General features: G+C 37.5%; 5 protein-coding genes, 3 long non-coding RNA genes and 1 pseudogene across 18 annotated transcripts in view; 7 read left to right on the top strand and 2 right to left on the bottom strand.

Moving 5' to 3' along the window:
* The first annotated feature begins 4,757 nt into the window (after positions 1–4,757).
* On the top strand, positions 4,758–6,120 carry LOC147482253 (adenylate kinase isoenzyme 6 homolog). The gene is made up of 3 exons (XM_086580870.1): positions 4,758–5,281; positions 5,449–5,594; positions 5,673–6,120. Exons 1-3 carry the CDS (start codon positions 5,087–5,089, stop codon positions 5,857–5,859), a joined length of 528 nt encoding a protein of 175 aa, XP_086436996.1. The 5' UTR covers positions 4,758–5,086; the 3' UTR covers positions 5,860–6,120.
* Positions 6,121–28,386: 22,266 nt separating this feature from the next.
* LOC147482252 (ruBisCO large subunit-binding protein subunit alpha) lies at positions 28,387–34,740 on the bottom strand. Its single transcript, XM_086576484.1, has 8 exons — positions 34,513–34,740; positions 34,225–34,414; positions 33,898–34,019; positions 32,522–32,729; positions 32,224–32,369; positions 31,798–32,104; positions 29,440–29,891; positions 28,387–28,956 (listed from the first exon to the last, which is right to left on the bottom strand). The coding sequence occupies exons 1-8, from the start codon at positions 34,564–34,566 to the stop codon at positions 28,669–28,671; spliced, it is 1,767 nt and encodes a 588-aa protein (XP_086432610.1). The 5' UTR covers positions 34,567–34,740; the 3' UTR covers positions 28,387–28,668.
* A 14,203-nt stretch (positions 34,741–48,943) lies between these two features.
* Positions 48,944–51,094, top strand: LOC147482251 (xylose isomerase-like). 2 transcript variants are annotated; one of them, XM_086580095.1, is made up of 5 exons: positions 48,944–49,027; positions 49,222–49,267; positions 49,360–49,415; positions 50,588–50,639; positions 50,743–51,093. In XM_086580095.1, exons 1-5 carry the CDS (start codon positions 49,015–49,017, stop codon positions 50,891–50,893), a joined length of 318 nt encoding a protein of 105 aa, XP_086436221.1. In that variant the 5' UTR covers positions 48,944–49,014; the 3' UTR covers positions 50,894–51,093. The 2 variants fall into 2 exon arrangements, with proteins under 2 accessions (XP_086436221.1, XP_086436220.1); XM_086580094.1 differs by having other exon boundaries at positions 48,978–49,042; positions 50,743–51,094.
* A 6,755-nt stretch (positions 51,095–57,849) lies between these two features.
* On the top strand, positions 57,850–59,665 carry LOC147482250 (pentatricopeptide repeat-containing protein At1g80270, mitochondrial pseudogene; annotated as a pseudogene).
* Positions 59,666–59,805: 140 nt separating this feature from the next.
* Positions 59,806–65,534, top strand: LOC147482249 (uncharacterized). Its single transcript, XR_015206849.1, has 5 exons — positions 59,806–59,987; positions 60,097–60,133; positions 60,913–61,029; positions 65,197–65,285; positions 65,395–65,534. It is a non-coding gene; the product is annotated as an uncharacterized LOC147482249 (long non-coding RNA).
* Positions 65,535–68,596: 3,062 nt separating this feature from the next.
* Positions 68,597–70,028, top strand: LOC147482248 (uncharacterized). The gene is made up of 3 exons (XR_015206648.1): positions 68,597–68,839; positions 69,130–69,445; positions 69,994–70,028. It is a non-coding gene; the product is annotated as an uncharacterized LOC147482248 (long non-coding RNA).
* Positions 70,029–85,826: 15,798 nt separating this feature from the next.
* On the bottom strand, positions 85,827–91,520 carry LOC147482247 (serine/threonine-protein kinase PCRK1-like). Of its 8 annotated transcripts, none has more exons than XM_086576563.1 (6): positions 91,357–91,520; positions 90,904–90,963; positions 90,074–90,516; positions 87,725–87,985; positions 87,324–87,446; positions 85,827–86,764 (listed from the first exon to the last, which is right to left on the bottom strand). In XM_086576563.1, exons 3-6 carry the CDS (start codon positions 90,464–90,466, stop codon positions 86,240–86,242), a joined length of 1,302 nt encoding a protein of 433 aa, XP_086432689.1. In that variant the 5' UTR covers positions 90,467–90,516; positions 90,904–90,963; positions 91,357–91,520; the 3' UTR covers positions 85,827–86,239. The 8 variants fall into 8 exon arrangements, with proteins under 8 accessions (XP_086432689.1, XP_086432690.1, XP_086432691.1 ...); XM_086576564.1 differs by having other exon boundaries at positions 91,363–91,520; XM_086576565.1 differs by lacking the exon at positions 91,357–91,520 and adding an exon at positions 91,119–91,348.
* A 43,059-nt stretch (positions 91,521–134,579) lies between these two features.
* LOC147482246 (uncharacterized) lies at positions 134,580–135,770 on the top strand. Its single transcript, XR_015203521.1, has 3 exons — positions 134,580–134,646; positions 135,207–135,398; positions 135,505–135,770. It is a non-coding gene; the product is annotated as an uncharacterized LOC147482246 (long non-coding RNA).
* A 7,108-nt stretch (positions 135,771–142,878) lies between these two features.
* The window catches only part of LOC147482245 (ABC transporter G family member 28-like), a 12,370-nt gene continuing 11,069 nt past the window's right edge, over positions 142,879–144,179 (top strand). For all 3 annotated transcript variants that reach the window (XR_015205664.1, XM_086579986.1, XM_086579985.1), the window contains exons 1-2: positions 142,879–143,395; positions 143,501–143,577. Coding sequence is in view for 2 of the 3 variants with exons in the window: in XM_086579986.1 (XP_086436112.1) it covers positions 143,187–143,395; positions 143,501–143,577 (286 nt within the window). In the remaining variant the exon portion in view is untranslated. The remainder of the gene's footprint in view (positions 143,396–143,500; positions 143,578–144,179) is intronic.

Below are 144,179 nucleotides of genomic sequence, written 5' to 3'. Positions count from 1 at the left end.
CAGATAACAGTTGATTGTAAACATTCAATAAATTTAAATTCTATTCTACTCGACTTTAAGATTATAAAACTAGAAATCCAACTTCGAACAATTAGCAAAAAACTTAGCATTACCTGCTTATAGTCAACGATAGGTGGTTCCAAAGTGTCCAGTGGCTCTGATCTTGGAAGGAGCTTTATCTTAGGCCATTCGACTACTTCTGCAGGTATCACAGGTTGCATTTGTGGCCCACCCAATTTACATTCAGCAGAAGCTGGACGAATCACCTTGCGGTTGAATGATAAATTTGGCTCTTTAGCTTTAGTGTATGTATAGTACATTTGGGGCATCACCCTTTCCTGATAATACACATTCCCTAACCCTTGAATTTTCATCCTCAACTACCCTAGCCCTTCTCCTCATACCTCCCCCTCATTCCATTAAAATCACCCCTCTCATTCTCCACTCCACTAAACGAATTCGACCAAAAATCAGTATCATCCGAGAACCTAATGACTTCAACATCAGTGATTTACAAACCATATAAACAAACATTCACAAACTATAGCTATATTCACAAATTATATTCTACCAATCTAGAGTTAATGCAAAACTAGGTAAAATAAATTGACTTTACCAAACACCCTCATGCTTAGAATGAGAAACCCACAAAAATCCAAATAAAAAAAAAAAAAAAAAAACACAAACCTTGATGTGAGAATGCACACAAAACCTGTTCACATCAATTTTAAAAATATAATGAATAAAGTTACTTCATTTGAGCTCAATAGCTAAACCCATAGAAAAAACATATTATCTTTAAAATCAAAATTGAGAACGAGTTAGAGTGGAAAGAGATACATGAGTTAAAGGAAGAAAAATTACCTTTGATTGATGGCGTTGAAAAGAGAGACACAATTTGGAGAGAATATATGCGTTGAATTTCTTGAAAAACAACAAAAATTTGGGAGTGAGATATTTTTAAGAGAAAATTAGTTTAAGGAATGAGCTGAGGGAGATGACCTTGCCTCCCTCTTGCTGCAGTTGTGTGACTGACCTAAAAATTTTAGACTACGTTATTTTCTTTTGGGGGGAACTAAAACATTTTTGGCACTTGTGAGAGTTTTCCATGGTCCATTTCGGACCGACGGTTGCCAAATCTCATAAACAATTGGCATACAAGAAATATCCGTCAAAGGTGTACAACAGTTATTAACCGTCAGATATATCGACGGCCTAAAACAGTGGGATGTCTGTCGGGTAAGAATATTTTTTAACATAATGGAAAATAACTAATCCGACGGGCATTTTTTGGAGGCCAACTAACTAGAACCGTCGGAAACATGCATTCAACAGATAATAGCCGTCAGCATACCTCTATTAGGTCTATCGGGTAAACTCAAATTTTTGGTACTGATTGACATTATAATATATGTTTTAATCACAAAATACTTATGCATGCGTAACTTAAGTTGATGAGATTTGTAAAGATTAAGTGGATGAGATTTGTAAAGAAGACTTTGGAAACTACAACCACTCCATCCTCAAACTCTTTGGCCTTCGCCAGTTCAGCTACACTCTCCTTCACCTATATTCATATCGTGTTTGGCCCTAACGATAAATTAGATTTTGTTTTGAGAAACAAAATGGCTCAGGCAACATTTTAATGAGAATTATTGAGCATAATATGGTGAAATGAACTGACAATTTCGATAAACACACTCATAAGTCTTAAATCTCAAAGATTGATGACCCAACAATAACCCACCATCAATAACCTCATCCATATAATAATCTTTTAACATATTTCCAATCTAAACCACTCAATTCTATATTTTCAGATCCATGAACATAAAACTCTAAAAGAAATAACTAAAACTACCAAGTAAGCACTCCAAACCCAACAACGCCAATCTTCAAGCAATGATTTATGCAACTTGGGTCGTTCGTGCAAAACCATGAGGATGTACCACCAAATTCAGAATCAGGGAATCTAATGTTACCTGCAACCCAAAAGGTCACACCATTTTTTTTTAATGAATATAATGTTAGCTTATTTAAAAAATGATATTAGCAATAATTTGTAGCTAAAACTAACACAAACTAGGTACCCATTTTTTTTAATATGAATGAACATAAGCTTTCCATACTATTATGAAGTCAGTTAAAACAAACAAAGAATCATTTGAGTAGCCCACTTCCTCAAAGACATCAATTAGAACTTGATGTGTCAGTAGCAAAGTCTAATGAGCTACCTATTTAAAAACTCAGGGACAAATTCAAGGTAAGTTCATTTATTTGAGATAACAAATGCAACTTGTCTCATTAGCTTGCAAATAATTCAATCGAGAACTATGTAATAATGAATTGGGCAGTGGAAATGAATACTTTGGAACAAATTAATACAAAAAGGCACACAGAGGCATGAACACCATGAAAACAACCTACAATGCAAGTGGAAATGGGCTGGCACCACATTAGCGCGGCACACCTATAAATATGTACCTTGAGTGTCTCTAAGAACAGGACTCTTATGACTTCAGAAATAGGAAAAAGAAGATGCAAGAATTTGAAAGCTTGGTAAAGTGATACGGTAGGCAAAGTTGATTGTCATTTGCTTTCATTTGCATAAGAAGGGAAAGAGACAAAGTTTGGTGGAGCAAGGTTATTTGGCTCAAGCACTCATGGCTGGTTCAGCACGAAAATGGATTCACAAGGCAGTTTCTATTGAAGATGGAATACAAAAAATCAGGATTCTTGCTACAAGAGTACTAGATGCCTGTTTTGCGAGAATTAAGCTAAAACTTCTGAATTCATGTGGTGCTGCCCAAGATAAATGGAACAGAGGGAGTGGCTGCATAACCTCTTCAACTTCAGATGTTATTGATACAATTTGAAAGACATTCTTCATGCATCAATGAGAGCAAGCTCAATTGTTAAAAAAAACTATGGCCGGTAGCTGTAAGTCGTCTAGTGGTTGAAAATTGGAAAACAGGATTAAAAATAGATTAAAGATAAGCATATAAGCATATATTCATTCCCGAGTTCAATTTGCAGTGAGGAATGAAATATCAGATTCAAGTAAGCTTTGGGACTATGTATAATACACCTCAGGACCTCAATACTTTAGCAAGGCTGGGAATTAGCCTAAAAATACAATATTGATGTCTCTTGTGTCTGTCACGAAAGAAGAAGAAAAGGTGTCGGGGGGGAGGCCAACTCATGAAGTAGAGAAAAGCATGCAGGTTGTTTCAATTTATTAGCAGAGGACAAACTTAGTCTACTTAAATTATCAAAGGCACCAAGTTGGGATTGTCTTTACCCTATCAACAACTACAATAACAATTATAAGTTGGGATTCTCTTATTATTTTTTTCAATTATAAGTAAATACATAAAATCTAGGGTAAACTTTCATTTTTCAGAACAAGATTCATAACTGCCATCTTCAGTTATGTTGTAGAAGTTTTTGGGAGTGAAAATATACTAGCTACAACATGTAAAAGAGCTTGAGTCAAAACAAGTATACCTGAACACACTACACTAGTAGAAGATGTGTGGTCTTCAAGGTTGCACAACCTCAAGAAGCTTCTCATAGATTTCTCTGGCAGGCGAGTCCTCTCTACCTTTTTATTTTGATTGGCAATCATGTACCTAATTCAAGCAAAAGAATATCATTAGACATATTCAGATCATGTGGTGACTCTAATGAGAACTTGTTCAAGATTTTTCACAAAAGGTCCGAATACAAGACCAACATTATATTTAGATTTAAAAAACGAATGAGTGCACATTGTGGAATAAGCTCTCAAAAGTCATAAGCAATTAGATATAGGTATTTCTAAAGTTGAATAATAGTGACATAGTATGTTTAACATACTGTGATAGGAGCAAAGCATGTTGGGAAGCTTCTTAAAAATGTTAGTGATTCAGCGAACACATGGTAATATTAGCTAAGTATATTCTTTAAGGATAATAGTATCAGGCAAAATGAGTATTTGATTAGTTTCTTTTGGTTTCTACATTACTAGCTTGGATCACAAGCAAATAAGCAATTCAATCTATTTTCGTTTCCATTTACATGTCATGTACATTGTTTAAAGTGTAAAATTTACACTCTAAATGTCAAAAACATGTTTCCAATGGTGTAAATCTCAGGTGATAAGCTAATAGCTAATAGAGGGGGTGGGGAATTCTCCATCGGGCTATTAGTTAATAAACATCTTGGGCGTCACTTGAAGTAACGTCCCAATTAAAAAGAAATTCGGACGTCACTTAAACTCATGTCTGTTTTATTTTTTTTAGAATTGTAACGTTTGCGACGGGTAAAGACCATCATTTATTGGTTGGCCCAGTTTTAATAAACTACGGATGTTACTTAAAGTGACGTGTGTTTTATTTTTATTTTGGTTAAACCCCTTGCGACGGACTTTGACCGTTGGTTTTTCTCAGTTTTTTAATTTTACAAACTCTTAAACTTTGTTGCATTGGATACCATTTTGGACGTGGAAACTATTAATGTGTAACAGGGGACATAAAATCCTAGTGGCACCAATGCACTTATGTGGAGATGTATATACCAATGCACTTATGTGGAGATGTATATATGCACTCTCCATTGGAGATGCCCTATAAACTTGATAGTTAAAAACGAGCAAACCAATGCAGTAAGTAGTGACAATACCTTTCAGGAACACAATTAAAAAAGTAATTTCTTCATGGAAAATAGATTAATGAGAATTAGTTAAATACTTTTATTTGATTGCGGCTGCGTTGCACATTGGAGAATGAAGTTTTGCATATTTTTGTTTGTGCGAGAGAAGAGAGAGAGAGATGAGAATAAAAAGCTTCAAATGGCTAGTGGAAAGAGATGAAGAGGGCGTTGACTTGTTCAACGAGGGTAAAACCGGAACAATGAGTGAACAAGTTAAGCCTACGAACTTAAAAAACAAGAAAAAGAACACTAAAATCTTTTCTCTTTATTACAATCTCCTATCGAAAGTTGAAAGTTGAAAGTTGAAAGTTGAAACCTTCTCCTTTCAGTTTATACTTTCAATAAGTTTTTATACCCTAACTCCTCCACTGCAATTGTTTTTACTTGGATAGTGATGGCGCAAAATCAGATGAAGAAACCGAACATACTGATAACGGGTACACCGGGAGTAGGCAAGACGACCACGTCATCTTTGCTCGCTGACGCTACGCAACTACGCCACATAAACATAGGCGAACTGGTTAAACAAAACAACTTGTACGATGGTTGGGACGAAAATTTCCATTGCCACGTCATCAACGAAGACCTCGTATGTTGAATTGGGTTTCGATTAATTTTATACCTGTCTAACTTATTGTAATTGATTTTAAGTTTGATTTTGCCACTATATAATAGCTGTCTCAACTGTCTTTTGACTGTTCAAACGTACAAATTGGTTGATGCAGTCTTTTCTCAACATCTGTCCATGACTTACAGGTATGCGACCAGCTTGAGGACATGATGGAAGAAGGTGGCAACATTGTGGATTACCATGGTTGTGATTTCTTTCCTAAACGCTGGTTTGATCGTGTGGTTGTCCTTCAAACAAATAACTCTGTGCTGTATGATCGCTTGAGCAACAGGTTTAACTTCATATTTACACTATCAACTCTATTGTCTAATATGTACATCACTAAATATTTACTGTTTATTTTCTTCAGAGGTTACATGGGGACGAAGCTGTCAAACAATATCGAATGTGAAATCTTTCAAGTGTTACTTGAAGAGGCTAAAACCAGTTATCCTGAGGAAATAGTTATAGCATTACAGAGTGATTCCGTTGATGACATTAGTAGAAATGTGGGCATGTTGACAGATTGGTTAAGGAATTGGCAACCAGCATCTTGATAACAGTGTGGAGATGATGCTCCTCTTGATTCCAAAAGGCTATCTACCAAGCAAAGGCCAACCTATGTTGCAAGTGTATGTGTGCAAGACTTTAGTTGGCTTTGATCCGTCATCTGTCAATACTGTTCTTTACTGATTGATGAATATGATTGACTGTTATGGTTTGATGGCTGTGGGCTGTGGCTGTGGCTGTGGCTGTGGCTGTGGCAGATTCATTTTCCTTTCCTTTTTTCAAATAAAATATAAGCTGGAATTTCCTAAGATAACTTCAATTTGGTCACAGGGCCTCACATTTTTTTTCTTTCTTTTGGTAAATTTGGGTGACTGTAAGATCTTATATACAAGTAGAACTATAAACGTTGTAGTCCATATAGGGGGTATCGGGACATCACCGTATTTTAGTACGAGTAGCACCTCAGTAAGATCTTTGGTTGACTTATAGGATGTGGGTCAGTTTCGTTGAAGGGGCTCCAAAGTTTAATGTTGTTCAAAACAGGTAAGGTGCAAAACCTCCTAAGAGTATTAGGGTCAGGATTGAATTTAGGTTTGGCCAGTTGCTCTGTAATAATTAAGAAACTGAGTACTGAAAGAACCCTTATTTACTCTTGCAGTCTTGCACCAAATAAATGTATCAATCCATTCCTTAGTTATGAGCCATGTAGGAGTATTTTCTTCTTTCGAAAGTAAATTTACAAGGACGAGATTTTTGCAGTTCCATAGTTATTTCGGAAAATATGGGAGCGCAATGGTACCTCCACGTCCTCCACCACTATCAGAGTGTCCACGAGTTATTACTTCTTTGCACACTTTGCCTTGACACAAACACGGGGACTATTTCTGTTATACACTGTATGCAACAAAAGTTCTATTTTTAAAACCTACTGACGAGATAAGACACCTAAGTTTGATGTTCTTGTCACAACTAGTGCCCAAATGCCCAATGCATATGTGAAAACACCTAACAGTTATACAACCACTGACTCTTTCCCTGTTCTATTTGAAACTATTGGTGGAAAATTTTCCAAATGTGTAGGACGTACAGTACAGCACATCAGAGCGCCAGTGTAACCTCAGTTAGGCTTAAGAGAAACTTACAAGAATTCACAAACCCAGTATCGTTTGTTTTGTGTGACTTGTGTCGGGTTAGTTGGGTACTCTCTCATGTGAAAAACAACTGTTTCGGCTTCGAATTATAAGGGTTTTGATTGATTGGGTTGGCTAGCTCTTTAACCTGAAGCAATCTAAGTCCAGAAAATCCAAAGAGTGAATTAGATTTCCACCCCCAGCAACTTTTCCAATTAGATTTCCACCCCCAGTTCTTTCAATATTAGACTTCCACCCCTAACTTCACACCAAAATACATTCCTTCTGTTTGCTGTATGTGCAAGTACACATATACCCCTCACCAGGTAAAATGACCAATAAGCCCTTTGACTCCCCAAGACCAAAACTCATCCAGTTGCCACGTGGCATCATCACACCCATCTAATCCAACGAACCTAATTTTTTCCCTAAATGACGTCCACTACCCCTACCCACCTAAAATACCCAAAATAACCTCACTCAAGTTTTCTCAACGGCCACGTGTCAACATCCTAACCAAATCCATCAACGGTGGAGAACAAAACATGCACAACACGTCTCATCAGAGAACATTTTCAGTGGCACATGTTACTCTTCTTAGCTAAGCTAAGCTAAAGAAAAAAATCGTTGAATCATCCTAAGTTATCTTCTTCATTGTGGTCATTGTGAACTCCAACATGATGTAAAGCTCCATCTTGACAAACCCAACTTTATCTAGTTTACTAGACAAATCCATATGAACAAGAACTCAAGAACTCAAAGCAAGTACATTGAAGCAAGTAAGTAGGTGGTAGTTGGTTTACTTACACGTGATCTTACAAAAACTTCAAGGTAAGTTGCTTAAATTTCGCACCTTTAATCAGTTTTAACATGTTTTTAGGTGGTTTAAAATGTGCCAAGTGAGAAATGTAAAACTTTTAGTCCAATGTTTAACTTTCATGATAATGTTATTGTTAAAAACCTATGTTTGAGTACAATCCATTTAAGTTTTTGTCATTGTAACATGAGTTATTGTTTGTATAGTTAAAAACGTGTATAATGGTGGAATGTTTTGTTTTATAAATATGTTTGATTCATGTTTGTATTGTAAGCTGGATATTTTGTTTGTTTGGTTGTTATAATAATCAGATGGAAAGGGACTGCTTGGCTAAAAGAAACTTGATCCTTCATTATCATGGGACATTTCAAGAGGCACCTGATGGTTCACTATATTCCCAAGATAATTATCGAGGTGGTGTTATGGAGAAAATAAGGATTGAGGATGAGGAGGACCATGTCATTGTAAACAAAGTAGACTTTGTTGACTTCATTGCAGGGACTGACAATATTATTGATATAGATAAGGGAAGTGAGCAGTCTGTGAACAAACCATTAATTTGGGAGGTAGGAATGGAGTGGCCTAAATTGATGTTTTGAGAGATGATATAAAAGATTTTTGTATACGAAATAGGTTTGTTGGTGACTTAATCAAGAATGACCCATTAAGAATTAGAGTGGTTGTTTAGGGGAAGACAGAAAGAAGGTATAATGTCCATGGGTAGCTTATTTCAGGAGAGATGAAGATGGATTCACAATGAGGCTGAATACACTGAAGCCAATACATACTTGTCAAGCTGATTGTAATATGTTGAATAGAATGGCCAATGCAAATTGGGTAGTTCGAAAAATTCAAGATCAAATGAAGGTTAGTTAATTATAAGTGTGTGGAGTTTAATTATCTCATATTTGTCTTTTTACATTGTACTAATGTAGTAACTCTTCTATTGTTTTGTCCAAGGTTCATTTCAAAACCATGACTCTTGTTTTCATAAAAGAAAAAGTCATGAGGATTTTTCATGTCAATATAAGTTATTGGACAGCTTGGAATGCAAGATTCAAGTCTCTACAACAGATTTATGGTGATTATGAGGAAAGCTACAACATGATCCCAGTGCTATGTAACATGGTATACACTTTATAAATGTTTACACTTTGTGATTTCAACCCGCCAAATTGATTGTATCTTGAATAATTGCATGTTTGTTGCTTGCTTGTAGATTCATGAGAGTAATAGTCTATCAACTATTGCAAAATACTCAAGAGATGTTGACACATTTAGGTTTGAAGAAGTGTGTATTTCATTTGATGCTTGTATTGAGTGGTTTTTTGGTTGGTTGTAGGCCATTAGTGTGGGGTTGGATGGTTGTTTCCTTAAAGGGAAATATGGAGGCCAGGTGCTTAGCATGGTTGTTTTAGATGGAAATAATGGTTTATTTCCATTGGCTATATACATTTGTAGATCTGAGTGTAAGCAGTCATGGAGTGAGTTTTTGAGTATCATGGCTGAAAAGCTAGAACTACACCCTTGGCCTGTTACCTTTATTTCTGACAGGCAAAAGGGTTTGATTCAAGCTGTTAAGTGCATATTTCCTAGAGCACAACATAGGTTCTGTTTCAAACACATGTATAAGAACTTCAAAAAGTTGTTCAAGGGTGAGTATATGGAACAACTTGTATGGGCTGCCTCAAAGGCATATAAAAAGGAAGACTTTGAGAGCTGGATGGAAGTGATAAAAAAAGAAAACATTGAAGCACGTAAGTGGTTGCAAAATGAGGAATATAAAACATGGGTGATAAGAGCCCAAAACTGTAGTTTTAACCCTGTAACAGTCATACTTTTAGACCAATTATGTGAGCAATAATTAAGAGTTAACACTGATTACGTGTTTTTATGCATTTCAGGCTTCAAAGTCCATTATGTGCATAAATGTGCCACTTTAGCGAGATAAAGAAGTAAAGGTCGGTTGCTAAGGAGTTCTGTAATTAAAGGCCAAGATTGAAGAAGACAAAGCCTTTCTAAAGCCCAGTCAAAAGCTGAAAAGTCGACGCGAGCAGAAACAGCAAACAAAGTCAGCAGAACTTTCGAAGGCCGTATCTTTGGACTCAGACCTCGGAATTGGGCCTACCTTATGTCAAAACGACCGGCTCGGAAAGAGCTTTCCAATGGTCCAAGCCTTGACCCAATCAGAGGAGCAGAAGTGGACGAAAAATCTGTTGAAGTCAACTGTAGCTGAAGAGGCCTTTTTGGACTGAAAGAATTGGGTTTTAGGCCTAATTCTCTGGCCCAAAACATGGCTCCAAGCCCATGCACGATTTTTGGATCTGAATGTATAAAAACCAAAGCTTCACTCTTGGTTAATGGTAGATAGTTAAGGTAGATAGTAGGGTAGATAGTTAGGTTAGAAAAATAAAGGTAGCTTAGAATAGAAAGTAGCCATTAGAATAGCTTCTAGATCTAGATTTAATTGTTTTTAATTAAGTTTAGTTTCAAATCCAATTCTTGTTTTAGATTAAACTCTTAAATCATTGATCGGTGATTAGATAAATAAATTAGTAGATTCTTATTCAATTCGTTTTCCTGTCATTACATTTATAGATCTAGTTTAAATTCTTGTTGATATCATGTCTTAATTATTAATTAGATTTTAATTATTGTTTAAATTAGATTAGTAAATTTCAATTCTTTATAGTATGTTTAGTTTTAATTTAATCGGAAATGATTGCGTAATGATTCTCGGCTAAACCTCCATTAGAGGGGGGTTGAGAAGCCTTGATGAAAGCTTGATTTGTATTAGCGTAGGATAGTCGTAATTTCTATTCCACTCTAGAAACGATTAGTTCTCCATGAGAATGGGTTTAATCGTTCACATGCTAGTTATGAATTGGTAGAAATGTCATGTATAATTAGGGATTAGGAAGAACCAATTGTTCTGCGTAGCAGTTCAATTCGGATTACGACGATTCGTCGTTAGCAAGTTAAGTTGAGTTAAGGTGGAATCAATTCTCCCCCTAATTCCTTATCATAGAATCGACGTAGTATTCCCATAGTTGTTCTAATAGTCGACTAGTTGCATCTTGTGGGTAGTTGCATCGTAGTCTAGTTGCCACTTCGTAAATCTCTCATTAGACTTTAGAGTTAAGAATACTTATACGTAGAGAACACAGCATGCGGAAGGACTAGGAGTGGAACGAATCACTCTACTCCACTATATCTCATAGGATTAAGAGTAGAAATCTTTGATAAAATATAGACACATAACCTAGTTTTAGTTTACTTACGTTTTGAGAGTTCATCGTTCATTTCGTAGGTAAACTATTCAATTTTATCGTTTATCAAATGGCGCCGCTGCCGGGGAAGTTTCACTTTCGCATTGTTTTCGTAGTGTAAGTACTTTTCTTAAAGTCTCATTTCACCCACCCACCCTTGTTTGATTCATACTGTGGTTGTCCGTTTCAGCATTGAAAACTTCCGAAAAAAAATTTGCACGGAGCGTGACTAGCGCTCAAGTGGAGCGACCCGCTTCAAGTTATTGGAAGTCGAGCAACCACCCGAAAAAAAGATCAGTAACGAGCGAGCGACCCGCCCCTACGGAGCGACGACCAGCCCTAAAAACACTGTAATTTCATGATTACACGGAGCGCGACCGCGCCCTATGCGAGCGCACCCACTCCCTAAGCTAGATTTTTCCGGATTTCTACAGTTTTGATTCGAACTTTGATTTTTCAAGTTTTTCAGTGTTCTAACTTGTTATATACACTGAACACGCATAAACAAGACGCTATTCATAAGCGAAGCAAGGACGCAATTAGGTATTCCTTTCTTCCACACCTCGCATCTCCTGTTAGAGGTTTATACTAGTATATCAGAATTGTTTGGAGTGTTGATGTGTTTAGCTAAATTTGGTCTTAGCCTTGTATGAGATTAAGGTCCGGGTCGAACAAAACACCAAACGTAATCACACAACAACGCCAACAAACAATTCTATCTAGTATACCACCCACTCCACCTCTAGCTACTATTTCACACACACCACCTAACCAATGCCCGATTGAAGGAGAGACTCCTCTCTCGGACTTTTATAAAGCCTTGGCGATAGCCCCAAATCTTGCATCGTTCTAGCAGAGACTCGTGGGGATTTTCGAATCCCCCAAATATTTTAATTTGTTACATTTTTTCATGGATTAGACCATGAAAAACCTTATCAAATTACGCGTAGGATTGAACAAGTCCTAACAACATTCCACCATCCTACGGTTGGTGCGGAACAAATTAAACTAAGGGTATTTCCTTTCACCTTAGCCGATAAAGGCGTCTTGGTTAAGCGCCGGCGCCCTAATTAAATGGGACTCGTGGGCTAAACTTGTTCAAATTTGTTTATGGAACATTTTACCCCCCCTAAAGACGGATGAGATGCTTTCCAAGATTCATTTCTTTCGACAAAATCCTCATGAATCATTTTCAGAGGCTTGGAATCGTTTCACCGATCTCCTTATAGAGTGTCCACATCATAACTTAGCGAAAGACACGTTAGTTCGTGCCTTTTCAAAGGACTTCTACACCACCATAAAGAAGTCCTAGACATAATGAATGGGGTAGTTTCTTAAGCAAAGGAGCCTCGGAGGCTTATAAATTTTAGAGGATCAAACTAAGTTTAAATAACAACTGGGGGGTAGACGATATCCACCGCTCCGCTAGTTCTTCTAATCTGATTAAGGCCGCCGGTATGTTTGAAATTAAACACGATCCCAAGCTGAAAACTCTAATCGAATCACTCACTAAAAGGTAGAGGCCATTTTGTTCAACAAAAGCATATCCCCATCATGAATGTAAATTCAAATCCATGTAGTTTTTGTTGAGCCCCGAAAGCATCCCGACTCCCATCGCCCTATAGCCTATGAACGGGCTTGTTCCATTAATAGTGAACCTAATGCCCCTTGGAGACAAAATCCCAACTTCGGTTGGAGAAATAACCAACACCGCCACACCTCTAGGGTACAATAATCAATATGTTAGGCCAACGCACGCGGTTTAACCAAGCTCCACCACGTCAAGGATGTGGTCGGGGTAATTTTAATAATTATAACAACCAAGTGCAACCTCAACAAGGTCAAACACAAGGTCAAGGTAGTTATAATAATTATAATGCTAATAGAGGTATCGTTAGGTAAATAATAATTATCAAAATCCACCCATAAATAATTCACGTGAAATAGTTCGATCACACCACCCGTGACTACTACACCCACACAATCGGATCGTCTTGACACCTTCATACAAGTGAGCCAAAACTTTTCCAAACCATGGCTCAATCTAACCAACGGCTTTCTACAATTCGTTAATAATTTAACCCAACGGTTGGCTCAAGATAAAGCCCAACCCAAAGGTGTGTTTCAGTGTAACGAAATACCTAATCCTAAAACAACAATACACAGCCTTTGAGGTAACCAATAATACTAGTAATGAATATGAAAATGTAGGTGAGCTAAAGGCCATCACCACCGCTCCGTTCGGCAGAGAGTGGTTGATAACAAAAGTAACTATGCCTATAGTTACCCCACCAATAGCCTCTACACCGCTATTTTACTAGATACAAAAAGAAACTGAATAGCCTACCATCGTAGAGGTACCCGATTTACAACACAACCTAAGAAACGTAAAAGCCACGGTTAAACATCCGGTGATACCATTGCTAAATATAGACAGAAACCACCGTTTCCACAAAAATTAGCCGTGTTAACTAGGGATACTAATTATGAGGAGATTAGGGACATTTTCAAGAATCTAACTATAAACTTCCCTTCCTCGAAGCTATTAAAAAGCTACCACACCATGCTAAGTTTCTTAAGGAGTTGTGTACTACTAGGCGTAAGACAAATATACCAAAAGACGCCTTTTTAATAGAACAATTCCTAACTCTATCTGAACATAATGGAATTGTTAAGTACAAGAACCCTGGTCGTCCTACTGTACAATGCACCTTAGGAGATTCATATACGACGACCGCGTTATTAGACCTGGGGGCTAGTGTTAACTTACTCCCATTTTATTTGTATAGACAAATAGGTCTAGACAAGATGCAACCCACTAAAATGACGTTGCAATTAGCTGATCGGTCTATTAAGTATCCTAAGGGTGTCGTCGAAAATGTTCTGGTAAAAGTTTAGGATTTTTACTATCCGGCTGATTTTGTCATCCTCGATACAGAAGTCGTTAACGACTCTGTCCTGATCATCTTCGGGCGTCCTTTCCTGGCAACTGTCAATGCGCTCATTAATTTCCGCGATGGTTCAATGCCCATGTCTTTTGGCCATCTTGCTGTTGAAGTCAATGTTTTTAAAACAAAGACACAGTTACCCGATTCGTCTATGGATGGAGAGGTTAGCATGATCGAGAGCTTTGCTCGAGATTATTTCAACAACACGTTACGTGATAATCATATACCCAAATTTCTTTCCTTTGGAAGTTCAGACTCTAACATTTCCATCCCTACACTAGTAGATACACATATTACGGATGAGGATGAGATAGATGACTTTCTTAAAGATGTAGAGGACTATCATAGTAACGAGGATATGACCAATCTAGATGAGCAATTCGATGAGTTTCTTAGAGCAGGTGATGATTCACCCTATCAAGAACTACTTTCCACAACATCCACCTCGACTTCCCTCCTTCCACCCTTTCAAAGGAATCTCGAGTTTGCACTCGATCCTTTTTTTTTTCTTCAGGTTTCATAATTTTTAAATTCACTTAGTAAACAAATACTTCAGAAGACAAAAGCATTTGACACCTTCATTTTCAGACTTGAAACAGTCCCTACACACACCATGAATGAGTTTTGTGCTAAACCCACATCCTCATTGTTTACATGCTGTCCTTCTACAACTTATCCATATCCACCATATTCTCCACAACCATTCACTTTTCCACACTTATTCACTAGAACACCCTCTCGTTCAAAAATGAAAAAGAGGGTGCATGCTAGGTTACGTTATAGGGTTATCCGACTTCGCTTTCATTTCACTAGGTTGCGTCATAGGAAATCTTGGTGCTTGATTGTGTTTGCATATGTTTTCTGTGATATTTATTTATGGAATGATCCACAACTATTTCGGTTGTTGATATATGATAAACTGCATGTTCATACATATGTCTAGATAAAGTCTCGAGTATCTAACGATAAACGACTCAACTTTTGTGTTTGGTGCATTTCCTTTCATTTCCATATATTGGTGAGTGCACCTTTAAGGTAACCGGGCCCTCCCTACAGAGTGTGTGGCTGTAAATACCGGATCCTAAGTCCACGTTTAACATAATTCACGTTTTCCACTCTTGCATGTTTTCTCGGATTTTGGAGTCATGTTTTCTCTATGGGGTGAATTATGTCTTTCTTGTTTATTGTTTTTCATTATAAAAAGTAATATATATATATATATATATATATATATATATATATATATATATATATATATATATATATATATATATATATAAATGAATAAACATAGTAATCTAGGAAGTCTCGGGAATCTGACTTTAAAAGACCCACTGCTAAAAACAAATTTTTTAAGCTTCGTTTTAAAAAAAAATTGTTTGGGGGTGGGGTGTTCGTGTTTCCGTCCTAGAATGTTTATGTCCCATTACAGTTGCTTAGGCCATTTAATTGTATTTCGATCCGGGTTGACATAATCATGAATTTAGAGTTCAGTCATTCGCATAACGTACGTCATGCACGCACTTCGAGGCATTTTTCACTATCTTATATGTCATCCACGGTTGGAATAGAGTGTTTTATGGATCATTGGATTGGAAATTCTCTCCTGATCATTTCCATATCTCATTCGCAAAAATCAGACCGGTAACGAAGCGGCAATTGTGATTTGAAGTTTCACGAAAAATCGAAATATTCAAAATTTCGAATTGGGCTTGGGCCCAACCCGCGCCCACCGACAGCGCACCCGCGCCCTTACCTTTGCCCAACAATCGTGTTCATCTTCTCAAAACCGCCATTAACACCCACCAAAGCTCCAAAAACCTAAAAAAATAAAAATAAAAGGAAAACCAAATTAACCCACGCCCACAGTTCAAATCTACTTCCAATCTAATCTAAAAGCTTTCCACCACCACCTCCGCCAAATTAAATAACCAAAAACCACCGAAAATTCCAAATTTTGAACTGCCGCGCCACCACCACACCACCACCACAGTTTGTTTAAGTCCGTCGATTCAAATTCCAACACCACATCCCATTTAAACCCCCACTACATTCCAAACACTAAAATGGCTCAACAACGTCGAATTTTGCCGGAGCAAGCTTTTACTGGCGACCACTTCGCGCCGTTTTACGGTGACGAAATGATCAGTAGAGACTGGAATAGCTTGTGGTACTCGACTGAAGCCTTTTACCACGAAGACTTAGTTCGACGGTTTTACAACACGAAGGAGGTGGAGGGGACTAGAATTTTTGTTATGGTGGCGAAGAGGAGGAAGGAAGTAACTACGGGGTTGTTAGCCGAGATTCTAGGCATTCCGCCTAGAATCCATCTGGATGTCATGTTACAGGAGTCCCAATATAATGGGGTAGAGACGTTGATGCACGTGACAGTTACCGAAGGGAACTACAATGCGAGATCGCATTGTGTTCGCTAGGCATCCCTCAGAACCAACCAGCTGGCTGCAGCTCAGTGGATTGGTCGGAACGTCCTGGGCAAGGAGAAGGTCAGCGACATCGGCCTGAACTGCCTCCACATTTTATGGATACTCCAGGAGCAGAAGTACGAGTTCGGTATCTTGGAGTTTTTGCTTAGCATGATTAGGGGAGTAGGGAAGGCTATTGCACCTCTCCCTGTGTTGATAACCAAGATCATCTTTGAAGTTGAGAGCGACTCGGGCCGATAGGTCTTACATCACCCTACACCGAAATCCTCGCATCTATAAGGACTGTGTCCAACGAGTTTGGAGCTTGCCTGAGGATAGGGAAGAGGACGAGGAGGATGGTGGAAATGAGAATGCCGAGGAGGATGGGGGAAATGAGAATGCCTCGGAGGATAAGGAGGACTTGACTTGTTTTGATGTGGATGCCCTGGAGCGGTGTTGGTCAGATGCAGAACGCATGGCCGTAATTCATCGTGGCATGTGTTCACTCAACACTATCTGCGAAGACCTCCGGACTCGACAGGCTACTATCCATCATAACTTCGAGATCCGATCCCAGCGGGAGGACGAGCGGTGGGAACAGATGAGGGCCGAGCTAGAAGCTCAGCGCCAGTTCTGGGCCGACATGCTTGCACGATTCCCACCTCACGGGAATTCTCCTTCTGAGGACACACCATCGAGGCACGAACGTCGTCGCCGAAAGAGGAATGGTGCTGGCCCATCGGGAGCTTCGAGAGCCATCTCCGGCGTGTGCCCTCCGCTACCGATGCGAAGTGGTTAGGGATAGTATCGTTTGATGTTTATTTGTAGTTTCATTATTGTTATTTATTTTAATGTAAGTTTAATTCCGTAATTTGAATTTGGTAGTGAAATGTACTTCGAATGAAAATTTTAATATAATGAGGTTATTTTCATCAGGCGTGGTTGTTTAATATTGATCCCACCTTCCCAAATTGTTTGGGGGTGGTGTTATCTATTCCAAAGATGATTTTTATATGACCCTCGCCTTAGAATTTATCATGGAGTCAAGGTGAAAATATGGCCGTTTAGGCATATCTATGAATAAGTATCATGGTAGGATGAAATATCGATTAAATAGGTAGATTCTATCATAAATTCAACCTAAAAGATACTAGGTTTGTTTTAGAATCAAGAAAATGAGTTGTTTCCGTTTTCGGGTTTGGAAATCTTGGTATTTTCGAAAACTGCCGTAAAAACCTTTTGGCAACTTCCCGATCCGTTTTAGCAACTTAAAACCTATATAAACTTCATACATTCTACACTCACAACTCACACTACATCTAACCTCCATCACTCACCTTTCACTCCCACGATTCCAACGTTTCGTCTCAATTTTCGAAGTTTCAAGACCTCCCGAAGGCGCAAAGGCTTCAAGAGGCGCCTTTCAGCGCTCTCGCATTTTTTTTTCAGATTTTTTTGTCGAGTGCACTTTCGCCAAGGTGAGCGCGACCCACGCTCAAACACTGGAATTCCAAAATCTTGAGGCCGCTTCAAGCAGAGCGCCTCGACTTCCGTGGACCGAAAAATTCCGGTTTTCCGGGTGTTTCGGATCATTCGCAGAACTATTTCAAAGCATAATTTTGAGATGACATCTCCTACATTGATACCGAAACAGTCTTTCAAAGATTTGTTCCAAAGCACTACTTACGGTGCTTGGTTTTGTGGCGATCACATATGTAGGCGGGAACCGCTTATAGTAAGAAGACGATGCACTTTATTCTCCAACACTAGCATCTTATTTTTACGATAACTGCATGTTCTTTGAAAGACCGGATGGAGAACAAGTGTTCTCCATCAACATTGATAATGAACCAATGGAAATTACGTGTTCTTGCTAGCATTTGTTCTTGGACTTGCTATGCCCATTTGAAATACAAGACCCATGGTGCTATTGGGTAGATAATATGTATGTCTACACTTATGAGTTTTTGCATGAGTCCTATGGGGCGGGGCATTTTCCAGATCGAGGACCAAGGGGACTATAACGTCGCCTTTGGTAGCCCTGGTCCATGAACATAGGAACTGTTATGTTTTGGATCATGCTAAACATTTTAGGGAATGGCGTTTTTCTTACGTTAATGATGCCACTTGCGCCGTCTTCCTTGCTTTAGCCGCGGACGTATGTGTCATGACCTTCCCCGAACCTTGATGTCTAGTTTAGCTCGATCCCATAGCATGAGGCATAAGTACCTTCTTATGCCCATTTCTAATTTCCGTATTATGTTATGTTTCTTTCCTGTTTTTTTTGTACGCCGACGTTTCACTTAATTGAATTACGGGTCCATTAATCGCACGACCCACCAATAGTATTATTCGATCTTTTCCGTGTAATGACTTGGCAAGGGTGGAGGATACAACCTCATCAGTTTCACCCTACACCCCGTCAGACCAAGTGGCTCTTAATAGGTTAGCAATAATAGATGATAAATGGCGGGAAGCCTGGCAAATTATCATGGCATGGCAGGACGCGAAGGAACCTCACTTCTTTATGGAAGAAGAGGATGAGGAAGATGATGAGTAATACGGGAGATTAAGGTAAGTTTTCATTCTAGTTAATGTCTGCTTATGTCCCAAGCAATTTCATTCTTGCTAACCCCATAATGGGTAGAACTCGTATAGAGTTGCGTCAGTTTTTATTTCCTATATTAGTACGTTCTAACTTTGTTTTGCAGATGTTCCTGAATTTCACACGTTTCAACGGTATTTTTCCTACCCTCTTTATTTACAATACTTTGAGGACAAAGCATGCTTCTTGTTTGGGGGGGGCATAGAAACACGTGTAATTAAGGCATCTGTTAGGATATATATATGTATAATATGCATTTGTTTTCTAGTTAAAATTTCAAAAATTCAAAAATATAAATAAATAAGTTCATGCTATACACTTAGGAATAGTGGTATTGTTTTCCTTCTCTATGCTCTTAATAATCTAGAAGTCTCACGTAGCTTTTGCATTAGAATAATTTTTAGAAACTTAGGTTAATATGTAGGTAATAATCTTTGCATCTATCTATAAATATATTACATGAGTATCTATGATTGTTAGCAGTAAGTTTCTGAACTCTAGGCTAGAGTACTTATTCTACAAATCCTGTGAGAATATAGCCTAAAGCCTTATATGAGCGAAACATTTGAGAAATGACACAAGGGAGAAGTAAAATCCGGATAGAGAAATCACACGTCCACTTGCTTGATCACTATGCCATATCCTAAGCGAGAATTTAGGCCCTCTTTGGATCGATATAGCCAGAAATTCAAACCTATGAATTATTTTCCGCTAGTAAGCCCCTCGAGCCTTTCTTTAGCCTTTCATAAACCACAAAATCCTTTACCTGTTACAAAACAAAACAAAATAAAAAATTCAACCTACCCAATTTAGATAAGTCTGAAAATAGAATGAGGAAGAAAGAAGAAGAGAAAAACTTGTGTAAACAAAGTTAGTTAATGGCTTGAGGAAAATAAAGAAAAGAAGTTTCCATCCAAAGAAAAGAAAAATAAAAATAAAAATAAAAAAAACTCCAAAAATAGAATAAAAGGAGTCAAAAGCCAAAGAAAAGAAAAGAAAAATTATATATATATATATATATATATATATATATATATATATATATATATATATATATATATATATATGGCTAAGGATGGAAACAAAGTGTAGAAGCAAAAGTAAATAACAAGGTTTTCTCTAGTTACATAATCAAGACTCTATTATCTCGGACTTGTCCTTTTGAATATCCATTTCCTTCCTTCTTAAACCATCTCCTAATCCCTTGCAACACCTAATAAAGACCTCTAGCTCAATTAGGAATAGGTTAGTGTGATAGTAAGTGGCAGATGTGTTTGATCGACTTCGCTTCCTTGTTGTCATTGAGATTAAGGTAAAGTGTGCCCACCGCATTAACCGGAGTAATGAAAACTTGAGTGGAAAAATCAGAGTGTTGTATCTTGACTATTATTGTGAGAGCCTACTTAAGGACGTTATCCCGAGTTTCAGAAATGAACCTGGTAGGCATTTCATAGTATTACTCATTGTATATATGTTTATTGTAGATGATTGATTATTATGCATATATTAGCTTAGGTTTCGACTTGATTACTCTATATGCATTGCTAGTGAGAGGAATAGTTAATTTAGAGCATGAATAAGGAAACAATAGTTTTATTTCTTAGTCGTTGTAGTATAGATGAAGTTTGTGAGTACCTTCACAGGAAAACTCTCACAAGGCTATAACTCGTCCACTAGGGAAGTCCTAGTGGTTTAAGGCCTTGTTGCATATGGTCAATGCAATCGCACTCAGCGAAACGAGAGTAGTTAGAACTCCATTTTTGGTCACTTATTCTAATTTCTCATCTTTGCTTGAGGACAAGCAAAATGCTGTTTGGGGGTGGTTTGATAAGAGCCAAAAACTGTAGTTTTAACCCCTGAATATGATCATACTTTTAGACCAATTATGTGAGTAATAATTAAGAGTTAACACTGATCACGTGTTTTTATGCATTTCAGGCTTCAAAGTCCATTATGTACAGAAATGTGCCACTTTAGCGAGATAAAGAAGTAAAGGTCGGTTGCTAAGGAGTTCTGTAATTAAAGGCCAAGATTGAAGAAGACAAAGCCTTTCTAAAGCCCGGTCAAAAGCTGAAAAGTCGACGCAGTGTAAAAAAGACACAAAGTCAATAGAACTTCCGAAGGTCGATCTTTGGACTCAGACCTCGGAATTGGGCCTACCTTATGTCAAAACGACCGGCTCGGAAAGGGATTTCCAATGGTCCAAGCCTTGACCCAATCAGAGGAGCAGAAGTGGACGAAAAATCTATTGAAGTCAACTGCAGCTGAAGAGGCCTTTTTGAACTGAAAGAATTGGGTTTTGGGCCTAATTCTCTGGCCCAAAACATGGCTCCAAGCCCATTCACGATTTTTGGATCTGAATGTATAAAAACCAAAGCTTCACTCTTGGTTAATGGTAGATAGTTAAGGTAGATAGTAGGGTAGATAGTTAGGTTAGAAAAATAAAGGTAGCTTAGAATAGAAAGTAGCCATTAGAATAGCTTCTAGATCTAGATTTAATTGTTTTTAATTAAGTTTAGTTTAAAATCCAATTCTTGTTTTAGATTAAACTCTTAAATCATTGATCTTCATTGATTAGATAAATAAATTAGTAGATTCTTATTCAATTCGTTTTCCTGTCATTACATTTATAGATCTAGTTTAAATTCTTGTTGATATCATGTCTTAATTATTAATTAGATTTTAATTATTGTTTAAATTAGATTAGTAAATTTCAATTCTTTATAGTATGTTTAGTTTTAATTTAATCGGAAATGATTGCGTAATGATTCTCGGCTAAACCTCCATTAGAGGGGGGTTGAGAAGCCTTGATGAAAGCTTGATTTGTGTTAGCGTAGGATAGTCATAATTTCTATTCCACTCTAGAAACGATTAGTTCTCCATGAGAATGGGTTTAATCGTTCACATGCTAATTATGAATTGGTAGAAATGCCATGTATAATTAGGGATTAGGAAGAACCAATTGTTCTGCGTAGCAGTTCAATTCGGATTACGACGATTCGTCGTTAGCAAGTTAAGTTGAGTTAAGGTGGAATCAATTCCCCCCCTAATTCCTTATCATAGAATCGACGTAGTATTCCCATAGTTGTTCTAATAGTCGACTAGTTGCATCTTGTGGGTAGTTGCATCGTAGTCTAGTTGCCACTTCGTAAATCTCTCATTAGACTTTAGAGTTAAAAATACTTATACGTAGAGAACACAGCATGCTGAAGGACTAGGAGTGGAACGAATCACTCTACTCCACTATATCTCATAGGATTGAGAGTAGAAATCTTTGATAAAATATAGACACATAACCTAGTTTTAGTTTACTTACGTTTTGAGAGTTCATCGTTCATTTCGTAGGTAAACTATTCAATTTTATCGTTTATCAATGGGCAAGGTCTCATTTTGCTGAGGAACTTAAAGCTGAACAAGTAAGTAGTAATTTCTCAGAGTCTTTTAATAGTTGGATCTTGGAACTGAGAGACCTTCCAATTACCTGTTTACTTGACAAATATCACATTTTGTTGATGAGTTTGAGAGAAAATAGGCTTGTAAAGAATGGGATCAAAATGGATTGGTCCCTAGAGTGAATAAACATATATCCAAGATGATTGAAGTATGTCCCCACTACACATTTGAAGGTTCAGATGATCATCTTTTTGTGGTGAAAAATTACCATGGTGATAGTATAGGAACCGTTATTTCAGAATGACTATTTCTACAAACCACGAACACCACGCGCAGCGGAATCAATGGGTGTCCACGATTTGTGATTGGAAAACATACCTTTGAATCCGATTTAGATAACTCTGAGAATCCAAACTTTATCAAATCTGAATCAACAATTAACCCCTTGATCTTCTGTTGTATTCCTTTAGAATAGATTGGACGTTGTGTGGACAACGATCTACCAATCCCCTTCTTTCTCACAAGATCAGAAACGAATTTAGATCTACTTTTCTTGCCTCTTTTTCAGAATAATGAATAGTGAATTTCGGCCAGAGAGAGATTATACTATTTATAGGCTACAACAGGGACCATGAGGAGAAATTAGGGTTGGGCCTCCTGACGGGCTTGGGCTTCCCATGTTCGCCCCGAACACACGGCCCAAGTCCGTCAACAAATGGCTTATTCCACTAAAGGCCATTGTTGCACTACCGCCCTAATCCCAAATTACGTGTCAACGTTTATGGGCTCCATATTATATGCTCGTTGATCTCCCCGTGTTTAAGATATCGAATGTCCATTGATTAAGTCAAGTTACTGACAACTACATTACTCAACTTCTTATGTCCTTGAGTAGTACCACTCAACCTCATTGTCATGTCAGAATAAATCCACCTGCAGGGTTTACATGACAATCTTTTTGAGCTCCTCAAGAGGACATCATCAACTCGACTTCTTGCGGGACACGGATTCCTTCTATAATCAACAGCACATCTCACATACAATGTCATTACCCAATTCATCGAGTTTGTTGATTCACAAATGAATCTCACTCATTGATGATTTAAAGCAATGTACAATGCATGTAAGTGCCCGTTATTATATCCGGATTATGAGGACAAGCATCCATAATAACAGAAGTGTTTGTTCTCTTACACAGTCAGTATAAAGAGAAACAACCTCACTTGGTCCTGTTCAATACACACAAAGTGTACTAGTGTAATCCTATAGTCAAGATAGACTAATACCAGATTATACTACAATCGTACTAATGGTTTGTCCAAATCCATCGAGGTTGTGAACGATTACTTATACTTTATAAGGTACTGATTATATGATCTTCTGTGTGTTCACACCATATCATCTACAACATAAAGTATTAGACACATGCATATAACTAATAACATATATAATATGCATAACATTTGTCCATATGATTCTCATTCAAAATATAAAGAATAAGAGTTAATACAAAAGTAATGTTTTTAGTATATAACCCTATCAGATAGGTGGGCTGTCAATATTGTGGACCACACTTGTGAATGTAGGGTATGGCAGATGACTGGGATTGTGTGTGTTCATGCGGTGAGAGTGCTCTTACCAAGGAGAGTTGAGTGGGTTGAGTACTGCAGCTCTTACTTTTGGGTCTTAGAGTACAAGCTAGCTTACACAAGTAATGTCAAACCCATGAAAGATGTCAAAGATTGGCCTAAACCTGTAAGTATTTATTTATATATGAGTTTTATATATTTGCCAAGTTTAATGTTCTTCAAACAAATTTATGTTCTTTAATCAAATTTGTAAAGTGTTCTATTTTCTTAGGATCCAACCAAACATGTGAAACCACCTCCTTTGGTGAGGGGTATTGGAAGGCCTAGAAAGGAGAGAATGAGGGCTGAGGATGAAAATGAAAATGGGCATGTCTATATAAAGAGGAAAATGACTTGCAGCAAATGTAAAGGAGAAGGGCATAATGCAAGGTCATGTAAGGGTCCTGCTGCATCAGAAGTATCAAGCAATGGAAGTAATGGAAGCAATGCAAAGAAAACAGCACCAAGACTGAACCCTAAACCTTGGACAAGGTTTAAAATTGTGACAGGAGAGTCCACTGTCATGGACAGGGAAAAGTAAGTTCTGATTGTACTAGGTTAGTCATTGTTACTAAAATGATACCAAATCTAAATTGTTTTTGTTTTGTTTTGTAGAAAAATTGTGCGGAAGACTCAGAGTGGTATTAAAAAGGCAAAATACAAGGCATTAAGAAATGGCAGTGATGCTCCTGCAAGTGATGCTCCTCCAAGTGACCCCATAGAAGAACCACCAAGCAATGCACCAGTTAGAGTGGTACCACCAAGACATGAACACCCAAGGAAGAGCCAAAGCAATGGACATACCTTTTTCAAAGCACCAGAGCACAAACATACTATGGGTGACTTGATCATGAAGCATGGAGAGGGGCAAAGGAATAGTGTAAGTGTTTTACATGCTGCTATGAGTGACTTGATCATGAAGCAAGGAGAGGGGAAAAAGAAGAAAAAGAATAGTGCAAGTGTTTTACATGCTGATCATAAAGAAAACGAATACTGCTAGTGTTAGGTGCTAGTGTTAGGGCTCCTTTCAAGGCACCACCTGTCAAGCCAGTGGAGAAGCTATCTGTGAAGCCTGTACAACCTAGACCAAAGTTCAAGGTGGTCAGTTTAGACTTGTTACTTTTGGAGTTACTTTTGGGATACTTTTGGGATAATGAACTTGGAACAATGCAGTCAATGTATAGTTGGATGAATGATACTTTTGTAAGTTAGTATGTTTGCATTTGTTTTGGTTGTTTTTTACTCATTTTGGACAGAAACATGGTGTATCTTGGGTTTTAAAACTCATTTTGGTATGTGTCAATGTATAACTCATTTTGGTTACAGACTGATGGATTAATGGCGTATCTTGGGTTTTAAAACTCTTTTAAAATTGGCAGTTATGGAATTATGGAATTAAGTTAGCATATTAAGAAAGAAAGTTGTGATATTGTGTTTGCTTATATAGGAAGAGACTCATATAGAAATGAGTACTATATAGAAATAGAAATATTGTGATAAGTTATTGTGATAATTTTACATCTGTTTTCTAGGCTGGCTAGTCAATGCCTCGTGAATAAACATTGTTCATCTCTATTCTATAAAGGCATAACCACCCCAAGCACAACTCACATCACCAATCACATCTCTCATCTCCTCACACAAAAAATGCAAACAAAACAAACTCAACAAACAATGGTGAAAGCAGGAACAATGAATAAATTTGAGTTAGATAGCAAACAAATTGAACAATAATCTTTTGAGCAAATCAAGTCATTGCTCAAAGACAAGAAAGATCAGAGGGTGTTCTTGGAGATGATGGAGAATGATGGTAGGTTAAGTCTCAAAGTCTGTAACACTGCAATTACATGTGCTATTTACAGTTGGACTCTTATTTTGGTCGATGTGAAGATGAATTAGGATCATATCCTCCACCTGGCTTTGCTCCAAAACCAGGGTTTGCTCCTCCACCACCAGCCAAGGGTTTTGATTTGAAATTTGCATCACAACCAGAACCACCAGAACCAACACCACCACCAACAAAAGCACCTCCTCTTCTTCTCAGGCGATCATCAAGAGTAGGTGGTCCAGGACCATCACAATCACCTGCACGTCAAGCTAAAAAAATTGTCTTGGCACTAGAAGCAGCTGGAGTCTGCATGAGCAAGAAGAAGTCCAGCTACAAGAAGAAGTAATCTCAAGTTTGTCCTATTTCATGGTGTGCTCTACGGTTGAAGTTCAAGCATTCTATGTTTGAAGATCTATGTTTAGAGTCAAGTTAGGAGTTCAAGTCAGTGTCAAGTGTCCTATGGTGAGTACTCTCCTATGGTAGTTCAATATTTTGCATGTTTTGTCCTATTATTTTCAATGTTTAGTGTTGCTATGTTAGTTTCAAGAGTCAAGAGTACTCTAGTTTCAATGTTTAAAGTCAGTGCTAGTTTTCTCTGGTTTTTTCTCGAGTCTCTTTTCTCTGCAATACTGTTTTACTCTTTCTGTTACTACTCTCCTCTGTTTTCAAACATACACTAATTGATTGAAGACTGACAAATATACTCTCCTCTGCAATACTGTTTTGCATACAGTTCAACATATTTGAGAAGACTGATTGATTGAAGAGTACTCTTGATTGAAATTGAACGAACATTTACAACATAACTAAAACTTGAGTAAAACTTCAGAGTACTCAAAACTTCATTACCAAACTTCATTAACATACTAAAACTTCATGAGTACTTCATTAACAAACTAAAACTTCATAAGTACTTCATTACCAAACTAAAACTTCACTTCAACATTTAAAACTAACTCTAAAACTAAAACCTCAAACTTGACAGGATTACAAGATTACAACGAAACATCCAAAACAAAACAACAATACTGATAAAACTAAGAGTACTCTAACAAACTAGAGTACTCAACAAACTACAAACTTAACCCTTCTCTTTCCCTTTCACAGTCACATTTGCCTCGAACCCATCACACAAATTATCCATTTCTATATCAACTGAAACTCTCCACTTCCCATTAGAACTCCCTACAGAAGAGCTCCCCCCATCTACAGATAACAACTTACTAGGTTGTTGCTGAGTTTGTTGCTCGATTGACTCCTTCAGAGCATCCTTCATCCATTGAAAGCCCCGGCACTTTGGGTTTGGGCAACTCAAAAACTTTTGACCAAAGGAATGAGGTTGTTGTGAAGTTCTCACAACATGACCAACATCGCATCTCTTGCAAGGAGAGCCGTTCCAGGGACAATTCTGAATCCAATGATCAAGCTTTCCACATGAGAAGCAACCACGATCTTAAAATTAACAAAAGAGTACTCTTAACAAAATTTAAGTAACAAGAACTAATAAGTAACAAGAAGTAATAGGTACAAAGTGGAAATACCTTCTCCAACGTTGCTTTTGACGCGACTAATTCTCCACCACCTCCCATTTTTTCTGTTTTTCTTTCTTCCAGTTCTTCTTCTTTTTTTAGCAAGGAGTTCGCTGAGTGAAGAATAATGGTCACATTCACTTAAAGGTGGTTTAGAACCAAACGGCTATTTTTGCCACGTGTGGACTGATCAAGTTAGTTAGGATGATGCCACGTGGCGGTGATGAATTTGGTTAAGATGTTGACACGTGGCCATTGAGAAAACTTGAGTGAGATTATTTTGGGTATTTTAGGTGGGCAGGAGTAGTGGACGTCATTTAGGGAAAAAATTTAGGTTCGTTAGATTAGATGGGTGTGATGATGCCACATGGCAATTGGATGAGTTTTGGTCTTGGGGGAGTTAAAGGGCTTATTGGTCATTTTACCTGGTGAGGGGTATATGTGTACTTGCACATACAGCAAACAGACGGAATGTATTTTGGTGTGAAGTTAGGGGTGGAAGTCTAATATTGAAAGAACTGGGGGTGAAAATCTAATTGGAAAAGTTGCTGGGGGTGGAAATCTAATTCACTCAAATCCAAAACCCAAACCTGACTCAAAGTTGTGTTTATACACTGTCTGGGGATTAGCAAGCCCAAGTTGCACTATAGGGCTATACTGACCGTGAAATAGTTTTGCAACGCAAGTACTGTACTCTCATAGAATGAGCATCCACCATCTATAGAACTATAAAATATAAACTACCAAATCTCTAGTATTGGATTGTCCTAATCTTGAGAATGCACCAGCAAGAGAGCATAGATCTTGCATGAAAATATATGGTAAGATCCATTTTGACAATAGAATTAAATGGAGACAATATGAACACTGGAAAGCATAAAAGTTCAGGTCCTTGCCAACTGTTCCCGTGCGTCAAGTGGCACTTGTTTATGAGCACCAATTTTCTTATTTAATTTTGGTGGCCAAGCAAAATAATATTCAATGCAACTCACAAGACTGAAGAAGACTATCAAAGGTAAGAAACTTCCAAAATCAGGACCACCATCAAGGATCATAGTCATTTTACAAAATCTTTGAACAACAAAGATCATTTTAATTTGGTGGACAAAATTTGATGACCCAGGCCATAATTTTCGTATGAAGTTCTCTTGCTACAATGTAATATGATCTGCAAGTGCAGGTGCAAGTCATCTCAACTGCAGTTTTCCCCAGTGGCAGCCACCAGTACCTCTTTGGCGAAACACAATAAGAATCTCTGGTGGTAACTTCACTTCAAGAAACACGAATCATACCGTAAGCCCTTGTGGGGCTGCTGCTGCAGATGCCTTGCGCTTGGGCTTCTCAACCACAATGGCTTGTGTAGTCAGAACCATCCCTGCCACAGAAGCTGCATTCTGCAAAGCACACCTTGTCACCTTTGCTGGGTCAATTACCCCAGACTGAATTAAGTTCTCGTACTTATCTGTCATTGCATTATATCCAATCTCCCATTCTCCTGCTTTTATTTTCTCAACAACTACCTCTCCTTCAACGCCGGCATTGTGGGCTATTAAAGATGCTGGAGCTACAAGCGCCTGAGAAAGGGAGGTGGGGATAAGTCAATCGATTAATCACAAAACTGCCACCATTTCTCTTTTTTTTTTTCTGTGATTGTTACAGATTTGCATTATTACTATTATTATTATCTAATATGTTTTATTCTTATAAGTTTAACTATCCTTACCTTTTTAATTCCAAAAGTTTTAAGTAGCTCTACAGGACTTTGGTCATAGATTCGAGTTGCATCAATAGCAGCATCTTTTCCACTCAACTAATTTAAATTAAAAAAGAAAAACAAAAAACAAAAAATGGCCGAGAGGGATTTAAAAACGAGATGCATTTCATTCCCATAGTTAGTGTACCATCCTCCCATTATTTATCACTCAATTTTTCAGAACTAATTGGGATGTCCTAACATGAGTAAGCCTTTTAGATGCCAAACAGTTCTCTAAATAACAATAAAAATGCTTCACCTAGCCTATAAATGCTACTCTGAAAAAAGTTGCTGGTACACTTACCTTTTGCACAATGTCTGCACCTAGCCGTTCATCAGCGTCATCAAATTTTTCCTTAATTGCAGGAACAAACATTGATAGGTGAACCAATGCAGCACCACCACCAGGAACGATCCCTTCCTCTATGGCAGCAAAAGTTGCATTCTTTGCATCCTCAATCCGGAGCTTACGATCCTCAAGCTCAGTTTCTGTAGCAGCACCCACCTTTATAACTGCAACTCCACCTGACAACTTGGCAATTCTCTCGGCCAGCTTCTCAGAATCATACACAGAATCTGTCTCGGACAACTCCCTTTTTATCTGAGCTATTCTAGCGTGGATCTCATCTTTTGACGCAGCATCTGCAATTATTGTGGTTGAATCCTTGCTGATGGTCACCTTTCTCGCAATTCCAAGCTGCTCAACTTCAGTATTTTCTATCATCAAGCCCAGATCACTGGCTTGGAACTCAGCTCCTATGACAGAAAGAATGCAGCAGATAAACGCAAGTAAAAGTGGAAAAATGTTGACAGCACAGTTCACACTATCCAATATATGCTGAAATATATCTCTAAGCTGCTACGATAGAAGGAATCAGCTGATAAATGCAAGTAAAAACTGAACAACATTAACAGCACAGTTCACACAATCCAGTGTATGCTGAAATATATCTCAGCTCTAACCATTAAAGGGCTAAGCAGTTAATATCGGATTAAATCGCTGATTAATCGGTGATTAATCGCGTATCGGGGTTAGAGCGATAAGTTTTTTCCCGATTTTTGAGTTATTACTCAGTCAACGATTTTTTCGGTCATATCGACCGAGAACACCGATTTTCTTGGGTAAATAGGAAGAAAACGCGGCCGATATTATCGGAACCAACAAGTTCTAGAACTGACGATGGAGGAAAGCATAAAACTTTGAGGATATGACCGAATCAAGGGGCAGATTTGGGTGAAATTCTAGTTGATGAACGGTAAACCTGATGAGATGTACGCTTTGCTGGAGACAACTAGCTGATGAAGAGTTGTGTGCAAGGTAAAAAGACGACTAATTGATGAAGAGTTGCGTGCAAGGTAAAAAGCTGCATCAGTGCATCCTACATCTCCTCCTAGAACTTTAGCCATGGACAGAGTTAGCTCCAACACAAAGAAGGAGACGAGGAGTAAATGGGTTAATTTATCAGAAAACAAAGTGGAAATGGGTTGTTTATCCGAAAAAGGGAAATGGGTTCACACGTGCCTTAATCTTTGTCTTTTAGACTTTTCGTCTTCATATTTCATGTTTTGACTGTTTGTTGTTTCTTAATTACGTATTTGCCATACTTTGTGCTATATATATGCTTATATTGTGGATTTTTTTTTTAATTTTTTTTTTAAAGGTATAATTATATATTAATATATAACCGATTAATCGCATATCGCTCTTCGACCGATTACTTTCAAAAACCGATTTGAACTGCTTAGTTAAAGGGTATATTTTCAAAGGAGAAAATTAAAATGAAAAAGAAATTCTTGAGGTGATTTGATTTTGTGAGCTGCAGAATCAGCATCAAGGTTGTTTAATAAGATGCTCATTTTCAAACAGATGGATCAATTAGAAATGCTAGGTCTCATTTTTTTCAAAACACCCATCATTTACACATCAGCAACATCGTAAAGAGCATAAATGACTAAGCCAATCATTTTTTCGGTAAAGATTTCTTTCCAACATAAACTCGAACGTACAAAGGTTGAGAAGGCCCTGCAGCCCTCCAGAAACAGACTGGTGCAAATTCATGTCTTATGATTAGTCACATTGGAAGGAGAGACCCCAAACCTCTCAAGTATCAGTTTAGCATGTGCAGTTAATGTACTTGATGAGACTACCTTCAGGGATCAGGAATGGCATCTTCGAAAACCTTATTTATACAATCACCATATATCATTTAAAGAAAATTAAGAAATCAATTAAAGATGAAAATGTTAATTTATCATTAACAACTGTTTCTAGAGATGGATATGATTCTTTTCCCAAAGGAAAAGAAGAAAAAAGTTGAGATAGGTGTACCAATAAGATACATGTACAAGAACTTGAGAACCCTTTCACATAAAAAAGAACAATTTGCAGTCCCATAATCATGCTCCTACAATTGGGAACTACTTTAACAGGGGCAAGGTCCCAACTAATGTCTTGGGGTTGCATTGGCGCCACCTAACTAACGCAATCACTGCTTTGGCGCATTGGTCGCCTTGGGCTCCAATACCCTTTAAGATCGCACAAAGGCGAGCCTAATGGCACAGGGCTCCAATGCTTATGAAAATGTCATATAGAACGAACCTCCATTAATAACATAATAGAATTCACAATGCCCAAAATAATCCTGAAACAATAAGGTCTCACCTGTTAGAATGGCAATATCTTGAAGAAGAGCCTTTCGCCTCTCACCAAAACCTGGTGCTTTTATTGCAGCTACATTGATGATACCTCGAAGCTTGTTCACAACAAGGGTAGCCAAAGCCTCCCCGGTGACATCTTCAGCAATAATAAGTAGTGGAGATCGCAATTGGGTTGTCTTCTCCAACAAAGGAATTATATCTTTTATCGATGAAATCTTTTGATCTGTCACCAAAACCTTTGCATTTTCAAACTCAGCAATCAACTTCTCTGGATTTGTCACAAATTGTGGGGAGATATACCCTCTGTCAATCTACAACACACACCAAAGAATAGCAAGATCTGAGGAAAACACGGCATGACATAAAACTATCCACCAATTATGCAAAGAAGGGAAAACAATTAGTAAAGGACTTCGTGAAAGACACAAACCTCCATTCCTTCTTCGACATCAACTGTTGTCTCAAAGGATGATGAAGACTCAATAGACAAAACACCATCAGCCCCAACCTTATCAATAGCATCGGCAATCATGATACCAATATCCTCATCATTTCCAGCAGAGATAGTGGCAACAGCTGAAATAAACCCGCAAGGAAATGAGCGATGAAACAAAAATACTAGCCCAGTGGACCTTTCAGATGACAGTAATAAGTGTCATAGTACTAGATTAAGTGAACTAAATCTTTATTACAACATCCAAATAATACAAAAAGACACAATTATATACCTTTTACGTCATCACGACCTTCGATGGACCTTGCTTTCTTCTCTAGCTCTGCCACTAGACCCTGGATAGTCTTATCAATTCCTTTCTTAATCGAGACGGGATTTGCACCAGATGTAACACTCAACAACCCTAATTTAATGATTTCTCGTGCAAGAACAGATGCTGTCGTTGTCCCATCACCAGCGGAGTCATTTGTTTTACTTGCAACCTTTTGTCGAAGGAGTAGTTGTGTTACATACAATGCTAAAAAAAACTACCAATAATACATATAGCATACATGTTGAACACAATAACTAAATTTTAAAGTTCGATCATCACAGACAAGCCAAACACCAAGCAGTCAAATCATTATTATGCTCATAATCGCTTATGCCTCATCGGCTCATCCTACTATAGTGAGAAACACGAACATTAGTTCAGAAAATATATAGTGTTCAGTGATCATCAGTGCTTTCATGATCATAAACTATAATGAGTAGAAAAGTTAAAAAGGGCAACACACAGTAGCAGGACTGCAGGAGCAAAGTTGGTATATATCTGAGATGCCCAACAGTATTACCAGAAAAATGTGAATCGTTATGATGACAAGTGCTCACCCTAAATAGAGGGTGACAGCTGACAACCCGTAAGACGGAAAATACAAATGTTACAGTGAGTCTCTCTCTCCCACAGGAAATTCTAACTCCATCAAAGTAAGTACATAAAATTGGAATTCTGTGGAACTTTTCAATAATTCCAAATTGTAAAACTCATTAAATATTAGTTTTAATCTCAATTCCTCAACAAAAAACAAAGAAAAAAAGTCCTGGAATTATAATTTCAGTTACTATTCATAGTAAAATCTCGAACAGACCTATATGTTTTTTCTCTTAATCCTATATCTGCAAAAAAACACTCAGCTCTTAAACCAAGCACTGCAAAACAAGCATTTTCTTCAACTTTTTAAATGTGAAAAGAGCCATTTCTACTTTCGGATAGAATATTAATGATGGCTAATGATTTCAAGTTTCAGCGCAGGAGAGCATAATCACTGTAAGATGGTTTTCTGTTCATAAAAAACGAAGGGTGGTATCTTTGATGAAATCATTTGCCCAAAGCAGAAACACTATATAATTTCTCTACAAATTTGATTACACACATCAATGCCTCCTGCATAAAACTCAAAAAAAATCAAAAGAAAGGAGAAGGGCCAAAATATATGCGCTAATAACAACCACTAAGCGATGCTGAAACAAAATAATTATGTGTACGTTTTTGGGAAAAGGGGGAAATATAGGAGAGAAGATTTTAACAAGACAACTAGAAAATCAGAGGGTGATTTAGACATAACAAATCATGATGCCAACAAACGAGCATCTAAAGAAAGAATATCCTACCTCCCTTATGAGAGCTGCACCAGCATTTTCCATAGGATCTGCAAGTTCAATTGCCCGAGCAATTGTTACCCCGTCATTCACCACTTTTGGGCTACCATATTCATCCAACACAACATTCCTTCCTTCAAAATATACAAGAAAGATAGCAGAAACAAGAATTTTGAGACCAATGAATGGTATTACTAAAAGAAGCTGTATATCTGTATAGAACTGAGTGGACATAGGCAAACCAAACTAAAACATTTTCTATAAGGTCCTGTTCTCATTATATACCTCTTAAGCATATATCTATCACAAAACAGGAACAATCAGATATAAATGATATACCTCTAGGACCAAGGGTAACACCAACGGCATCAGCAAGCTTATCAATTCCAGCCTGAAGAGCTGTCCTTGAAGCCTGACCAAAAGCAATTTCCTTAGCATTTGCACGTACAACAAACCTGGTTGCTTTTCTCGCAGTAAATGGTCTACAATTGAGCTTCTGCCTCTGATTTGTCCTATTACTAAGGCTTCCCTGAATCAATAATTAGACACAAACAAACATTAATATTGAGCTATCTCCATTTCTTAACAAGTAGAATGAAAGATGAAGAAATGTTAAAAGAAGTAGACCTGAGTTGGGAATTGGAGGATGGATGAAGTGGTGAGGGCATTAGCAGACGCCATCTTCTTCTTTTTTTTATGGATAAGATTTTGGAGAGGAAGTAGTAGGGTTTTAGAGGTAGCCGCTCGAGTTTACTTGCCCTTTGTTTCCTCTCTTGGTCTTGGGCAGATAAGAAGAGTTATGGGTTTTCATACGCTGCTTCACGTCCTACCTTTCATTTAACTACACTGTACGTTATTATTAGGGCATCTCCAAAGGAGAGTGTATATATACACCTCCACATAAATGCCACTAGGATTTTATGACTCCTCTTATACACTAGTATACTGCGTGGCAATGGGGAGTGAGCGGAGCTGCGGGGGGGAGAGAGAGTTGGGTGATGCGGGGGAGAGAGAGATGGGTGAAGGAGAAAGGGTATTGAGGGCGAAGAAAAAATGAGAGAGAAGGTGACGACAGACAGACAGAAACCAACCAAGTTAGTTTTTGTCCGCATAGCCCTTCCTTCTACCAAGATCGTTTGCTCCGCTTACTCGATTAATAGTTTTCACATCCAAAATGGTATCCAATAAAATTAAAAAATTGAGAAAAAACGACCGTCAAAGTTCGTCGCAAGGGGTTTAACCAAAAAAATAAATAAAATACACATCACTTTGAGTAACGTCCGTAGTTTATTAAAATTGACCCAACCAATAAATGACGGTCTTTACCCGTCGCAAATGTTACATTTCTAAAAAAAATAAAACAGACGTGAGTTTAAGTGACGCCCAAATTTCTTTTTAATTAGGACGTTATTTCAAGTGATGCCCGAAATGTTTATTAACTAATCGCCGGATGGAGAATTCCTCACCCCCTCTATTAACTATTAGCTTATCACCTGGGATTTACACCCCCCATTGAAAATATGTTTTTGACATTTAGAGTGTAAATTTTACACTTTAAACAATTTACACCCTCCATTGGAGATGCCCTTAGGAATTGAATGGTTGTGGAGGTTTTATACTTATTAAACGAGCAACTACACTGGTTATGGACTTTTACTAGATTTTGGACGCCCAGGATCTTTTAAATATTTTGCCTATGAATATTAGGGATGTTATTGTTTCCGTAAAATTACAATAAAAAGTTCTCTTTTTATAATTAGAGTTGTAAACTAATTTCCTTTTGAATAAAAAACTAATAATTTTGTAAAACACATTTAAATTTAGAAATTAATAGAAAGGACTTCTGGTATATGCGTATTTATATCAATTAATTCTCAACGCGGACAACTCTCTTCTCTAAATTATTAAAAAAAAAATAGTGATGGAGAAAGACTCTATTTCTGTTACATAAAATTTCAATTGTCTTGAAAACCCACGACTTAATGTGTAATCTCTACAACATATGATAGCCGACTTTTCAGGAATCACCACCCAACTATCACAATTATTATAATCTGCTCCCTCATTTTAAAATTATTTAGTGAAACCTCCCCCACTTTCCTAAAATTAGAATACACTTAATATTTTTTTGGAATAATTTAGAACACCACCCCCTTACGAAATTAAATAAAATTAATATAGAAAAACCTCCCTCATGTCATTAAAATTATATAATAAGCCCATCTTAAAGTTTTTATATTGTTTTTATTTTTAATTATAATCTAAAGTCAAAAAATCATACCACCTCTATAGTAATAGACGACTGCATCCGAGCGATCAGTTTAAGAACTTGAAAAAAAAACGATGCACAATATGGTTTGCATACTTGCGATTAAACAATGAATGATCTGTCTTTTGCAACTGAGTCACCTCACATACTACTGTTATCATGAAATTAGTCTATATTGAGCTCCATATTCGTTTTGAAGTGTGTGCATGGTTGTGTCTTGCCTGAAGTCCTTTGGGAACCACGCCTAATGTCTTGCAATGATGTCTGTTTCGGCAGTAAACTGCTTCAACACAGCGAGAGCAATGGTAAAGAACGCATTAAGAAACAGAGGAATTTGATGTTGGGGGAGATGAAACTGAACCAAATAATGGCTGCACGCACGTCCAAGATCTATTCTCACAGGGATCAAGTTTCCACGTAGTTCTTTTATGAAAAATAGTTTGGTATTTATATAAGTAGAGTAGAGAGTCCTTGTAGCTCAAGTAATTGTGATAGACTATAACTCTCAACTGATAGTTATCTCTTTGATAAGAAATAAATCTTGACATAAATCAATGTACATTAGTGGCAAGCCATGTGGCTAAGGTTCAGCCTTAGACACATGAGTTAATGGGCATGTACATTGATCCATGGTATTGTAAATTGGGCTTTAGCCCTGTTGATTAAATGAATAAAATAGAGACCCCTACTAATGGACGTTTGCCACGTAGGTGGGGGTCGAAACACCGCCCCCTCTTTGTCATGCGAACAAAGTTCACATGGCAAAGAAAAGAAGAAAAACTCAAGGAAAACTTGGAATAATAAAAAAGGAAGCGGAATGTATAACAAAGTGTCGTGCGAAAGGAAATGATAGGAAAATTGATTGTCGAAAAAAATCATGAATTATCGGGAACGAAAAAATGTCAAACTAACATATACGGAACGTAATTAAATAAAAGATGGCGAAAAAATGCCGCGTAAAACGATAGAAATAAAATTGCAAAATAAATTGATTGCCGAAAACTGTACCGAACGCATCACATAGCAATACGAAAGTTGATTACGACGACGCGTGCCAGCGGATTAGCGATACTAGGAATAGACCGTTGAAATTAAACGTAGGGGTAGTTTAGTAATAATAGTAATAAAAGGAATTTAACTACGAATTGGATTCAAAGGTTTCAAATTAGATAAGAATTCGGATTAGATAAGAGTTTGGATTAAATAAGAATCCAACAAGCAATGTAAAACTAGATCGAAGAAATACTATATAAGTGACAAAACAGTAGACGGAAAAAAAACTAAGTAGAGAAAGATATACAAGGGTGAGGAAATCAAGTTTTGAATCGGCGGTTTATGCATAGAAAACGAAAAGGAAAAGGTTAGTAGAACAATCTGATCGATTGATATTGCGACAATTGTACTCTTTTCTATCTGTTAACACTTTTTGGGATATACCTCTTATGCTGCGGAAGATGAGTGGGATTAATATGTGAATGTACTTCACAAACCTTGACTACTTCTTTGCTTTCCATTATTAATTCAATTGTGATTTTTTGAGGATATCTTTGTCTCGACCTAGAGAATGACTTTATGAAAAATCGCGCAATGGAGGTTAATATATATATATATATATATATATTTGATTACGACGACGCGTGCCAGCGGATTAGCGATACTAGGAATAGACCGTTGAAATTAAACGTAGGGGTAGTTTAGTAATAATAGTAATAAAAGGAATTTAACTTTAATTGGATTCAAAGGTTTCAAATTAGATAAGAATTGGATTAGATAAGAGTTTGGATTAAATAAGAATCCAACAAGCAATGTAAAACTAGATCGAAGAAATACTATATAAGTGACAAAACAGTAGACGGAAAAAAAACTAAGTAGAGAAAGATATACAAGGGTGAGGAAATCAAGTTTTGAATCGGCGGTTTATGCATAGAAAACGAAAAGGAAAAGGTTAGTAGAACAATCTGATCGATTGATATTGCGACAATTGTACTATTTTCTATCTGTTAACACTTTTTGGGATATACCTCTTATGCTGCGGAAGATGAGTGGGATTAATATGTGAATGTACTTCACAAACCTTGACCTGCTGCTGCTTTCCGTATTAATTCCAGTGGCCAGTTTTTTGAGGATATGCTGTCTCAGCTAGAGAATGACTTTATGAAAAATCGCGCAATGGAGGTTAATATATATATATATATATATATATATATATATATATATATATATATATATATATATATATATATATATATATGCAAATATTTTACTAAATTGCCTTTACCATGTTATAATTTTTTGTGAAGGTTACTGATGACGGCGAGGTGGATGCTATTAGGCCTTTACCTTGGCATTCAAATTATTCTCGCATGTAGCTAAGGAAAAACCAGACCCTTGCAAAGTTCCATGAACTCTTAAATCAAGCGAATGAAATTGGGAACATAACGAGACAAGAGGCTGTTAGCATAGGGATAATAATGATAAATAAAGTGTAGATTTTTAACTCTATATTTTGAAAATTATGAGTGTCTCTGTGTTTCCTTCTGATTTTCTTTTATTTAATCTCGTCTTCTTTGTCTTGTCTTTTCCGGAGTCGAGGTGTTGAGGGAGAGGCCGCTAGGCTAGTCAAGAGGAGAAGCGCCGGAAAGAAGAGGAAGACAGCCGGGTCACCTTCGCACGAGAAGATGAAGAAGGTAAAGGAGAAAGAGAAGAAGCTCTTGCGTAAGGAGTGAAGCCGTTTGCGAACACTCTCAGCGCCTCTTGTAGTAAAACACCTACTTAATCTAACATAAGATGATGTCGAGAGTTTGTGTATGTCTCTTGACATGGATCGGTTTGAAGAGTCTGTGTGATGAGGTTGAGCGCAAAGAAGGGACAGGAAGGGCTGAACTTCTCAAGCATGCTTTCGGAGGCAATATTGACTCCAATGGGAACACGACAGAAGAAAATAGCCACACGAGTAAAAGACCGACTGGCGATGCTAATGGAAGTGGCCCTAGTTTGCGAAAAGCGAGAAAATCCATTTTCCGATTGATGAGAAGAAAGATAAACTTTGGAAAGAAATCGAGATGTTGAGAAAAGGCATCTTTGGAGTATCTTGAACCCGCATGAGGAATTGTTTGGGTTTGCTTGGTTTTAGTTAATATAATTGTTGACTTGTTGACTTTGGTAGGAAGAACTGAGCTGACGAAAAGTTTTTATTTATTTATTATTATTATTATTATTATTTTTTGTGCCGCAAGTAGAAACGACTGTATTAGACAGGTGAAAGATAATCGAGAATAGACTGCGAAGAAAAGATTTGCTCCGCAAGATCTCAATGTCTTGGAAAAAATACAAAAGATGAAGATAATTTTCAATTCGCTCAGAAATTTGACGTAATGCAAATTTTCGCCGCACGGAGAAACGGCGGTTTTACGAGTAAAATATATTCACAAAGAGTCGACAGAGAAAAGTTTCGTGCAGAAAGGTGTCAAGTAACGTCGTAGAAGAATTAAAGAAGCTGACAGAAGTTTCGTTGAGAAAGATCGGCTCAATGCCTTAGAAAAAATAATGAAGCTGTCGGAAAGTTGTGCTCAGAAAGATTAAAAAAAAAAATGAAGTTGACGAAAAGTTTTACTCGGAAAGTGTCGCTCGGAAAATTTTGCTCAGAAAGACTGGCTCAATGAAATTGCCGGAAAGATTCACTCAGAAAGATCGTCTCGTTGCCTTAGACAAAATAATGACACTGTCGAAAATTGTTTGCTTGAAAAGTTTTGCTCAGAAAGATCGGCATGAAGCTGTTGAAATTTGTTGCTCGGAAAATTTCTCGTAGAAAGATCAGAACAATACCTTAGAAAAAATAAAGAAGCTGACGAAAATTTTTGTTCGGAAATTTTTTCTTAGAAAGATCGGCACAATGCCTTAGAAAAAAGAATGACTGCGGAAAATAGTTAACCGAAAGCGCTAAGCGAAGCGAATGCAGATTTCAAAGAAGAAAATGAAGATTTAATCGAACAACCGTAAGACAATTAATAGAGACAATTGATTAGGTAATTGTGTGAATGTAATACCACAGAGCTAAAACTTCTTTTGATGAAAAATAAAAATAAAGATGGGTTTGTTATTGAATATTGTTGTTGTGTCAAATAACATACCTGCGGAAAACTGACAATGTTGTAGATTTATGCAGTTGAAATGAAATAGAACGAGACGCCCCCACGTAGAGAAAAATGCCCCCAGTGCATACTTAACTTTGCAAAATTAGGCTAAGCGAGCATAAAAACGTTCAAACTTAGGCTGACAAAGCTAAACGTGGTAACCTCGTCAGATTTTGTCGGAACGATAGTAACGAACTAAGCGAGCGTAAAAGCGTTCAAACTTAGACTGGCAAAGTTAAAAGTAGTAACTTCGTCAGATTTTGTCATAGCGATAGTAATGACTAAGCGAGCGTAAAAAGCGTTCAAACGTAGACTGATAAAGCTAAATGTGGTAACTTCGTTAGATTTTTTCGTAATGATAGTAATAAGCGAGCGTAAAAGCATTCAAACTTAAACTGACGAAGCTAAATGTGGTAACTTCGTCATATTTTTTCGTAATGAGAATAACGAACTAAGCGAGCATAAAAACGTTCAAACTTAGATTGACGAAAAGATGACTGCAAAAGTGATGTGTCTTGACCGCTTAACGGGCGGAGAGATAAGCCAATGAATCGGCATGACGTAAGTCATTTCGGGGTCTTTGAGTGATAGAGATGCTATCAAATTGTCGAGCAAGACTATGTATCAAACTAAGATAAGCAGACATACGCTCATCTCTTGCTTCAAAAGACCCACCAAACTGATTGGCAACAAGGCGAGAATCCGTGTATAACTGGAGCTTTCGTGCCCCCAGTGTCAAAATTGTTCTTAAGGCACAAATGGCAGCCTCATACTCAGATTTGTTATTTGAAGCGGCGAAGCCAAGTCGCACAGATTTCCCAATCTTTTCTTCGTCGGGTTTAACAAAAAATGCATCCAATTACAGACCCAGATTTACTATGGGAGCCATTTGAGTAAACAATCTATAGGTCAATGGGATTAGGAATTGCGTTTTCATGTTGGTCTTCGTCGCCCCCAGTTATTGGCGGCAAAATATCTTCCATAGATTCTTCCTGGCACAAGAAATCGTCAATAGGAGAATCATCAATCATCAATCAGCTATCAAAGAAGCCAAAGCATGTCCTTTTTCAGTAGTACAACTTTCAAAGACAATGCTATATGCACTAAGATAACTTTCCCATTCGGCTAATCTACTTGATTCCTCTTATAAGAGTTAGAGATTCTACGCCCCCGATCGAGCCTATGTGGAAGATGACACCTGCCATTACCTCTTACAAGAGTTAGAGATTTTAGGCGGTAACACGCTCAGTCCGGATGAAGATTGTCTTTTCTTTTCGCGAGTAACCCACCTATCTAGGTCGGTAGTTTTGTCGGGATTGTGGTCTTCCCTCTAGTTGCTTCGCGGACACCTTCTTTCCCCGCCTAGTCGGACACATGCGGGATGGCGTTTTTCTCAAATCTGCGAGGTCGGGCCGTCCCCTGTCGGTCGGTCCAGTCTAGGATGAAGGTTCCCCTTATACTTTCTTCCGTGACACCTTCTTTCCCAATGCCGGCCGGACTGTCTAGGATGGCGATTTTCCTCAAATCTGCGAGGTTGGCCTTCCCTGTCAGGTCAGTCCAGTCTAGGATGAAGGTTTTCCTTATACTTTCTTCCGTGACGCCTTCTTTTCCGACCTGGTCGGACCTATCTAGGATGGTGATTTTCCTCAAATCTGCGAGGTCGGCCTTCCCTGTCAGGTCGGTCCAGTCTGGGATGAAGGTTTTCCTTATACTTTCTTCTGTGATGCCTTCTTTCAGAGGCGTTTGTACCGCCATTTGCGGTAGCGGCGGCAGTGGTGTTGCTGCCTTCCGAAACCTAGTAACAAAAGTACGTAACTTTTCATCACGTTGTTGCTTGATGTTCAAAAGTGAGTCGACATCCTTTGACGTCTTGCAATTGTGGCGAAAACGATTAACAAACTGATTTTCTAGTTCATTATATTGGTGAATTAATCTTGAAGGCAACTCACTAAACCAGCGTAATACTTCTCCCTTTAGAGTTGATGGAAAGAGTTTACACATGAGCGGATCATCTCCACCCCATAACACCAACTTATTTTTGAACGATAGAACATGCAAGCCAGGATCTCCTTCCGACTCATCATAAAGTTCAAAATTGGGTTATTTGAAGTCGGGATGGTGGTAAGCTTCTTGAATGTCGGTTTAAAACTTATCAAGTGCTTATCATTGACCGGTCAAGTTTGTCATTCTTACATCCCTTGACTCTCTATCGTTAAGTTCTTTTGCAATCAACTCTTTCAACTGTTGTTCACTTGTTTTGTTAGAGTTAAAGTATTGGCTCGAACAACTGGACGCCCCCGGTCGTGCCCATATGGAGAAGGATACCTTCCATTATCTCTTATTGGAGTTAGAGATCTTTAGCGATACGCACGATCAGCTCTAACTGGTGATTGTCTTTGTCTATCCTTGTAACCAGCCTGTCTAGGCCGGTAGTCACCCTTGGCCGGGTGGTCGGTATAATTATACCACTTCTCCATGTTTTGTTGCTCTTGTCTGGGATGCCCGCCTTCCCAGTCATGTCAGACATATCTCGGATGGCAGTCTTCCCTGAAATTGCTTCTCAGAGGTAAATCTTCCATTTGAGATCGGACATGTCTAGGGTAGTAATTATCTCTGCCAATCCGATTCTCCCCATAAGTACGGGTAATAGGGTCATTACTCTTAGAGTGTGCACTGGTTGATTGTGTTTGAGAAATAACACGTTGTTGAGGACGGAAGTAGATCTTCAAGACGGTCCCATACACTGGAATGGCCTGCGTCCCTTCGTGGTCGCCTGATGTTGTTGAATTTGCAGCCTCGTCTACCGGCCTTTGCCTCTTTGCCAGCTTCCTTCTCAAGTTCCTATTTTAAATTTTTGACTCGTCGTAACTCACGCTCAACCGTATTAGGAGTGGCGGTAGCGAAGGCGGTGGTGGTGGCGGTGGCGCTGCTACGGTTGGATGTTGAGAATTGATCTTACCACTAGGAGCAACTTGATTGTTCAACGGTTCTTGCATTGGCTGATTTGAATTTCGAGGGTTGCAATTCCTATTAGCAGGAGGAATATGTTGACTATTTGGTCTGCTTCTTGTGCTTACTATCTTGATTGTTTCACATGATATTGAATTTTAAATTCCCCACAGACGGCGCCAATTATGTTTCGGCAGTAAACTGCTTCAACACAACGAGAGCAATGGTAAAGAACGCACTAAGAAACAGAGAAATTTAATGTTGGGGGAGATGAAACTGAACCAAAAATAATGGCTGCATACGTACCCAAGATCTATTCTCTAGGGATCAAGTTTCCACGTAGTTCCTTTATGAAAAATAGTTTGGTATTTATATAAGTAGAGTAAAGAGTCCTTGTAGCTCAAGTAATTGTGATAGACTATAACTCTCAACTGATAGTTATCTCTTTGATAAGAAATAAATCTTGACATAAATCAATGTACATTAGTGGCAGGCCATGTGGCTAAGGTTCAGCTTTAGACACATGAGTTAATGAGCCTGTACATTGATCCATGGTATTGTAAATTGGGCTTTAGCCCTGTTGATTAAATGAATAAAATAGAGACCCCTACTAATGGACGTTTGCCACGTAGGTGGGGGTCGAAACAATGTCCTAATACAAAAATAAAATTATCGTACGTTGTATTGATTCTAATCCGTTACACTAATGTGAATGCATTCTTTGGAACCATATTAGGAAACACCTCTACACTTTTATATCTCCACATAGTTCAATTTCCCTACTTTTTTTACTGTGATTTGTTTTAGTGTGTATTCCTTATAGAAACAGTTTGAGCTTGATTGGATGATAAATGATCTATATTAAAGAGATGAAAATAAACAAATTTCTACCAATGGCAGTAGGGGTGGAATTTGAGCCGAGTAGCTTGGGCTCAGCTCAAGCTTGGCTTGTTTAGGCCGAGGCGCCGCAGCGCCCCAGTATTGGAAGTTGGAGAGAGAGGGATGCCACAAGACTCCAATATGCCTTCGATGTAATGCCAAGACGCTTCTAGCCTCCACACATCAGGTTCCGAGATTTTTGAAGTATCAAGCCTTTGAAAGGTAGTTTATACTCTCGTCCAGGATTGGAGGGGTAGTATCGTTTGTATGCCATTATGGATGTTTGAGTTTCTAGCTTCTGCGCAGTTGGTATTGATACCGTCTTCTGTCTCAGTTTCTAGAACATGATCAAGTTGTTTGTTTGAAGTATTATAGGGCACACGACCTCTATCTCACAAAGAATTATTCTCTCTATTTCCAGTACTGTTTCAGAAGTTCGCCACCAGTGAAAAATAATAATAATTGAGGTTCGTCCTTGCCGACAGTTACATATTATCAGCTCGTTTCTATATGGAGTTTGATTATAGGTTTGTTGGGTGTTGTGATATGGTATTGTGAGTAAATGGGTAGAGAAGAAGGTCAAATTAGGCCACGTTGAGCTATTTCCTATGTGGGTTATCCTATTCATGTTACTGATTTAACTCAGTCGAAGAACACCTAGCCGGTCAAATTGGGCCAGATTCGATCCAATTTGCGTTTTTTTATCCTCATCATGTTTGGGGTTATTCTGTTTGTGTTTTTTTGTTATCCTCATCATGTTTGGGGTTATCCAGTTCATATTTTTTTGTTATCCTCATCATGTTTGGGGTTATCATTTTTTTATTCCTTTTATGCGGCAGTGGTGCTCAGTTCAAGTCGGAATAGACTAGCCTTTGTATGTTCCAACTCTATCTTGTATATTCCAACTTGAGGGGGAGAATATGAAGATATGAGGATATTGAGTAGTATATAAGGCAAGGAGAATATGGAGACGTATGTGGAAGAGTACTCATGTCTCTATATTCTATCATGTCTTGGCGAACTCACTTCTTTGCATCTTAACAATATGACATCCCCACTATTCAGCACTCATGTTTCTAGGTAGCAGTCAAGCCTAAACTACACTCATGTTTCAGTATTCAGGAGTACCCAGAACATATTTTGCAAGACTTTAACAATGATATTGATAGTAGCAGCCAAGAAGCTCACATCAAATCAGTGTTATTGTTTGCAATTTATGTTGTGCAAGACTTCAACAGTGATATTGATAGTTGATAAGTGCTCAAAAAGTGCAATTTAATCTTCAATTATGCCTCTTGTTTAGCCATCTTAGTAGACTATTAGTGTTTGTAAGTTATGTTTTATGATTCTACAGGTGAAAAATAGAGTTTTGTGGAATATTAGAGAAAAAGGGCTAAAACGGAGCAATTAGGAGCATTAAAGATCACATGGGAAGCCCATGGACAATCATGGAGAAGGCCAAGGAATTGAAGCTATTAAAGATGCGACTTGGACCTATTTTAAAGCCTATTTGGAAGCTCAAGGCCAAAGGATTCGTTGCTTGGACCAAAGCCCTCAAAAGAGGATAGAAGGATAGAGCAAAAAAGGGAAAATAGACTTCTGCGTTTGGGACGTATGGATCGTGAGTCCAGACGCATTGCTCGCGTCTGGACGCACGCGTCTGAGACGCAAGGATCGTGCGTCCAGACGCATGGAACGACACTATAGCCACTTTCTTCTCAGTTTTGAAGACAAAGTTAAACTCTGAAAGAAGTTGATTTGTATTAGGAAACAAATGGCAGTTTGGAATGCTTCTAGAACTCATTGTAACCCCTATAAATAGAGGACCTAAGTGCCTCATGTAATTTTCCAATTCACTTATACTCTTGCCTCCAGAACTTGAGGCAGAGAGAGATTAATAATAAAAGATTCGGTTTTAACTAGTCGAGTCTTAATAAGTTAGTCTTTCTAGTCTTATGTTCTTCGACTCTTCTTCTTCTCGTTTTTCGTGTTCTTCCTTCTTTATGGAAGGCTAATCTTCTTCTTCAAGGGAGGAGATGAAGCCGGTGCTTAAGGTTTAATGATTCTTCTGGTTCATGGTGTTCTTCAATCAGGTTAGTTCCTTATGTTTTTAGTTATTAGTTTCATTGCCCAGACCAGGGGATGGAAGTATATATTAAGATTTTTATTTATTGCAATCGAATATCATGCTAGTTTAGGATTTTATTTATTGCAATTGAATATTTGCTAGTAACATGCTTTTATTTATTGCAATTGAATATAATGCTAGAATAGAGTTTTATTTATTGTAATTGAATATTATACTATTATTCTCTACTTTTTTTCTAGTTGTGTAATGTTTTAGAGTAAGGGAAGTATTCCTTGTGTTTGCCTTAGATGGTGATTCATTGAATAGCTGCCCAAGTTCACATAAAAGGAAAGAAAATATTAATAACAGAAATATAGGAACAACCTTAAGTAGAGTTATTCGTTAATGATGTTTCATCCAAGAGGGTATCGACACTCGCTCAATTGCCTAATTGTAGTCTACTTGTAAGAACAACCATGAAACAAAAGGTCATTGAATCAAAAGTATTGGTGGATTCTAATCTCTTGAATTCCCTCTCTTATAAATTCTCAATAGTTTAGTTAGTTTAGTTTAGTATTAAAATCTAAAATCTATAATAATAGTTTTTAATCCCTCAAACCCCCTTTTTAGTCTTGTCCTTCATATAAACATACACTTAAAAGTGGAATGATACCCTACTCATCATTTACTCATTGATGGATAATTAGGTTTTGATACGCTTCTATTTATTCAACGACCATTATCTATCTACATCATCCATATACCATCTCATACACAAAAAGGAGCTCGTGTCAATAGTAGCAACCAAAAGTGGAAGTGGATATCCAAATATTCGAATCCGATTCGAATTCGTATTCAAAAAATCGGATATTATCCGAAAATTTCGAATATCGGATTTGGATAATTTTTTATGTTCGAACTGGTTTCGGATATGGATTCGGATACTGCCATATCCGCATCCGAAAATATTCGATCCGATTTAAAAAATTAATTATTATTATATATAATTAATTTATTTATTATTGTATAAAATATTATATAAAATCACTATAATAACAAAATAATAATAATAAATGACAAATATATATATTTATAATAGTTTTTACTGTGGTAAAATGAATTATCAAAGCAAATAAAATTTTAATTAATATAAATTTTCGGATCGGATATTATCCGATATCCGAAATCGGATTCGGATTCGGACTCGGATACAGGCATATCCGAATCCGAACATATCCGTTTGCACCCCTAGTAGCAGCCAAGAAGCTCACATCAAATCAGTATTATTGTTTGCAATTTATGTTGTGTAAGACTTCAACAGTGATATTGGTTGTAGCAGCCAAAAAGCTCACATCAAATCAGTGTTATTGTTTGCCATTGCCTAAACCGACGGTTTCACTTCCGAACGCGTCAACAAATTGTTCGAAGTTCTTCAACTAAAGACTGTTCTATGCTAAAGGGGGAGCTGTATTCTTTTCTTTTCTTTCTGCCATTCAAGCTGCAATTTACAAGTTTGCGGCATTACAGCTTGAGAGGGAGTATTCGAATATGTCAGTATTAGAATATGTCAAATATGAAAAGTCCTACATTTCTATAAGTGTGGACATTCATATCTAGTAGTTTCTATTATCATGTTTTAGTTTAGTATAAGTATGTAACTCTGGGTAGAGAACAATCTCAATACAATGACTCTAACCTTATTATTCTAGCCTACTCTCTTCTAAATTATTCTTCTTCTTGGTTTTTCTCTCATTAGATTAATGTCACAACTCTCCTAACATCATCACTAATATGGAATTCTACAGTTGTCTTGTACAATGTTGTTATATCTCATACCTGAAACCATAGGTAAGGCATGTATATAATTGATGTTAGATGACAAATTAGTAGAAAATGTTTTTTTGACATGTTTCTCTAATGATTTTGTCAAAAACATTAGAGAGGATTGTGGTAGTTCAATCTTACTATTTAAGAAGGAAAACTATAACATCCTCCATTAAGTTAACATGTGGGGATTGTGAAGCACGAGTACGTAGCCTAAACCATGATTTTTATATAACATTTTGTAAGTGTGTAACATAAGGAGGATTATTCAAGCTCAAACATATTCTACAAATGTGTTATCTTTCTTGAAGAAGAAAGGGCCTCATCCATGGCAAGCTTTTCACATCATGCAGGATTGCAACAGATTCAAGAGATATAGAGCAGTTAAAAGATTTCCATATTGTTCATGTTTATTGTTTATGTTTATAGAGAGTCTAATAGGTTAGCAGATGCACTTGTTGCTAATTTTCCTACTACTAGTTTTCTAGATATGTCAAGAAAATTGTATATGAAGATGTTATAGGAAAATAGTAGGGTAAATTAGTGATTGCCCTCAATTTTGAAGATTGGTTTTGCGATACCCCACATAATAATTTAATTTGGATTATCCCCCACATTCTAACTTCCCGTCAGTCAAACAATTTGTTATAGGAAAATAGTAGGGTAAATTAGCGATTGCCCTCAATTTTGAAGATTGGTTTTGCGATACCCCACATAATAATTTAATTTGGATTATCCCCCACATTCTAACTTCCCGTCAGTCAAACAGTTAGTTGACCGTGGTCAAGATTTCTGTTCAAACTACATGACGAAAATGCCCTTATTTAAATGTGACCAAAAAAGAGAAAAACCACGTAGACCTCACGTTTTAACCACCTCACCTGGGTTTCTCTGATTAGCGCCTAAACAACCCAATTACTTACAAACAATTTTTCTTCTTCATTGAATTCTTGAAATCTTCGTAGCTCTGGGGACACATCAGAGCTTGCACCACCAGTCTGTTCAGAATGACCATTCCCAGTTTAGTGATCACTGGTTGTAATAATAGTTGCATTGCAAGACTTAATTCTTGATGGAACCCACCCATCCCACACACACACATACTCTTTCTCTCTCTCCCTGTTTTCGTTCCTTTCCTAGTTCAGTTTCTCTTCTTCTTTTGTTTTTTCTGTTAATCGATTTAATGTACTGATGATAAAAAAATTGCATTTCAGGAACTTTTCTGATTGAGCCAAAGCCTCAAGAACCTACAAAACACCAGTATGGTTATGCATAGCTTTATTCAATTGCTACAACTGTTTGATATTCTTTCTTTTCTAATCAGAATGTTCGCAACATTTCTTTTTTTCCAGATATGATTGGGATGCTGCAACAAGTATTGCTTTTCTACAGAAATACGGTCTTCTGGGTAATGCCATTTCCTATAGACCCTTTTGGTTGTGTATTATATGTTTTATACTGCAATATTTGTAGTTTTGTATCTTGTATCTGATTGCACATGGCATGAGAATTTTAATGGCATACTTCTGTCGTCCTCCCATGCATCCTATTTATTATATCAGTAATGATATAGAAACTATTAAATGCCAGCAAGGGAGCGAACTTATTTTATTCCCTGATAGGCTGATATATGTGATATGGCATTGATCTGCTTTTCTACTAAGGTTTCATAAATGAGCTGACTACTGAAATCTTTTCGTATTTGACTCAGCATGTCCGACCATTGCAATCAAACTAAATTCTTTTTATATATTTCTCAATCAACATAGGAGAGTCTGAAGGATGCCCTTGTACTCTTACGGTTGTTCTGAAGTATTCCCTATGTGGATTAGCGAAAAATAAAAAGTACTCTCTTTGTGATATCAATCCTACGCCAAAGTTTGAACAAACATTTTACCAGAAGTGGCTTTCAATTTTTTTTGTTTGTTTGTTTATCAAATTATAGTTGTTTGCTCTTTTTCTAAGTTATTATCTGTGAGTCTTAACGATACTCTTCCAATTGTAATATTGTGATGTTTTTAACCACCTTCTGTTTGATGTCAATTCTACATTGAAGTTTGAACACATGTTAACACAAGTGACTTCACTTTTTAATGACTTTGTGGGGGGACTGAAGTGCCTCCTTTTGAAAGACAGATATATTAAGTTGTAGGGAGTGACTTCACTTTCTGTTTGCTTGTTCCTTCATGCCAATTTAAACTATCTTTGAGGTTTTCTTGTGTGGTTGTTTAAACTTATAAAGACTTGATGCCAACCGGTTGTCTAAAGAGATATTTTCATCTTCTACTAACCATGTCCGAACTTTTCAATCAAATTTATGCTTTTTGTTTTTTCCTCGATATACCACAATAGTGTTCTTTAGTATTCAGTATGTTTAGTTGCATTATCATATCTATTATGGGCACACTTCTTTCACCACAACCACAAAATTCCAACCAATACGTAATTTGACATTAGTTGCATTATCAATTTAATCAAATTTAGTCTAATTGTTTGTTGAAGAACTGAGATTCACGATCAGATGCTTGAGTATTTTCTTTAGTAAGCAAACATATTTAATTATATTCTTTCTTCTTGCAGAAGAGTTCAAGCTCAACATTGAGTGCAACCATGCCACTCTTTCAGGTCACAGGTAAAATCTTATATGCTGTCTTCAAGCAATCTCTTCATTACTTTTAGTGTAAAAATTAATGGGATCTTGTTTGAGAACCTGAAATATCCTGTGCACTTGGCAGCTGCCACCATGAACTTGAGACTGCAAGAATCAATGGTGTACTGGGAAATGTTGATGCAAACACTGGAGATCCTCAAATTGGTATGACTTGGCATGGCTGTCAAATTGAGGAGATTAAAAATATCCACGTTTCTGTTGTAGTAGCTAACTAGTTTTTGGACCCGGGCATACGCCCGGCCTCGATACAATATTATACTTTTTGAAATAGAATTTAAAAATTATTTTTGCTCATTATTATTATTATTATTCTCCTAAAATTTCATCATCATTTTATTATTTATTTATTTATTACATAATATTTATAAGAATTGAGTTATTCAGAGTTCCTTATCACTTAATTGTGCACACTTAAATTCATATCCAAATAGATGGTCTTTTACAAATCACCTATATTTTAGTAATTTTTTTTATTTGATCAAATATATAAGAATTGAAAATACACTCAAATTTAAATGTGTTTTGTGGTTGAGGATTAAGTTGGTTATAATAATAAGATATGTGAAGTTCCCTCTTTCGAATGGGAATTGTAAGTTTTATGATAATGTTAGTAGAATTGCAAGAGATTGAACCAATAATTCCTGATTGCAGCATTTGTTTTGATCGAGTAATATTGTGATTGTGACCAATACTCAATAAAATTACTACACATCAATGCGAACGTGTTTGACAAATGTGAATGTTAGCTGTAGATTCTCGGGTCAAATTTCAAAGTAATGTATAACACAAATAATAAAGAGTGTGTCTTTGTTCCAATATATATACGGATTGGCTAGGACGGCTAGTACTTTTCAGAGTCACACTTGCTGCCTAGTGCTTCTGACAGATTGACATGTTTTGGTAGATATGGTGTGGTTCGTACATATGTTTTGTCCCCTTTTTGTTAATTTACAATTTTACTTATGATCATGACTCATGAGTAGTTAGCTATTTTTGTAATTTTGTCATCATTAAAACAGTTGTAAAGACTTGATGGCTCTTATCGGTGTTTACCTTGGGCACCTACCTCTGAAGGTGCAATACCTACCTAGCACTCAAATAAACGAAATAAATGAGCCCCCAGCAAGGCCCAATGCAACCCCATTTTCCAGGCATACATGACAAAATGGTTTTGGAAATCAAGCTAGAAATAAAATTAAAGCATATATAGTTGAAAAGATTATCACTAAACATAGTTGTTAATCATATATGAAATTTAAACCACAAATTAAAGACGGATTCAATAGTGACAAACTTTCATAAATGAGAAGTAGTATTCATTGTGATGCTTTCCTTTTCTTTATTTTCAAATCCTTCTTCTTGTCTTTGTTGCTAATATCTTTGCAACTAATTTTCTCATTTTCCTTCATCTCTTTAATTATTTCCTTTAGCTCAAAGATCTTGTCTTTGTTTCTTTTTTCTTCAATCATACAATCTAGCATAACGTTTTTGATGGTGTCTAGCTGAATTTGTTTTTGTTCAACTTGTTTTCTTTTCTTCAAGAGTTCTTTGAAATTGAAGTCTTCAATTTCTATTTCACGTTCATCTTTTATAAATTTGATAGCATTAAAAGCAAAATTTGAATCTTGTGCCTTTTCTATAGAATATCACGGGCTTCAAAGAATTCTTTAACTATGGCGTCTTCATTGTTAAAGAATATGTTTTGGTACATGTCTTGTTATTAATCACGATGAATTGTCCGTTCTCTATTTTTTGTGTTGTATTAACGGATCTTGTTGAACATCAAGTTTCGCTTCTAGAATTTCCTTTAGCAACTTATTTTTACATAAGTTGTAATTTTTGTATTCCATGACCCGCAATATAATTTTGTATACAGGAAAACATAATTAAATATATGAAACTCATAAGAATAGATATTTGGATTAAATTGAAGCTGTTTGATAGTACACGATATCTACATATATCTTGGTAAAAAATCTTGAAGTTGAGATTTTGGTGTTCTCTTATAATAATTGTGAGTTCATACTTCAATAACATATTAATAAAAATTAATATTTGCAATTTCAGACCTAATAATATGAAAGTAGTTGTTCAATCGATAGATAATAAGTATGAGAACAATAACCAAAGAATTGTGTAACTTAATTGCACTTGGTGCATGTGTAGAGAATTCCAAGTATTCAAAACAGGAACATTAAATAAGATCGATATTTTATTATACATAAGGAACTAACAATGATATAAAAGATGATTGTGGATGCAATCTACTATCTATATACTTGTATCTCCTTGACTTTTCTTATGATTTTTTTAATTAGTATTGTAATAGGTTAGAGAATAGTAGAGAGAAAACATACCTTTTATCAGACAATCAATAATAGATAAGAATATGGCTGCTAGATATTGGAGATGAAATAAGTCGGAGGCCACAAAAGTTATAAGATACTACTTAAGGTTATAATAAATTATTTCTCCTTAGTGTCCTTTTTATAGACCATTTTTTTTTTTTTTCTCTGAGAAGGTTTTCTATTTTGATTTGTAATCTAAATTCTATTTAACGTATGTTTCTAACTATTGTCTACAGGTGCATTACATAAGCACATGATGTGTAAAGTGAGAAGAAGTAGTTGCTTGTGCATGACATTGTGGTGGGGGCATTGGGTTTTCATCTATAATAGGGAAAGGTCTAGCAGTCGAATTGCCCTTGCAGCAGATGCTGATACAGTCCCAGTGGGACTTGGAGACTCTGTAGTGACCGGTTTATTTGATGGAGTCAGGAAATCGCAGTAAATGTTGATGCAGTCCCAGTGGGACTTGGAGACTCTGTAGTGACCAGTTTATCTGATGCAATCCCAGTGGGGCTTGGAGACTCTGTAGTGACCAGTTTATTTGATGGTGTCAAGAAATCACTGAAATCATCGATGGGTCGTCCTCTACAATGGCTTTTACTCTCATATATAGCTCTTGCTCAAGATACTATCTTTCTGAATCCTGTGATCTTATATTCCACATGCCCCGATTGTCTAACTTTATCAATGTAGCCGTCCAAGAATTTGGATATACCTGCTCAAATAACGAAACAGTATAATTTGGATCACCTCTTGCATACGGCATATGTTTAAACATTGATAAACGCAAAATTCAAATGTTTCCACAAACCTGAACAGTAGATCGAGAAATAGCCTCGTACATATTGTATGTTGATTTCTTGGTCTCATCCCTTAGGACAAACAATTTTGAGAAGGGCACTTCAAGTCGATTTTTTCTAACTCAATTCTTTTATGTATTAAAACCACTACAGTAAACTGTTGATTATTGTGAACATGAGGTTCTGAGTTCAGTTAATTCATCTTTCAAAAGAAAACACCGGTTGCAATGGTAATTGGTTGATTGATTTGTGTGCTTATACTGCGGTTTGGGTGTTTGTTTGTGTGATATTAGTTTTCAGATGTATACATGTTCATCTTGAACTTGTAACCGAATATGTGAAAGGTGTATGTCCGCATGGTTTCTTTTCTTTCATCTCGAGATAATAATTTTCATCTTTGTTTAACGGGACCACTTGGCATTGATGATGGAGCTTGTTGGGATGATGCCACATAAAGGTGATCTTACTATCGTTGTCATTTGTGTTTTTTTTGACTCTTGTATCAACTGGAACTTCCAGTTGATAAGAAGTTTATCTTTTCAGATTGCTTTTGGTGGTCGGTACTCACGAGACTTTTTCAATAGACATGGAGATTTGAGGCACATCCCAGCTTGCGCGTTTCGCCCCTTCATAAGGTGCTTTTCGAGAAATATGGATTCAGCGAGCAAGATGCAGTTGATATGGCTGATTTTTAGTCCCGATAGTTTATTTTGTTCCCCGAAGCGGCCAAAACTGCCCGCCATTACTTCTCCATCCGTGGATCGGTGTGGCCCTCGCGATTCTTGAGCCTGGCTGCGTGCCCGATAGGCAAATTGATGTCATTGGCGGATGCAACTGACGAGAAAAAGAAGAAAGAGGAGCATGAGAGGGATGCAATGGAGGTCGGTATGGGGAACATTGTTATTGACGGAGCTCTGAACAAATAAAATCTCCTTAAACCTTATAGGAACTTTGCAAAGGTTGTCATTTACAGTTTAGGTAGCTCGCCACTTTCTCTCATCTACCTTGAGTTTCAGTCGGTGAATACAACTATTACGGCGGCAAGGCATGATCACTTTCTCATATAGATTTGATATCCAAATTGCGGCGTGATGAGTTTGACCTTGGGGAACTGAAGTGACGGTTCGAGCCATTTATTTTTCAGAACGCAGGATGGATTTGTACTCTAGAACATTGTCAAGCGGGATATTGTTCCTTGTCCTTGTAACCTAGCACACATTTTGTGTTTGATGTAACAAGATATCATTCTTGGCTTTCATTCGGAAGAGTCGTACCATAAATTTGGCAACAATTGACTCAAAGATTTTGAATCTATTTTACCTTTTGTCAATTTGCTTTTCGCATTCTTATAGGATTTCACGGGTTACGAGTATCATTCATGGGGGTCTATTGTGCCATTTTAGGTTTGGATGTTACAATTTTAGGTCGCGATTGATTATGGCATCAAGATATCAAGACCAAATTAATATTGTACTAAGCCCAAATTGGCTACTTTGATCTTTGTTATAACTTTTTTTCTTGCTTTAACTACACTTAATTTATCATTGCATACTTTCCACTTATGCATCGATTGAAATAACAATAATATATACGTAAGAATAACTTTAGTAAAAAATAAAAAGGTAGAAACATTCTATTGCAATAATGGACTAATGTATGCTAATAATATCCATGTCATTTGCATTGGCAAGTATAAATTAAAAATATAATTTTGCTAGTAAATTATTAATCTTGTTTGTCTTCACTTGTTTTGCAAACTTTCTTGTTTGGTGGTTGGTCGTCTTCTCCCTCGTTTGAATCTTGATGATGGTTGTGACACTTCCATCCAAATGCACTTTTGAACGATGTGAAATCTGTTGAAAAAAATAGTATAAAGATGTTGTATTGTTATATTATGTTACACAAAATAAAGTAAACTTAGGCTGCAAAGTAATTGTTCTAATGACGGATATGGGTTGTACCTTTGGATTTTCTTCTCCGTTGTAGTAGTCGATTTGTGAAGTGAAAAGACTTTAGAAATAGTGAGTGAATTATTGTTTCGTTCTTTGTTGAATTTTGTGACTCTTATCCGAAATATAGCCGTATGGCCAATCAACTTCCTAAATTCCTTTTCAAGCAAACTCATTTCCATTCTCCTATAAAGATATATCAACGATCGGTTAACATAATTTTGGATGTTATCTATATTAGTAGGCAATTTGTGTATAAATAATCTACCTTTGAATCCATTTGCGATTAATTCCTGCGCTCTTTTTCATTAAAGTTGATGCCACTTCTTCAAATGCAGTTGCCCTTGCAAAGGTACGTGTTGTCCTCAATATCAAACTTTAGGATGTACCTTGAAATTTAGTTTACGTTTAGTTGATATACCATGCTTCATATATTGTAAGTGATACTTGATCAAAGAGACTTACTTTTGAATTGGGTCCACGACACCATGCTTTGTGCAATCATATCCTCTGTGTTCATATTCAACTTCTTTCCACAATTGGGGTTTGGGCAAGCGTTGTAATACCAACCGCGTGCATCACTTTTTGTTATGGATGCCTTGCATGTAAAGTACTTTTCCTGCAAAGTAATAAGTCATTAAACATTGTATTGTTTTATTTTTTGTAAGTAGTTCATAAGAAGAAGTAACTTACGCCCTAAAAAAAAAGATCCATCCACAGAATTTGTTATCTCGGACAAACACCTCCTGTTTTTGGGTCATTACTTCTTCGGTAGTTTTCGATGTCTTCATTTGCTCTTCTTGTATTTCAACTTCCATTGGACTGTAAAAAGAGTTTTTTTTTATTATTTTTATTTTTATTTTCAGTTTTATTTCTATTAAACTGATTAATTATTACTTTGTGATAGTTCTATTTGATATGCACTTTTTGAGCGGTAAATTCGGAATTTCTGAATCCCGGTATATTTTTTGTCCCGATGTTGTAGAAAGAGAATACGTTCCTATCATATAAAGTTAATTTTAGATAATATTTCACTTATAAACTAATAAATGTATTTATATAACGCACCAGATTAAAGTAACTAACGGATGTTGAACTTATTATTAATGATTGTCCTTGAAGTGTTTTGAACTATCCAATCTTTGACATTGTTTGCATTCTCACCCCAAATAGTTACCGCTATAGAAGAGTTCCCCGCAATAATCACGCTAACAATTTTTAGTTAGTACAAAGGCTGATTATGTTGTATAATAAGCTGTCAATTTAGAAGACTTACCATTCATCTATTAAATATATTTTCATCATGGTAGTTTTATTTTTATTTTTCTTCAGTTTTTCTATTGGTTGTGTCCACGTTTTGACTATTCCGATGACATCTGTAGACATTGAAATAGAATTGTGTTATGACATAGCAATTAAGTTGAGTACTTATTGTTTTAGTGAATGTAGATGTAGTATTTACCTGTTAGGTGTATGTTGTCTTTTCTTGATGACACTTCAGAAAAATTTGTGAAGTTAAATAGCTGTTTTGGAAACTGTATATCTACTTCTTTGGATGGCTTCAAGATCGTATTCCAATTGAACATAATAATGTAGTCATGATTGACGGGACGGTATGTCACTTTTCATATATTTTGAATGTAGAAAACTCTTCCATGTAGTAGATTTGCATCTCTTTCAGCTGTGGTTTATATTTGAGCACAAAGGAAATTGGGATTTTTGCATGTATCTGATCTCGCTGTTAGATTTTAAAATTGTCAGATCATAAAATTTCATGTATCTAATATTTGTAATTTCTAAAATACTTGTACTTACATGCTCATCTATCAGCACCATGTCTAAACTTTTGATTTTATCTGTATTGAAGTCGGTTGCTTCCCATATTCTACTCACTCTGACTTTTATTCTGTAACTTCCATTGGTGTCATTGATCTCCTTTATTCTTTTGTATCCTTTTTCAGCCATGTTCCTGTGTAAAAAGTTAGTCTGAGTCAAACACTTGAAAATTAAAATAGTTGTTGTTCTGATGGGATTTAGCTTGACTGGTATTGTTCATTGTGAACTAAAATTTGTAATGTATAAGAAGATTGCAGATGTGATGAATAGTCTAATTGCAGATGGGATGAGTTGTGCTGTAGCAAGTTAAAGAACATAAAAGTAATATATTAATAGGTTTGATGATCATAGAATAGTAGTGAGAACTGAGAAAACATACCTTTGAGCAGTCAATTAATACACCAAGATTATGTTTCAAGTAGGAGGTCACGGGGAGTTATAATAAATTGTTTCTCCTTAATGCCTTTTATATAGACCATTGTGTATTTTTTTTCTCGAGAAGGTTTTATATTTTGATTTGTAATCTAAATTCTAAATTTATTAGGATTGTTGTCCCAGATAGTTATGTTATTAGAGAGTAGATATCAAATATGATTAGGACTCTTATATAGTTCCTAAAAAATAGGCAAGTGAATAGACTCACTTTGTTTCGAATTACTGGTTTGAACACAGAAATGCACAATACTTCATTATTTGAATGTGTTTCCATTTGATTTTGCAAGGTTTTGCCACTTGTAAATTTTTTTCCACTCGAAGGCCTTAAGAGTGTCGCTCTTTTAGCCAGGTATTTTATATTATTTTGTGTCTTTTTTGCTAGGTTCGGTGCATTATAGGGTTTTCTTTCAAGGATTTCAAACACAGAAAGAAGTTCCCTCCAGTCCCACATGGAGCATATAAGGAAAATGGGCACAGACACCCTTTGCACATGGAGCAGCATTTGAAAGGGATGAGTGGTCGGGACATTTGCTGAGGTTCAGAAATGATGCCTTGGTTATCTTGAGTATTATTTGTTTCAAATTGCCGTTCGAGCAAATTGGAGAAGAAAATAGCTGACGTCCTAAAGTTGATGGAGCTTCAAAACATCAAATTATTTGTTTTCAGATATAGGCTCTTGATAGATGCCAGAGGCCAGGCCAATGACATTGAAGAGATGGAGAAGTGTGTTGAGACCATGAAGGAAGACGGCTTTGAACCCGATATCCAGACCCAAGGGCTACTTGTTAGACACTACTATCCTTTGGGGGATTCACTAAGAAAGCAGAGGCAATATTGAAGGAGATGGAAGGGGCCAACCTCAAACGTAATTGTTGGGCATGCGAATTTTACTCCCCTCTATGCACGGACCTCGGTAAGGATGATGAGGTCGGTAGAATTTGGAAGATTTGTGATCCAAATCCTCACGTGGAGGAGTGTCTGGTTGCTATTGAAGCTTGGGGTAAGGTTGGGAAAGTTGAAAAAGCAGAGGCAGTCTTTGATTGAATGACGCAAACATGGAAAAAGCTCTCCTCAAGAAACTACACCACGCTATTGAAGGTTTACGCAAACCATAAGATGCTGACCAAAGGAAAGGATCTCGCTAAGCATATGGCAGAAAGTGGACAACGTCTGGACCCGTTTATGTGGGATGCACTTGTGAAGCTCTATGTGGAGGCTGGGGAGGTAGAGTAGGCAGACTCAATCCTTCAGAAGTCATCTCAGCAGAACCAATTAAAGCCGCCAATGTTTACTTCATACATGTACATTATGGATCAGTATGCAAAGAGGGGTGATGTTCATAATGCTGAGAAAATATTTAATAGATTGAAGCAGGCAGGGTATGTAGGTCATTTGCGGTAGTAAACTGCTCTTCTTGATACTTACGTACATGCGAAGGTTCCAGCTTACGGCTTCAGAGATAGGATGAAGGGAGATAATGTATTTCCAAACAAACCCATGCAAGCAAAGTTGGCAAAAGTTGATGCATTTAGAAAGACGGCAATCTCAGATATTCTCGACTAAGTGAGCCAGGTAGAGAATATGAGTATCCCGCTTTATCTGTAAAGTTGAATTTCCATCTTTTCGTGGTTCTCAAGCTTGTGTTGGTTTATTGCTACCGGAGAAGTATCTCATTAATACTTATTCTTGGACAGGTGGCTTGCAAGAATTGTCCTATTCGAGGAAGTCTTCTTTGGGTTCTTCTCTTTGGGAAGCTCAATATTTTGGAGCACGACTTCGCTCAACTTTCTAACCATGTGGTGATTCCTACCAACGGCAATGATATTTTATCTATCGCTTTTTACGAACAGTGAGCTACTCCTTCATGCCAATGTAGATACGTTCATTGTCTGTAGGTCGTCCCGATTTTTGTTGCAATTACATTTATGGAACTGATGTAAGGTTAGTTACCAAGAACACTTTGAGTCTTTGTCTCACTACTGTTCTTTGAAGTGTCCTGTGGTTAGGAAATAAATTTAACATTTTGCATTTATGCTTCCTTCTTTGCCAGACAGGGCTATTGTTACCAGAAGGAGCACCTTGGAAAGGTATACCTGAAGCCCCCTTTTTGTGGAAAATTTTGAAAGTCTTTCATTTTTTGTTTGTGCAAATTTCACATAATTACTGTTGTTCTCTAAAACGGGAATATATTTAGTACTTTCTATATGGGAAGTCGTGTAGGAGCCATCTCTTTATTCTGGCCTCTGTGTTGCATTCTTGCGTAGATACACTCATACACCTAAAAGAGGTATGTAGTGCATTGTGCGCTTGTGGAACTGACCCCCCTCTAAATGGAAATATACTCACAAGATATTTCAGACTTCCAGCTTTGGGTTGCCACTTGTTCAGCTTTTTAAATAAGTTGGTATCTAACATTTATCAGGATTATCACCAAACATGAAAGGTACAATAATTTAGCCCCACATGATCGAGCATGTGAAATGAAAATATTCTCTGCTCTAGTTTTCTTGGTTTAAAAGGTTTGTTAAATGGTCACACTCTGGAGTCTGGACAAAAGATTTGGCCCGTTCTTGAAAGACTAAAGAAAGAAAAATATCTGAATAGGACTTTAATCCAATTTATGTGACCTAAACAAATATCCAATCCTTAATCTTCAAAACTCTTCTAGATTTTCACAATTATTGGCGTACTTTGTTTGAAACAAAGTGCAAAGGGCGTCTTCGATTTTTCACATATTTTATGTCATGGTCTTTATCTGTCTGAAAGTGTACAATGTCATAATCATGGCCAGTATTTGCTAAACTTTGTATTTTTGAGTGAACAAATGCACTAATTTAATTTTTTTTCTTATGGTTAAATGCAACAGAGTGGAAATCCATATCAGCCAAAGAATTAACGCATGATAAAACATCAGACTAAGAGTACACTCGAAATCAGAAGTATAAGTTATCATCTTGACCATGCCCTACAAACACTCAGCAAGGTAAGTGGAGCTTTTCTTATTGTAAATTTTCTATTAAGGTGATTAAATTAGTGATTATGTATTTATTAAGTAGACTTGATTATCAGTAAATTATAGAAGTTATCCAGATAGATCAATGAATGCCAATCTTTAAGTGAAGTGAATGATCTTAATATTTTAACATTAAGTTATATGAATTGAGAGTGCTTTTGACGAAGTGGAAGCGAATTAAAAGTAAGAAGGTATGTAAAAGACTTTGATAAATTGATAATATTGAATGACCTCTGTTTACATCCTACGATGTTCTTATATACCTTTCCAGTAAAATACCTTTTGGATTATACTTATCATCTATGATTAGTTCCCATCCCCCCGACCCCTGTACATACACATCAACTAAATAACCCCTGTACATACACATCAACTAAATAAGGGAAATGCTTCAAATAGTTGCATGTTGCATCCCCAAGCTATATAAACTTTTTTGCTCCAATGGAGACTGAAGATGGTCCATGGTCAACTGCTTGCAAATGTACTCAGGTAATACATGCTAAAAATAAGGAACTATTTGTTTGTCACTTTGTCTTTTATTATTGGCCTACTGCATCCTAATAAGGAACTATATTACGTCAAAGTTAACAACAGGTCTATTTCTATATCTGCTTTTTCTATTATTAGTCTAGCATATATAATGTAGAAATTCTCCAATCTCTTAAATTGAATTCATATAAAAAAAAAAAAAAAAATATATGCTCATTACAATGTATATAAAATTGTTCTTATTGAAAATGCTCCAATAGGTCTGTATTGTTTTCCTCACCTGCAAATATGAGAAAATTAAACAAAATAATTTTTTATAATTAATAATATTATAAGAATAGTATAATGTAGTTTGAAAAGTACCTTTTCAAATATCTGTATTATGTGAAACCGTATTCGCTTCATCAATAGATCTATTGTTCCCATTGTTTCTTGATGTACCTGTTTGAATCATTGTAGGAATTACAGAGAGAGTTGATTTTATTTTGAATACTAAATCGTATGTATGTACTTTCTAAAGGTCGCCAAGATAAAGTGTATTACCTGTAGGCAAGTTGTTGAAAACTTCCCGAAATACTATGTTCGCGTGTGTAGCCATAGGGTTCACCGCTTTTGGCGTTACGGTATTTTCAGTCCTTCCCGTGAGTTTGTGCGCGAGACAGCAACGTACAATTGTCCATGGCTAAAAACAGGTTTTGGAAGGTAGAGTCCGACATGTTTCAAGGTCTGGCCTTGGCTTTTGTTAATAGTCATTGCAAAGCAAATTTTAATCGGGAATTGTCGCCGCTTTTAAAGCGAATGGCCATTTCGTTTGATTGGAAGACGTGACAATACGGTGTATTGAGACTTCTTGTCCTATGTTTCTCCCGGTTAAAATCTCTGCCCTGATAATTCTATCGCCAAATTCTGTCACTATTAGCCTTGTCCCATTGCAAAGACCCAATCCAGGATTGATGTTCCGTAGGAGCATAATCGGAACACCTTTTTTTAAGTCGAGGGCATGGTTTGGCATCCCAGACAGTTGCAGTGTGTTAAGGTATTCCGTGGGGAACAAAATGTCTTGGTTTCTTATTTTCCCATTTCGGGCAAATTGAGTCCGCGACTTAGATATTTCTTTGACTCTCCTGGTAGAGTTGAAAGAATGAACACATTCACTTCTTCTACTTAATCATTTGTTGGTGCCAAAATACACGTCCTTTAGGTACTACGTTCATTTGTAGTTTTTCAAGATATCGGGATAAGTGCTTGTCACAATTTGCTTTATTGGATCATCCCCTTCGGTATTAGGAACTCATCCGAATTTTTATCCAATTTGCCTCTTCCCATTCATTGATTGCTATGACCGGCAATTTGCCTTCTCCCACATCTAGAACCCATTGTTTGAGGCTGTGATATCGATTTCGGCCTTTGTTGGATCAAGGTCTTTCTTTAGGAGGCGATATTTGTTGTCGCGACAAATGCCGACAATAATCCCACAGATAAGATTTGTTTAGTGAAGCAGCCACCACTGTCCCTTGTTGATCTCTCAATGACGGGAGTGTTTGTCTAAAATCCCTCCTAAGAGCATGGTCTTCCCACCAAACAATTTCTCATTGGAATTACGAATTGAATTGCATCGGATCTCTTAATGTCTTATCTTTGCTTGAAAATGTTTTTATTATTCATTGGTGCTTCGTCCCACACAACCAAATCCGTTTCTTTCATTAGCTTGGCCAAATGTGTTCCTTGGCGATGTCGCAAAGATGAGTTCTCATCGTGTTAATTGGAATTTTGAACCGTGAATGCGCAGCAGTTCTCCCTCCAGGGCAACAAAAGAGATGCTATTCCGGAAGATGCAACAGCTAAGACAATTTTCCTTGAGATCTCAACCTTGCTAGAATTGTTTTCCAAAGAAATGTTTTTCGGTTCCTCCACACCGTGATATACGAAAAATAGCTCCACGACTTGTTTTCTACGCCTCAATGACTGCATCAAAAATGAGTTTTACGCTCTGTTTAGGTCCTTGTGAAGTTCAAAGAATTCCTTCTCAAAAGCGCTGACCCTATCGTAGCTCAACTCCTCATGTATCAACCTATTTTCAACGCCTTTGTTTAGTGACATGTCGAAATGGGAAGCCCGAAGTTCTTGAACTCCTTGAGTGATCTGTTATTCCCTGTTCATTATCTTTTCTATCTTCGAGAGAGCATCGTTTTGTAGTTCACCATCGGTGAGCATTAGTTCATTGTTGTTCATCCTTTGTCTTTTCTGCGGAATAGAATGTCTTGGATAGTAACTTCCGATTAATCCGGTCCATAACTCTAATGGATTGGTGACTTCACAGAATAGTAGAATTGTGACGAATGTTTCTCTTAGTGAGGGAGGTAATGCCCAGCGTGATGCCTCTACAATTGCATCGTGCCACTCTCCGTCGTCGGTAATCCTAAGCCATGCATGCTGATTTGAAGCTTGGATGTACAATGTCATCTATGGTCTTTACTTCATCGTAGTTTCGTGGTCCCTTTACAATGTTCAAAAGCAAACGTAGATAAAACCTTTCCCCTGCTGTTGGGTGGCAATAGTAAATTCTTCCGATTGTCTTCCCTGATTGTCTCCTTGTCCATGTTTTAAACTTCTTGTTCCATACCCATTTTGTTGGAAAGTCAACATATGTGAGCTGCCTTGCATCTTCGTTCTCCGCGTTAATTCTCATCCATTCAGTGAATTTTGTCTTTTGTACGCCATCTGCATTGACTACCACAACAGGATTGTCTTTGTCATTGTATATTATGGGGCGCTCATTTTCAAGATGAAAAGAAAGGCGTTCTCATTGGGAATCTATATTGAATTGGAAATTAAGTAAATTCTCCAACATGCTTCGAGCTGAAATGTATCGACAGATCAAGTATCTTTTTATCTCATCGACTTGGGGGCGACTTGTTCTCCATTTGATTCTCCATTCTGATTTTTCTCTTCAATAACAAATGTTCCCCTGTCTCTCCCCTTGTTTATGTACTTGAACAAATTCTTCACGGACCTCATTTGGTTCTGAAGACTTTCGGCGTTGATGTGAGCTTGGTATTTTACAACCAAGTCAACATTATGAGGAACTACCCAACTGTTATCAACTTTAAACTGTTTTTTGACGCTTTATCTTTATGGCCACCCTTTTGTCATCTCTTCTATACACGGCATATCCGTTGATGTCAAATGTGGTTTGGCTGCAAAGTTTCTTCGGATAGAAGCTTTTGCACTTGTTGTTTACCATGCAAGGACATTTCTCATCTAGATGTCCCACACGGACCATGTATCATAAATTGTAAAACCGCCCGTAAGCAATGGGGTCACTTTTATTGGGCAACTCTGGCGATATAATTTTATTAATATCTGCTGCAGTCTTCGGTTTGTTTTCAAGGAACAACAAAATATGAGCATGTGGTAGTCCCCTTTTTTGAAACTCAATTGTGTAGACAGCTGCAAATTAACAATAAATGAAATGAGGTGTTAGTATTTGCCAAAACACTTGAACTGTAGTAGAGTTACATGAATAGGAATATGAATTCAGATAGTGTACATACATAGAGTGTTATGTTTTGTTAATTTGTACTTTTTTGGTCTTTGCTTATCATTTCTTTATTGTTGCTCAATTTTTTTTTTACATGTGGTCTGTAGAGGTGTGATGAAGCTGCTTTGCTATAAACTGGGGGATTTTATGATAATGCACAATTTCTCTTCCTTAGAATATTTCAAACGACGGTATGGTAAGTGTTCCATTGTTATGTAAACTTTAGCTAAATGTTTGAAGCTAAATGCTATATTGTTGTATCTCAATTTGATATTGTCTAAGTATGTTTTCTTGTGTCATCTAAGGTAATGAAACAACTCTATTTACCTCCTGAAATTTCACTTCAAGATGGAAAAGGGGAATTGGATAGGGCAAGAAAGATGCTGGGATACTCTACCTAAGGACCACAAAATAGCGACGACACCATAGCCTTTGTTCAAGTAACCGGTACATCCATTTTCTGCTCTTGATTATTTATATTGCCTAATTATAGAACATTTTTTTATGCGTGGTCGTTCTTGATATCCTTGCAGTCACTATATAGTTTCTTGTTAAGTATTCTTTTGATGCTAACAGAATTTATAAATCGATTTTTTATGTAGCGAAAAGCAAAACACAAAATCATGTTGTCGATGAGTCCTAAATCAGCTAAAATAGATTTATTAAAACATAAATTTAAAATGATATTACCTGCCCAAACTTTTCCAAAGTGTTTTCTTTTTGCACAAATCATCCATCGGGTTCATCCAATTTGATTTTGAAAGCCAGGGCTACTATTTCGTCTCTATTTTTAGTTGTTTGCCCGTTTTTTCTTTGTGAACTCTTCAATCTCGGCCATTTCTGGTTTGCACGTAAAAGTGATGAAGAGGTCGTGATCCTCAATAAATCTACAAATGGCGAGCGATCTTGATAATTTTGTACCATATATCGTGGTCCTCCCGTGAATGTTGACGGTAAAACTACCCTCTTTCCTACGGATCTTTGGTGTTGTGTCTCCGGCAATAACGGCATCTTTAGGTTTTGGTACAACTTCGGATCTTATTTTGTTTTGGTTTGATCTTATATAGGAAAACCTGTCCTCTTCTTCGTGCATGCATTATAAGTCAACCAAATATTGTTTGAAGAGGCGGTCACTTAGAATTATAGTATGGCCTTCATTTTCTCTTTGTTGAATTCTGAATGCATAGAATTTCGCGTGATGTCGATTCTCTTTCTTTTTTGACGTCCTTGTTCACGGCACTTGATTGCGCTCAATGGCTGCTTTGAAAGTATCGTCTTCCCCGTGTGGAAAGAGCAATGGATATTGCAAAGCCATGAAACTTGGTTGTAGCCGATGTATTCTCTCAGTAACCCTTGTCCGACTCTGTCCACAATGACATCTCTTCCTCGATTGTGCTCAAATCCGTCATCTACAATTAGGGCAGCTACTTCAGATCCCGTTGGTAGATTATATTGTCTTGCGTCTATACGCAGCGTTCGATTAATCTTATATACGGGGAACAAATTCAGATTCCTTAAATCTATCTCTTGCCATTCTGAAAACTTTTGTCAGATCATTCTCTTTGTCAAGCATTTTGATCAGTCCCTCAATTACTTCTCTATCTAAAGTTTTGCTTTTCTCGGCTTCGCTCAAGGCATTTATTCTGTTATCCACTTCATTTTGTGTGTCATAGATGTACAACTGTGCAAATTTCGGTTTGGTTCGTGTATTGGTAGCAAAGATCCAATTTTATGGTGATTTTGGCCACCAAGTTTGAAAACGTAAGGTCCACCACCATTATTGATTTTTCTGTCAATTTTGCCACCCATTGATGTAAACGCAAAACATCATATTATACACCCGATATTTTCTCTAAACTTTCTGATCTAGGTCCCCATTGTAGTCTAACAACCTGTTTTAAAAATCTTGGAGTTTCTTTTAGCAATGCCAATTTAACTTTTCCATCGACAACACAGAAAATTTTGGATTAAGCGGTCGCTTACTTCTTATGGTTCTTTCTTTCGTACCACATTATAGCTCCACGATTGTGCGCACACGCAAGTTGGTCCACCAAAATTCCAAGGTTCAAAAACTTTCACAAAAAAGATATATTAGGTTAGACAAAATGCTTCTTGTAATTAATCGGTGTTATTTGTGAATGTGTTATATGGAAATCTTACTTACTTGTGATAGTATCTTCCTTCGTTATCTCCATCGTCATTCATTTCTTCGTCTTGTGAACGTACATTTTCCTCATCTGTTACATAATAAGATTAATTATTATGTATATAACGACAGTAAAAAAAAATTATAATAAGTTGATAATTTTATTTACCACCACTTGAAATTTGATCATCGTAGTCTGCGTACTCATTTTCGATGTCCATATCATCAACAATAGTTTCATGTTGATTTGTTTTTGTAGTAGTTTGCAAAGGCGTTGTGAAAGATTGGTATGGGAATTGATTTGCCGGATAATTTCCATAAGTAGTCCAATTCATCCACTGTGTATGTGTCCCACCTGTAGAAAATATAATATATAAACCATGATATATAGAAATTCACCTTTTATATACTTTTTTTCATTATGCATGTTTTTATTTCTCTAATAATAGATTTGAAGCCAAGAACCACACTCATAAGTAAGATACATTTGCATGTCCATTCGACTGAAGACTTCACCCCAATACTTAGAACGGGCGTACTTGCTGATTTGAGTGGGAATGCTAGAGTAGATTATTTTTGCAACTCAAGGAAGAGGCTTATAGTTATGTTATTATTTTATTCGTATGCGGGTTTATGAATCTGGTGATTGTGAAGAATTCTAACCTACTGGGGCCTAGTGCCGAAAAGTTTAAAAGTCATTGTGGGCTAGCGTCACTTGTAGTATAAGTTAGGGAAGCACCATAAATGAAGTGACGATCTCCTTTGTTTCAGCTAGCTTATTGCTTACTCATCCGGTATAACGTCTTGTTTCGATGTCGGCCTTATGTAGCCAATCACATGCCATAGAAGGAAGAGTCCTAACGGACTATCGGTTCACTCGACAGCCTATAGTGGGCCCTTGCTTACCTAATCAAGATGATTTGTGGACTTCGTCTATATTAAGCATGTGGTCATGACGGTTGGACTTAGCCTCTCAAAGAGTCCCACTTGACCATCTGCAGGTCATAATGGAGACCACTCCGGCTTCCCTCAATCGCCACTACATCCACTGGATGGTTTAACACGATCATGTATGTGTAACCACTTCTAGTTATTTCGGAAGTAAGCGGGTTCTCCGTAAGGATTGATAAAGAACCCGATTCATCTACCCCGAAAAGAAGCCCGGCTTCCATGCAAGATTGACCTTTGGAAGTTAATTAAGATGAAGAGAGAGAGAAAACTCTAATGGCGGCAGAGATGGGAAAAGAGAGACTTATGAAAAACAAAATCGGCGGGGAGTTAAAGCCACCGCCATTGGAGACAAAATGGGGCCTTGATGAATGCAGAGGAGAACACGGCATATGCTACTGTGGTCGGGGACATCACCTCTAATGTCAAAGTGGTGGTTTCAAGGATCTTCACCATTTTTTCAAGTCCTAGAAGGCAGTTTTCGGGGTCTCCTACCATGTTTCCGTCTACCATATTGTTGTCCAAAAAGAATTATCGGAGTAGTTTTGATTCGAAACTAACAGAAGTGTCAAGGGAACTTGGGAATCATATTTCGAAGCAGGCTGTCTGTTCAGTTTTGAAGCTAGAGGGGGATGAGGCATCCCCTTCATATCCAGGTGCTTGATTATTTAAAGTCCTCCAAGAATACATTAATTATTTACTTTTTATTACCTTTTTGTTTTGTTTTCACTCCTAGTTGCGACTACAATGTACAAATCCATATGTGGCGAAAATGCCATGAGTTTGAAGAGATCAACAAATGCTTTGTAGCTATATAGGTTTATATACAGATGATGTCGGTTTGAAAGAAAAACAAAACAAAGCATTTAGTGTGGGAACGTTTTGTTGTACATAGATATTGTAAGAATGAGCCCAAGATCCACTTTTCTTTTCTTTTCTCCGATAGGAGATGGGATTTCTCTGTGGCTCTCGGAATAAGGAAATAGCAAGGGCCACTGATGAATGCAGAGGAGAACACGGCATATGCTACAGGGTCAGGAACATCACCTATAATGTCAAAGGGGTGGTTTCAAGGATCTTCACCATTTTTTTCAAGTCATACCATGTTTCCGTCTACCATATTGTCGTCCGAAAAGAATTATCGGAGTAGTTTTGATTTGAAACTAATAGAAGTGTCAAGGGAACTTGGGAATCATATTTCGAAGCAGGCTGTTTGTTCAGTTTTGAAGCAAGAGGGGGATGGGGCATCGCTGCATATCCAGGTACTTGATTATTTAAAGTCCTCCAAGAATATGTTAATTATTTACTTTTTTTATTACCTTTTTTGTTTTGTTTTCAATCCTAGTTGCGACTACAATGTACAAATCCATATGTAAACTGAAATTAGGAATATTGTTTTATATAGTAAACTTACCAAATGGCTGTGTGACAATATTTTGACATATGGAGTGAGAAGGCGTTGCAAAAGATTGGTTTTAAGTAACTGAGTATATGTAGAAAATATATATAGTGACATAAATATGATTCCAATTCATCTATGTATTATCTATATAAATAACATAAAACTTGGTATGTAGAATTTACCAATTTGTTGTGTTCTTGTATTTCCTCGCATCATTGTAGAAGAGATTCTTTTGTTTTGTAGACATTGAATTCTCCATCTTCGTGATTCTTTTGAACTTTGCTTACTTGGAGTAGGAGTTGGAGCAGCGTTAGAATTTTTCGTCGTTTTCGTCTTGTTGAGATTTCTTTACGGAGTTGTCCATATTGTTTAGTCCAAGAAAATAACTTGATCGTTGTTGGGAATTAGGAGAAGCGAGATATTGGAGATTAACAAATCAACCTACATCAAGGATTTGGAGGCGGAAGGAGGCGGAGTTTATGATACTTAAGGTTATAATAAATTGTTTCTCCTTAGTGTCCTTTTTATAGACCATTGTTTTTTTTCTTCTCTGAGAAGGTTTTCTATTTTGATTTGTAATCTAAATTCTATTTAACATTATGTTTCTAACTATTGTCTACAGGTGCATTACATAAGCACATGATGTGTAAAGTGAGAAGAAGTAGTTGCTTGTGCATGACATTGTGGTGGGGGCAGTGGGTTTTCATCTATAATAGGGAAAGGTCTAGCGGTCCGAATTGCCCTTGCAAAGAGATCGATGCGATCCCTGATGGGACTTGGAGACTCAGTAGTGACCGGTTTATTTGATGGAGTCGAGGAAATCGCAGTAAATGTTGATGTTGGTCAGTGGGACTTGGAGACTCTGAGTGACCGGTTTATCGATGCAATCCCAGTGGGGCTTGGAGACTCAGTGTGACCAGTTTATTTGATGGTGTCAAGAAATCATGAAATCATCGATGGGTCGTCCTCTACAATGGCTTTTACTCTCATATATAGCTCTTGCTCAAGATACTATCTTTTCGAATCTGTGATCTTATATTCCACATGCCCGATTGTCTAATTTTATCAATGTAGCCGTCCAAGAATTTGGATATACCGCTCAAATAACGAAACAATTATAATTTGGATCACCTCTTGCATAACGGCATATGTTTAAACATTGATAAGCGCAAAATTCAAATGTTTCCACAAACCCTGAGCAGTAGATCGAGAAATAGCCTCGCATTACATATTGTATGTTGATTTCTTGGTCTCATCCCTTAGGACAAACAACTTTGAGAAGGGCACTTCAAATTCGATTTTTCTAACTCAATTCTTTTATGTATTAAAACCACTTCTGAGAACTGTTGATTATTGTGAACATGAGGTTCGAAGTTCAGTTAATTCATCTTTCAAAAGAAAACACCGGTTGCAATGGTAATTGGTTGATTTGTGTGCTTATACTCGTGTTTGGGTGTTTGTTTGTGTGATATTAGTTTTCAGTATGTATACATGTTCATCTTGAACTTGTAACCGAATATGTGAAAGGTGTATGTCGCATGGTTTCTTTTCTTTCATCTCGAGATAATAATTTTCATCTTTGTTTAACGGGACCACTTGGCATTGATGATGGAGCTTGTTGGGATGATGCCCGCAAGGTGATCTTACTATCGTTGTCATTTGTGAGTTTTTTTTGACTCTTTGTATCAATTTTGGAACTTCCAGGTTGATAAGAAGTTTATCTTTTCAGATTGCTTTTGGTGATCGGTACTCACGAGACTTTTTCAATAGACATGGAGATTTGAGGCACATCCGCCGCTTGCGTTTCGCCCCCTTCATAAGGTGCTTTCGAGAAATATGGATTCAAATGAGCAAGATGCAGTTGATATGGCTGATTTTTTAGTCCCGATACTTTATTTTGTTCCCGAAGCGGCCAACAACTGCCGATTACTTCTCCATCCGTGGATCGGTCGCGAGGCCCTCGCATTCTTGAGCTTCTTTGCCCGATAGGCAAATTGATGTCATTGATGATGCAACTCGAGAAAAAGAAGAAAGAGGAGCATGAGAGGGATGCAATGGAGGTCGGTATGGGGAACATTGTTATTGACGAACTCGAACAAATAAAATCTCCTTAAACCTTAGGACAAACAGCTTTGAGAAGGGCACTTCAAGTCGATTTTTTCTAACTCAATTCCTTTATGGGAGGTCGGGACTCTGTTTCTTTAATTAATTACATGTCTCATTCGGACTTGTATCCTTACATGTCTCATTCGGACTTGTATTCTTTAATTAATTACATGTAGGAAGTGTTTCAATTAGTGTGGGAAGTGTTTCAAAAGCTTTGATATTAGAGTGCCACGTGGCATACCAGACTCAAAAGCTTTGATATTAGAGTGCCACCTAGGAAAGAGAAAAATCTAACCTAGAGGTCTCTGCTTTAGTATATAGATAGTAGATATTGGGAAATGTTTTTTTATTTTTTTTCGATTTTTTTGGGTAATTTTTTTTTTTGGGTCTATTCGTAAGTAATTGGGTTGTTTAGGCGCTAATCAGAGAAACCCAGGTCACGTGGTTAAAACGTGAGGTCTCCGTGGTTTTTCTCTTTCTTGGTCACATTTAATCAAGGACATTTTCGTCATGTAGTTTGAACAGAAATTTTAACCACGGTCAACAAAGTCAACTAATTGTTTGACTGACGGGAAGTTAGAATGTAGGGGTAATCCGAATTAAATTATTATGTGGGGGTATCGCAAAAACCAATCTTCAAAACTGGGGGCAATCGCTAATTTACCCAAAATAGTATGCAAAAATATAACCAATTCTCTTTATTGTTAAAGAAAAGGGGTAAGGGACCTCTCTAAGGCTGAGTCCAATGGCTTCCTATTCCTTTAAAATAGAGTTAAACTCAACAGATTTTACTCTATATCATTAATTTTCTCTGTATATATACAAATGATTTTACTCTCTATCCTTATATAGAGAGTAAAACAAAGATAGAAAGTAAAATCCTTTGTATATATACAGAGAAAATTAATGATAGAGAGTAAAATCTGTTGAGTTTAGAGCTATTTTAAGGGGATAAAGAGCTATTGGACTCAGCCTAAAAACTCTGCTTCCTTATAAAAAATAAATAAAAAACATAAAATAAAAATAAAATAGAGAAGTAAATCTTCCCAATATCTCATTAGTAACACCAAGTGCTACAAGGATATCTCCGAGAATGTTACCGCATGATATAGACATGTTGAATTATTTTTGTTCCTTAAGTTTCTTAAAATTCCGTGTTTAGGGTCATGAATAAGTATATTATTTCGGTTGCAAAGGAATATGATTTCACCTTCCCTGTCAAAATTAAGGGTATAACATCCCTCACTTGAAGGTTCTTCCACTCCTTCCTTATCACAACGGAACGTCCTTCCAACCTTCTATTTTAAACAACCTTGTCCAAGATGCACTCGTTCGATGCCCTAAACACCATGCCACAAAATGGTGTTCCAAAGTTGGATGGACCAAAAAAAGGGACCTAGCTAGCCATTTAACCTTGATCTGAAAACGACAATCATCATCAAACTCAGGCAACGGTAACTCTTGGAACTTTTCTTCCCCTAGGTCAAAAGCAAGGACTGAAAAATCATTGTAAAGAGGAGTCCGCACTGACCAATAAATTGTACCGTCAACATGTTCCATTGGCTGGGACGAATCTGCTTGATAGAGAATGTCTTGGAGCCTTCTCCACGAGTATACATTGACTTCATAACAACTAATCCAATCGTTGGGAGGTCCATCATTACTCACAATTCTCACGACTTCATAGTCCTTGGAAGCAGTATTGTAACCAGTGCCAAATGCACACACCTTCAGGCTTCAACTCAAAGTCAGCTGCTATTGGGGCAGTTGGTAATTTCCTATACTCACAAATATGCAGTTGAGTCCTTCAATTCCGATTCTGCCCGCCGTGGCCATCAATGATTTTGATCCTAGTTTTGATCTCGAGGATACACATACACAAAGTAGTCCATTACAAGAACCCCAAATCACGGCATTACTTTTCTTGATATTGAGAGCATCACTGAAATAATCATCGCATAATGCTTCTTCTGGCATGTAATATGTTCCCGACATGATTATTGTCCTGTTTTTATTCTCCTTTGATTGTTTCATGTGCATGTGGACGAAATCTGGATCGGTAACAAACGCATTCCATGGTTTGGATACGCATCGAAACTGATTCAGAGACTTGACTCGTAGTCTTGAAAGTATATTTTCCATCAGGAGCTTCTAGCTATTGATTATTGGAGCAGGTTTGCAGGATTGCCTAAATACAGAACATTGTACTCTTTTGTAAAGGTGTGATTTAGCTTTCCCTTACAAACAGTCTATGGGAGACTGGAATGGGTTATTGGATGGACCGAGTTCGTCTTGAGAGTTAACTGCCTACGTATCTTGCTCTTGGTTTTTTGTGAGGGAGAGCAGAATCAGGTCTGGCGTAGTTCATAGGAGAGGTATTTATAGACATTGAAAGTGTATCCTTGCCCACCACGTGTAAAGGGTGTCCCAAACGAGGGGTGAAGATCAGGATAGCATGTGAGAACTGTCCTCATAGGTCTGCTGTAATGATGTGGAGTGGCAGTCTGTACAAGTAGCTTGCAATGGGCAATGACCGATGGTCGCGGCCAAGATTTGTGCAAGTACATCTTTAGTCATGATTGCTACGGAAGGGGTATCCGAAGTCACTTCCTAAGCGAAGTTCATGGTGGTCTGCGACTGCCCCAGAAGCGTTCTATTAGCTCATGGATGCGATCCGGATCTATAGGTCGATCGTCATTTCCACCATGTTAGGCGTGTTGGATATAGAATATCACTCCCCTTATACCCCTCTCGAAAGAGTTTGTGAAACGAACGAGAGAGATTGGTAATAGCGTGGAGCATGCTAGAGGTGGAAATTTCCGGTGATCCGCGGAGGAGCGGCTCGTGTTAACCATGTGAGGTGGTGGGTGCAAACGTTTGACGTGTTCAAAGACGCGGATGAGGATCCGAAAGCGATTTGCAGAGAAAAAACGCGTCCGCCCATTTTTGAGGATGTGAAAAGACGAAACAGTTGGTTGGAAGTAGGCGACTAGTATGGGGTGTAATCATGATGCCTTGAAACCGGAGGGCGGTTGCTTCAAAAAAATCTCACCGCTCTTTTGAAACTTCATTTGGTCGCCGTCCGGTAGAAACTACTTCATTACCGCATCATCCTTCAGGTTAGTTCTCTGCCATTGTTGAACTTCTGCTTCTTGTTTCGTGCTTAGCCTCTGTTCTAGAGTTGTTAGGATACCCTGTTAGTTACTAGTGGCTAGACCTGTTAGGGTTAGAAGAAAAATGTCTGACTTCGACGACACGCGATCTAATGAGGTTCGTGAAGTGTCGCTTGGCTGGGATGACGAAGAGGAAGAGAAAGATGAGTCTGTATGTGGGGTGGTTGAAGGTGATGATGAAGATGAGGCGGTTGAGAGGGCTAGTAGTGAGGAAGATGCGGCTCGATCTGCGTCAGAAGGCCTGGCTAGCACTTCGTGTCAGTCGCGGAGAGGTCGTCTTTGAGCCGGTCGCCGCTAGAGGCGTGGACGGACATGTTTTGAGGCGTGCCCCATATCCGGAGAGAGAAATATGGGATAACTGTAAGTGGTCTGGAGATCTATGAGCCTGACCAGAACGCTCTGGTTTATAGCGATAGGTACACCCCACCAAATCATGGGGTGATCATCTGTGAAGGGCAACCGAGGCATTACATGGACGATACCGTTCTCCAAGCTGGTTTGTGAGTTCCTGAACCATTGTGGCAAAGCGCTGTCGCTTTGTGGGTAACACGTGGCGATTATTCAAGGTTTTGACCTATTGAACGCCCGGTGAGTGAGTACCGAATTGAGGTCGCTGATGTTATCGAAAGCACTACCTCAGTAAAAGCGATCTAGGTCATTTGAACTTTAGCTTGCAAAACTCGAAGCACTGTTGTCCGCGTTCGGATGGTAAGAGCAACGAGTCGTGGGATAAACGACCGCTGCTCCTTGTTGGAAGCTACTGTGATAGCAGGTTCAGTGTGGACAATAAAATATGCGACTTTACTGGTGGGTACCAGTGCGTTGTCTGATAGTATCAAGCTTGCTTTGGTTGATCTTATACTAAAATTGTTGTTTCGTTGTCTATGCAGATATCCACTTGGCAAGGGGGTCGAGCCGACAGGTGATCGAGAAGTTCGCTAGGCTGACGCGAGCTGAGAAACGAGCCAAGCTACCGGAAGTTGCTCATTTCTTTGAAGAACGTGGAGGACCTGCAATTAGGGAGAGAAGGCAAGTGCAAAAGACCAGAGTGCGGGATAAGGTGAGCAGGAGAACGTCGAAGAGACCTGTGATGGAGAAGCGTAGGAGTGATCTGGTTACGAGGGAAGATAGGAACCGCGGTCGTACTGCGGTGAAGCGATCTGCTGGAGGTGCTGGGGCCTCTGGGTCTGGAGCGGGGAAGGGCCGAGAGGACGTTCCATTCGATGTGGAGGACGTTCCATTCGATGTGGAGGACGTTCTCTTCGAAGTCCCGGAGTCTCGACCTGCAAAGGTTGCGAGGGTGGCTGAGACCTCACCGGGGGGTGGTGAGGTGCGAACTGGGGGAAGGGCGGCTCGCAACTCGAGGGCGAGACCGATGCCCGATTTCAGCGTCCTAGGTGAGGACACCCCTGAGGTTGCCCCGGAGGTCGCTCAACCCAGGGTTGTTGGAGATCCCTCTGGCAAGATGAAGGGAAAGGTTGGTGTGAGAGATCGGTAAGGGGGCACTCCGATCTTCGAAAAGACGAGCCGAACGCAACATGATGTACATAGATGAGGTGGTGGGGGAAGAAGCTATGTAAGGAGGTCGGACTGCAGCTACAAGTCCGCACCCATAGCTGCTTGTTTGCTGGAGGGTATGACCCTGGACGGTGATAGAAAGGACTTGGATGCCAAGGAGCTGGAGTCGAATCTAAGGGGGATGGATAAGGCGATGTGTCTGGTAAGTAACCTTTGCGCTCAACTTGACTGTGTTATTGCGTTACATGCTGTTATTTGATACTAACGTGATATGTTGTCGCGCGTTAGTTGTCGATTGATCACCGGGTACCGAACCCGAAGACGGTCGCCTTGATCGCCGACTGGAGAAGCGGAGGTTGAGTCGCCGAGGACGAAGCCGCCGAACCGCGAAGCCGCGGCAACAGCCGAGAAAACTGAACTGGATGCGCTGAGGCCCTAGCTCGCTGCCTCGACTCGAGAAGACCTCTGCGCATGAATGAGTCGGTCGGTCGAAGCATGAGCATGGAGGTGGAGGGCCTTTTTAGTAGTCGCTAACACCTATCTTCGAACGATGTAAGACTTCCACCCCGCAAGTTTAAAGAGGCCTATCTCACCATCCGTCTTTGAGGTGGAGGAACTGAGAAGAAGCCGGACGACACAGGGAGGAGCGGGAACGCCAAACTTCGGGAGAACTCGAAGGCGAATGCCGAAGATGCCGGGTAATCGTTCATTCTCGATCGTGCCTTCCCCATACCGTGTGGTGAGTGAAAGCGCCAGGGTCCGGGCGAGCTCAACGTGGGTTTTGTTGAGGCGGTTGTGGCGTCCTCTGGTGATCCTAGCTCCGTCTCCGTGTTGAATGTCGCTCTTGGAGAAGATCTTGATGATATTGTTTAGAAAGCTTGTTGTTGTTTGTGGTTGTAATGGGCCTCTGGCCGTAAACAATAGAGCTGGTTTCTTGGGCTGACCTGGGCAGCTCGTTTTTTTGCTTTGCCATTGATTATGATAACTAGTGACTAACTATCTTTGGATTTCGAAAGTGTTCTCGCAAAGACGGTTAGTCCGTGAAGGAAGGCGCCCCCCCGATGTCGTTAGGTCGCTCCTTTTATAAATGTGACCCTTACTGCTTTTGCTTTCTATACTTAGTCTTGTGTATGATATGAATATTTGCATTTGTAAGCATGTACATGCTGTCATAATTTAAATGGTGCAGGTCGCATGTCTCTATGAGGTCGCCAGTTACGTACTCTGGAGCTACGAAGCTATAGTCGCGTCGCGGCACGGTCGAATAATGGGCGGTCGGGAGATATGAAATGATGGCTGCCAGGTGGGCTGGCATTTGGTGTCTCGATGCCATAATGGTGTGCCTTGGGAAGAGACGTTTCGTGGGCATAAATATGAATAGTCTTGGGAGAGCAACGACATTTGCTCTTCTTGTTCTTCCTGCTTCGGCTGCTTCTCTTCCCTCTTGTTTTTGCTTCGCTTTCCTTTCCCGTTTACTCAGGTACGTTTCTCTTTTCTTCTTTTAGATCATGAAGACGGTTACTGACCGCTCTAACCAGCTTCCTTTTGTTTTCTGTGTTCAGCTTCTCTTATTGCTAGGTGCTTTCCGTACGTTAGGGGAGAAGGGAGTTTAAGAGAGAGTTCCCCTCTGCTCATGGAGGAGATGGAGTTCCGTCCTCATGTGCATGGGGATTGTGGCAAAAGAAAAGTTTTGGCGTCGGGGGTCAAGAAAAGCAAGCGATCCAGGAAATCAGATCGCACGACTGGCGGCATTGTGTTCAGGTCGCCTCAGCGAGCGGAAGACACCCATCGGGCTGCTGATGGAAGTGACGACACGGGGCAAAGGTCGCCGTCGCTAAAATGAAGTTAGAGTTCTCCCCGTCGGGACGGGGGCGTGGGGGCCGAATACTATGGGGAAAACGGGGAAGAAACGTCGTAAAGCGATTACGATTCAGCTTTTCCTTTCACTTTCATAGCCCATAGCGACTAGTCTGGCTGAAGGGGATCATGTTAGACGGGGACAAAGCTGAAGTCGAGGATGAAGATATGTAGACGCTGCTGGGGACCATGGACATGGCTAGTTGTTTGGTGAGTGTTTATCCGTCAGCTTTGTTTCTTAAGTGATTCTGATTATGATTTTGTACTTGTAGTTTATGGTCGGGTGGGTATCGCCAAGACAGAATTTCAAGAATCGATATCGACGCCAACTCCCCGAACTCGAGTCGGTGGGATGTTTTGCGAAATGCATGGGGCTGACAAGAGGAAGTTGGATGCGATGATGACGGAGAAGTACCGCGTCTTCCGATGATGAGAACACTAAAACGGTTCTTTGCAATGGCTGAGCTGCAAATGGAGGTAGCGGAAGTCATTGAGTACGCCAAGCGATGTCAGGGGGTTGCTCGTAAAGCTCAAAGTGAGTATACCACGCCTGTAGAAGTGAGTATGCAAAATTTGGGCCGAAGTATTGTCGACTAAAAAGGCGCGACGGTAAAGGGATGGGTGCGCATTGTTCTCATGGCCGTGCACGTTCGACCGAAGAGATCGCGCTCCTCCGGGACAAACATGTGGTCGCGGCTCCTTGATGGTGATTTCTCTTCTTTGTCTTGGTAAGAAACTGGGTTCATTTGGTAGTTATTGTGTCTGTTCTTTGCCCCTACAAGGGTTAAACATTAGAGCTGTGTTTTCAGGCTTGCCTGAGCAGTTCGCCTTTGTTGATACAGAGAACTGGTGTCCACAAAAGTGGCAGTTCATTAATTTTTCTCTCTTTGTTCACCGGTCCGATCTAGATTTTCTGGGTAAACCCAGCAGACCGGTGGGTTAGAACTGGTTATCTGAAACTGGTCATGTAGCTTCGTGGTAAATGTATGCTTAATGTTATCTTTTGCTTGACTGCTTGTAGCTATTACTCTGTTTATGGGGCTTGTTTCTGAGATGTACTCTCGTAAAACGTTATGTTTGTGTAGCTCGGGAGAGCAATCTGGGAGATGTAAGTGTCCGATTAGTTTAGACTTAGGGGGCTCATGACCCTACAAGTTTCTGAGGGCGTGTTGCTCGCTGAGAGCATTCTCGCGGAGTTGATCCTAGGGGTATAGGTCCTCAACTAGCGAGACTCGGAGATGCTATGAGCTTGTAAGCTCTTGAGAGCGTTCTGCTCGCTGAGAGCGTGTGTAGCCCCTGAGGGCGTGCTACTCCTGAGAGCGTTCTTGCGGAGTTGATCCTAACAGTATAGGTCCTCAACTAGCGAGACTTCGGAGGAAGCCTCGAGCCCGAAGCTCTTGAGAGCATTACGCTTTCGGCACGAGAGGCGTGTGTAACCCCGAGGGTCTTGGGTCTTGAGAGCATTCTCGCGGAGTTGATCCTAGGAGTATAGGTCCTCAACTAGCGAGACTCGGAGAGGCTCTGAGCCTGTAAGCTCTTGAGAGCGTTACGCCGGGCCGAGAGCGTGTGTAGCCCCCGAGGGCTTTGCTTCCCGGGCGTTCGCGGAGTTGATCCTAGGAGTATAGGTCCTCAACTAAGCGAGACTTCGGAGGCTCTAAGCCCGTAAGCTCTTGAGAGCGTTACGCTTCGTGAGCATGTGTAGCCCCGAGTCTTTGCTCCCCGGGCTCGCGGAGTTTATCCTAGGAGTATAGGTCTTCAACTAGTGAGACTCGGAGGCTATGAGCCCGTAAGCTCTCGAGGCGTTTTGCTTCGGCCGAGAGCGTGTGTAGCCCCCGAGGCGTCTTTGCCTCGGAGGCGTTCGCGGAGTTGATCCTAGGAGTATAGGTCCTCAACTAGCGAGACTTCGGAGAGGCTCGAGCCGTAAGCTCTTGAGAGGCGTTACGCTTCACCGAGAGCGTGTGTAGCCCCCGGAGGCGTCTTTGCTCTAAAAGCGTTCTCGCGGAGTTGATCCTAGAGTATAGGTCCTCAACTAAGCGAGACTTCGGAGAGGCTATTAGCCCGTAAGCTCTAAAAGCCGTTAAGCGCGCGAAATTTTCCGCCCCGCACGCTTATCTGGGAGTGTACCATGCTGGATGTACTGTATAATAGGATGCATCCATGTTTGACTCATCTGATCTCCAGAGAGTGGGCACAGGTCACTGATCGCTAAGACATAGTCCGCTTGGTAAGCTGGTCGGTCGACCACTTCAATGGTCAGTTGTCTAGGGACACAGTTCGGTGTTTGAGTGGCCAGGTACGCTAAGCTATCTGCGCGTGGCGGTTTCTCGCCACGCAGAAAAAATGGTGTATCTTGTAGCTCTGCTGAAAGAAGGAAGTAAATCATTAACAACTTGAAGGTACTTGGAAAGGTTACCTTCGTTGGTAGTGTACTCTTTTGCGATCTGGCGAACAACCAGTTGCGAGTCACTAAAGATTTGGAGCTCCTTTACACCGAGTTGGATTGCCGCACGCAACCCTATTATTAATGCCTCGTACTCCGCTTCGTTATTGGAGGTTGCGAAGTCTATGCGAACTGCCTTTTCTATCATAGCTCCCTCGGGGGATACTAAAACGATTCGATACCATTTGCCTTGGGTTCTTTGGAACCATCAACGCGAGGGAGGGACGGTGTTTTATGTTTGCTTTTGTGGGAGGAAATCTGCGACGACCTGGTCCTTCTGCGACATGCGGGGGACGAAGTCCATGTGGTGCTCGCCCAACTCTACGGCCCATATCGCCATCCTAGTAGTCTTATTCTCCTTGTGAAGAATCCGCTTCAATGGAAGGTCGCTAAGTACTTTGATTGGATGAGCTTGGAAGTAAGGTCTGAATTTTCTTGCCGAGTATAATAAAGCAAGCACTGCTCTTTCAACGTGGGAATAATTCTTCTCGGCTGGAGTGAGCGTCTTACTTGTGAAGTAGATTGGCTTTTCTGAATTGTTTTCCTCTTTGAAGAGAACCGAACTGATGGCGAAGTCTGATACTACCAGATAGACCCCCAGTGTTTCTCCATCTATTGGTTTGGCTAAGACGGGAGGCGTTGTGAGGTATTCTTTGAGAGTGGAGAATGCTTGGTGACATTGATCGTTCCATGAGAACTGCTCGCCTTTTTTCAGGATATGTAGGAACGGTCGTCACTTGTCTGACGCTCTCGATATGAATCGGTTGAGTGCAGCGACCATGCCTGACAGCTTTTGTATCTGTTTCTTTGTTTGTGGGTCGGGCATGTCTAAGAATGCCCGGATTTGGTCTGGATTTGCTTCGATACCTCGCTGTGAGACCTGATATCCTAAAATTTTTTCGGAGGACGCTCCAAAGAGGCATTTCTCTGGGTTCAGCTTCATTCCTGTTCGGTGTAATCTAGAGAACGCTTGCTCAAGGTGGGTGAGGTGGTCGTCTGCTTTTTTGCTTTTGACGACCATGTCGTTTATGTAGACCTCCATGGTGTCACCGTTGTCCTGGAACATGTCAGTTACCAGTCGTTGATAAGTCGCCCCGGCGTTCTTGAGTCCGAACGGTAGAACGTTGTAGCAATAAATTCCTTGCTCAGTGATGAATGAGGTCTTCTCCTGATCTTCCTCAGCGAGTGGTATTTGGTTGTATCCACTGTATGCATCCATGAATGATAACAGCTCGTGCCCACAAGTCTGGTCGATTAGTCGGTCGATTCTAGGTAGTGGGAAGCTGTCTTTAGGTGTTTCTTGGTTGACGTTGGTGAAGTCGACGACAAAGCGGACTGCATCGCGTTCTTCTTTGAAGCGCCCACGATGTTTGCTACCCAATCTGGGTAATCGACCTTCCGGATGAAACCGACTTGCTTGAGTTTATCGATCTCATCGTTCACTGCTTTTTGAAAATGTAATGACAATCTTCTAGGTCATTGTCGAACTGGTTTGGCACCAGGGTTGACGTTTAACCTATGGCATGCAACGCTAGGATCTATACCGAATGCGTCGATATCACGACCAGTTTAACACATCTTTATTCATGGACAAAAAGTTTACAAGATGAGCTTTAAGTGTGGGGTCGAGGTTAGCCCCGACATAGACGAGTTTAGGGTTGTCTTACGTTCCCGTGATTCACTTGTCGCCTTTCTTGGTCGGTGTGGGGGACTGTGCTTTTTGAGTGCTCTCTGGAGGATTGCACTTTGTAGATGTTATGCTGGTCTGATGAGTGGCTGTAGTAGCTGTAGGAGTTGGAGCGTCTTCTGTGGTTACGACAATAGGGTCAGAAGTGACTTCTGTGGCCGTGACAATAGAAGCTGGAATGGTTTGCTGCAGCTGCACTGGTTGTATGAGAGCTGGCGGGGCGATCTTTAGGCTCTGCTTGCGCGGGATGCTCTCTACTGGGGCGACCTCTAGGATTTGTAATGTTGGGACAACTGCTGCCTTAGTGGAGCTCGGGATCTGGGCTGGTGAGAGGAAGTTCTTGTTGGAGCCCCCAGCGTTCTGCTTTGGTACGTTGGCTCTGACCTCGGCCACTAAGTTTTTGGCCATTGTATAGCTGGTGGGCTCGTTTCTGATGTTAATGGGGGATTCAGTGGTCTTGTTCGCTGCGATGATCTGGTTACAATGATAGGCCTCGAGCTGGTTGCTCGAAGCTCGGCATTCCTCTCGGGCGAGAAAAAGCGGATCACGATGCAATGTGGAAGGCACCGCTGCGCATTTGATGGATCCATCGTCGTCCCTAGAATAGCATTGTAGGGCGACTTGATATCGAGGATTTGAAAACGCGTGTTGAAGTTCGACCTTGTCTTCTCGGGCCCACCGAGATGGGGAGTATGATGTCTCCCATTGGGTCGGCCCTAGAACCATTGAATCCAAAGAGAGGCGCGATTGGGTCTATGAAGACCGATTTTGGCAGGTTCATCTCTTGGATGGTATGGTAGAACAAAATATCGCACGAGCTGCCAGGATCTATCAAAACTCGCTTGACGGTCCAATCGCTGATTTTGACGTGGACCATGAGTGCGTCGTTGTGCGGGAGGCAAACCTTGTTGAGGTCGGCCTCCGAGAAGGTAATATCTCCCCGACTGCGTCCCGAGCTGTGTGGTGCGGGTGCGCCCGGGAAAAGAAAAGTTGTAAACTTCATGATGAAGTAATAGCGCCTCTCTTTCTCTAGATGTGGAAACGAATCATCCCGAAGTGTGATCATGTGAATGGTTACGCGTATTCCCGACTTGTTGATTGGTTGGCGGACGATCTTGACGAGAGCGGTCACCGGGAATGTTCTCTCTTGTGAGGCGACTTTGGGACCTCCGATCGTTACGTCCGAGGTGGGGATCTACTTCGTACTCTGCGGGCCATGAGCTTGTGGCGCAGGTCGCCGTCGGGTATGTTGGTGTATTGCTTGATGTGTCCGGCTTCTATGAGATCCTGCAAGTAATGCTTGAGCCCCCAGCATACATCGGTCTCATGGCACCCAGCTCGGTGGAAGGCGATAGAGGGTCGGTCGGGCGATCGCGGTTGTGCGATCTTAGGTCGGTAGTAGGCAGCTCGTTTGATCTTCTCTAGTATGTAACTAGGAGATCTAGTGAGTACGGCGAATTCTCGGTCATTGCTCGCTTTGAGTTTGGAGGGCTGCCCTTATTGTCGGGGTCGTTTTTTAGAGGATGATGTTACCTCGTAAACTTCTCCTTCTTCTACTTCTTCTTCATCTTGGTTCTGATTTTTCAAACCTTCTTGTAACTTGATGTACCTATCAACTCGGCGCATACCGCCAACGCGTTCGGCCGTTCTTTTCGGGGAGTGATCCGGTGGCATGTTGCGTGTGTGAGGCAGGCGTTTGTGAAAGCCACCGCGGCGAATGACTCTTTGAGGCCACTCTCCATGGCTAATAGTTCGGTTTTGAACCGACTTAAGAAGGAGCGGAAGGTTTCCTCCTTGCCGAGTGCAAGCTGAAATAGTGAATTGAGATCGCCCTTCTTACGTCTGTTATGGACGTATTGGCTTCTGTAACGTGTCGGTGGTGTTGAAGTTTTTATCGAGTTGGCCTCGAGGGAGAAGAACCAGTTGAGTGGGCCATTTTTTAGACTAGCGGGAAATAGTCTGCAATGAAGGTGGTCAAACTCTAGTGCACTGTAGAGTGCTAGACTTTGAACATACCGAGCTATATCTTTGGCCGGGCATGTCGCCATCGCACATCGGGAACCGTGGTTGGACCCGAAATCACGGAGGAAATTTTTTGCGAAAATTTTTAAGCGACAAATGGAGATGCGCTGTAGGGTTTCGGCAAGATCTTTGCACTATCCGGGTGGAGTATTTCTTTACGCGCGATTTTTGTCGAGCCTTTGGCTCACTCGTTGATCTGTTGACTGACGTTGATGACGTCGTTCTCTGCGGTGGCACCTAGTGGGTTCTGTGTATCCACTTGTGCACGTAGTGTGACGTTTTCCTGCCTGAGCTGAGCTATTTGCTCGTTTACCGTCCCTAATTGTCCTGCTAACATGTGGAGTTGAGCTTCGAGGCTTGCCATGCTTCATGGGCTTGAGAGTTTTGGTTACGGATTTGTTTGGAAGTGGTTTGGTTTCTCAAGTAATCGAGACCACAGACGGCGCCAATGTAAATGTGTGATTTAGCTTTCCCTTACAAAGAGTCTATGGGAGACTGGAATGGGCTATTGGATGGACCGAGTTTGCCTACGTATCTTGCTCTTGGTTTTTTGTGGGGGAGAGCAGAATCAGGTATGGCGTAGTTCATAGGAGAGGTATTTATAGACATTGAGAGTGTATCCTTGCCCACCACGTGTAAAGGGTGTCCCAAATGAGGGGTGGAGATCAAGATAGCATGTGAGAACTGTCCTCATAGGTCTGCTGTAATGATGTGGAGTGTCAGTCTGTACAAGTAGCTTGCGGCAGTGACCAGTAGCTGACGGCCAAGATTTGTGCAAGTACATCTTTAGTCATGATTGCTACGGAAGGGTATCGAAGTCACTTCCTAAGCGTAGTTCGCGTGGTCTTTGCGACACAATGCAGTAGCGTTCTATTAGCTCATGGATGCGACCTGGATCCATAGGTCAATGCGTCATTTCCACCATGTTAGGCGCGTGCTGGATAGAGAATATCACTCCCCTCCATCTTTGTTGGCAGTTAGCATAGTTAATGACTTAAATGGGCAAATGGCTCTTCCCTACCCCCCTTGGTATTGTCATTTGTCAGAATACCTTGAAGGCTCTTAGCATGAATATGAAGTTTATGGAAGCCTGCGGCACCACTCATTGCTACAGAGAGACTAATACAGCTGCTGACTACCTAGCTAAATTTGCAAATGTAGATCTTGTAAGGGATCCCATCTTGTAATGTTTTTCTTTCCTCCTCTAGATGCTACACTTGTTGCAATTGCAACTGAAGTTGCTCCTCAAATTATCTATGTAAGCGTTCAATATATAAATGCAGATAATGCAGGTAACCCGTAGCTTTTCAAAAGCAAACAAGAAAACCTGATTTCTATGTACAAAGTTGGAGACTTGTCTCATAAGAAAAAAGGAACGCACAAAGTATTACAAATATGGACACGTACCTCCACCTTAAAGCAAGCTTGCAACTGACACTTAAAAAAAGTACTTTTATGTTGCGAAGGTGTTAAATGTGTGGAAAAGCCTTTCAATATTCTTCTACTGCCACCAGCAGTCGTACAAATAAACCTCCTCTATCTTCGTTCTGAAGTCTTAACTAACAAGAATAAAAAAACAAACGGTTTTAGCAAGTTTATGATCACATCGGATCAAGTACTGGACAAGTAGACATAGTACAAGTGCATGTGATGGGCATTTTCATCCAATAACAAAGTTTATTGTGGACATCGAGAACTTCCTGACGTATTTTGTACAGAAGATATACATAAAGAAGCATTCATACTTTCTTCGTTTTTTGGATCATGTAAAGAAGCATTGGTTATTTCAATCAAAGTTATTCAGGAATCTTCAGAGAAAAGCATCTAGTCCCCTCAACTCTCATCCAACCCTCAGCATGTCCTTACAAGCTTTGACTTCCAGTTTCGCCAACATAGAAAACCACCTTCTGTTACTTTTGAATCAACAACTCTTCTCTTCAAATTGGTTCCTTTTCGTTTTGCTTTCTCTGAAGCTTTGTTTGGATCCAGACTCCTTTCGATGACTTCAGGGGACCTAATTGTGTTCACGATTTCAATTTGTTTCACCAGTTGCAACACCTCACTCATCTTAGGGCGTGCCTTTGGATGTCGCATCAAACACTTTTTGGCCACAGCTGCAAGCTTTAGCACAGATTTAACGGAATACTTCCCTTGGAGCCTAGGATCGATTATTAGTTGGAACTTTTTTGTGTCTGATAAGAAAGGCTTTATCCACTCCATGAGCTTCTGTTCACTTTTTGGGCGGCTTCGGTCAAGTGGACGCCTGCCAGTGATGAGCTCATAAAGGAAGACTCCATAGCTCCATACATCACTCTTGATAGTGAGTCGTCCTGTTTGAATATATTCCGGAGCTGCATATCCAATAGTACCCACAACCTGGTTAAAGATTAGGAAATTGCATTATTTCCTCCACGAGCGCATTTATAAACCATGATAACTAGAATACAAGCTATAAAAAACTGTGCAGACTCATCTCATGAGATCTCTAAACCATAGGAGCAAGGGCTAAGCATAACTATACATCAGGGGATTGTTCAGGGCTCTGATAGCATAGTTTGTGGCTTCCAATCTACCTAGAAAACTATGTCAACTGGTTTAGAACAGAACTTCAGATTAGATGGTCAGTAACAGCAGCTTGGTCACTTTTTTTTTACTACAAATCCCACAACGAGCAAAAATTACAAAACATCACCTTATCTCAAGAATTTATGTAATCTGCTATTCTGCTTCACTAAATTCTATGGCTGAATAAAATGAAGCTTTGGATTCACAGCAGAAGATGGGAAAATTTATACAAAACTGTAACCTGACCAACCCCTCCTCTGCCCAGAGCTGAGGCTAGCAAGTTTAGTGCAATGATCTCTTAAAGCTACCAATACTGGATAAAGCAGTACATATATATCACTTAGCTATAGACAGGATAAACTGGACATACCGCTGTTGATACATGAGTTAATCCATCAGATGGACCCAGCCTGGCCAACCCGAAATCTGACAGCTTTGCATTCCACTGTTCATCCAAGAGGATGTTTGACGCCTTAAAATCTCTGAAGATGATCTGTGAAAAAACTCCAAAAAGAATTCGGTTTCTTTTAATACTAATTTCCTAAGGATGATGCCGTTCTAGCGACAGAAAGTGTAGCATGTAGTCAATCACAGATTAAAAGATGTGGTCTAAATTTACTGGATTTTCTTTATCGAAGTCAGCAAACCTCAAACATAATGTAGAATTACCACAATCTCCTACTAATAACATTACAAATTATAGTACCTTTTAGACAACTTGGGCATGGATTAAACCAAATAGACTAGAACCACCAAAGAAGATACAAGTACCTGGAAATCCATTTCTTCATGAAGATATACCAAGCCACATGCGGCATCCTGCGCTACTTTCAGTCTCATGTCCCATGGAAGAGGTGTTGAATACCTTGTTGACAAATGGTCCGCTACACTCCTATTCGGCATATACTCATAAACAAGAAGTCGCTGAATTCCTCTTTCATCATCTTCTGCACAATATCCCACTAACTTGACCAGATTTGGATGCTCAACCACCCCCAGGACATTTACTTCAGTAACCCATTCCTTGTGTCCCTATTTCACCAAAAAGAAAAGAACAAAAATTCAACAAATATAATAAGCTCGCCAAATAATAATATACCATATATGTCATTGAGTGAGAATCAACCCCAACAATTTCAGAGAAATACTTTATAAAGGAGTCTACAACATCAGCAGTAGTAGAGTTAATCCCTGAGTTGTCCTCCTCAGACCATATAGAGTTGTCATTAACTCTGCTTACGATGGAACTCTTAAAAAGTTAAATTCACCAGACATCCGAATATTAATTCATACTCTTTCCATTATGCTCTTTTTATCAAAAAAAAAGCAGTGGGATACACCATTAGCCTGGAGTAATGAAACTCAAGACAATGATTGGGAAAAGTTCATGAAGGGGAAATATAAAAAAAGCCCGCTGAATGGACAGACTACAAGTACTCTACAGTTCTACTGTATGGTTAGATATAATATGGACTCTGAGCAATGTGAAACAACTGCAATGGTGGGTCATTGGGAATTGGAAACGCACCAAGTTCAGGGTGATAATTGGTCAAATTGCAAAGCTATATATGAGTTCGTTAAGCTTGACAGAACGGTGTGGAAGGGTTGTAAAACAAAACTCAGCAGCTGCATTACAAGCAACCAATGGCACTTCAATGACCTAGTTTATAACATACTAGATAGGGCACGAATCAACACCATGCTACTAACACAACCTAATGAAAATGTGGATGATTTCAGAATCTGGCCCTATCAGTGAATAGCAACTTCAGTTACTTCTGCTGCTGAAGCATCAAACTAAGCATCCTAAACCCCATGGGCCAACTTCCTTTACACTGCTCATGTATGTCCAGGGGTGGCTGGTAGTGCTTGGAATAATTCTAATGGAGCAATGACATACAGTTGATCAGCTAAAGAGAATGAGCTTCATGATAGCATCACAGTGTTGCTTCTGCAAACAGGAGGAACAAGCACAAAATCACATCCTCTTCAGTGATAAATATGAAGTAAGATGCTGGTCATTTGTGGCTAATACCCTTCAGCTGAACTGCAGAATAAAGAGCTTCAACGACATATACTGAACATGTACAACAACAGAACTCCCTTGTGGTTGACATAATGAAGGCAACAGCCAGTAAGGCATTTATCCATTAGTGCTGATTTGGAAACGTACAAATATGATTATGTATGAAAAAAACAAGATTATTAGCTTCTCTTAGTTCAGCTCACAAATCAGAAGTGCTACACACAGAGCCTCTTACGGATGCATGGATCGGACAACTCCACTACTGATTTAGCATTGCTACATGGACTGAGAGTGCAGGGTAAACCAAGAAGAGCTCCTATAAGCCTAGAATGTTACAGGGTGGCATCACCTCAGGGAGTTATGGAAAGTGTACTGTGAGTTCCTCAAGACGTAATCCTGGGATTTTAGGCTGGGGTGCATTACTAAGCATCATCCTTTCCCAACAGCAGAGAACTAGTAACTAAAAGACTATAAGTAACTTCCTGGTTGGGATGGATGTACAGGCGCACAGCAGTTAGTTGACAACCACTTAAATGCTGGAGTCTTAAAAGCTAAAACAACAAATGGAAAGGGTGAATCCTACCTATGCTGATGGACATACAGTGACAAACTGAACATCTAGGCGTTCTCAAGGATTTTCTTCCCTGGAACGTGCCATTGATGGTGTCCCTGGCATGCTAACAACAACTACGTTACAACGTAGATCATTGGTCTTCAGAGGTCAAGAACACCAAAAGCTAACCAACCCCTGCTGCAAACCACCTTCACCATTTAATATATTGTTTAATGGTGCTTGAGCACCAAGCACCTTCATTGCTCTAGCGCCAGCAAGAACAACAATAAGTACATAGCACATTTCCAATTTAAAATCTACTCAAGTAATGTTACTGAGTACTTGAGTAGTACAGGAAGTCTTCTCATGCTTCCGATTCCTCTTATTTATTTATTCTTTGAAATCAGCAGCTGAGCGACATATTATATGCCTCTAACTGATACGTATAAATCCCGATTACTATAGCTCACTTAGCCAAAAAAAAAACCGATTACTACACATAGCATTTTCTTTAACAGTAAAGTCAAGAGGGTAACCTTGCCTGCAATCCTCTTCTGCCCAGCTGTTTAATAGCAACATCAACTTTGTTATGTGGATCAGCTGTGCTCCTTATTGTCCCCTTATAAACACACCCAAATCCCCCCTCGCCTATCATGACTGAGCGACTGAAATTCTTAGAGGCTGTCTTGAGCTCAGAGAATGTAAACACTCTAAGATTGTTGGGTCTTTGAGAGATACTTAGAAACGAGGTCCTCCCTGAGGATTCCACAATCATGTCTGAAATATTCTGAGAACTAAATTCCGAAGCAGATCTCCTTGCCTCCTGATCAATTGATGTAGAATTGGAGGAAATAACAGACATTGACTTTAAAGTTTTCGGTTCATCCTTCTTCTCTCGATTAGAAAAAGGGAAACACTTCATAGCTACCCCCATAACACAAAATCACAGCTTTCGAAATTGAGAGAACCTCGATACCAAGTAACCTACATTAATTAAAGCACCATAAGATTGGAACCAGAGACATATATCTTCACAAAGAAATGACAATTATTTGTTCTTAACAGATATAAGAAACCAGAATCATTCCTTTTGTGACAGCTTAAGAAGAATCTTTCTGTTTTCTCAAAGGTTTCAATTCTTTCTTAATAAAATGATCAAGGTTTTGACTTGAATTAGTTATCTGCTACATTAACAACAGAATAATCATAAACAGCTGTAAGAATCTTTTAAGGAAACGAAGTCTTAAAATTGCTGGTACCAGCAAAAAAATTCATAAATAATAAAACGTGATTCAACATTTGATCCGAATGACTTAAAATCTATACATTACTAAGAAGACTATTGCTTGCAAGCGCTTTTGAACATCGTACCAGATTCTTTACTATTAGGCCAGGGGAGAATCCGCACAACTTCAGGGGGAAATGGAAATTCTGGAAAGCAAGCAATAATGTGTAGAGTTTACAACCATGTACAAGTATTGAAAAGAAATCAAGGTGATACAAAAATTGTACTGCATACAAATAACGAAGTTTAAACAAAAAAAAAAGGTTTATCTACAACTTAGAAAAACTACAAAGGCAACTACCATTTATATCACTACTGATTCAACAATTGTTTGGATCATCGTCTCGATCACTAAAGATTTAACAATATATACGCTAGTGAAAAACATATGATCTTGTGACCATGCTTGTATATCAATAGAATCACACCTAAGCTACTAAGTACTAACCGTACTAAGCACAACTACAGACAAACAGATTATGTCTACAGACAAACAGATTATGTATATGCTTCTTTATGATGAAGAAGAACAGACTGACCTTCACCTTATTAGCTACTTCTAAGGTTCGAGAAACGCGTCGAGTCAAGTTCTAGACCCAAAACTAAGTAGCTCATAGTTGTGGAGGTTTTAAAAGGAACTCAAAAATGCCAAAAAAGAGTAGAGTAATAGAGAATCCATGAGACAACGAGCATTCCATGACGTAAAGAGAAAAAGTCATTACACGCTAACTTAATATCAGATTACCAACACCAACATGGAAAAGCAAAAGAAACAACAAACAGACATACGTGTGGAAACAGGAAAAGTGGAAAGTGTCAGTGTCCACCATGACTTTATGTTTTTATCAATCAAGTCTTAGAAACATCAGACTTGAAGTGTCAGTTCAAATTTTTGGGTTCCAAGAGAAAAGCAATTTGCCTACCACTTTATGGACAAATCCACCAAAATGGGAACAGACACGATATATAGCGAAAATTTCACAGTTTAAGAATTAGCACATAGCGTCTGTATATTTGCATGCCGGTGTGTTTGCTAGAAATTCAAAAGGCGGTAATAATTAAAGATTTCAAGCTATATGATAATCAATTGAACGTTGGAAATCCACTTTGGAGTTTGGACAAATGATTGTGGAAATCCGTATATGAAATACGGATTTAGTCCAATAGTCCCCTCAGTTGTCAGTTATCTATCTATTCTTACTTTCATTTTCGTGGATTTTTAAAGGGGCAGTGTTTGGGGCTACGGGCTACGTCATGGGAATAAAAGGACGCACAGAAACACGGGAATAGTTTTTAATAAGTCACGTCTTCTATACTGACACATACAGAAAAACTTACATAGTTGACCGACACAATGACTTATCCCAATATAAATATTGCATTGCGAAAAACTACCACTGCAACATCAATATTACACCGAAAAATAACACTATCTACATCAATGTTACACTATGAAAATCACTGTAATATCAATATTGCCTCGAGAAATACCACTGCAACATTAATGTGGCACCATGAAAACCACTGCAATATTAATGTTGTACCGAGAAATACAACTGCAACGCTAATGTTGTATCATGAAAAATTACCGCAACATTAATGTTGCACTGTGAAAAATCAATGGAATAAATAGTTTGTTATGAAGAAAAGATGAGAACGGAAAAAAGATAATGGAAAGATGGTATTAGAAATAGAATAAGTGTTTTGAGAGAGAGAAAAGAGATTTTTGGTTCATATTTTCACCATATTTTTACCACTGCAACATCAATGTCGCAACATGCCACACCACTGTGTATTGGCTATGTTATTTTTTCTGTGTCAATGTAGTATTACTGAACATGTCACACCCCAAATTTTCAAAAAATTTAAAATAGGAAATTATCTAAGATATAATTATCTCAATCGTCACCCTATCAATCATCTGAAAACCCAGGATAAAACGAAACCCTAATAACATATTATCAACCAATATATTAAAATATGAGATCAAATTTAAAACCAAAAAGGATAATCTTTTAATCACATTATTAAACTACAAAGAAATTAACCAACTCTATTACATCTGTTTCAAAACAAAATCGTACACTTTAGAAAAACTTAAACCAGAAGACTCCAAGAGCAACTTTAAATCACGTGTCCTCATCCACTGTACTCCACCATCTATGTTTCCAAGAACACACCCATGTTGCAAAACAAAACAAACATGGATTAGCAAATTGAATTTGCTAGTATGAGTAAGACTAAAAATATAAAATAATATATTAGTATGTTCAATCTTTCAAATCAAGAAATATACTATTACAATCATTTCAACTTGGAAGACAATTTAGTTCCGTATTCTCAAAACGGCATGCAGTTTCTTCCCAAATAAGATTTCAACTCCCAATATACATTTCCAAAAAATCTCATATAATAGTATTCATCATTCTCACTTTCCAAAATAACTCACAATATAATTTTCACTTATTACATACACATATGACTTATTTAAATATGAGTCTGATACACTTTACTTTTAAGCCAGCACGTTGTCTTAGACTCTTAGGGTAGGACAACGTCTCTGCGTAAAAAGTTACTAAGTCCTACCCTCATGCAAAACAAAGTTAGATTTCCTAAATGTAATAATTTATAGTATACATCTATTTCACTCTCACCACAACCATCATGTGTATATATAATATGGCATAATATATCGTTAATATTAATATTCATGTCACACCACTATATCTATTATATCATAATATATCACCAATATTAACTAGTATTCATATCACACCACTATATCTATCATATCATAATATATCACCAATATTAACTAACATTCATATCATACCACCATATACATCATATCACACTAACCATATTCACATTCCTTCGTAAGAAATTATGTACATCATATCATAATATATCTATATGCAATAACTCAGTCACACGTAAAATCAATATTTTACTTTAATATCACTCGTCTACTTCTGAGAACGAGAAAAAAGTCACAACCAGGGAGTACATTCATCCCTCGTGAGTATCAACTCACACAAACCACATAAACATTTCTTATAAGAAATCATATACATCATATGCAATAACTCTATCACACGTAAAATCAATATTTTACTTTGCTTATTAATTATCTCGTTGACTTATTTATTAAAAGACACAACCCAACCTTTAGTTCCTACTCTACGATTTGCACTTCACACATTTGCCAAATCACACATACCCGTGTGCCTCACTCACACCGAGTACCACTACAAGACATATATTCCAAGTGAGGATATCGCCTCCAGGAAACATATTTTCATCTTGTAAACTCATAACTTGTGAGTCACAGCTATCTCTGGGCTTTCTATACACATACACAAAGCCTCTTTTGGGCATAACAAAATATCAGGTCATTCATGGCACATTTAATGAATACCTTGGGTCATTCCCGCCACATTCAGGGAATACCCATCATAACACTAACATGTCATTCATGGCACATTCAATAAATACCTTAGGTCATTCTCGCCACATTCAAGGAATTCATACCTACATTCCCGTATACTCAAGGAATATAGCCCATCCACAAGGCGAATGCCTTGGTTCTTCTCTACGACGGCTTTTCACATGATATCATTAGTCATAAACATTTTCTTTTATTTCTTTTCATCAAAGAGGCGTGGAGAGATCTAAAGATATGGGCGACACATTAAATTTTCATCGGACACTTTTACACCGGATTTTAACACTCAAGAGTTCTTATTTATTATAATATTTTCATTACAAAACAAACATCGTCTCAAACAATAGAATCATTACTAAAGATTCCAAACACAATAACTAATCAATTCACCTCATTATCGATTATATAAATCATAGATATCAAAAGGTTCAATCAGGAATTGAATAACGCATTAATTAAATGTCTCGTGAATACATTTTAAATAACCACAATCACGTACACAATTAAGTACTAACATTGTACACATATAGTTATCACAATAACTAATAACTAATACATAATATATAATATAGTGACTGCACTTTTGCTCAAAGCTGCCTACGTATCCAAATCTTTCAAGATTGGAATCAAGTCTTCGTAATTCTTATCAGCCACATAGTCAAAGTCAAAAAATAATAAGAATTCATGTTTAAAGGTTGCACACTTTATTTCCCTTTCATTTCTCAATTTATATATATATATATATATATATATATATTAAACACAAACTTTAATGTAACATGTCACGTGATATAACATAAATCTATACTAACATTTAGTGTATATGCAACAATTGTACTTGGAATATAATACAAATGTGAAATTAAGCAATCAAGATTCAAGACACTCATATGTCTAAGTAAAATCATTATCTCATTACAGTAAAAAAAAGTTAACTAGAGCTCCCTTAAAAAGAAAATATGGTAGGTTATCTAGGTAACTTGCCAAAACAATAACATTTCCTATAGCCATCCAAATGATACACCACTTGATTATTTGAAAACTAGGATAGGTATAATTACTTTTTTATGCAGAACTCGAAGCCCCAATGTCATTCTATCTCGGAGTAAAAAAATAGTTCGAACTTGGTAAAAATCCTAATTTTCAGCAAACTAGATTTCTGACGGACTATCTTCTGAATGACACAACGCTTTCCACAGGTGTCCAAATGCATCGAGGCTTTTTGCGTTGAAAAACTAACACACAGAAATTACTTTCTTATGTTTTACAAAAATACTCAATCTCATTCTAAATATTCGAAAACTAGGCTCGAACACAGTGCACAGAAACTGATTTCTGACGCACTGTTTTCTGCCAGTCAAACTTCCAGACACCATAATTAATTCAACGGGCCTTCGAATACGATAAGGCCAATTGGAATAGAAAACAAACTTCCAAATCTTACTTTTTCATGTTTTCATAAAAATCTAGTTCAAACTCTAACTAAATTAAAACTGGACTTGAACACAGTGCATAGAAACTGATTTTTGATGCAGTGTTTTTTCATAACTACCTCCACTTCCAGACACCATAACTACCTCCACTTACCTCGGAATTCGATGAGGCCAATTGAGTTGGAAAAAAGACTCATAAAACTATGTTTTTTCATGTTTTGGCAAGTTTGAATCTGACCCTAACTATGTGAAAACTTGATTCCAAACCAGACACAAATTCACCCCAAAAACAAATTCTCACCCAAAGCCCATCTTAAACAAAACTTAAGCCTACATGTTTATATTTTGGCCCAAACCCAACTCAAACAAACTTAAGCCCAAAATGTTATATCTTAAAAACAAAGTCAAGCCCACAAGTTATAACTAGGCCCAAGCCCCACTCAAACAAACTTTCTCACCTACTAACCGACCGAGAGCACCGAATCATTCTCTCGGTCATCTCTCCCAATCACTCCTCCTCCACTGCTGAGCCCGCGTGACCCCCAAACACCACCAAAGCAATTTGGTTTTTCTCCCCATAAAAAACCACACATTTTGGTATAATAAAAACTCAATTCCATCACTACCCCAAAAAGCAAATCGACGACATCAATGCCCCTTTCGGAGCTTCAACAACACCCACCCAAATCAACCAACAACTAATTTCAATCACTTAATCCCCCGACATCAACCAATAACTCATTCAATCAACCAAATCAATTGGTTTACATAACCAAAACAAACGACAATTAACAACCTGCGAAACTCCAATAATTTAACTTAACACATTTTCGTCAGTATATAACCATCACATTAGAGTCAAGTAAATTCGAATTTTTATCAATTCACTTGTTCAACATACGCAGAAAATTCGTAGACAGAGCATACAAAATAACCATGGAACGACACAGACTGAATATAGCTTCTCCACAGTTTTAAGTTTTAAATTCAGTTTTATATAAACAGTAAACTTTTATTTTCGATAGAAAAACTTTTATTTCGAGAAAACATTCAATTGAAAATAGAAAATTCATTGAAAGATAAAATCTACTCACCTCTCGTATCATGTAGAAAAATATATAGAAAAGAACGCCAAAAATCCGATCCAAAGTTAGGTAAGAGGTGCACAAATCCACCCCTTTCTTCTTCTTTCTTTTATGTATAAAACTTTCCATGTGAACTCCTCTCTGTGTTTATTTTTTTTCAAAACCCCCGAAAATAGGGAAGAGGGTTTATCCTCTTTTCCCCCGTTTCCTCTATTTCCACTAATCTTTATCCTATTTATTTTATTTTATTTATTCTTATTATTAATATTAATCATATATTATCAAAATAATAAATAGAAATAGACGGGTGTTATAGAACACGTCCCCACGTCTTTGCCTTTAATGATCGACTCCGTGTTCTACGCTATGTTTTAACATCCAAAAGATAAAAACAAAAAAAATTTGGTCCCTATGCCTATTATTTTCGAGTGAAAATAACTCTCATAACCAACTTTTTTTTAATCATTCTTAAAGCTAATTTCGGGTGAAAATAACCCTAAAAACCAATTTTCGAGTGAAAATAACCCATAATGACAAATAACCAAGATTTGAAATAAATATTTTCTGATTTTACCCTGTCTGCTATGAACAATGAATGTTCATACTTTATGTTGATGTATGAACAATGATTGTTCATATCCAAATAGGTGAACGTACCTCAAATAATATATTAATATATGAACAATGATTGTTCATAGCTCATGTTGAAGTATAAATAATGACTGTTCATACTCTAATAGGTGTTCTTACTAATCATACATTATGTTGAGGTATGAACAATGATTGTTTATAACCCAAATAGGTATGAACAATGATTGTTCATACTTCAATAGGTGTTCTTACTGACCATCATTATGTTGAGGTATGGACATTGATTGTTCATACCCCAAATAAGTATGAACAATGATTGTTTATATGAACAACTGAGTTACTGATATCTTTAAAAACAGGCTTGCCCACACATTTTGGCAGGTGCTAACTAGCAAAGTTGGTAAAACCTTTGGGTGATGATATCAAAGGTTTGGGGCTCGAACCCCCGCTAGCATCAAAGAGTTACTGATCTCATTTAAACCAGGCTTGCCAAAAAAAAAGGTATGAATAATTTGTTCATACTCCAATAAGTGTTATTACTGATCATATATTATGTTGAGGTATGTATGAACAATTACCCCAAATAGATATGAACAATAATTGTTCATACGAATAGTGATTATTCATAGTTTATGTTGAGGTATGAACAGTGATTGTTCATACCCCAAATAGGTATGAGCAATCAGTGTTCATACTATATACACTAGGTCATTTTGGTTGGGTTAGACCGTTTATTATTTCGAGCTAGGGATATACTTGACTTTTCATCTACCCGAGCTGTTTTTAATTTCGTGTCAAAGGTATACTTGACCTTTCATCTACCCAATCCTTGTGAGTGATTAAAAAAAAAAAAATAAAAAATCTGAGAGTTACTTTTTCCCCTGATCTGTCCTGGAGAGTCACTCTAAAAAGTAAAAACACCCCCCCAACCCAATTACCCAGAGAAAGAAACCACTATTTGTGGATATGGGTATGGATGGAGCAAGTCCAATGGGCCAAATTCATTCTTGGGATGACTAGTACTAACCGATTCTATCTTCAATACAAACAAGTATGCAAACCGTGCTACGCATCGGTTTTTTTAAGTCTTGAAACCCGTTCCTCGAGATCGATAGTGTCACAGCCCGAATTTCTAAACAATTAAAAAAAATGAATATTTGAAATATAAATATCTCAAACATCACTATGTTCAATTGTCTAAAAACCCAGGCTATGACGGGGTGGATACAACACATTTCAAAACCCGAAAACCCACATCATAAAGAATCAACTTAACAACAAAATATCTACAAAAATTCTCTTTATTACTTTATGTAGGTCTATCTTCCATAAAAAATCATCAATATAACATTCTAAGAATAACAGGTCCTCAACATCGTATTCTCATGTCATATGAAAAGAAAACTACGTTATTACATCCTTCCAATAAGAATCGGACCTAAAAGAAACTAACGATTTGCTCCGGGCAAGAATCCCAAATCAAAGCGCCGCGGTTCCCTTTGCCTTCCACCTATGTTCCCAAGAACACACCCACGTTGCCAAAACAAAGCAAACATGGGTCAGCAAAATGGAATTTGCTTTGGTATGAGTAGACTAACCACATAAAACCATTATCATACTTTAATTATTCAAACAATCACTTTATATTATCCGAGAACTTAATCATTCACGGCTTGGAAGGCAGGTAGTTTAGTCATTTTAACCGGCATAATTTCTTCCCAAGCAAGACTTCCATTATATAACTCATTATAATAACTCGTTTTAATATCTAAACAATTGAATTAAAACTTACCGATATCCACTGCTGTATAAGGGTAGGACCGCGTCCCTGCACAAAATGTTATTAAGTCCTACCCTCCTACAAAAGAAAGTTATAACTTATATATAACATATGTAGATATTATATTAGGTATTTAAAAGTAAACCCAAACACTCACATAATCAAAGAATACAACTAACCCGCAAGGCGAATACCTTAGTTCCTCTCTAGGGCAGTCCAAACAATCTGGTCATTCATGGCACATTTAATGAATACCCGGGTCATTCATGACACATTCAATGAATGCCCTGGGTCATTCCTGCCACATTCAAGGAATACCCAATCCTACATTCCCGTACACTCAAGGAATACAACTAACCCGCAAGGCGAATACCTTAGTTCCTCTTTAGGGCAGTCCAAACAATCTGGTCATTCATGACACATTCAATGAATACCCCTGTATAACGCTAACGGGCCATTTATGACACATTCAATAAATGCCCACCTAACATATGACTTCATCAGTCATAAAACCAAATTCCAAAACTTGAGGCGTGGAGAGTTCTAAAAGAGTGCGGTAAATTTATTTACGCATTATTGAACTTTATTGCATATATTATTTTAGAGAACGGCGGAGTATCTTGATTCATGTATTTTTGATTTATGCGTTATTAATTTCATGGATGTATAAGTGTCATAACGTTGTGTATAAAACTGAAATATCACATAATATTTAATACACATACCCACGTATATATAAAGGTCTTAGCCTAAAGCCAAGCATGCTAATAGCCCTAGACCTATCCTAATAGACCGAATCATAATCCGAGTTGAAAGTCAAAATGGGTCAACTGGTCAAAGTCAACTCTGGTCAACAGTCAACTCTAGTCAAACCCCCAAAGACTAAGGCCCAAAGGGTTTAGTTTTTCACAGGCCCAATCTAACATAACTTTAGCCCAAACTGAAATGTCAAAATTCAAAACACTTAAGCCCAGCCACTAAGTTCGGCCTAAGCACAAGCCCAGGCCCAAACCAAAGAAAATTAGAAACTGGCCCAACACTCTACTTAATCTGGCCCAAAACAACTTAAACTAAAAGAGCCCCAAACAAAACACCCTAAGGCCCAAAGAACCAAACTAAGGTCCAAGGCCGAACAGAACAAACTTTTCGGCCCAAGGCCCAACTGACCAAACAGTGTCATCTTCTCCACCCCACCAGCCACCACCGGCTTGAATTCCGGCCACCACTCGTCCACCCATCAAATCGATTTTACTCCCCATAAGAAACCCAACAACATTAATGAAAACAAAAAGCCCAAATCATTCAATCTAAACATCACCAAAATTAGATCTGGAAGAAATTTCGGCCTCCATTAACGGCTTCTCCAAGCTCCACTCGACAGCACACACACACACAACCAATAACTACTCATCAAACTCCCAACCCACAACCAAAATAGTTCAAACAAATGTAATATGATTTCGTTCATGTCTGGGCGATTCTCTGGCCGCCATTAATGCACCTTCAGAGCTAGAACAGCTCCTCCACAACCGATTCTACACCCACATCATTCCCATATATACCCCGACAGTTCGACCACCCATCTCTAAACTCCCGACAATCCACCAAAGCAAAACAACAAAAAAAAAAAAGCGAATCTTTGGGTTTTTTGCCACCATTGACGCCTCTGTCGAAGCTCCCAACAGTTCTATCGGATGGATCGACACGAGGATCACGGTAAATATAATCCTAAAAGTTCAAATAACAAAAGCTGGGCGATTTCTTGTTGCTTTGGACTCGCATCGCCGCGCCATTGGCGACTTCGAAGTTCCAACAGGTTCAATACCGATTTTAGGGATTCAGCAGTTCAAATCAAATCTAAACATATCGATGAGAACTAAAAATTATAAAAACTGGTCGGAAACACTTTCGGCGATGAAAATACGTAAATATTAAGCGGGGCGAAAATCATAGTTTTAGTAGTGGTGAGAGATAAACTCTACTACTGTTGAAGCTCTCCGATTATCAACCGGCTACCGGGGAAAAACCTTCCTTTCCTTCCTTCAGTAAAACTTCCATTTTTTTTCTAAAACCCTCGCTGTGTTTTTTTTTTCCCAAAAACTCTACGTGAGAAAACTCCCCCAAAAACAAGGACAACACTTATCCATTTACCTACGGGCTTTTATCCGTATCTGATAGTTATCTATATTCAGTTTAACCTATTATTATTATTATTATTATTATTATTATTAGGAAAATAAAATAATAAAACACGGGGTGTTATAGATAGTTAGCATGGTTTATTTGGATTCTAATTGTAAATGGTAATTTTAATTATATAGGAGAGACTCATCTATTTATTTTTTTAAAACAAAATGAGAGATAATTATGTTATTTAAGTGATATTAGAGAGGTTCTTTTAAACTATCAATAATAAAATAGTGATTGTTTTAATTTCAATGTGGGAATGGAGGTAATTATTTAATTTAAGTGACATTAGAGAGGTGTTTCTAAATTATTAATAGAAAAAAGGACATTGTTCGAATTATATTAATAAAAGTGGGGCATATTCTAAATTTAGTGAGGGAGGTATTTCTAAATTAAGTAAATAAGGAGATCTTAAATTGCCTACTCGATATTGGGAAGGGTATTCCGGAAGACCCGGCTATCATATAGTGTAGAGATGTTTAGTAATCTCTTTCATAGATTAATCCATAAAATAGTAATGGCCGGTTGTTTGTAAGTCTTAACATGTCCAAGAAAAATTGATTGAACATTTATATTGAAGAAAGAACATTGCAACATGAATGTTTCCCTAAGAAATAGACTGCAACACGAATGTTGCACTAAAATCTAACACTGCAATACAAATGTTGCAATCAAATATAACATTGCAACTGGATTGTTTCACTTGAATGTTGCACTTGGAGAAATTGTGTCAAAGAACAAGAAATCCAAAATAAATTGGAGATGGCAGAGAGCAATGAATGATTCGCTGTCACACAACTGAGGAAAAGCCGATAAGTAATTAATTAGGGGGCCTGAGCTCATTACTCTACAATTCTCATTTCTTATTAATTAATTAACCAACATTGCTCTCACTATATCAATGTTGTTGAGGTGGATATATACTAACATTTATCTAACCGCTTTTCTAGAAAAACATTTTAGGAATACCTTGAACTACTTCTTCGATCAATATCATTATTTCAATTGCATTATAAAAGCTATGAGAGACTAGTAAGCAATGATATATAGTTAATGGTTTTACAGTTGGCTTCGAGACTCGATCGGTTCGTATAGTGGTAACTCTTGCTTTCGATTCATCGTTTTTAGTACTTGAGAGAAATTAGACCACTACCAAGATGTTGACGTATTTTTTATTTATTTATTTTTAAACGATTATGGAAGTTTAGGCGGACCCTAGCCTGTATTAATTAAACTCTTTGGTACATCTTACCTGTAGCATCTTCCTCCACTATTACATTTAGATCATACATGAGAGGAGGAAAACTATAAAAGGTCTCTATTGGATTTATAATTCTATCCAGAGTAGTACTAGTCTTAGCCAAAAGATCAGCAGCTCTATTCGTTTCCCTAACACATGAGAAATCTTAACCAATTCAAACTTGTTCATGAGTTCCCGAATGGCTTCAACAAGGTCGATACAGTACCAAGGACTTCCCTCCATTTTGTTAATAACTTGAATAGCTCTCATGGAGTTAGACTCGACCAAGATCTTTAAGTAATTCACACTGAGTGCTGCTAGAAGGTCCGCCTCAACACCTTTTAATTCTTGGATTATCACAGATCGAAGGTTGGCATTTCCTAAATATAAGAGTATAGGTATACCCTCATAATTCCTCAAAATGCCTCCATATCCAACACTGTCATCATTTACCGATCCATCAACATTGATTTTTACATAGCCTACTAGTGGCTTAGTCCACTGGACTAATTATGCAACTTTCTGCTTATACTTCATCTCGATGCCAAGCCTAGCTATCATTCTTCTGGTCACATGGGAAGAATCATTAGTTTCCTTGATTACTCGTTGGAGTTAGGTCCTCATCTTATCAATGATATGCCTGCTTATCGACTCAGCAGTGTGGGATTTATTTCTAAACCTCCTGCTATTTCGTTCATTCCATATCCCATACACTGCTGCACAGATCATGATTCTAACAATCTCACTAGAAATTGAGCTGGTTTTAGTGAATCTCAGGAGTGATTGCCACTCTAACGAGGATTCACGCACTGAAGTTCCTATTCCCAATCTATCTTTGACAGCTGCCCACACCTTCTTGGAGAAATCACAATTGAAAAAAAGGTGTTTGGAGTTTTCTGGATGAGCATCACAAAAATAGCATTTTGAATGAGTAAGGACCTTTCTGTGAATCAATTGATCTTGTGTAGCAAGGCAACCAGCAAACAGTTGCCAGGTAATAAAGGAATATTTTGGAACATTGTACTTACCCCACACCATTCTGTACCAACTGACCTTTTCTCTCATTCCTTTGATAGCCATGTATGCTGACTTTGTGAAAAAAGACCTGAGCTTGTAACTGTCCATACTACCATATCCTGAGCCAGATTTACATTAATGGAAGTCTGTAGGATGTTCATCTTTAACTCACCATCTGGTAAATTATGAACTAATTCATTCCATGACCCATTTGTGATAAGAACACTGACTTTGGCATCATCTAGGACATGTAGAAGGTTTCTAGCTTGGGCATTGTGAAGTAGTAGCTTTGAGGATATCCAAGGGTCATGCCATAAGCTTGTTCCTTCTCCATTTTCTACTATGCATTTGATATATCTCCAGGTTATTTTTCTGTGTTTCAGGACACACCGCCAGACCCAAGAACAATCAAGAGGTACCTTCATAGTCCAGAAGTGCTTCTTTCTTATATGGTACTCCCAAGTTCATTTTGTCCAAAGTGTATCATCCTTACTTGCAACTTTGAACACCAACCCACAGTAAGCCGCTTTGTTCCATACCCTCGGGTCGATAATACTCAGTCCTCCTTCCTTTTTGTGCAATCTCAAAGTTTCGTGACTAGCTTTATGCATCTTAGCTTGCAAACTAGCACCAGCCCACAGAAATATGTTACAAAGTTTAGCAACATTGTCCAACACACCGACTGGAAGGATAAAAGTCTTCGCCCAATAAATGTGGAAGGATGAGAGAATAGATCGATTGAATAAGTTGTAACCTTCCGGCATAAGATAAGGACCTATTTTTCCAATTTGACATTCTAATGGTGATTCTTTCTATCAGAGGAAGGCAGTCCTTGGTACTGAGTCTAGCAGCAGTGAGAGGTAATCCCAAATATTTAATGGGAGGGGTAACTAGCCAGACGCTAAGATAAGGACCTATTTTTCCAATTTGACTGCTATAAAATCAATAGAAATTTATTTTAATTTCTGACAAAGATGTCACCAAATTTCTATAGGTGGCATTATGGAATGTGACCTGTTTATGTCAAGATTGGTGGAGAATCTCTCGCTCTCTCTATCTATATATACTAGGTATAAGCCGTGCCAAACACCCGGAATTATCTTTAATTTGTATAGTGTATTAATGAATTTGCACTAAATAAGACAGTATGTATAAGGGTGGAACTCAGGCGGGTTGGGTCGGGTTAAGGTATAACCCGAGCCCAACCTGAGTTTCAAATGTTTCAACCCGAGTCTGGGACCAAGTCCTAGTTGGTCCTTAAATTTTCTGCCTAAGCCCTAGCCCAACCAATTCGGGTTGGGTCGGGTTGGTCAAACTTCTGGGGTTTTTTTTTATAATTAATTATGAGATAAAAAATACTAAAATTGAAATATTCTAATGAAATCAAAGAGATTTGATTGTTTGAAAGGGAAACTAACTTTGTTGATTGTATTATTCTCTCTAAAATAGAGATTCTCAACCTTATTTTTTTATAAAAATAGAATGATTGAAAGATATACTTACATATATGCACACGGGCTTGGGTTTTTGATATTCTAACCCGAGCCCAACCCAAAATCGAGTTGGGTTTTGATTTTACAAAACCAAGCCCGGACCACGGATCTGACATGTTAGTCCAGGACTAACAAAAATCAGGTTTTAGTCTATCAGGCTTAGGCTAACTCGACCCAAGTTCCACCCCTAAGTAAGTACTCACATGTAACAAACTACATTCGGAGCTGCCATAGCCCATTATCACTTTATATTCACATCTACACTTCTACTTTCTGCTACTCGAAAGTTAAAACAAAGTACCTACATGAATAAATTGACGTGTAATGCTTTGTAGGGCTATACAAACATACACAACTAATAAATAAAAAGAATTTAACTATATATAAGAACGCAATATGAAAGTGAACATTAGCATCCACCATAATGGTTTCTTGCTATATAGCACATAGAAAACTACTGAATAAAAGAACCCACACAACTGATTTAAAGCACAAAATAAAATTGTGACGTTGATTTAAAATCACCCTTTCCAGCTTGTGTTCAAAACTCAGGATTATACCAAACTCAGTATACCACCAAATATTGTCTCTTGTTGAAGCACCTGAATTGAGTCCCGAATATATGCACCATGTACCTTAATAGTCATGAGGCATCATTAAATCTTCCATTGAAGGTACTTGAAGTATCACCACCATTTGTGTAGAAGTGCAACATGCAGAAAATAGACGTAGATCATAAACTGTGGCGTAACAATAGTTATAGATCTCCACTTGACACACCTAAAGTTCTCAGCATTTTAGGAGCATTTAATAATCTTGTACACGCCTTTGGCATGAACACTAAGGCATCACCCTAAGCGCAATATAATGCTACTCGATACTGAGGCAATAATAACCTAAAATCCTATATAAATGCATGAATACTGGTGTTTACCTAAATAATCGATCTCAAATAGAGAGCATCTGCTACACCATAATCAAGTCTAATCATATACAATTTCAAGGATGCTAATATAGTATTTTATAAGTACAATGGTCTACCACTCTTTACAAATTAATGATTAAATTCTAACAACAAGCTGCAAGTACTATAAGAAAACATAAATCAACAAAAACTTATTGATAAAAAGAATTAAATTAGATGTAAAAATAGTGTTTTAACATGCTAAAATCATGCTATCAATTAATATATTATACTCTCAATATCATGTGATAAAGAGGAGAGTAATTGTTTTCGATCCACTCTTGTTTGCACATACTTGTAAACGAATATAGAATAAACTACTATTAACTAATGATGAGAGTAATATGAGATGAAAATAGTAGATAAGATTGAAAAAACAGTATATTTAAAGATTGCTCCCCCACAAATCTCTTTGATGGTTGCTCTAAACTCTAGTTTACCATTATGAAATCTATCTCTAGAAACTCACAACAAAGAACTTGAAACGCTTAAACTAACGACTACTACATTAACTACCAATTATTCTCACTTGGCTTCATAAACCCCCTATAATGGAGGTTTTAGCCTTGTGTTATTGGATTGAAATTACTTAAACAATAAAGAGAAAGCATAATAAAAGAACTTGAAGGTATTTTTATTGCAGATTTAATAGAGGCTACAAACCCTAATTACTTAACCCTAAAAACTAATCTAAACTATACTAAACAAGGGGGGAGAGAGAGAGACCTAATTAAAACTAAACTAATGAGGGAGTAGCTAAGTTAGGTTTAGCCTTAATCCTCTTTATATAAGAGAGGATTAGAGTTATATTTTCATGCATAGGCCTTGGGGTTAGACTTTGGGCCTCTAATGTGAGCCCAAAGTCTATTATGTTAAGTCTAAAAGAGTTGATTAAGTAGGAAATTACTTCAGTGCCTTTTTTGTCAACTTTTATAGTTCTGATTAGGTCAAGGCTAGGTCCATTGGAAATGCTATTTCGAGACAGTCGTTTTGACATAAATTAGGCCAAATTCCGATGTCTAAGTCCAAAGATACGCCACTTTGAAGTTTTGATGCCTTTTTGTCCTTTTCCTACCCAAATTGACTTTGACTTCCCAACTTTGACTAGGCTTGAAAAGGCTTTTTTTTTTCTTGATTCTTGGGCTTTAAACATAGAACTTTTATAGCAATCATCTTGACTTGTTTTTCATGCAAAATGGCGTCTTTAAGCACATAAATAGCTTCAAGACCTGAAATACAAAAAAACACGTAAACAATACTAACTCTTATTTATTATAAACATAATTGGATTAAGTAGAATACTATTAAGGGGTTTAAACTACACTTTTGGGTGCTTATCACACCACCCCCAAACAACATTTTCTTGTCCTCAAGCAAAGATGAGAAAATAAAAACAGATAAGTAGCAAAAAATGTGGTCCTAACTAATCTCATTTCGCAGAGTGCGATTGTATTGACCATATGCAATAAGGTCTTAAACCACTAGGAATTCCATATTGGATGAGTTATAGCCTCGTGAGAGTTTTCCAGAGAAGATACTCACAAACTTCATTTATACTACAACGACTAAATAATAAAAGTAATGTCTCTTAAATTTATCTTAGAATCTATACATCTCACTAGCATTTAAACAAGGATTGTCAATCTAACTTCTAAATTAATACATGTATAATAATAAAATTATCTTAAGATAAACAACTATACAATGAACTATGTTATGAAATGTAATGGCAGGTCCATTTATAAAACTTTTGAAAATAACGTCTTTAAGTAGGTTCTCACAAGGAAAGTGTCAAGACACATAACACTCTGATTTTTTTTCCACTCAAGTTTGCTAACTCCAGTATGCAGTGGGCACACGTTTCCTCACAATCTCAATGACAATCCAAGGAATTTGAGGTCGATCAAACACATCTACTACTTACTATCACACCTACCTATTCCTAATTGAGCTAGGTCTTTATTAGGTGATATGAGGGGTAGGTGTTGGTTAAGGAATGAAAGAAATGGATATTCAAAAAGACTGAGATAATAGGGTCTTCAAAATATGTAACTAGAGAAAACCTTGTTCTTACTTTGCTTCTACACTTTGTTTCCATCATTAGCCCTTTTGTTTTGGCTTTTGACTCATTTGATTATGTTTTTGGAGTTCTAACTTTTTATTTTATTTTTATTTTTATTTTTCTTTTCTTTGGATGGAAGCTTTCTTTTCTTTTCTTTTTATATTTTTTTTTTCTTTTGAAGCAACTAACTAATTTTTGTTTACACATGTTTTTCTCTTTTCTTTTCTTCACTCATCCTATTTTTTAGACTAATCCAGATAGGTAGGCTAATTTTATTTTTTAATTTGTTTTATTGGGTAAAGGATTTGTGGTTTGTTAAAAGGCTTACGAAAAGGATTTGTGGTTTGTTAAAAGGCGGAAAATATACTTAGGTCGGAATTTTTGGTTATATCGATCAAAAGATGGCCTAAATTCTCGCTTAAGATATGGTATGGTTGACTAGCCTCTTTTTGTGTGTGAGATGTGGTATGGGTGATGTAGATAGATGTTGGTCGTTGAACAAAATAGAAGCGTATCAAAACCTAATTATCTCTCAATAAGTAAAGGATGAGTAGGGTATCGTTCCACTTTTAAGTGTATGTTTATATGAAGGACAGGACTGGAAAGGGGGTTTGAGGGATTAAAAACTATAATTGTAGAGATTTTAGATTCTAATGCTAAACTAAACTAAACTAACTAAACTTATACTAAAGCTAAGAATTGGAAATAAGGAGAAAATATGAGAGAGATAGATTCAAGAGATTCAAATCCACCAATGCTTTTGATTCAATGACCTTTTACTTCATGTTGTTCTCCAAGTAAACTACAATCGGGCAATCGAGCGAGTGCCGATGCCCTCTTGGATGAAACATCGTTAACAATTAACTCTACTTAAGGTTGTTCCTATGTTCATATTACTAGTATCTTCTTTCCTTTTATGTGAGCTTGGGCAGCTATTCAATGAATCACCATCTAAGGCAAACACAAGGAATACTTCCCTTACTCTAAAACACTACACAATTAGAAGAAAAGTAGAGAATAATAGTATAATATTCAATTACAATAAATAAAACTCTATTCTAGCATTATATTCAATTGCAATAAATAAAAGCATGTTACTAGCAAATATTCAATTGCAATAAATAAAACCCTAAACTAGCATGATATTCAATTGTAATAAATAAAAACCTTAATCTATACTTCCATCCCCTGGTGTGGGCAATAGAACTAATAACTAAAAACATAAAGAACTAACCTGATTGAAGAACACCATAAACCAGAAGAATCATTAAACCTTAAGCACCGGCTTCATCTCTTCCCTTGAAAGAGAAGATTAGCCTTCCATATAGAAAGAAGAACACGAAGAACGAGAAGAAGAGTCGAAGAACATAAGACTAGAAAGACTAATTTATTAAGACTCAGCTAGTTAAAACCGATCTTTTATTATTAATCTCTCTCTGCCTCAAGTTCTGGAGACAAGAATATAAGTGAATTGGCAAATTACATGAGGCACTTATGTCCTCTATTTATAGGGGTTACAATGAGCTCTAGAAGCATTCCAAATCGTCATTTATTTCCTAATACAAATAGACTTCTTTCAGAGTCCAACTTCGTCTCCAAAACTGAGAAGGAATTGGCTACAGTGTCGATTCATGCATCTGGACTCATTATCCATGCGTCTCAGACTCAAGCAATGCATCTGGACGCTCGATCTATGCGTCCCAGATGCGAACATTGAGTCCAGACTCACGATCTATGAGTCTCAGACTCAGAAGTCTATTTTCCCTCTTTTGCTCCATCCTTCTATCCTCTTTTGCGGGCTTTGGTCCAAGCAATGAATCCTTTGGCCTTGGGCTTCCAAATAGGTTTTAAAATAGGTCTAAGTCACATCTTTAATAGCTTCAATTCCTTGGCCTTCTCCATGATTGTCCACGGGCTTCCCATGTGATCCTTAATGCTCTGAATTGCTCCATTTTACCCCTTTTTCTCTAATATTCTACAAAACTCTCTTTTTCACCTATAGAATCTTAAAACACAACTTATAAACACTATTAGTCCACTAAAATGGCTAAACAAGAGGCATAATCGAGGGTTAAATAACACTTTTTGAGCACTTATCACAACTCCCAACTAGCCATTTGCTAGTCTCTTAGCAAATAAGATAAAAAATAGATAAGTGATCAAAATCACATCCTAATAACAAAAATAAAATCCTAACTTATTTTCGCAGGCATTGCGATTGCATTTACCATATGCAACAAGGCTTTAAACCTTTAAGTTTCCCAAAAAGGACGAGTTATAGTCTCGTGAGGGTTTTCAGGTGATATACCCACAAAATCAATCAATAGCATGTTCAAGAATGATAGTATTTTTCAGAGAGAGAAATTCCTTACCCATTTAGTGCTTACTCCAACAGACGGTATCCATTGCTAACTATATTGCTGCAAAGACTCATAGATTATGATGGGAGATAGTAAAAATTGACAAAATTCTCAATCAAGGCTTATGTGTGTACTTAGTCAATCTCCTATACTCTCCTATCCAAGAAACGGAATCCCTAGTTTACCTTTAGACATATAATCTTGACTTTCAATCCTCACCGGTCATACTCTCAACAAAGAATCTCTCAGAAGATGGTCTACTATTTTACCTCATGTATGTGGGGAAAAGAATAATGCATATGAACATCCCACATACTATCTTGAAAAACAGACTTCTGAATAAAAGTAGTCTCATGGAAAGAATGTCAATCACATATGAAGTGTCGGGTCCTTCACTTTAGCATCCTCTCACCTATTCTAGACTTAGGTACCATCTTGTAGTGATAAGTCATGGGTTGTAACTTGGCTTGGGTATTGGTTTATGAAGGAAAGGTAAAAAGGATTCTAAGGTTGTTTCTGAAAAACACTAAGGGTTTTGCTTCTTTCTTTGGAATATTTCTTCAAATTCTGTATTGCAGAGAAAATTCTTCCTTTGTCTTAGCTTTTCCATCCATTCTGTTCAACTCTTTATTTATTTATTTATTTATTATTATTATTTTTTGTTTTTTGTTAAAGCTCAGTGGTATATCCTTGATTAGTACTGGATATGCTTGTTTTTCACTAGCTTCTTTCACTTTGAACAGAATGATGGGATTCATTGTATCTCTCTGGTATTTCCTTGTAATCTTCCTTTTGTGGTATTTCTTCCTCTTTGTGCCCCTCGTATTCTCAAAAACATATGGGTATGGCTGATAAAGATTTTGGCTATACTCCTTGTCTGGAGTTGGGTGACGGGTAAAGGGTTTTATGAAAGAAAATGGCTTATTGTAAGGCTCAAAAGGGTTTAACATGATGGTCCTACTAGGTGGGATAAAGGCTGAATGGGTTCACTACTTGACTTATCAATATGATGCTCTGTTTCGAATAGACTACAAGACCTAGTGGCTATCTCTCCAGTTGATGTCACTTCGTAATTAACCAAATCAACGAATAATAAGACTATATTACAACGACATAAATAACTGAAATATGTTGAGTCACTAAGACTCAGATTTTTCGTAAGAACTTTCCAAAAAATGGGTATAAAGCTCAAGTCTCACGGGCTAAGTTAAAAAATTCTACTTCCAGTTTACTAGGGGTTTAAATCTCTCTTCTAGCAAAAGTATACAAAACTGACCAAGTACTATGGTGGTGCCTTGATAAAGAATTCTATCAATAAAAACTATGTCCGAGCATAATAAATAGTCTAAGCGGTAATGAAATCAATAATATCAACTATCTATCAAACTCAACACTAAGCAGTATAGAATCTATATCCCAGACTCATCATTAAAATTCATTTTTCTCATGCTGCTGATATATAAAAAAATATTTTAATTTTTGAAAACTAATTTTCGAAATTCATTTCTCAAGTACACCCTCCCCCTACTTATGTATGCATTGACTTCAATGTATAAAGAAGTAAATGAAATGGATGAGAAAAAGGTAGGATATTGCCAATGATGCCGAATTTTTAGGTCTTTTTACGTCAGATCCCCAAGACGTAATGTATTATCAATTTGGAGTGAGGAGATCAGATTTTCTTACCCAAATCTGACGAATGTTTGGAGGACGAGGAGGTCTCACCTTGTGGGTTGTTAAAAATACTCCTTGATATGCTGGAAAGATTACTGGTGAAGTTGCTTCTCTACCTTGAACTATTTCAGGTCTGATGATTGTGTGATAGGCCTTGTGGTTCCTTTGTGTAGAAGATTGATGAAAATCTTTCTTTCTAATAGGACAATAGTATCTGATGTGCCCTTGACCACCACAGTAATGATAATCTATGACTGGCTAACTGCGCTCAAGGTGGGCGGTAGATTGATTCACATACTTCTCTCGTTCAGACAATGATGGTGTAGAAGAAGCTTCAGCAGTGCAATGCTTCTTATCAATATGGTCCATTTTCTGCTTCAGAAGACTCATTTCAGTTTCTAGATTCTGTTGTTTTTCCAAAACTTCTTTAAGCTGATTCTCTAGCAACTGATTTTTCTGGGTAGAAGTCTGTTGTTCATCCTGAAATGTAGAGTTCATCTTCTCAAGATATGATACTCTCTTTGTCAATTTTCCATTATGCTCACTTAAATCCTGAATTTTCTGCAGAGATTCTAAGAACATGGCTAGCAACGCCTCTGTGGTGTGGTTCTTAGGTTCATCATAGTTTTTTGTAGATTGAGCACTTTCAATTGTATCTTCGAATGGGACGAATTCTTGTATCATGCTATCAAGGAAGTACACCTCTCCACCTTCGGCTTCATCACAATCCTTATACAACAGGTGAAAGATATTTATGTCCATGGACATCTTACCAAAGTTGATCTTCATTTCACCGTTGTAACAATTTATCAAAGCTTTTGCGGTAGCGAGGAAAGGTCGGCCTAGAATAATTGGAATTTTATCAAAGGCTTCCTGGGTGTCTATCACAATGAAATCTACTGGATAGTAGAAATCGGCTACTTGAACAAGAACATCCTCAACTATGCCTTTGGGAATCTTGGTAGAACGGTCAGCTAACTTTAATTTGACTTTTGTAGGCTTTAGGTTCTCAGCCCAACGCTTGGTACACACATGATATGGCAAGAGATTAACACTAGCACCAAGGTCTAAAAGAGCATTACCCGTGAATTTTTCTCCTATCCCGCATGATATTGTAGGACTTCCGGATCTTTGAGCTTATTTGGAGCTTGCGATGGATAATAGATGTTGTTTGTCCAAACTAGAAACGCCGCTTTGGAACATGAGTACTTCTCTTTATGTTGCATGCATCCTTCAAGAATTTGGCATATGATGGCAACTGCTTGATTGCTTTGAGAAAGGGGATATTGATTTTATCTTTCTCAAATGCCTCCTTCATCTCTAAAATTGCTTGTCCTTTTTGCTTTGAGCAAAAACATAGGGAAAAAGGTGCCTTTTGGTACAAACACATCAGCATGTGTTTGCTCTTCTTTCTCTTTGGCATTCTTGCATATCTTGTCTTGTTCATCTTGACAATTAGGAGTGGAAAGGATTTCCCCCACTTCTTTTCAAACTTCATTTGAAATCTTGACTGATTGCTCTGTAGCAATGTCATCATGAGAAGGTAAGTCAACCTTGTTGTCTATCTTCAATTTCGACCGAGAGTAGTAATGGCGAGTTGACATGATCATGGAGTTGATCAGTACTAGAAGTTGTCCTAATGTGGCATACATCTTCACTCTTCAATATTGGTTCCAATAAGCTAGGTTGAGTGGCTTGTGTCTTTATAGACAAAGCAGTGGTGAGTTGGTCGACCTTAGCCTCTAGAGACTCCATTCTAGAACATTGACTTGCCTGAGATTGCTGGAGATTGAGCTGAGACTGTGCAATAAGCTCTAGAACACTTTCAAACTTCTGATTTTTCTGTGATAGCAAAGTAATTGCATTCTCAGGTTGGCAGGTGTGGCATAATTTCTCCTAGGATCAGGCACTAACTCTCCACTTGTATTGGAATTTTGTTGAGAGTATAATTGTTGTTGAGGGACCAACTGTGAAACTTGACTTGTCTGTGGAATATAACTTTGATCTTGAGAACCTAGGGGTCCAGCATTTTGTCTCCAATAATTACCTTGAAAGTTATTACCACCTTGGTTGGGCCTCTGAAATGAGTTTATATTGTACTCTCCAACTGATGCATGTTGATAGTAACCAGGACATTCTAGAGTTGCATGGGAAGTGTCCGAACAGACTTCACAGTATTGGCTAGCTTGCATGACTGGGAGAGATTTAGCTTGAGACTTGTTGAACTTGGAGGGATTCATAGAGAACTGATTAAATTTCTTACTCAGAGTTTCAATGCTGGTGGCCAGGCTGGCTAATGTAGACTTCAGTTCTTGATCTGATTGTTCATGTGCTTGGTAGCCAAATTGCTTTGGCTCCCCCTCCATGCTAGCAACATCCTCGTTGCTAGTAGTCCACTGTTGTGTTTCTTCAGCTAAATTCTCGAGAAAGTTGTAAGCTTCCTCTCCATCCATTGATGTAAACTTGCCTTTGTGCATTGATTGTATCATCTGCTTGTTCATCATCGAGAGTCCTCGATAGAAAAAATGAGCCAATGTGCTCTTTTCGTATCCATGATGTGGACATGAGACTAGCAGATTATTGAATTTCTCCCAGCTTTGATGATATTCTTCAGCCACCTTCCCTTTGAAATTGTCGATGGCTTGCTGCATGGCATCTGCCTTCTTCTAGAATGGGTAGAACTTGTTCATAAACTTTGTTCTTAACTTCTCCCAGGTTGTTGATTGAATTGATCAATTTTGTGCGGTTAACCATTCGGATGCTTTACCTTCGAGTGAGAGTGGAAAAAGAATTAACTTGATACTTTCATCCCCGATATTCTCGTTCTTGAAAGTTCGAGGATCGATAGAAATTTGTTCATGTGAACATAAGGTGAACATTATGCGAACCGTTGAACTTTGGAAGCATAGAGATTACCGATGCTCTAAGCTCAAACTGGTTAGCTTACGTTTTCGGAAAAACAATACCGCTTTGGGTGGGTCTCCAATGATTGGGGAATAGAAATCATTTCAACTTCTTCCCTCACAGGCTTGCATGGGAGGGATAACTTTAGGATTATTGGTGTCCAAAACACCTCCATCATTTCTTGCGGCCATTGTATCAATCTCGTCTAGTATTCTTGTGAGTCGGTTGTTAAACCTTGTCCACTGTTGTGTTCTTACTGGACGATGATATGGACGACGGGGCATACACTAGAAAATTCTATGCGAAAATAACAAAAAACTATCCTACTATGCTTGAATGCAATTAAACTAATATGCAACTATTCTAAATTATACTAGAATGTAAAACTACTTTCCTTCAACTGGGTTGGGCTTTGCAGCTAGTATCTCGCCCGTTGTCTAAAGCTGTCTCTTCTAGGGTTATGGTGAATCACTTGGATTGCTTAAGTACCACTGCCCACAGACGATAGTCCGTTTGTCAAGATTCAGACAAGAAACACTAGAGTTTGATTTTTCACTGTGTTGGCTTACAACTTCAATTGTTGAAAAGATCATAAATGCAATTATAATAGAAAACAATAAAACTAAACTATGATGCAACTAAACTAAGAAAGCAATAAAAAGAATGAAGATTCGACTAACCTGGATGGTAGATCTTGTCTTCGAGATGTCCTTCAAGCTTCTCTCTTTCTCAAAAGGTTGGATGATGCGACTAAAATTGCCTCAAGATCCAAAGTTCTAATCTTGAAAGAAAACGTTAAATATAAACAACTTAAAATGGCAGCGGCGCCATTTGACCAGCCTCTTTTTGTGTGTGAGATGTGGTATGGGTGATGTAGATAGATGATGGTCGTTGAACAAAATAGAAGCGTATCAAAACCTAATTATCCCTCAATAAGTAAAGGATGAGTAGGGTATCGTTCCACTTTTAAGTGTATGTTTATATGAAGGACGAGGATCAGAAAAAGGGGTTTGAGGGATTAAAAACTATAATTGTAGAGATTTTAGATTCTAATGCTAAACTAAACTAAACTAACTAAACTTATACTAAAGCTAAGAATTGGAAATAAGGAGAAAATATGAGAGAGATAGATTCAAGAGATTCAAATCCACCAATGCTTTTGATTCAATGACCTTTTGCTTCATGTTGTTCTCCAAGTAGATTATAATCGGGCAATCGAGCGAGTGCCGATGCCCTCTTGGATGAAACATCGTTAACAATTAACTCTACTTAAGGTTGTTCCTATGTTCATATTACTAGTATCTTCTTTCCTTTTATGTGAGCTTGGGCAGCTATTCAATGAATCACCATCTAAGGCAAACACAAGGAATATTTCCCTTACTCTAAAACACTACACAATTAGAAGAAAAGTAGAGAATAATAGTATAATATTCAATTACAATAAATAAAACTCTATTCTAGCATTATATTCAATTGTAATAAATAAAAGCATGTTACTAGCAAATATTCAATTGCAATAAATAAAACCCTAAACTAGCATGATATTCAATTGTAATAAATAAAAACCTTAATCTATACTTTCATCCCCTGGTGTGGGCAATGGAACTAATAACTAAAAACATAAAGAACTAACCTGATTGAAGAACACCATAAACCAGAAGAATCATTAAACCTTAAGCACCGGCTTCATCTCCTCCCTTGAAGGAGAAGATTAGCTTTCCATATAGAAAGAAGAACACGAAGAACGAGAAGAAGAGTCGAAGAACATAAGACTAGAAAGACTAATTTATTAAGACTCAGCTAGTTAAAACCGATCTTTTATTATTAATCTCTCTCTGCCTCAATTTCTGGAGACAAGAATATAAGTGAATTGGCAAATTACATGAGGCACTTATGTCCTCTATTTATAGGGGTTACAATGAGCTCTAGAAGCATTCCAAACCGTCATTTGTTTCCTAATACAAATAGACTTCTTTCAGAGTCCAACTTCGTCTCCAAACCGAGAAGGAATTGGCTCTGATTGTCGATTCATGCCCGGACTCATTATCCATCGTCTCGGACTCAAGCAATGCATGCATCTGGGCTTTCGATCTATGGCCCGTGATCGAAAGCATTGAGTCCAGACTCACGATCTATGAGTCTCAGATTCAGAAGTCTATTTTCCCTCTTTTGCTCCATCCTTCTATCCTCTTTTGCGGGCTTTGGTCCAAGCAACGAATCCTTTGGCCTTGGGCTTCCAAATAGGCTTTAAAATAGGTCCAAGTCACATCTTTAATAGCTTCAATTCCTTGGCCTTCTCCATGATTGTCCACGGGCTTCCTATGTGATCCTTAATGCTCCGAATTGCTCCATTTTACCCTTTTTTCTCTAATATTCTACAAAACTCTCTTTTTCACCTGTAGAATCTTAAAACACAACTTATAAACACTATTAGTCCACTAAGATGGCTAAACAAGAGGCATAATCGAGGGTTAAATAGCACTTTTTGAGCACTTATCAATGGTGATCAAGCAAGTGGATGTATGATTTCTCTACTCGAAATTTAGTTCTCCCTTGTGTTATCACTCAGATATTTCACTTTTATGAAGCTTTTAGGCTAGATGCTCACATGATATGTATTAAGTACTCTGACCTAGGTCTCAGAAAAATACTGCCAAGTACAGTTATAGATGCTCATGTAAGATGTTCATGAAAAGATGCAATGACTATTACCTACTGATCAGCTCCCAAATGTGCATTTTATTACCCTTACATTATTGCATTACAACCCTTCTTACGGCTTAATAAAAAGACAACTCATAGCTTTTATTGCCTTTTTCAGGTTACAGAGAAATTCAGACCACTTATTATAAAAGCTACGTCTTAGCACCAAAAAGAGCCTTAATCACACTTATTATGAAGACTAGAAGCTGCTATGAAAAAGTGCTAAAAAAAGTTAAAGTCAAAGTCAAAGGTCAAAGGTCAAAGGTCAAATATTAAGGACTCAGAACCAAAAAGCTAAAAGTCAAAATCCTCAACTTAGAAGACCAGAGATAGATGTCCTTAACACAAAAGATTGCTTTCTCTAAAACCTATCTTGATCAAGAAGAAATCAAAAAGCAAAAACATAAAGTAAAGGGTGAGGTGTCTCAAATGTAATGGAGAAGGGCAAATTAGTCATTTGAATAAAGTAGGGGTATAAAAACTAAAAATTAGGGAGAAAGAATGCATTTAAACTTATTCTAATGTCATGTATGATTTAATTTCTAGTCTTTTTACATTCAAGTAATTTACTTTATTGTTCTTCATTTCAATCTTTTTATTTGCTTTTATATTTCAATCAATCAATCATCTTTCTTTGTTGTTCTTTCTTCAATCAATCATTTCCTTCCATTGCTTTCAAGTTTATGTTCTTCAATCATTAAAACCACTTAAGCTTTTCTTTCAATGTTCTTCATAAACTAGTAAACAAACACTTGTCCTAAACTAAAGAAACTACCTTCCTTTCTTCTAAACTCCCAAATCATTTAAGCTCCAAACAATTTATGGTGAACCACATCAACAACTTTGAGATACTCAATAACACTACACTTATATCAAATGGCGATGTCGTCATGAATTGAAGGAGTAAGAATGCTTGGTTGAGCATCTAAGGAGGGAAACATCACTTTCACCTTTTCACTTCTTATTTTTCTAATTTTCGTTGATTTATTTTATTGTTTTTCATTACTGACTTACTTTTTTACAAATCCAGGTTCGAGGTCAACATGGTGGAAAAGAGCTGAAGCTGCAGTTGAAAACTGACAAAACTTGGTCGAAATCCGACGGGCAACCACGCCCTTGCCAGCGGGCATCGTGAGTCCACATCAGCATTCCAATTTCCAGTTTTTCACATTTTTAGTTATTTTGTACTGTTTAGTTGATCTACAGATCCAGATTTTGTAATAGAGTAGTATAAATCAGTGGAACTTGTTTGTAATAGATAGAGATTTAAAGAAAAAGAAAAAGAAAAACGAAAATAAATAAATAGAAAATATGAGTTTTGATTGATTATGTGGATGAACATGGGTGAACACTTGGTTGAAGTTCTAAACTTACTAAGAGATTAGAGTTTTCATTGCCTTGAGAAGTTTAAGTGTGTGAGGCGAGTCGTGAATTATACACTCGCACACTTTGAATCAACTTGGTAATCAACACTCTAACTAAGTTTAGCTATAGTTAATCTATTAGATTAGTTTAGTATTAATTTAGTTTTATGTTTTGGGCCCTTGAAGGAAAAGTTGTTTAATTATCAAAAACCCAAATTGTGGGCTTTTTAAGTGGACTTTTATTGTAACTTAAAACATGGAAAAGCTCGAATGGTTAGGCCTGATTCTCAGATCACGCGCCAACCAATGTCGCCTTTTCCTCAAGCAGCGTGTAAGCACGGCTTGAGAGGTAAATTCTAAACTTCCTCGAAGCCCATGTAATAGGATACCTTGTGTGTTCAAGCATGCTTATGTGATTGTTTGAAATTTAATTTTCGCACTACAATTTACATTGACGCATAAGGCTGAACCTGAGCCACATAACAACCATTAGGAAGTCATTCCCCAATGTAGATAAATCGGACGTTGCTTGATTCTTGAAGCCCTAGACCAAAAAAATGAATTAAAATCAATCAACTAGAGTCCAAAGTAGTCACGCTCTTCCAGAAAAGGACAAAAATATAACCATGAGGATTTAGAGTAATCAGTTACCAGATTTCGATGGACCAACTACTTTCCTCACTCCCCTCCCCCAGATTCTTCGTGAGTGAGATTCTTGGTAGCACACCACTTGGTGAAGTGACTGCTTACTCTTCTAAGACGTGTAGTAGAGCCATCATAGTCTCGCGCCTAATTGTTCCCTTGAACAGAGCATAGTAAATTATAGACCAAGAAAAGTTTTCAAAAATCCATACTTGCAAAAACGAATTTCGATTGCTTGAGCATACCTTGCATCGTTTGCGCATGTTAGGATTGTTTTGCTGTCTTGCTAAAAGTGCATGATACTACTGCGTTCAGGCACTACATGTATTAGCAAGAATTAAACTTACTCACGTAGGAGAGCACATCATCCTAGACAATCTTCTATTTCTAGTCCTCCATCTACTAAGATGGCCAACGAAGTAGTGCATGCTGAAGAGCCTCTCTCAAACTTCTACACATCGTTGCAAGATGGGCCCTCATCTTGTATACGACTCATACCGCTCACGAGTGACTTTCACATTCCACCAAATGTGTTCAATCTTCTACCCATCTTTCACGGGTTTGAACACAAGTTATCGTATGAACATCTACGCCAGATACATGAAGTATGCAATACTTTCCACCATCCGGGCTTCACCGACGATCAAGTGAAGCTACAAGTGTTTTCTTTCACTCTAGCTGGTAAGAGTCACGCATGACTTCTTTCTCAGAAGCTTGATTCTTTCGATACATGGGAAAAGGTTGTGTTCTCCTTCATGAAGAAGTACTTTCCGTCGAAGAAAATAGAAGAGATAAGAAGTAAGATACAGTTCTTTAGACAGAGTCCAAGTAAGACATTTTCCGAAAGATGGGATAGATTCTCTGACCTACTCCATTCATGTCCTCACCATAAACTAGAAAAATCCACTCTTGTCCAATATTGCTTCAAAGGTCTTCTCCAAGAACACAAAGTAACCTTCGACATCATGAGTAATGGTAATTGTTTGGATAGAGGTGCAACCGAAGCCTTAACATTTCTTGAAAACCAAGCTGATCACCACCCCTAAATAGCATCTTGATTGTCCTCAAGTAAGGATGAGAGAAAAAAACTAAGTCACATGTGTGATTTATTATAAGTTATACTAATCTCGTTTCGCAGAGTGTGATTGCATTGACCATATGTAACAAGGCCTTAAACTACTAGGAATTCCCTAGTGGATGAGCTTTAAGCCTCGTGAGAGTTTTCCAGTGAAGGTACTCACAAACTTCTTCTATTTAGTACAAAGGGAAGAGTTTCCTTATTTATTCTCAGAAGTTCATACATCTTATTAGCGGTCTCCTTTGAACTTAGAATAACATATATATAGTAATTTAATCATCTAAAGATAAATGCGCAAAACATGAGCCATAAAATGCAAAAGCAGAGTTGTTTCCGAGGTTTTTGGAGAGCTTCCATAAGGTAGGTTCTCACAGGGGTGTGTTGCAATCACAACTCTCTAATAGATTCACTCAAGGTTCATTCTCTCAAGTGCAGTGGGCACTTATATTCCTCACATACTCAAATGACGTCCAAAGAAACTAGAGTCGATTGATCACGCTTGCCACTTATTATCATACCATCCTATTCCTAATCAAGCTAGAGGTCTTTTATTAGGAGTTACGGGGCTAGGGTGATGGTTTAGAAAGAAAAAGGAAGGGAAAAACAAAATTTGATAAGTTGAGAAACTGGGTCTTCATGATACTTATAACCAGAGAAGAACCTCGTTTTGTTCTTTTGCTTCCGAATTGTGATACATTTTTTTTTAGCCCTTTGGCTTTGTGACTCCATATGATTTTGAATTTTGGGAGTTCTAACTTTGCTTTTGTTTCTTTTTGTTTCTGATATAATATTGTCTACTTTTGATTTTGAACTTTTGGGAGATTCAATTTTTTTGACTCCTTCGATTTTTTTGGAGTTTTGGTTTTTGATGGGTCTTTCTTTTCTTTTCTTCTCATTCTTTTCTTTTCGAAGCAAATAACTATTATGTTTTTGTATAATGTATTTTCTTCTCTTTTTCTGATATCCATCCAGTTTTCAACTTGTCAGCTGGGTAAGCTTTTTATTGTGTGTTGTAATGAGTTAGATATTTTTGGTGAAGAATAAAAAGGCTTTTAGAAAGGGTGAAGGCTCAAGAGGGGTAATTGGAGGAAACCTATCTTTTTGGGTTTTTAACAATATTTGGCTATATCGATCCAAAAAGGGCCTAAATTCTCTCTTAGGATATGGCGTGGTGATCAAACAAGTGGATGTGTGGTCTTTCTATCCGGACATCCTTTGTGTGATCACTCAATAATCATTCAGATGAGGCTTTTGGCTAGATTCTCATAGGATATGGAACTTAATTGTTCTAACCTTGGCTTCGGAAACTCACTGCTATATACAAACAAATACTGATGCATACCATTCATGAAAAAATGAAGAAATTATTGTACGTATATTAGTCTAAGTACGAAGAACAAGTCCTTACTCTATTGCTATAATGAGACTTCTAAACTTTTTATTCATCATGGAAAAATGAAACAAGACTTTTTAATACTAAATAGAAAAATATTTTTGGTCTTTTTCAAAAAAAAAATTTAGAAAGGAAGAAATATACTACTATATCTACTATATAGAAAATGCATAGTTTTTGCAAAATGTTACTATACCACCCTAAAATAGAACTATGTTTTGTCCTCAAAGTATGAAGAGATAAGGAAAGAGATTACCATAGAAACATGAACAAAAATGGTGATACACATGTATTTTGTTCTTCATGATGAAAATACGCCACCCCCAAATAAGTTTGGGGCGTGGGTTGTTTGATATAGAACGAGAAATACATGGTTTATTACACTAAGGATAATTATTTTACTATAAAATCTTTTTGGGTTTTTGTATTTTTGAAAATATATATGAAATGCATGAAAGAAAAATGGAAAATTTGAGCATGATGTATCTGTTTTACCTTCTACTCATATACCAAATTCCACAAGAAAAACAAAACAAAATAAGCAAATAATATTAAGTATATATAATTAAACTTATGCTACGTCATACACGTAAGAAAGAAATAGAAAAATAAATAAATCCAACTATATGGACACTAGGGAGAATCCTAGTCAGAATCCGTGCGTGACTCATCTCGACGTCTAGAAGATCCTTCTTCTTGCTGACGTCGGGACCTAGCATGTTTATTGCTACGCGGGAGCATGTCTCTGATACTCTGCAGTGTTCTAGTGACACTGTGCTGGAAACGTTGTTGCTCCTCTCTGATGGTCCGTTGTTACCCTGAGTTTCCCTGAGCTGGTGGAGGTACGAATGTAGAATCCTCTGGCTTCCATGGAGGAAGTGAATTCCGGCCATGGGCTGAGTAAACTATCGAGTGGCATCTTCAGTGAAGTAATCCACCTTCTCAGTCCGGCGTGCTTGCTCAGCGGCTCTAGCTTCAGGTGGAAGCCATAACTTCTAGACGCAATGGGCATGGATAGGACTTGCGGTAGCGTCCTTGACCTCCACTAGGGCGTCTGTGGCTATGAACCCCCAGTGTTACATGACCTTGGGGACCAACACTGGTAGAGGGGCGGTTGACATTTTGCAGAGTTGCTCAAAGATAAAGGAGACGATGCAGAAGATGTTCTTTTGCTCTTGAAGAATCCATAAAAGATGAAGCATCACCTTACCTATATCCGAAGGGTTGGCCGAGCCTAGCAGGTTGTAGGCAGTCCACTGAGATACTACTAGTTGGTTCCTTCGTAGCGAACTCTGAAACGCATAGTGAGATTTGGGGTTTTTAACCCCCTCCAGAAGTGTCTCTACCATTATCACGTTGATGGTCTTACCATCTAGGGACTGTTCCGTCTGAACATAAGCCTTTAGAGGAATCTCCAGAATTGCACTCACCACCTCCTTGGTGAGCTCCAGCGAGCGGCCATCCTTGATAACCGTGATGCGGTCATCCTCCCCTCTAAGTATGCAGTTATAAAACGAAATAGTAAGAGAGGAAGAATAAGTCGCACCTTCCAACAAAACCAAGGGTTCCCATTCTCTTCTTCTAATCTCAGCCAAGAAGTGCACTTCAAACAGATCAGAATAGAAGAGATCTTGAAAATTTTGCTCCGGCACGATTTTAAGAACTCGAGCCATTTAAAGTAGGGATTGATAAAATTTAGCTATTGAGTTGGAATGGGGGTTAAAAATGGAGCAGGCTGTAAATTTTTTTAGTGGAGGTGTGTTGTGGTGAGGTCACAGTCGCGAGTTAGATAGAGGCGATCGCGAGTTGGTGTGGGCGGCTAAGGTTGGGGATTTTTGTGATGGAGAAGATGGGATGTGGGCGGTTGCGTGGGCCAAATAGTTTGATGGAACGTGCCTCTTTAATGAAATTGAAATTTTGGCCCAATCCTAAATGAAATTAGGAAATTCCAATCTTGTCCTCAGTGCCTTGCCAACTTCAAGAGCCAATCTGCACTTCATTACTCGTTCGATCTTGACCAGTGAGGTACCAAAACGATCAGCATAAAAAATTCAACGTAACGATATAGGGTACACTCACATCAAACGGTGGATAAAAAATAGATGATGGAAAGAAATGTACAGGGACTATAGGAAAATATGTACAAATAACAGAAGAAAAATTTTAATTAATTTTTTTAGGTTTTGAATAAGTTTGATAGAAATTTTAAAAATGTTGGTCGTTTTAAGTCAGATCCCCAAGACTTAGAAGTTTTTGAAACTTCGAGTCAATCCCAACCAGATGGCTAGATTACTCTCTTAGACCGAGCGTAATGCACTGGAGGATAACATATGTAGACTTTATAAACAAAATTATTATGAGGTTGAAGACCGGGGCAAGTTGGTGTTTGACAATTCAAGCACCAGCTTTCTCTCATAGCTCGTCTCTTACGTGCGTATGAACTTTTACCTAAACTAGGAATGATTTTCGGTATATGTGTCCATATCTTAAGTTGCAATTCTCTAGAAAGTGCTTGTACATGATCATTGAAACTGATCCATCTAATCTTGCTAGGTGGAGGGTTTTTGTTTGCTACAGAAGACATTTTTGAAAAGTTTTTTTCAGAAACGAGAGAGATTTAGAAGGGGAAAAGATTTAAATGAGAGAGGAAAGATTTTTAAAAAAAGGAAAATTTTGAAAATTCAAATTTTTTTGAGTATTTTAACATCAGATTCTCGAGACAAAATAGAGAGGTGGAGGCAAAAGATAGAATTAAATAGAGAATAGTATCACTTTGGGTTACTCTATTTGTTTAATTCTCGTTCGGAGATTTTTTTTTTTTTTTTTTTTTTTTAGTTTGTTTTCTCATTCAAAATATATCTCTATCCATATAGAAGTTTTGCCAAGAAGATAAAATTATACGTTAATCCGGTATCATTTTGGTTACTCCGGGCGTATAACTTTCATTTTTATATCCTCTGGTTTTGAAAACTATAGAGAGATGTTTTAAGAAACTCGTACTCAAAAGCTGTGATTCTAGATGTTACTACTTGAAAACAAATCATAACATATAATCTTCGGCAACTTTCGTGTCGGCTCTGTGGCGAACCCAATCAAGACAAACAGAGCTTCAGCTACGCGAGTTGGGAGATTTACTACGCAAGACATGGAATGTCCTGACCAGTGTGAATAGCTCGGTGATATAGGCGAGCTATTAAAAGATCTCAAACCGCCCCTAGATTGCATTTTTCTAGGGGTTAGTTTGTGTAGATTTCGTTGCCCGTTTTGTTTTTGAAAAATTCACACAACTATATTAAATATCGAGAATCTTGCATTAAAAGATCGGAGAAAGCAACTATTTATTTTTGTTTTTATTGTTTTTATTATTTTTTATTATTTTTTGTTCCTAAAATACTTAAAACAATAAAAGAAAAAGAAAACTATTAAGAAGAATCACTAAAAGGAGAGTGATCCACCCAATAGAAGGAAAATATTTTTGAATTTAGGTTTGATGAATACAATAGGGGTTGGCGGGGTGTTCTTTTTGTTTTAATTTTGTTTTGTAGTATTTTTGTTTTGTTTTATTGCAGACCCTTAGATCTTAAGATGATCTCTCAAGGTGAGTGGCCACGATCTTGAGATGATCTCGCAAGGTGATAGGGTCGTCTAAGGCAAATGTCTACGGCATGGCGGGGTCACTTGGCTACATACCTAAACGATCTAATGGGGTCGTTTAGGTCTAAAGCCAAGCGGTCTGCGTGGGTCGTCAAGGGCAAATATCTCTGGAAACGATTTCTTCAAATCGTTTTGAACACTTCTATGCGACCTGACTGGGTCGTTTGGAGCAAAAACTTACAATTTTCAACTTCAACTCCAATGAATATGGATTAATGTATATGAATATAAAGTTGAACGTAAATTTGAATATGGTTTGATATATATGAATATGGTTTCATATTCATATACATCAAACCATATTCAAATTCAAATTCACGTTCAAATTCATAACCAAATTCCAAATTCATATGGGGCCCCAATTCATATACATAACTTCAAATTCCATACATTCGTATACATCAAATTTACACCCATACATTCGTATACATCAAATTTACACCAAAACCAAAACCCTAATCCATATACAAATATGAGCATTCATTTCTTTCCCCATTCTTCTTTTATTTTTCTCTACTATCTCTAAATCGCCTACACCTACCATATTACTCTAATCGGCATAATCCACTTGTCGTGTCGATCCCCTCTACGGACAGATGCTGAGGTTCCCCTTCATTTTTTTTTCAGGAGGGTCACCTCGACCCGAGCTACTACTCCCGCCACTAAACAATTTCTTCGCACCTGTGTAGATAGTTTTCGCTACAAACAAAAATCATAAACAAGTATTAGTAACCAAAAGTTTCAATCAAATAATATGAAAACAAGCTTCATCGATAAAACAAATACGAAAACGAAACATAATCAATTAGAGAGAGTTTCAAATATTAACAGGGACAATGAAACAAAATAAGACGGGTTTCAATGGAACTTTCAAATATTAAGAGCATCACCAATGGGATTGTATAAAGCATTTTTAGTGTAAATCTAACATCCTACACTTTTAGTTTAAAAATGTGTAAACACATGTTTCAAAATGAAAATAGTTTTACACATTTTAACTCAATTAGTTCTAACTACCCACTATTTAAAAAATGGGACCCCATAAGTTTGGGACATTCTCATTATTTTAAACCAATAGGAAGCCAACACCACTTCTTTTTACACATTTTGCAAAAAGTTACATTGTCTCACTATTGAATGTGTTTTTTAACCCATTAAACTCATTGTGTAAATCTCTTTTAAAAACACATGTGGCTCCTATGTGAAGCCTATATGGCTGTGTAAATTTACACAACCCATTGGTGATGCTCTAACAAAAGAAATTTAACATTACGTCATTCTAATTTTATAAAATTTTCAGCAGAGTTTCCTTTGTAATTTCAACATTTCAAATACCTAACCCTATCATAACCTGAAAATCAAAATAATATAATCCTCATAGATCAACCTTTCCAAGATATATATCTAACCTAACTTTATACATTACAGTGATAACGTATAATAACTATATATAGTTTTCTTTTCAAAATGTTGATCATCTATGCGTTGAGTTCCCGAATTTCCAACTAATCAAAACCACAACAATCTATGACTCCCAATTGGGCACAAGGAACTATGTATAAAAGACTTGGACCTCTACTCTTAAATGATCTCTACTCATTGTGGGGAAAGATAACACAAAATTGATGAGCTAATATCTCTTCCAAAAAGGTTAAAATGTTGTGTAATGAAGTGGAGACATTGTACCATGAAGGCATGTACTTTGGCAATTCTCAGCCGATATGGTTTGACGATATTGTCAACTCGTCTCATTCATTGACATAGCATAAGGGTACAACTAGGGTATGATCTAATCACTCTCTATCTATAATTAGTCTTTTGATGCTAACAATAGCTATGTAACTTGTTGTTTGGTTTTTATCAAGGTGATGCACTCATGACAATATGCTATGTGGCAGTGTGCAGGTAATGGGTAGTCAAAGGTTTGGAAATCCATACTACGACATTATCTAACTACTTTTAACACTTTAAGCAAACAGAAAACAGTAAGTAATAATATATCCCAAAAATTATATATAAAAACCAAAGTTTTTCCTCCATGAATTCGCATGTGACTTTAACTCTTTAAGTGTAGGAACCATTGCCTTATAAGAACTTTGATTGAATGGCATCAGCCAAAAGTTGAATTCCAAATTTGCATGTCAAAGTTCGTGGTAATTTGAAAACTATTACAATGAAGAATTATACCTTTCGCCACCAATTCCGACCATTCCGATCACTTATCACTAAGTTCAAAGCAAAGCCTTCAAGACCACTAGTATCCCAGTTCCTACTTCCTTCTCTATCTCTATGCTCATTAGACTTCATAAATGATGTAGCTCTCCCTTTCCATTGCTCAACAAAAGGACTTGGCTCTCCTCCAATTACATTCTCCACCTCAACATTCTTAGACCTATCCTTAATTTCCTTCAATTCAATATTATCAACTGAACCGAAAGGTATCAGCTCTACATTTTTAGTAGTCTTATTCCAATGACAAACCAGCTCAAAAGTACCGCCATTTGGCAGCTTTAAAACTCGATTATCACCTCTTTTCCAATTCAAACTCTTGTCACTCTTCACAACAACAAATTTAAACTCAACAGGTTCACCTCCTCTTGATTCCACTCACAAACCCACCCATTCTTAGTCTAATTCATCTTAAAACTTTTCTTCCATGATCCCAACTCCTTCAAAGACCCAAACATTGCCACAGTCTCACCAAACTTAACTTGGTGATTCAATGAATGGGTCTGAATTTAATACATTTACATAATCAAAATAGCAAAAACTAGAGCAATGCAGAAAAAATAATAATGCAGAAGAAACAACAATGCAGCTTGCAGAAACTGAGTTTTTTTTACTTGCCTGAAGCCTGAAGACAGCAATGCAGCTTGAACTCTATTTCACGAGTAGAGAATTTGGTTTGGTTTGAGAATTTGGATTTTGCTTTCGTTTGATTTTGCTTTGAGAACTCTATTTTGTTGTTTTGTTTTCGTTTGATTTTGCTTTTTGTTGGTGTTGAATTTTGTTTTGCTAGGAAGCTGGTGTTGGGCGAGACAAAAGGTTTCTTTTGTCTTTTACTTTTGTTTTAATTTCCACCGCCAGATTTCGAGATGATCTCGGGTTTTTGAGTGGGTACGATTTGGAGTGGGTTGGAGTGGGCGAAACTAGGAGTGGGTGTATCCCTCCCCATATATATATATATATATATATATATATATATATATTATATATATATATATATATATATATATATAAATATATATATATATATAATTGCTCAAAAACCTACAAGTTATAATTGCTCAAAAACTGATTTTACTATACTGTCGAGCCTCCAAAAACTATCTTAAGATTCATGTTAGTTCCAAACAAAACCACCATCTAAAATTATGCTACAAACACTATATAAAACACTCAAGAAAAGCTTAAGAAACTGTTTGTTCATTACTAGACATATTTCTCAAAATAGGTTCACGCACATAAAAGGATAACACGGTAAGTTTTCTAGTCAACTTGTCAATGCTATAGTTTCTCCTATATTTATCCAAATAATACATGACTTGATTATTTAGAAACTAGGATATGTAAACTTACTTTTTCATGTAGAACTAGAAGTCCCAACCTCATCCCATCTAGAAGAAAACTTAGGTCGAAAAAGGTAAAAATCTTGATTTTCAGCAAACTAGATTTCTGACGGGCTATCTTTGAGATAGCACAACTCTTTCTACAGATATCCAAAAGCAACAAGGATTTTTGAGTTATAAAGATAACACACAGACCTTACTTCTTTATGTTTTACAAAAATTCTCAATTTCATTCTAAATATGCTAAAACTAGGCTCATACACAGTGCGCAGAAACTGATTTCTGACGCACTATTTTCTTCCAACCAAACTTTTAGAGACCATATTTATCTCCACAGGACTCTGAATGTGTCGAGATCAAAAGGGTTGGAAAGCAGACACACGGGTCTTACCTTTTCATGTTTTAGCATGGGTTTGAATTTTAGCCAAACTATGCGAAAACGTGGCTCCAAAACTAACGCATATCCTGATTTTCAGACAATAGATTTCTGACGGTGTATCTTATCGACTGCCTAATCTTTCACATACACCTTCAAATAACGTCTGTAGTGGTGGTGAGCTGGCCACCTAGAGTGATGTTGTTGGCCATCCACCCTTCGTATAGTATGGGTTTCAGTTCGGCACGTGATGTGTAGATAGCAGCTGTGTTGGAGGTATTCAAATGAGCTGAAATTTTATGGAGATGATCGATCTTTATAGTGAGTATATCATATCCACAAAATATTGGGGTTGAATTCATTTTTTAGGTGAAATTTTACCTACGTACTTATTTTAAGTTAACTTAAGTAGCTACTTTTTAGAGAATAACCATATAAGAGGGATAGAGCCACTCTCAAAACGTACAAAGTCATATCTCATTCTACAAGTTGAATTAAGGGCAGATATTTTGTAGATATGACCTCCCCACCATGAATAACATGCCCACCAAATTTTTGCTCATTCAAATATGTCTAACCTAATCAAATGTTATTATGAAATTGGAAAATTATGGACTGTTAGATAAATGTTCAAAATTGAACACTAGTTTTCGCACCATTTGTCCAGGTTTAAACACGATCACGTTAGGACCTAGGCTTAAGTCTGCATCTCTAGCCTTACCTTATTCTTATCTCACATTGAACAATTTGACACCAAATATTGTGCTAAGCTTGCAACTTTTGGAATTTGAATCCGTGGCTTCCACTCGATGGTTCATCACATTGAGGTTAGTTTCATCTTTAAAATGCCTTAGTAGGTACTAGTTATGACCCTTAATTGTAAGACTCGATTGTACTGTATGTTTTTTTAAAAAAAACAAGGAGGAGTTGCCCCACAATTTACCCCATAGGACTAACACATACAAATGCAAATACTATTAGTCCATAGAAAACCTAGACCAGAATGGGAATTTGCATCCATCCAGCCATCTAGGATGCAACATTTGTCGAAACATAAAACCAATCTTACTCTGTGACAGGCTAGGATTCAACTAGTACACTTTTAGTTTAGTCATCCATATGCTAAATTGATAACTGATGATGACTTAGTAAGGGCTGGGTGCAGGCAATAGACTTATGCCATTTTTTTTTTTTTTTTATTGAAAATAAACAATCATTCCTATCAAACCAAATTAAAAAGGCTTAATTACATAAATATACAACGTATTTAGGTTCTCTTAACACTTGTATCAACATACTATATTTTTTTAACACTTGTATCAAATTATTATTTTCAATTTCACAAAACTAGCAATCTATTAGTATGCATATGTTAGTTAAGTGATAATACTCCCATATTTTTTGCAATTTTTTTTTATTGTGTTTTCCACCCGGAGTAATGGTAGGAAGCTATATGGCAAAATTTGTACACCTAAGCTCCACACGCCCTAAACACATGCCTACTTACAAATCTCCCTCCACACACAACACACGTGACCTGCAACTTCCCACTCCCAAACGGCCAAACAGAAAATCCTCAATTTCCAATGAACTTCAAAATCTAGAACTATACCAGCCACGTGACATTTCGGTCACTTTCTCCCTCTATATATATATATATATATATATATATATATATATATATATATATATATATATATAGCTCGTGCACATTCTCTCTCCTCACCATATCACTCTATCTTGCACTCCGAGCAATATGATTGGCTCCTACAAAATCAGATGTAATAATAATTAGTGACACCTCCCTAGATTTGTTTAATTTTCCCTAATATATTTTTATATTATTATGACCTTTCCAAATTCTAATTTTATAAACAAATAAAAATGAAAAAAAAAAAAAACCAAAAACCTAAACAAACAAATCCAACGCCAAATACAGAAACCTTTGGGAAAAAAAACCCCCACGAAGCCCTTTCTTTTCAATGCATTAGATAACGTAGTATATATTATCAATTTGATCCAATTTGTGATGCCAATAACAGTATTAGAAACGGATGTCGTGTCTAACTCAGTAACTATATTATTGTGTACCAGAGAATGTTTGAAGCTAATTCCCCATTCAAAGTTCTCATTTGCGAAGATCTGGTTACTTGATGCCCAATTTGAGATCCGGTAAAAGAATATTGATGGTGCACGTAAGCTTTTGGGGAATGCTATTGGAAGAGCCCCAAATGACAAGGTATTATTAATGTTTTGTTTATATAACTTTGACTCGTATATGTTCTTATTTAGTAAGGTTTTACTGACTCTCATGCTTTGACAACAGATATTTAAGAAATATATTGAGATAGAGCTGTAGCTCGGAAAAATTAGTCGATGCAGAACTCTCTATGAGAAATACTTGGAATGGGCTCCTGAAAATTGCTACGCCTGGAGCAAGTATGCTGAATTGGAGAGGTCATTAAGTGAAACTGAGAGGGCTAGAGCTATATTTGAACTTGCAATAGCTCAACCTGCACTGGATATGCCAGAATTGCATTGGAAGGTGCGTAAAGATAATATTGCTATGGTTGTATTGTCAAACATATAAATTATCTATATAACTCACTTGCATATGTATATCACTGAAACTAAAAATAATATTGCTATGGTTGTATTGTCAAACATATAAATTATGAAAATACTTTCATCAAGTTTTAGGTAAGGTTGGAATATGAAAATCAAACCATGATTGTAGTCCATAATTACATAAATGATATTTGTGTTTTTTTAAAATGTATAATCTCTCAAAATATATTTTAGTTATTGAATAAGAAAAGAAGACAAAAATCTGAAGAGAGAAAAATAATTATGTACGGCCCTAATTAGTTTTGGCCTTCTCTCTCACACATCTACATATAAGGTTTTTGGGGGCTATATGGATCGGTTGGGTAGGAAAGTTTTGCTTCTTTTCCCAGCTTAGTTCCCTCTGAGGACGGAATAAATTAAATGACTAAATGAGTACGATAATTGAGCAGTTTGCTAGGGAGTTAGTTAGAAGGGGAATGTTCTTTTTTGTCCAGTGTAGGGGAGAATGGGTGATGGGGTGGGAGGGGTATTTTGAACGAGTATGCTCCTAAGTGTGCTTCTTTTGACTTCATTTCCCCTTTAACCATCCCGACTAAGTTGGCGCATAGACTGAAGTTTATTTCAAGAATGTTCTTTCAGAATGTACGTACCATCTGGTCTAGAAAAGGTGACGTCTCTCTAGGAAAGATAACAAATTAAAGGGGGGAAAGGAATTTGTTCGTAGATGATAACTGTTGTTCTGTTGAAATTCAGAACCAGTTTCTTTGTTCAAGTGCTTATGAGAAGGAGTGTTCAGGATGTTTAGAGATATCTGGTGCGGGGCGTCAAAGAGGTTCTCTTTGATTGGGCATGTCCTAATCCATCGTTTTAAGGGAGTGAGATTTGAAGACTGTGTAAATGGGGTGGGCTTGTAAGATGAGAGCACTTTTGTAAATTGGGGAGATTGAGTGGGCAAGTAGCTACTTGCTACTTTCCATTGAAACCATGTAATCTTTACCGTATTATTTTAATAAATATATAGTGAACTTTACTGATAAAAAAAATGTTAGACTGCACCTGATTCATTTAGAGAATTCCTCTCTTCCCAATTCTCTCTCCAGAGCATTCAGTGGTGTTATATTTTTCATCTGCGATTGAGAAGTATGTTTGCTCATTGTATTCGCAGGGAAAAATCTTTTACAACGTGGTAGTAGTGTGAGAGAGGGACCGAGGGGAGTGGGGGAGTTTTCTCCTTTTTTTGTTTTCCATTGTTTGTGCCCTTTAATCGAGGTCAATTACAATAGTCCTTTTTTTTAAAAAAATATATTACAATAATCTTTCTCCTCAGGGACAATGTAATAGACAATACATATGTGTTGTGTCTTCTTTTTAATCGTTATGAAAATATACACCCTTTTTATCACAGTTATGATAAAAAAAAACACTTGGATCCTTATTGCAGGACAACGATATTGTTGCTGGTATTGTTTTTTTCTTGCAAATCATGCTTTCTAAATTTTCAATGAGATTTTGAGTTTTGTAATTTACTTGCAAGGAAACAATCTTGATGACTATAAGATATCCCTACAGAACATAAAGGTGAGTTGAATGATTGACGTCTATATATATATATATATATATATATATATATATATATATATATATATATAAAAGCTCGCGCATATTCTCTCTCCTCACCATATCGCTCTATTTCCTAATCCGAGCAATATTACTGGCTCCTAAAAAAAAAAAAGACTAAATAATTAGAAACACCTCCCCGCATTTGTTTAATTATCCCTATTTTATTTTTAATTTACTATGGTCTCCCCAAATTCCAATTTTATTAAGAAATAACAAATAACAAAAAAAAAAAAAAAAACCAACCTTACGTACAAGAACTTTGAACTCTGAAAATTAGGAGCATAGACGGCTTCTTTTGAGCAACGAAAATAGTTGAGCAAAACCCCATTGACTACAAGGTTGGCCTCTGACACTCCTTCAAGCTCTTATCCGTGTAGAAAGGAGAAAGATTTATCCGATTAAAATTTCAGTGGATTCTATACAGGTGAGAATCATTTATGCCATTTGAGGTTTAATAAATCTAATATAAAATTTCCTATTTATTGTGTAATTTTTTTTTTCTGACGCCATTGTTTTTTCTAAATGTTTCTGGGTTGCAGGATGAAGGAGCAAGTTTGATACTAATCATCTTCTTTGTCATATGATTACAACAATCAATGTTGGATCCACTATGTTTATCCAAGCAAGGTAACTATTTTTCCAAAACAACGCTTAATGCAAGAGTCTTTTATAGCTTTCTTTACTCCCGTTCTTTCATGTTTTTCGGATTTGACTGTATTAGGTTATGTTGCAAACACTTTTTCTTTGTGAAAAAGAAATAACTGGTATGAAAGAGAACTAATTTAATCAAGCATGTTGTGCTTTTGGGGTAATATGGCTTAGGTACATCGTTTAACATATTGTAAATGATATAATGGTTAAAACATTTTATGAAAACCAAGGGTTTTGATATTGGAGATACTACTGATACCTAGTTACAAGCTTTAAATTAGAGTGACTTAAGTCCTTTTATTACAAGCATATCACAATCAAAATGGATGAAAATGTGTTATTCGGTTATGCTTAGAAAGCAACAATGCGTGATCTCATAAATCATTGTATATCATTCCAAACTAACTTCCATTCCTGTTGTATAGATTGGGTGAGGTGACATGCGGACATTGAGCATAAATTCATATTTCAATGCTTAGAATTCAGTACTTACTTTTTCCATTCTTATTAGTTGTTGGAATTTCCATTTTTTGCAGGTTCACATTTGGTTGCTGATCTCCTTCTTTTCTGGCAAGGTTTGCTTGCTTTCATTTCATTTGGTGAATAACTTTGTTTTTGTTTCATCATTTTTATGGACTTGAAAGAGATGAGACCACCACCAATAGACGGCCAAAGCCCCCCTCCAAATGCCTTTATTTTCCACAATTTTGCTCTTCATACAACTGATGGTAAATTTAAACAAGTTGTTAGATGTCTATTGTAGTAAAATGTATTTGACTGCTATAAAATCGATAGAAATTTATTTTCAGACAAAGATGTCACTAATTTCTATAGGTGGCATTATGGAATGTGACCTGTTTATGTCAAGATTGGTGGAGATAATGAATACTTAGAAAGAAGATCATTAGTTAGTTTATTTGAAGTAGGTGTGTATGCCCTACATGGTATACCATAAACCAAAGAGGATTATTCCACGCAAACAGTGCACGCCTCTCTTTCTCTTTTCTTCTTTTTCCCCGGCCAAAAGCAAAAACATGAAACCATTCAATTTGTCGCTCTCGCGATTCTCAGATTGGTTTCATCATCACTTATGGTTCTTATGTCTCTCTTTCCCTTTAGTGTTTCAATTTTATTTATTTATTTTTATTTTTATCTTTTCTTTTTTTTTGTGTTTTATCTCCTCCCATATTAGTATGACATAGGCATGTAAGCCAAGTGACAGTAACACCACATCTAAGCTGCATGACATAGCTAAAAGACTTGAGAAATAAAGAAAATCCCTCACAATATCAGTTAAGAAAGCATAATGGTCTACTGTTATGCCATGAAAACAGAGAAGTTAATGATCCACTTAATTGAGCCTTATATAACTTAGAGTCGCATATTATATAAATCAATAGATGTTTGTTTATTCGTACATCAACTAAACAATATTTTGATGTATATGTATCACTAAGAATTATATGTGTGCTTAGCTAGCTAGCTGTCTGTTAACGTGCATTGCAGAGAAAAGTTTTAATGTGCAAACCTGGATACATATAGGGAGAGCAAACAAAATTATGGGGGCATTGGATTACATCCTGACCACCCATATAATCCTAATATCTAGGTTCAAAATTGACGAAAAAGACAAAGTATAAGCTTATTAACCACTGAACCATTTTGGTATACATTATAGGTCTACCTGATGCATGTAGGAAGCATCTCTTCCGTTTGCTCCCCACCTTCTATTCTGCCTGCAAAGTTAATTTGGTTGCCTTTTTTTAGTATAAAAGTTGAAGCAAATAGATGTGTCACAACTTATTGGGCAGAAAAAATGTTTTGTACCATATGTGATTGTGTAGTCTCTACTATTTCTAAGTCAGTAACAGTAGTTCAATTCGATATAACAACTGGGCTTGAAAATTGAGTTTTAAGGCTCTTTTTGTGCAAAAAGTGCATACCGTACCACTTTAAGTTTCAATATTATGGTTCTTGATGCTCACCTTGCTATTTCTTCAACATTTGATCCTGCTTTTGGACTACGCATATTTTTTTGCCAACTTAAATACGTACACTTCTCATTCAAGACAGTTGAGATATTCTATTCGTCTGCAGTTCCAAAGGGATGTGCAAGCTTCCATCTAAGTGTTCTTCATTTCCATTTTTTTACTAGCGCCCATGCTTAAGCTACAAAGTGCTCATGAGTCATGATTACATTTTTTTTTCATTAAAGATGCAAGATTTGGACTGTGTCCATAGTTTAAGTGCCTAATGTTACTTGACTATTATGACTTCCCAATGCTTATAGCTCCATTGTTCATATAGTGCACACTTTGATGACTTCATTGGGATTACAAATTTTTTCTGTATAATACAATTCATAACTTTGGAAGAGAATGTGGGGATTTTAGAGTGTTTATAAAGTTAATTTTTTTGCATGCACTCTATTGTTTCACAGGATAAAGAAATCGATGCGCACCTATTGTTATACATGTTGTTTTACTTAACTTTGTTGTGATGTGCACCTATTGTGCTTATAGCCTGATATATAAACTTGAGAAGCCTTCACCACTACTAAACCAACACTGGAAAGGTGCATTAGGAAGAAGTAAGGTATACATCCCTTATTTTCTTCTTCTTTTTTCGAAACATAATGATTTCACCATGATATAGCTTATGTAGCTACAATATTAATTTGTACACATGAAGTCATGAATGACTATACTTATATGAACTTTTGTATAACATGGGATCATTAGAAATTCATGCATTATATTATCTCAAGCATTGACATGGCCGTCCATTGTCTAATTCTTCTTTACCCCCTATATATTTTTTAGTGAAAGAATTGGAAAAGGTCACCTCATGTATTTTTTAAAATGAAAGAAGTGGAAAATACCATGAAAAGCTTAGCAATATGATAGGAAACAAATCAGGTTAACATAGCACCTATGCTCAATTATTGCCCAAACTAATACCCAATTCCAAACTAACAGTTTTATTGTGTTTGCTTACCTGATCTCATTATCAAAAAAAAAAAACTTACCTGATTTCAGGCACCGACTATGAACTTGAATCACACCTTGAACCCTATACTATTGAAGCTCAGGGTCCTTCGAATGATATGATCTAATAGATTAGCGGCATACATATTCCACTTGCATGGAAGGATTTCCTGTCATGCTTTATGTTACTATTTCCATTTCATGATTACGTCCTAAACTTATGTTGCACATCAAAACCTCAATTAACTATGTAGCCATTCCGGCGGTGATCCTTGGTCGTCCGGAGTCATAGTTGCTAAGTGTTATACTATATGCACTTGCATAGAGTATAGTGGTATTTCTTTGGATTAAAATGAGTTGATTGCACAATAATCTACACTGATTTGGAGTTGGGTATGGTAGCGAGTACAATTTAGTATGGAAGAATTTCCTTTTCGAAATTTTGGACCAAAACAGAAGACTATAAAACCCCAGTGAAAAGAAAAAGATTGTATAAAGATTTTGAGGATCTTTAAGAACTTCTACTGCAATGAAAGATAAGGATTAGATTGTTGAGGAGGTTATGACGATAAAAAATCTTCTATATCTGAAGAGGTATATCAAATAGTATTAGTCTACAAGTCTTTGTTTCCATCCAGAATATGGTATTTATATTAATCATGTATCTATATGCAGGAATGACTTTCACCCTTGATCTTGGTTACTGATGATGAGTTCCATAGCGCGCATTCCACACCTGGCGCAAATGGTGATGTCAAAACAATATCCAACTATACACAGGTAAGCATTCTCTTTCTTTAGTTGGATGCCCACTCTAATCTACTCACATACTATACATCTTAGTATTTTATATTGGTGTGCAAAAATTGTTCACGAATATGATATGTTTTTTAATAGAATGTGATTCTATCTAAACTGTCGGAAAAGCCTTAGGTTCTTCAAAATTACTCCGACAGGCCGGTCCATAATTATAATGGGATTCTCACATGTACATTTATACTACGAGAGATACACTAGATCATAGATTATATGTCAAAAAATAGATGAATGTAAGGAGATAGTGTTCATAAATTGAGACTTGAGAGTAGCGACATGGATGTTAGAGCTCCTTAATGAGAAGTGTGATTTTTTTCCTTCTAAAGAGCGTTAGTGTGTGTGATACGTACAAGAGAACTATATTTTAGATAGGCTTTTATTTTTTTTCCTTATTTCTTTTCATATTTTAGTTATGATCACTATGCTTTGTTTCATTTTATTGGGATACATTTTAGATATTGTTTCATTTTATTGGATATTGATGGTGTCTGAAATTATAAGGGTTGTCACCATGCTCACTTTTTAGCCATTTACATCAATCATTTTCTTAAATAATGCTTTCTAACATTTATTTTTGTCTCTATACCTTTCACGTAGGTGTAATACGGGGCAGACCGGGTCAATGGCGGGTCAAATAGTGATGGGTCGGGGCGGGGCGGGTCTAGAGAATACAAATCCAGTGGTCCCCGATGGGGCGGGTTGAAGTGTCATGTCTTAGTACCATCACCAAGCCTGTTGGGTCAGCTTACGGGGCGGGTTTTGGGCGGGTCATCCAAGTCGGGTGGAAATTATCATTTTAACCTAGTTTCACCAAAAAAAAACCTTTCTAATTCTGCAAGTAATATATTTCCAATTCACAACATAGAGAAAAAAAAATATAATCAATCAATAAAAGATAAACAAAAATAAAAAAAGACTTGAACTTGAATCCAAAACCATATTTGTAAATTTGAAACTTTTTTCTCGTGATTTACCATTTGTAAATTGATTATTTTTCATAGCATGATAAAATGAAGATGGGAGTGAGGATCTATGGTACAAAACAATAAAATATAAACTAAAAGAATTCGACATTAATACAAGGATGAATGATTCATCTTCTCCAAAATTCGAAAGTTGAATTTGAATTTTTGATATTTGCCCAATGTTCAAACTTGAATATTTGAAATTGATGTTGAACTCATAAGTTTGTGTTCATATCTCTCAAATTTCTACAAAAGTTAAAAGAAAATATAAACAAAATACAAAAATATTAGAGTTAGAGTCTTGAAATTGTGCGGGTCAACTACTTTTGACACGGTGCGGGTCGGGCAGCTTGACGGGTCAGGTTTGAGCATAGAACCTACACTCATAGCCCAACCGCATAAAAAGGGTGGCGGGGCGGGTCTGTTTTTGTGTCGGTGCGGATTTTGGTGGCGGGTGAAGATCGGGTACCCTACCAGATAAACGGTTTTTTTTTTACACTCCTACTTTCACGTATTATTCCTTTGAACGGGAAACCTTTTGTACAAGTAGTGAAATCTATGGTAGCTACCTGTTTCGACTAGATATGATCAAAACATCAAGTGTTGATAAAAGAGACGAAGAACGTAGAAAAGTAATTGGAAAAATGATGGTGATCGGGGGAATGATGAGACTGTACCTTGCGGTTGCCTACGTACCCAAATTATCAATGAGGTCAAGTCTCAAGAACGTAGTTCTGAATGAAAAATAGTTTGGTATTTATATAGGTAGAGTAGAGAGTCCTTGTAGCTCAAGTAATCTTGTAGTTTGAGTAATTGTGATAGACTATAACTTTCAACTGATAATTATCTCTTTTGATAAGAAACGAATCTGGACATAAATTAATGTACGTTAGTGGCAAGCCATGTGGCTAAGGTTCAGCCTTAGACACATGAGTTAATGGGCCTGTACATTGATCCATGGTATTGCAAATTGGGCTTTAGCCCTGTCGATTAAATGAATAAAATAGAGACTCCTACTAATGGACGTTTGCCACGTAGGTGGGGGTCGAAACACTACCATATAAGGCATTATCTTGAACTTGAAGCCAATGCACGCTGCCTAGCTATTTTAAACCCATTGTATTACTTAAGTAAACAAATTACCTTAGATGCATCATCTCTGTCATATATGTGCAGGTATCCTAATACAAGTTCATCAGCATATCGTTTAATGACTTAATTTTCTTTTGTTGGGATTTGAAGGAAAAACTAGACTGGAACAAGCTAGAAAAGTGATTGGCAAGCACTACATGAAAGCAATTATGTAAAAGACTTTTTGAGGAGCTCTAGGCTTGCAAATTGTTTGTACACTGGGTAACTTGCGAGACCAAATTCTAGCCATGTCAGGTACATTTCCCCATTTTTTTTATTTGGTACATTAATGTGACAAATTCATCTTTTCCTCTTAATCAAGTACCAATAGTTTACAGGTCAACATATTTTGTTGTGATTGTATTCTTTTAGGAAAGTAGCTTTTGGGTAGTTTTATCGAGTGTCATTACAGTATGTTACAAGTGGAAGATGTCAGCCACATGTCATTCAGTCATATTACCTTTTTTGTGAGCATACATTGGAAGTAATGAAAACTAATAAGTTCATTATCTTTCCCTGCTTCAAATTCAGTACAGGTTGTACTAACGGCAACACACCTGGATTTTGTTATGAACTATATCCATCCCCCCCCCCAATAGCTTTCCTGAGTTTTTGTGAATTTACCTAATTTTTCTTTGTTATCATATACTTACAGGTTGTCTGAAGAGTTGGAATAAGGTAATCCTGGATCTAGGTGTGAGCATGCAGTCATAAAAGCTCTACAAAAATATGGGAGGTTATTAAGGCAGGAACAGATGCAAGAGGTCATGATGAGGGCACGACGACTGCCCATTAGGCGCGAGATGCAGTAGTATTGCCACTTCTGTCAACATGGCTTAGTGGGGTGATGGCCTTTGCATCTTATCAAACATGGTTATGTGTTTTGCTTGCTTTAATACATGTAATAATCTAAGGGATAATCATTCCAGATGTTTATGACCTTCAGCAAGGGATACCATTTTACAATTTCTTCTGATATTTGGTCTACTAAAATTTGGAAAATAATATCATAGCATCTTTACAAGATAAGGAGAATGCAAAATTTTAGCTCCAAACTGGTGAACATAAATTTTTAATAGATGAAACGTAGCAGCAATTTTTCAGGCCCCTTTCATCTAGAGTGATCAAATATGGAACATTGTATGCTACAAAAACTAAAACTCAAAGAAAGCAAGAAAATGAGATTGGTGGTCTTCTTTGCATCTTTATTATAGAGAGGTGGTCAGTTCAATCACATCTTAAAGTCTGAAACAACTTGACCGTAATCTGCCTGTAGTTTCTCTTCTTCTTCCTCGCCCATTTCCCCCTTTGTAGGCTTGGTTAGCACCAACACACAGCACGTAGGCCTCTTGGTAGATCCTGCTGTTACCATAGTATATATCAGCGATACGCCTAATCACAAACTATTTTAAGTATTAACCCCCCCCCCCAATACACAAAAAAAAAAAAATCAGCCTCCTTTTGAAGTTAAGGTGTGTGGGTGTTTATCGAATTGGTTTCTCCTCCTCAAGTGTATTTGATGACGCCCATTTCTTCCGTAAAAGGTACTGCCCATTTCTTTGCAAAATCAAATGTTTTTAATGAATTGAATTGCTTCTATAAAATCAAATGCTTATGGGGTTCTCTTCAAAACAAAAATATATTCTATTGTTCCTATTTTTATGTTAGTAATGGTATTTGACAGTCAATCGAACATATAAGGTATGATATTATTGTTTATTGTGTTCTTATTGTTTTTTGTGATTTTAGATAATGAAAGTTTTCTTTTTAAAAGCAGTACTCATCCTAACTCTGTTTTTATTTTACCATAGAAAAACTTTGACATGTTAGTTTTGTTTTTTGTTAGTCATTTTATATGACAATTTAGTGAAATTGTTTATGCAAATCTATTGAAGAAATGAGTATAGGTAGTGGTTATATTAGCAATTCGGCTTGCAACATGCTAGTGGAGCTCCTTTGTGCTAGTCTTCCCACACTGATGACCAACAGCGCAAGTTTTTACGTTGTAATGGATTTTGTTCAGCGTTCTATGTTTGTAATTTTGTTTAATAGCCATAACAAATTATTGGCATTGTGAACTTTGATCAATTAATTTACCGTATGAGTTTCAATATAGTTTGGAAGTACAAATTTTTATACATAATAATAAAATGAAAAAAAATTATATAAAAACAGTCTAAAAATATAGTTGAACAAGAAAAACAGTAGAGTGGGGCCAGAATGTGCCACGTGGAACGAACAAGTGTCAGACAGTCAAATACCAAACTAACAGCCAAGAGTAGGAAGTTGGGACACGTAGAGTTATTTTCTGTCCCCTTGAACTTCGGCATCTCCTTCTCCCCGCCATTTCTTTTCCACTTCCTTCTCTCTCATTCCCCAAATGAGTCCAACCACCATTGATTTCCCATTTCCACACTAACGTTTCCATGATCATCCACATTGTGATCACATGATCCATCACCTCATTTTTTAAAAATGTCCTAAAACTTCCTTCTAAAAAACTTTTCAAATGAAACCAACACATTTTTAAAGCAATGCCATGTTTAATTTCCACCCAAACCCTTTTGTTTCGTAATCCTCAAGACACATATTTATCTCTATCTTTTGGTTAGTAGAAATGATCAAGGATAGAGTTAACATTATTGTTTTCTTGATCCTTGTATTGAGTCTTGGGAATAATTGTGTTAAATGTCAAAATGATAAAGATGATAGTACTGCTGCGGTGCTTCCCCTTGTTACCGAGCTTGTTTATAACCGGCTTATGAATTTAACAGCTTTGTTTGAAGGAGATATTGGAAGGGAATTGAGTTTCTGTGTAAAGAATTTGTATGTCAGCTCAATTTTAATGCATTTTGATTTTTTTTGATTTTTTGATTTTTTTTTTAAGTTGAGTCTTTTTTATGTGTTAATATATGTGACCTGTTTTGTTAGGGAGGCTGATTGGAATGGCGCATTCAATTTTACGGATGATTTGGGATTCTTGAGCAACTGCGTGAAGAAAACTAAAGGTATGAGCTCTCTCATTTTCGATCAAAGTCCTTTAGCTTACTGTGTACAATTAGATGGATACAGTTTCTAGGGGATGACCTGCTAGCTAGGCTTTATGTAGTCTTTTTTTATCACGGAAAAGGTCTTGAAATATACGAGAAAATTGTGTCTGTCTAGTGACGAGGATAAAAGGGTCAGTGAGGAATAGCGGTATAAATTATTAAAGAGCTGTATTGGAAGTCAGAACTGAAGACACAGACGTAAAGGAGTGATGGTAGAGAGACTTAGAAGAAGAGGTTTGTTTTGGTAGAGGCAAACACACCGGCCGCTAGGGATGATAAGGAGAAGGTGAGAATTGTAGCAGTTGTTGAACGAGAGACTTGCAAAACATACTTCATGTGTTTGATTTAATATTTACCTTGTTTTTTTGGATTTGGGGACTAGAAATGGAAAAGTTTGAACAATGTCGCCACTAATAGTTTGTGTAACATTCTCGATCATCTTCATAGAGCATAGTTATGCCATGGCTTTCAACCTCAGATTAGTAGGGTCATCTGACTTTGAAGGAACAAATATTGGAAACAGTGGCCTGGACATAATCTCAAATAAAGAATGTCGCATG

Source organism: Coptis chinensis, chromosome 8 (genome assembly GCF_015680905.1).
Source record: "Coptis chinensis isolate HL-2020 chromosome 8, ASM1568090v1, whole genome shotgun sequence".
Lineage (NCBI taxonomy): Eukaryota > Viridiplantae > Streptophyta > Magnoliopsida > Ranunculales > Ranunculaceae > Coptis > Coptis chinensis.
Note: the sequence above shows the minus strand (reverse complement) of the source record. Positions and strands in the feature narration are given on the sequence as shown.

Excerpts from the sequence above, each read along its gene's own strand:
- LOC147482252 (XM_086576484.1), bottom strand. The coding sequence starts at position 34,566 with ATGGCGTCTGCTAATGCCCTCACCACTTCATCCATCCTCCAATTCCCA. Across the intron at positions 32,370-32,521 it reads AGGTCGTGATGACGTAAAAG|CTGTTGCCACTATCTCTGCT; the intron begins GTATATAATTGT and ends GGTTTATTTCAG. Across the intron at positions 28,957-29,439 it reads GTGCAGACATTGTGCAAAAG|GCGCTTGTAGCTCCAGCATC; the intron begins GTAAGTGTACCA and ends TCCCTTTCTCAG.
- LOC147482251 (XM_086580094.1), top strand. The coding sequence starts at position 49,015 with ATGACCATTCCCAGTTTAGTGATCACTG. Across the intron at positions 49,043-49,221 it reads TCCCAGTTTAGTGATCACTG|GAACTTTTCTGATTGAGCCA; the intron begins GTTGTAATAATA and ends ATTGCATTTCAG. Across the intron at positions 49,416-50,587 it reads ACAGAAATACGGTCTTCTGG|AAGAGTTCAAGCTCAACATT; the intron begins GTAATGCCATTT and ends TTCTTCTTGCAG.
- LOC147482253 (XM_086580870.1), top strand. The coding sequence starts at position 5,087 with ATGGCGCAAAATCAGATGAAGAAACCGAACATACTGATAACGGGTACA. Across the intron at positions 5,282-5,448 it reads ACGTCATCAACGAAGACCTC|GTATGCGACCAGCTTGAGGA; the intron begins GTATGTTGAATT and ends CATGACTTACAG. Across the intron at positions 5,595-5,672 it reads TATGATCGCTTGAGCAACAG|AGGTTACATGGGGACGAAGC; the intron begins GTTTAACTTCAT and ends TATTTTCTTCAG.
- LOC147482247 (XM_086576563.1), bottom strand. The coding sequence starts at position 90,466 with ATGGGGGTAGCTATGAAGTGTTTCCCTTTTTCTAATCGAGAGAAGAAG. Across the intron at positions 87,447-87,724 it reads ATGAAGAAATGGATTTCCAG|ATCATCTTCAGAGATTTTAA; the intron begins GTACTTGTATCT and ends GTTTTTTCACAG. Across the intron at positions 86,765-87,323 it reads TAACTCATGTATCAACAGCG|GTTGTGGGTACTATTGGATA; the intron begins GTATGTCCAGTT and ends ATCTTTAACCAG.